We start from the raw sequence: 126,273 nt of genomic DNA, 5'->3' as shown, positions 1-126,273 counted from the left end.
GGGGGGGGGGGGGGGGCAATATTTTGGTCGGTGTAGGTGTAAATATTTTTGATGTTGTATTTATGTGTAAGGTTTGTTTATATTGTTTTTATGTCTGTGGGGGTGTTTTCAATTTTTGTTTTATGTGTAAGATGTCAGTAAAGTAATAACGTTGTATTTATGTATTTATGCATTTTTGTGGTTTTATATATGTGGTGGGTTGTTTTATATCAGTCGTTGTATGTATGTTTTGGATGTGTATACATTTTGGTTGTGTAAGGTGTATATATATTCTGGTTATTATATGTTTTTTAAGGATGTGTACATATTTGTTAAGTGTACAGAAAATGTAAGTGTGTGGTATGCTTTTTATTTGGTCGATGTATGTATGTATAAGTTGTGTTTATTTTTTTGTTCGATTATGACCAAATAGATATCAGTTTCTCACAGCTTTCATTATTTCATAATGATAACAAAACTAATATCAAATCATTTAATATTCCAGATTTCATTGATCATGAAGAATAGTATTTGATTTAAAGAAAGGAACGATAAACTTTGTATGGTAATTCCTCAAGACGATATTTTGAGTGTATGATGGAGAATGGACAATCGGTAAATCAAAACGGTAGAGTTTTAGTTGTCTACCATGAAAAAACATTCGGAATTTCTATGACGATGTACTTCAGCTGTTGAACGACAATGGATTTAAGTCTCTAACGCTTGAAAATGATGGCATGCCTAATCATCTTGTTGATAAATTTTTTTATCGATCTGGCACAATCAGCTGGGAAGCTTTTGTTCATAATTTCAAAAGAATTCAAATCAACATCTATGTTACAGTCACTGTCAGCTTTAGCAACCCGAATTCTACAGCCCGAACATATTGTGTGTTTGTTTAAAGACTGTGAAATACAACTTGAGGATACAATTTCTTGTCTAGTTGCAACAAAACTGGTACACGCAGGCAGCTGTAAATCTCAAAAAGAATGGAAAACAACATTGCTAGACAACTTATCTAATAGACGGCCAAATTTCAGCCATTTTTTGGGCCCGGCAATGGTGCCGAGTGATCTTCACCATATACGTTTAGATACGTTCGAAATCGCCTTAAAACATAACAATGAACAATTGCGGATCGATCCGGAAAAATTTGAACGTCACATAGATCGGGACGATCATCATTGCACTTCTGGAAGATGTGACGAATGTGGAAAACTGTGCCCAGAAGACTCGACAGTCAGCGTTGTGTATAACGACCACCTTGCGGAAAGGCCAAACAAACAAGCCGAATGTCTGCGTATGTCATGTGAGATAAGCAAAGTTTGGAGCCATCTGCCCAATATTAAAGACAATGTTGGATTCCCAATTGCATGTAACATCAATGGGATTCTTCGCAATTTCAAGTTTGTGCGAAATTTGTTCATTCAAAATTGCTTTCAGTTATATTCTTCTGCTCATATACCAAATCATCAATATGACACAGAGGAATCGCGGGTAGCATCGTTTCCATCTTCCTGGAGTGAGGAAAGCGCACCAAAAGCAGAAGAGCTAGCCAAAGCAGGGTTCTATTATAAAAGTCATCCACACGTCTCTTCCTGCTTCTGCTACGGTGTAATCATATTTGACTGGTCTCCCCATGATAACCCTTTATATGAACACGCTGGACGTTGTGGAACGTGTCCATTTATCGTGGATACACTACCCGAGGATACCATCAAATATGCCCAAGAGTCATGCGTCAACATTGAATACAAGATCACCGACAGATACTCCTCATTGGCGTCACGAAAGCAATCTTGTGAAACTTTCAAACAAGAAATGAAATATACCGGTATTGGTTTGCTATTTGCATCTTTTGCATGTACTAATTTTACTAAATTATGACATCATGCTGAGTTATCACCCAGCGACCGCAATTTTTGAAACTTGGGGTAGGGGTAGCAAAATCGCAATAACACATTCCATATTTATAACTGAAGCCTAATTATCGGTGTGGAGTGCCTGACATGAATGAAGAACATATTGATATATTGTATGATGTAATAGCATCATCCCTTTTTGAATACCAGTGAAGTAAAGACGAAAATATGAACAAATTATTAAAATCGTGGCGCTATTTTGGGATTTCAATAATTATAAATAATTTCTGAATGTTCTTTAAACATATTTCTCTATTTGATTAGGTCAAGACATGTCTAATGTTGGTCTGGAATGCATGTGATGACGACCATCGCCACCTACAATTGATTTGAAACAAAAATGTATATTTGTCATATTATTGGTATAAAATAGGAGGATGCATATGAACAACATTGGCCACAATTATTTTTCGCAAAGCTTCCGACAGAGCAGACCTCTCAATTGTCTCACCTTTATGTCCAAACCAATAGAAAAAACACATTTAAAAAGAATATCAGACCGTGTCAGGTCCAACCCTTTTTATTGAGCTTTTGGATGTCTGGATCCCCGACTAATGTGGACTTATACTACCATGTACAGAAGGAAAGATCAGAACGTCTCATGCAAAATTTTCATCGACGTGTAGCTTTATGAATTCAGAATATGGAGAAGATTATGTATGTGATATCTGTTCTGCCGCCGATAACGAATCTTCACGCACCATTTTGACGATATTTCCTGTTGTATTACGTCATCAACCATTGACTCAACCTCAACCCTTTAAATATTTCTTCATGTTTATTTCATCTAAAGCATAACAGGCATCAAATCTTACGTCGCCTTAAACAAAGAGATTGTAATTTAAACAAGCAATTTACAGACTAAATATAATTACTCTAGTCCTTATTGCTCAATAACAGAAGTTGTGTGACGATTTTAATAAAATCATGACAAAACACGTGTAAAATCAAACTCATGATACAGTATCGGGATCGTAGGTCAGGATTTGATAGTATTCACCCTTCCTAGTCGTTGCCTGTATATGTATTTGTTATACAAATTCGGCCAAACAGAACGCGAGTTCGATTGTTCGCCATTATTTTTGACGACTTCGTCAGACGTTTGGACACGTATATAACAATTGCATTGTTATGTTTGTGATGACGTGCTCTTAGGAACTAGAAACAGCAAATATCAAAACTCAGTAGACCATAAAGAAAATTTGCATCTATTCATATCTGATTAATTAAATACTGATCCTAGTAGCAACGGGACTGGGTTACAAAATGCATCTGAACTAGATTCCAGGTTTAATAATGATGCACCCTTTGCACAATTCATAATTTGTTTTTAACAATGCGTATGATTTCATGTGCAAAATAGTTTTGTTTAAAATCCACATCACATTTTGACATGTGTATATGTTCTTTAAATACCCATATGATGTTTGAATTGAGGTACATGTATATAGAGGGTAAAATGTTAAAATTTAAGACGTAAGCATGTAAGACACTGAATTTCCTTTTTTACGTTTGTAAAACAACTACTAAATAACTTAATAGGTGATTGGCACCTTTTCGTGATTTATATTTGTTGTTTTTTTATAATATTTTGGTTCACTGACAATATCCTGTTTTTTTTCTCTCCAAGATAATATTTTAAACACTTGACACACGTCTTGTTGGCTCTTTGTGTTTTAGCAGATTGACTGGTAAGTCGCTTCGTGTTTATTTCCTCAGTGGTCGTCTGCCCACATCTCTCTATTGTTGTTGTCTGTCAATGTCGCCGAAACGCTTAGATAAGGGGACGGCACCCACCCTAAAACAAAAGACGGTCGCTGGCGAAAACGTCTTACTATTTTTGCCTGGCGTAGGGGGAGGCAACTCCTATCACAATGTAGCGAATAGGAATTACGGTAAGCATCATATCATTTTTAGAATATTCAGGTACCCGTATCTGTTGTTTTAGTTTTGAAGCGGTGAGCAATGGGCGGCCATATTGCCCTATAATGGAATCCTACTGACCCTCTATAGAAAATAACAGGGTCACCACGTGACAGCTCTAAACCAATGGTTTTTGAACATTTTTGTCCGAGAGGCGATAATGTCTAATATTTACGTCCCTTGAGGAATATGCCATGTCTGTAACATACTGTTGAATGCTTATTTAACAGATATTTCAGCCCTTCCAAAACGTTTTGACTATAAAATTGTTTAAACGAGGCCAACAATATTATGAGAACATCTCCCACCAGATCTATAATATTTTCATGTAACCATGCAATTAACTTTCAATGCGACCGTTAATCATTTTTAGAGTAAATAGCCCTTTCAGTATCTACACTTCTTAACGTCTGTTTAATATTTGGTGACTTGGGTTTGAATTTGGTAAAATTCTAAAGTGTTAATTAATAATTTGGGGAATTTGACATATGGCAAATATGAACTGGTTATTGTTGTAAAATATAATTAATATATATTCACCTCCATACCTCCAAACATTAATTAATAGCTTGGGTTGTTTTATATATATTTTAAGAATGTTTGGAAATTTAATTGTTTTCTTACTATGCAACGTAAGTTCTGCTTTAGGACTAACACATTATGTAAACTACATGTTCAAGACTATTCACTTGATTTGCAGAACTTGAATAAGTACCTTTAAAAAACAAAAATATATTGATAAATATGACCATTGTTTAAACTATTTTATTCTTTCATGGGAACATTACCTTTATGAATAATATATTTATTTAAACAAATGATTTTCCAACTCGGTTTTTGTTTCAGTCGGTTATAAAATGAGCATAGATATAACCATACAGCAACATGAGACATGCTACCCATGTACGGTAACTAATATAGTTTGAACGATTCATTAACTGACACAAGAAAGCAGATCAACGTTGTATTTGAAACTTCTAAAACTAGAAAGACATATCAATTGAAATGGATGTTTATCTTCATGTTTCTACTTACCGTGCATTTGTTTTCACAACTTGATCACAATGTGTCAACAAGCAGATCACCTTTGATTTTAGGCATTCATGCATATGGCGGCCATTATTGAAAACACACTGATTAACAACCGATTTCAGAACACAAATACTACATAATCAGAGATATGGGTTCACTTAAAACCACATGTTGCAACTGAACATATATCAAAAGGCAACTATATTTAGTCCGTATGTGAAAATAATCTGTTTATAGGCAAGATAACTTACACACAACGGAGGGTAAATGCAAGACGATGAAGAAGTTGAAATCACACGGGCCTGCATCACGATGAATTTTGGTCGATATTCAGAGCCGTAAAAATATACTTTCTATATCGTCATAGCGATTGAAATCGTTCTGTGTACATGATAATATACCAGATTGTAAGTATGTAAACACATTATTACATATTTATGATCAATAACCGAGAATTACATGCCTTCATGAACCCACCGCGATCGGTAATCTAATGCTAAATGACGGCCATTATTAAAAAACACACTGATTAACAACCGTTTTCAGAACACAAATACTTAAAAATCAGAGATATGGGTTCACTTAAAACCACATGCTGCAATCGAACACATATTAAAAGGCATTTATGTTTAGTCGTTATGTCAAAATAATCTATTTATTAGAAGGAAAATAGACATTGATGACTGGTGTGAAGCCATAAAATAATTCAAGTTGGCAACGCTGTATGTTCACTATAAACTTTCGCATTCTGCGACATTTTTCTAGAATTCGACACAACAAACATTATTAAATTTAGATAGAAGTATAGCAAAGATAACTTACTTTGAACTCAGAACATTGTAACGGTACAGGATACACCAGAATGTATGATTTCTCAACGGCAATACATTTCTTTGATGATTGAAGCGGCGTTTTTTTTCCCAAATCACGTAAATTCTCGCGCTTTCTCGCAGTTTCTCGCAACATCAAAGTGCCCTAGACATATTTCCTATGCCAAAGAGGCAGTTGCCTTTCACCCTAATCTAATTCCGTGGTTATACAGAATCTGTCGCCATACAAGATTTAATTTGTCTCTCCTATCAAATTTAGGAGGAAAACTCAAACAAACCGACTAATTCATGATTGCCTTTGCGATTGTACACCAGCTAACGATACTCCTGCACTGTGGGTATTCATATAATCAATGTACAGAGCAGTACACAGTTAAAACAACATACACCTGACGTAATAAGACCTATTCGTCGTAACGGTCGACTGAACTTCACTTAACAAGGTAATAACAACATTGTAGTCAGGTATCGAATATCGGTCACGTAAACTTACTGCATACTTCCCACCTCTCACAATGGAAAAGTGTGGGCAATAAATCACTTGCTACCACAGTCCACCGCACACATAATCCCCTTCCATGGCCAATCATGATTACATGACCATGAAAGGGGGTGTGCCCAGTGGACTGTGGTCACAAATACTGTAAGAAGGGGGAGATAATCAATCAGTGAGTAACGATGAAGTCAATACAGTGGAAAGGATAAACTTAATTGACACATTTAAAATAAGGAAAAAAAGAGGATTTTTTTTGTTAATTTCATGATTAAAAAACAAACAAACAAAATTACTAAGTTGGCAGCGATATTGATTTCGTTATCACTTGAGAGGATAAGCATTTCCTGGAAAAGTTTATAATCTTTAGGAGCTGTTTATTTATACAACATTGACCATTCAAATATATCATTCATTGAAAGAAATGGAATTCCTTAGGTATTGATAAACCCTTACATTGTATGTATGAAAATGGTTTCAATATCCTGTACCTTTGCCACATCTTGAAAATTAAACTGAAAATGTAGTCAGAAATTCAACAGTGTTTCCTGTATTTTGTTCTAATTGTTGAACAAGACACTCCTTACCTTCCCTGACACTGGACCTGGATAGTTATCCAAAAACACTTGTATCCATTATGAAGGATACACTCAGACTTGGCTATTGAGAATAAAGACAAACTTACCTGGTTCTGATTAGTACTCACTCACACATGTAAATTATCTGCAGTGTAGGGTAGGTAAAAAGATTGTCCAGGTGAACATTTTTTACTCAATTTTTCTGTTTTGGTTCGAGTTGGGAAGCATGCAGTAAGCCAGTTATTGCATGATTTCTCGTCACTTGGGACTTATTACACCCTCGCTTCACTCGGGTGTAATAAATCCCTTGTTACTCGAAAACCATGCAATAACCTTTACATATATAACGTACGATCACATACACGCGATAAAGATAGGGGTGAACTCAGGTAATTGTTGTCCACTTTATAAGCATTCCCGAGTGACTTCCCCTTAATATGTGTGACGTAACAAAACAAGTTCAAAACTGTAGCAATTACACTGAGTTGTAAAGCCACATCTACAGTCAAAGGTATGTCTACATGTATTCTTAAGTGGAGTAAGGGAATGTCCCAAACACAGGAGACAAATGTACTTCTTAAAGTAGTTTTGATATATTTCTAACCCTATGCTTGCTATACAGAAACTTGTTTCGATCAAGGATATTTTAACGAAGATCATTGATCAAAATGCCGCCCTCTCAACCACACGCTTAAGTTTCGCCTGAGACGCATCCTCGTATTTGCTATTGCCACATATAAAACTCCGATAATTACTGAAGACGTCATTGGGTTTTTTTTCTACCAGAAGCAGAATGACATCATTATATGAGTTCTCGTTTAAGAACATTTTTTATATTGCGTCAAGGCTATCTTAAAAAAATGACTTCTAGTAATTGATTTCTGATATACTTATAGTACCCGGGAAACTCCAAATGGTCGGGCAGGTGACTTAATACCATTTAGGCCGATCGGAGAATCGAACCCAATCCGCATTTGTTAAAGCCAAAAGTGCTATCCACTGCGCCACCGCACCACCCTTACAATTATTGTTTACCGAAATGCCTAAATATTGCATCTTTCATCATAGATATGACATGTGTCGAGTGGTAAACACTCCGGCCTTCCACGCAGGCGTCCGGGTTTCGATCCCCGAATTCGTCGCACGCATTGAATATTCAGAGAAAGTGTTTTTCTCCTGCGCACACAGCTCCATCAACCCAGGTGGAGAATAAAACGGTTTTGCGGTGGATATTGCGGCATCTGTGCTGTTGCGTTCAAGTGAGGTGGCACTATAACTGATACCGTTGGAAGCACGGTCCAACTACAAAAAGAACACAATACATTTCCAGCACACAGGCAGGCATACACATATAGGGATATATTAGCTAGGTGGCAAAGGACTAGTAGTTAGCGCCTGATAAGGCAGCTTCTACGAATTCCACAAAATTGAATAGATTAGTGTATATGCTAATTGTGTTGATTGTATAAATTGTATAACTATGTACTGCAAAGCGCTTTAGAGTGGCTTACGTTAGCTAGATAGGGCGCTATATCAAATGTTGTATATTATTATTATTATTAATATTATAAGGAAGTGGGTCAAATACATACCACATCATTATTATTTATACTATTATTTGATTCATAGAGAGTTCTCCTTTATTTGATTTAAATCATCAAGCTGAATGTAGCTAAATTCTTGCTTCGATACATAGTTGGTAAATATATCTTAACATCTGACACCATTATAGTGAAATAAACGTTTTGAGGAGGAATTCTCCTTTTCTCTTTCATTTAAAATACCCAAACTTAGTACATAGTTCATATGTGGAATATATGAAGTGTCACAAACAGAATCATAGCATTTCAAGCTATTTTTGACCTCTGACCTGGAGCTTTGAGCTATATCTAATGTAAGCTAGATTCCATGGTACATGTATTCTTAAATTTCCCAGTGTAAGCTTATCTACCTTAGTATAAAAACGGAAAGATGATTTTAGGTTTGACCTACCGGGGCAGCAATGCAGGACACCCACGTACACCTTGTTATGTGAAAAAATATACATATATGAATATTTAAATGAGGTGGATTAATACGACGGACGTAACCATTTCCGACGTAATCACATACTTATGTTTTTGGGGTTTTCTGTATGTTAACAGTGGCTGATTTATATTATTTATCGGAGAAGGGACACATATTTACTGGCTTAATGCTTTCCTGAACATATCTTAGTCTCGAAAATAATTATATTAAGCCCTTCATATGTTACTTTCACTATATTCAGGACGATGAATCATTAAATAAGGTATCATTAAAGGTTAACAAGCCCCCTTAAAGACGTTATATTATCTCACACTTCAAAGATAAGCTTGTCATCCCATAGGGGGAGATAGCCTCGTGCCGATTACTACGTGTTCAATTGTGACGTCATTTGTCCTCGCCATAGCTTTCGCTTTCATTGTTATGCTGATGGCACACATATTTACATTGTCACCAAACCAAAGGACAGTCGGGATACAATATCAGAAAATCTGGAAGCTTGTCTGACAGACATCATTACCTGTATGAACCTAACATGATAAAGCTTAATCAGGAAAAGACGGAACCAATCGTCTTTTTCCCAAATTGCCGGCAAACAACGGCTCTCCAGCTCAAGGTCGGTGCCAGAATTATTGACATTTGTATACAGCTGTGCCACATTCAAAACTTCTGTAATGACTAAAGACGTCTTTTTTTTTCTTCTACCTTATTGATAATGACGAATCATAATATGAAGTTGTAGATTAGGAACATGCTGAAGAAAGAGTTATTCTAAGGTAATGTACATTCGGCTGCTGTAGCGTTCTATTGTAGATAAACATTTTGGAAGCAATGTGTTAAGAAATTCTTTAGGAAATAAGTGGGTTACATTGGTATCTGCAATACGGTGGTATCTTAGCTGAGACGGACTTTTGATGGAGGAAGATTTTACTATTTGTTATGAGATGACAAACATTCATTAAACGTTTTATTCTGATAAAAATAAAATAATAATATAGAATCCAAGGAAATATCAGCAACTTCTCCGTCTATCTAGAGGTGTCATTGTGTTGTAAATATGTATGTTGTACTAATAATCATTCTATCGTGTCCGGAAAGCCTTGCTTGTTGAAACAGACCGTTTTATTTTATAAAGCTATATGACAACTGATACCCTACCAATGGTACTCCGGTGGTGTCCTCTCCATTATAGATGGTGAGTGAACGGCCACAGTCAGACATATTGAAGAATTCTTGTATAATTTCCAGAACGAAGGTGCTGTCCTTACAACCTGCTTCTATGACCACATGACAGGAAGTTTGGGGGTTGGACGATGCAGCAGATTCGTTTGTCCCGATAACGACATCCGAGTTGTAGATAAGGTGCCGTGAGCCACAGCTATCAACGGAATCCATGTTTACTGCAACAAATGTGAAGTTTAAAAATTTAGGAACCATGGGATATTAACTACTGATACATGTGATTTAAAGTTTGAAAATCTACTGGGTTTTTTTGTTTTTTGTTTTTTGTTTTTATATATAACCATTTGTAGCAAATCATCAGTATTGTATAGTTATGAGGCTAAAAAAGCATTTATCGTGACAAAAAATCTAAATAAAAGCCTTTGGACCATTATCGAAGGTTGCTCTACATATGACATTTCTATGGATTGATGTCGCCAACCTAATCCTTTGTGCAAATAATGCAACTAAAACTTCATCAAAGTCTATGCACTTAAACTGCTATTCAAACGTCTGCTCTGGTAGGAGAAAAAATGTAAGGTGAGGACTACATGTCAGGAAAGACATCACTCATGCAACAACAATGCAGAAACCGAAGGAATTTGATTAAGACTAAATTGTAAGTTTAGGTTTAGGTTTAGTTTTGTTTAACGTCCTATCAACAGCTATGGTAATTTAAGGACGGCCTCCCCTTGTGTGCAAGATGCATGCGTGTGTGTTTTGGGAGGCTGCGATATGTTTCCGTTTGTCTCCTTGTGATAGCGCGTATCTGATACCGAACTTATAGTGCGATCTCACTGAAATGCCATGCCGAAGGCACCAAGCACAGCATTCCGCCCGGTCACATACTGACAACGGGTGAACCAGTTGTTGCCATTCCCCTTAATGTTGAACGTTAAGCAGGGAATACATGTAACAACTACCGTTTTTAAGGACTTTGGTATGTCCCGGCCAGGTGCCTTCCTCACCTATGCTAACGCTCAATATTCAAGTCAAAAGTAAGGTGTTGCCAAGCGAGGCGCTTAGAAATAAAAGATAGTTAGAAGTAGAAAGAAATATAAAGATCCCCAGTATTGCAATGGGCGCAGCAGATTAAAGAAATCAGAAGAAGAAACGAAGCAAATGAAGCCATTAGGAAAAAGTGTTCAATGCTATGGGACCTTTAAAAAAAGATCCCCCAACACCCTTTCCCCAATACCCCGGTCACAACTTCTTTTTTTAATTTTTTGATTTTTCGAAGTTTTATCGATACATAAAACAACAAAAAACGTCTACTCTCTCACATACATTGTGATGTCATTACCTCGATCATCATCATCACCATCATTATCATCATCATTCAATTAATCGATCGATCAATATCATTTACTGGGGGGATGGACTATTAATTTTTAGAGAGAGAGGGAGGGGGGGGGGATGGACTATACAATTCTTGAGCTCAAGCTTATGAATAAATGAAATAGAATAAATTATTGATTCTGTAATTTATTAGCCCAGGAGACATCTATCAGAATATTACTTTTACAAAACAAATGTTTTCCCCATTTTTGTCCATTCCTGTTCCAACTTCTCTCTTTAAGTATATCTCCTTTGCTATTTGCTATAAATCTTTGTATATTATGGTAGTCTTTTATTGTATTAACCAATGCATTTATATTTAAGGAGCTATGAAGACAACGCATTTTATATATATAGTGTTTAATTATAATGAATATCTCATTATTAATTCTACCATGCACATTTTGTGTAAGAAATCGAAATAGATAAGATTCTTTATTGAAATCAAAAGGAATAATGAGTGCATCTTAAAAAGATTCAAAACTAAGAAGTTTCTGAACCTCTTGACATTCCCATAAAATATGAGTAATAGTTACAATCTCAGAATTGCAAAGTGTACACATAGGAGATACAACTATTCGAGTTTTAAATAAGAAAGAATTTGTTGTCAGAATATTAAGATTAATTCTATACTAAAACCACTGGAATTTTGTATTCGTAGTTATAGCAAAGGGAAGCTTACAAATCTGATGCCAAGAAAAGTTACTAAAATCAAAGACTCTATTCCATTTCATCTGTCCTGATGGAACAATGTTATTTTTTACCAAGATACTATACAAATGTTTAGAACCTTTAGACTTTTTAAAGAATGGTTCCAAGTGAACGGGAATAAAGGGACATATCAATTTTAATTTAGGAAAATCTTGATTAGAGTTGAAATGTTTTACTGCAGAAAGAACAATGTGTTATTGGAGAAAATTATTCTGTATTTGATAAATTTGAGTGAATTCTTGAACTGTATAAAAGGAACCAGAATTATAGTCTTTTATCAGGTCATTTATATTAATAACTTCCTTTTTATACCAATCCTTAATGAAAATTGACCTTCTATCAATAGTAATTTTGTCATTAAACCATAAGGGGGTCTTTAAGTATACCTCATTCTTGGTAATATTTATTTCATTTGCCAGATACAAGTTTTTACAAGCTTTCAAAACATCAGTCCAGAACTTGTTTTTACATTTATTTTCACGTAGCTCTATATAATCTGAACCACAATTTGCCAACATGTCTATGTTAACATATGTTTTTAAAATTGCTTGCGATTTAAATGTACATTGAAATAATCTTCTAATCCAATCTTATTTGAGTGAGTCTATACAAGTTTTGATGTTGATTATGTTTAACCCACCATTAATGTAGTCTTGAATAACAACTTCTCTTTTTACTTTATCCACTTTACTGTTCCATAAGAATTAATAAAATATAGAATTCAATTTACAAATAAACTTTTTCTCTGGGTTTGGCAGTGAGATAAATAAATGATTAAATTGTGAAACCAAAATTGATTCTGTTATGTTTATTTTACCAATTGGTGTTAATATTCTCCTATTCCATGATCTGATAAGTGATTTAAGTTTGTAAGGTTTTTTTTATCAAAGTTCAGTTTAGGTATCTCATGTAAATTAACATGAAAGTCAATGCCAAGAAGTGTGAAATTTTCCCTACCCCATTAACCCATTGTAAGTCAAGTTCAAGAAGGAATTTATCGGAGTTAAATTTTGTATTGCCAATCCAAACCACTTAAGCTTTTGAAATATTTATTTTTAATCCTGAGATACTTGCATAGAAAATAGGTTCAGTAATACCTTCATGCAGTGATCTTTCTGTACCATCAAGTGCAATGCCCCGGTCACAAATTATGTAATGGAATTCTTAAGTTACTTATATACAAGTATAAGCAAATCAAATAAAGAGAGTGACCGATGGCATCACCTTGACGCACACAAATAAATATAAACATTAATTTAAAGAAACAAGAAAAAACAAATTAAGCTTTTAGGAATCAGTTCTTACTGTATCAGGACTTGTTCCCAAAGCCCCAGTCACACATGATGTCATGGAATGCCATACGTTACCTACATAATACGTGTAAGCAAATCTAAAATAGAGAGGGACCGTTGGTATCACATTGAGCACAACGCAGCTTTATCTCGTTCAGGAAGGAGAAGAAAAAGGGGAAACGAAACAAAAACTCGTTTATACGTTTTAGGGACATAATAAAGGAATTGTACAGTTAAAGTTTTTACCGGATTGTCCTTCGACGTGTGAATAAAATATGTTATTGTGATATTCCTATGTTATAATTACCGTATAGATCCTCCTTTATCTGATCTTTACGAAAGGCCCGGACTCGAAAGCTGAAATCATTGACAGTAACAAGTCACCTGGTTGACGAAGGTAAAAGGTGGTAGCTTTTCCCGTTGTGTAAATCACACCTGGGCTCTTTGACCCGAATGACAAAACTTTCTGTCAACACAGAATTGATCATATCTTTATTTAGCTTGAATGCTAGTTGGATTCGTTTGAGGGACTTTTAAAAAAGTAATTGTACTGAAACTGTAGATGTCAATTTATTTACTTTTTCATTATTAACATGTATCAGAATTTTGCTTTATTAGCAATGTATAACGATCATGGTTATATTAAGACATAGCTACAGTTACATATATCTGCCATTTTGGGATTAACGTTTTTGCAACAGCTTATGACACACTGATGGAAGGAAAGAGAAGGTAAGAGAGGACATAAAACATGTAGATCCAAAGATCCCAAGCATTGTAGCAGTCTATTAATGTTCGTTTCTTCAATGTCTTCTAAGTAGAAGACGTATAACAAAACAGTTTATAAAATAATACCACATTAGTCGCCTCTTGCGATAACAGTTTCCCCTAAAAAAGCCTACCAGGATTAACATTAGTATTTGATCAATTTGGTATGATCCAGTATGATTACATTTAGTTAAGAAATGTTTATCATTCATGCTATATTTCTATGTGTAAGTGTTGACTATAGTATCGAAGATACCACACCACTGTCAAGAACATTGCCATACACTTAGATGACATAATAAAGTCGATATTCTGTTTTATTCTGGTAATGACATAAGAAAAGGTCACAGAATCTTGGCGTCTATTTGAAACTTTCGTCGTTTGTAGGAATGAGATAACTGGATGCTGTTAAGTGACTCAATGCTAGTTGTACTAATATTCCGTTATACAGTACCCGAGAAAGCCATGCTTGTAAATACAGACCGTTTTATTTCATACAGCTATATAACCACTGATAACCTACCAATGGCACTCCAGTGGTATCCTCTCCATTATAGATATTGAGTGAGGAGCCAGAGTCAGATATATTGATGGATTCCTGTATGATCTCAAGAACGACGTTGCTGTTATTGTACCCTGCCTCTATGACCACCTGACAGGAAGTTGGAGGTATCGATGGCGTCACTGAATCGTGGGCTCTGATGATGACGTCATAGTCATAAATGACGTGTCTTGAATAACATCTATCTACAGAACTGAAACAAAGGTGAAAGTTAACAACAATTATTGTTTTGTGTTACCTTAGAAATTCTACCTGGGACTTTTGTCTTGGGCATGAAACATGTTATTACTGTTAGAGAAAAGGTGATCTGCTACCTTATACATTACACCCGTTGTTTGTGTTAGAAGTAAGGATGTAAGCGACCTTGCAAGTTATGCCTGTGGTTTGTGTTAGTGTTAAGATTATTTGTTACCTTACATTCTACACCTGTGATTTGTGTTTAGAGTTAAGGTTATATGATACCTTACATAATATGTTATGATTTGTGTTAGGGATACGGTCATATGATACATTTTAAGGTACACCTGTGATTTGTGTTAAAGTTAAGGTTATATGCTACTTTACACATTATATCTGTGAGTTGTGTTACAGTAAAGGTTATATGCTACCTTACACATGATACCTGTGATTTGTGTTCGATTTAAGTTAAATGCTACCTTACACTTTATCCCTGTGATTTGTGTAGAGTTAAGGTTATATGCTACCTTACACATGATACCTTTGATTTGTGTTAGAGTTAAGGTTATATGCTACCTTACACATTATACCTGTCATTTATGTTAGAATTAAGGTTAAATGCTACCTTACACTTTATACCTGTGATTTGTGTAGAGTTAAGGTTATATGCTACCTTACACATGATACCTGTGATTTGTGTTAGGGTTAAGGTTAAATGCTACCTTACACATGATATCTGCGATTTGTGTTAGAGTTAAGGTTATAAGCTACCTTACACATTATACCTGTGGTTTATGTTAAAATTAAGGTTATATGCTACCTTACACCCGCTACCTGTGATTTGTGTTAGGGTTAAGGTTAAATGCTACCTTACGCTTTATACCTGTGATTTGTGTTAGGGTTAAGGTTAAATGCTACCTTACACATTAAACCTGTGATTTGTGTTAGAGATAAGGTTAAATGCTACCTAACACATGATACCTGTGATTTGTGTTAGAGTTATGGTTATAGGCTACCTTACACATTATACCTGTGATTTATGTTAAAATTAAGGTTATATGCTACAGTACCAAACACTTGATACACATAATTTGTCTTGGATTTAATGAGGTATGCTACCTCAAACAATGTCCTTGTGAATTCGGTAGAGTTAGAACCTAAAACCCTCTTAATAAACAAGGATTACTCAAGTGTTATTCTTGTAAATAGTTGTAAAATGAAATTGATAAAATGACTTTCGTATAATTCAACAATGGTCTTATTTTGGAATTTCTAAAAATAAAACAGGATATAGGTGCTAGCCTAAAATTGATAGAGACTGATTTCTTTTCCCATAGATAGATTTACACAACTGAATACAGGGACATTTTTGCCCGATCGAAAATTTCGCCTTTCACTGATGATAAAGTCCGTATAGGGATCACGGAACCAAATCAAAAATAAATTGTGTGTTTTTCCCTTTTGGGCAGAAGATTTGATAGGAAAGTGAATGCCCCGGGGCCTGCTGGTTGGATATTTAGGTGGCAGAAGTTTCAAAAGGTTTATGTGTTGGTTGAGCAATATATATAGAGGTAAAATATATAAAAACAAAATTAAAATGTTTCAAGTCTGTTTTGTGTCTGGGGGAGTTTATTAAGGGTGTAATTGGTTGAAAATTTTGGTCAATATTTGGTGCCGAATTCAATACAAAATGAGGTGTCAGGTCGTGAGGTGTCATTCTTCAAAATGAGGGCAGATGAAACAGTGTGGATAACCCCATTTAAACAGGACATTGATAAACGTTAACACTACCGTCTATGGAAAATCATTTGGTTCTGCGGTCCCTATAATCACAGTGTTCATTTCGACTTTTATATTTGGCATAAGTGTGTTCTCAGCATGTTTACAGTGAATACATCTTCGCAGATTTGATAGACTTGACTTCGCTACAGAAGGTAAAAAGGGGCAAATGTTTATCTGCGCAGAACATTTCACGGCACACATTACTAAGTGTATATTGATAAATCATTTGAGTTTTCAATATTCTCTTAATTTTAGAAAGTTTTTACGACACCGGGTCTTTTTCTTTCTCCAGCATGATCGGAAGAAAATAGAAATAGCAAAATGACTTAAAATTTTGATTATATTCGTTAGTGTGCCTTATAAGTTTGTTGTTACCATCCGAGTTCTTGGTGTTAGCAAGAGACATAACTTTGATTTGACCTAGTTGCAGAAGACGCTTACCTTACCGGAACAGCTGGCTTTAATCTCCTTTTATGGTGTACATGTATTCATGTAAACATTTGCTTTCGCCGTAATTTGCCCTAGTTTGATCGATTTCGAATTATTCTCTAGTTGTTTCTTCAATCTTTTTTTTGAAAAGTATTTTTAGTGTCTGTTTTGAGAATGTTGAACGTTCAAATGGCAATTGTTTCAGCATGGGCATGGTGTTTGAGACTTACTTAACGTTGTGGTCACAGGTGAGAAGAGCAAGGCAGCCATCAGCAGCACGTATGTAAGTCGCTTCACATCCAAACGAGAACTTTGCATGGTTGAAAAAATGAAATGGCTTCCTTCATACTCGCTGTTACATCTCTCTTGCGCTGGTAATGACATAAAGAAATGCAAAATTAGTGAAGTTTTTAACCCGCGCCCAATTCAATGTGATCAATTCAGGGTAGCCATAAACAAGAGCATGAATTAATCCAATGGCATAGATAACTTATTTAATAGAATTAATTTACACTGTAACAGTCACTCTTGATCTTAACTTTTAGGCTTCATCAGGGATTAAATGGTCTACATCCTCATGTCACATCCATATTTGACACCCCTGCAGGTGGGGGATCGGGAAAAGAATATTCCTGCTGTTACCCACTGCATGTATTGTAGGAGGCGTCAAATGTGGGAAACCCCTGCAGAATTGGGGATAAGCTCTTGTGACTTCTGCTTAGGGACACAAAAGAGATGAGATCAAAATAAATCTGCTGCACCAATTGCAATGTTTGGGATTTAAAAAAAAACAATGGTTATACTTCTAACTACCTTTATTTCCTAGTGTCTTTCTTGGCCATACCTAACTTTTGGCTTCAATGTTGAACGTTCGCCAAGGTGAGGACGGAAATGGGTTATGTCCCGAGGCCGGTACATACATGTACCGGAGTCCTTAAAAGCCGTTATCTCCCGGCAACAACTGGTCCATCCGTTGTTCGTATGATGTGACCGGGTGGAATGCTGTGCTGGGTGCCCTCGACATGATATTTTAGTAAAATAGCACTATAAAGTCGGCATCAGGTCCGCGCTATCGCAGGGAGACAATTGCAACATCATACCCTGCACACATACACACATGCACACTTACACAACACTCGTGGAGGCACGACCTTAAATAACATCAGCTGTTAATAGGACGTTTAATAATATAAAACGAAAACAAACCAAATGATCCATGAATTGAGTCACACAGGTACATATGTGAATTAATTCCATATACAGTTTTGGGAACGCACAACGTTACACGATGTGTGCACGATGTGCGGACGATTAAAATATGGGCAATTATAGCTTGCGCATATATGTGCGGATGATGGACGAACGTTTTGCGATGACAATCGTGGTTGGTGTAAGTTGAGAAATGGCTAAATAATATATACGGTTTCATGTTTAAACATATAAACCTGATTTTTTAAGTACGTTTCTATATATTAGAAATGATTTTACGTTTTTTTTTTATTATTACATACATAGACACTTTCAACATTTACCTGGAACGTAGTTCTCTCCACCAGGGGCTCTTAATAACTCGGCAAGGTGTGAGATTCCAGGTGAAGGAGAGCTATAGACCGAAACAAATGCAAATAACAAATACTTAACGGCCAGGTTTTTCTCTCTCTTAAAGGTTATACGGTATACTATATCGGCTCTCTATATCCGCCACAGGGCACCAGGTAAAACCCTGGTCACTCATCGAAATGTTAATTACCTGTTTTGTTACCTGGGAGCCAAATCCACTTTTGAAAGTCCAACGGTCACTATAAAACTGTGTAACACGCATTGTAAAATTAGAAATAATTCTAATTCATATATACAGTGTTCCTTATTCCATACATGGGTTCCGGAATTTTTTCAATTCCGTAATATTGATCAACTTTTTGTACCAAATCGCACATTTATGCGGAGAGAAGCGCAAAACGGGGCGAACGATTGGTAAATCGCACAGTTGTGCGCACTATGTTTGGACGAGATGTGCGATGGTGTGTGCACGATTTGTGCACGCTATTGTTGGTGAGTTGTGCGGTCACACAATTAAACATAAGTTTACGCTAAATAGTACAGACTTAGGTTCTACATATACGTAATAAATGAGTATGAAGACTTGTAATAAAAATCTGGATTAAAGGACAACATATATTTCGGCTTCATGTTGTTTCGTTGTATTAAATTTTGGTTTATTCACTCCAAACGCCAAATGAACAAAATATCAAATGTATAACCACTTCCAAAATATACCAAAGTATGTTATCAACAAATTATTATCATCACAAATGACTATATATATTTACTACTTACATGAACAACGTATCCAAGATTCCATAGTAGCTCACAGAGTCGTTAATATTAGAATACTCTCACTGACTAAATGAGAAATCCTGTCCTTGTCCAGCAAAACCTTTTTTTCACGCCCCATTAATTTTTGAACTTTGATTTACCTATGTCCATGCAATGCCTTGTCTCCAATGACCTGTGTATATACTAACAGGGGCTTGACTATTTGTTACAATTTAGCTATTTGGACCTAAACTGGTCTGTTCAGAGTAATGATATTACACGTTTTGAGGAGTGACGATCAATTTCGGGTAAACAAAAAGTACCTACCCCAACAGGAATATATTATATTTGTTTGCGGGCAGCTTTATTTTACCGTAAGTTATGGGGGCTGCGGTGGCCAAGTGGTTAAGGCGTCCGACAGTCTACTACCACTAGCCCTTCACCACTGAGTCGCGGGTTCGAGACCTACGTGTGGCAGTCGCCAGGTACTGACCGAAGGTTGGTGGTTTTTCTCCAGGAACTCCGGCTTTTCTCCACCACCAAAACCTGGCACGTTCTTAAAAGACCATAGTTGTTAATGGGACGTTAAACACAAACAAACCAAAACCGAAAGTTAACCCCTCAAACGTGTAATATAATTATAAAGACTATATATATACTATTTTATACATTTTCAATCCCTCTGGTCCCTATGGATATACCGGCTACTGATTTCCTTCTTCGTAGCTACCGGTCGTGGTCACTTCCTCCTTTTTACAAGGGAAGACCAGAGATAATAATGTCATGTAGGAGATACTGCTACCAACGTTAAAATACACATGCATGTGATAACCACTGTACATGTTCTATCGCTCCATTACTTCTCCGGAATGTAGCGCTGACCTAGTATATCTCTCTTTTACATCGAGAGGGACATTCAGGCTATTTTGTGTGTAATGAGCATTCCAGCGCTCTAGGCAGTCTTTATACTAACAAGCTCTCTAAGTATTGTTTGTTTGGGGTCAATCGTTCTCTTAGAATCTGAAGTCGTATAAAGACGGGTATTTACGGAGACATCGCCATGTCGTCTGCTGGTTAAAATAACTTCTCGGTAGTATTGCATTGATGACATCATATATATCGCGGCTTCTTTAATATCCACGTAAATTAAGCACAGAAGAAAAACTCCAATTTTGGAGAGCGTCCAAAACAGTCACCTCTGACGACACCGTGTTATTGTCTACAACTGGCCTATTCTCTTATGTAACTAGCTTGAGCAACTCTCTTATACGTGTATGTACACTCTGTCATGAGCTTCAATGCTATAGGTATCATTAAGATTTATAATATTGTTAATATAACTGTTCAACTTTTTTGATTTTATCATCGAATAAAAAAGGAAAATAGGATCCAAACAAAGTAATTCATAATGATCATGTACAGGTAAATAGAAAAGATAAATTGCTGAAGAACTTGTCGAACTATTATACATGTATTGCTCTTGATGTAGATCTTAATCATTTGTCACGAGGGCGAAATGAAAATTAACTAATCTCTGGAGATCAGAGTCGTATTTCCATAATAGAAATTATGATGGGGTTGACGCTGTCGTTGGCTTCAGCTCAGAGTTTTGTTGTGGTGACTATGCCTATTTGTTTAGGAAGGTTATGAATAGTGGAAACATGACCGGGAAATTCGATCGTGTGCATTCTACACGATGTCATATTATGCGATCAATTTATTCAAACCAGACACGCTGTTGTAAAGATGATGTTTATAATGATAATAATAAAAAAAATCCTTTATTTAATGAGGATAAAAGACTTAGCAATACAAGTTAATACTAATTTTCAGTCATGTCCTCACTCATTTCATTCATTCGTCTAAAAAAACATCTATTTTGATACTAAACCTCATGTCGTCTAGATATTCATGATATTAAATATACCAAGCAGTTTATAAGCTATTTAGGTCTAAATTATTATATATTATTCGAAACAACTGATATTTTCAAATTTAAATTAATGCCTTGATAAAGATCGTATAATTGAATCTCAGCTTTGTGAATGTGACCAAAACTACAAACTGCTTCCGACTACTTTCTAGAATGTAATAGATATATTAATATTATCCACACTTATCAGCAGAATATTTATCATGATGTACATAATTACTTGAGGGTTATCGTTTTTTTTTTTAATTTCGAGTGAAATTGCAATTTACGGCGTGCTATACTTCATGTTTTACCTCTTAAACAAAGAAAAGTTGAAAGATTATCATTTTATTTACAATTTGTTACCTTCAATTATGTTCTATTAAGAGAGGCATTAGTTACACCATTTAAAATTGTAATTTATTTCAAAAGTGAAAGTGACAATACATTCGGTTAAAAGCGGGGACAGCTGCCCAGACAGCAAGACTCCGCCCACTTTCCCCCTTCGAAACAAAGCAAAAGAGATCTTCTATTGCAACTTCGTTTTTTTCATTATTCGAAAAAATGCATCATGAAAATGTAAAGATTTGTGCTACGAATAATAACTTAATTGTTTGACGAAAAAACCCAAATAGTTTCTACTAACAATTTACGGAGCCACAAAGCAAGACGTGGATTTAGAATTTCAGTTTTAATGTGATGCAGCTTGGCCGACGAGGCGGGAAATAAACAGTGATCAAGGCTGCAAGTCAAGTCGCTGTGTCCTGTTGTGATCCGAGCCTACATTTTAATGTTAAAAGTGCAATTTTCAAAGCTCGAATTAGTTAGCATTCCTGACGTCGATTGCACGCTTGACGGTATTTGAGGGTTAACTGACGGGTTACTGTCGAATTATGAGGGACAACATACAGAGTATACTGTCACTTTCCAAGATGGAAGTGTTGTGACCGGAGCTCATCGATGTAAGTGAAGCACTGATAGACCGTTTCTGGGCAGTTGAGCATTGTGGACTGTAACTACGCACGCTTGTCCCTTTCTTGTGACCTGCTAAGGTCATTTAAGGACGTGTCTCCTTGTATGTAGTGTATGGGTGCTTGCGTGTGTGTATGCAGGAGACAGGGTTTGTTGGTGTGTTTGCCTCCTTGTGATAGCGCGGATTTTATAGTGCCATCTCACTGAAATGCCGAAGGCACCAAGCACAGCATTCCGTCCGGTCACATTATACTGACAATTGATGAACCAATTGTTGCTATTCCCCTAAATGCTTAACTTTTAGCAAAAAATAGCAACTACCAACTTTACGGAATTTGGTATGTCCCGGCCTGGGGACAGAACCCGTTGCCTTCCTCACCCAGGCGAACGCTCAACATTCAAGCTAAAAGTGAGGTGTTGCCAAGCAAGGCGTTAGGATTTTTTTTTACATGATTCGAAAACCGCATCAGACATGCGTTGAATGCATGATGCTTGCAAACAGTGGGTTCCATAACGTTTTGAACAGCCTGCCTGTTTACAAAGTGTGGCAGTGAGTTAGTGTAGTTAGATTTACCCAGAGCTGTATTAGTATACCAAGTGTTTTGGGTCATTAGCGAATTCAATACTTCTTTCACGCACGTGTTAAATAGATGTATAGCTTCCTCATCAGTTTAATTTATAAATTAAATTTCACGTTTTGCCGATGATACCAACACGTAGTTTTTGTTTGTAAACATAAATAAGCATTTGGTTCGTTTGACATGTGTACATGTATGCATACAGATGCTCTTCCCATGCTTTTTATTTGGGATAACACGGCAATTGTAAATTATATAGTATAACTGTCCTGTTACATGGCTGTGGTAATTGTAATGATTTAAAAAACAAAAATATTCTCAACAACAATATATCAGACTTAATTCTTCAGTCACAAGGCTTCCCTAATATGTTTCTATAAGCTGGTACGACGAGTCTTAATTTACAAAATATCAACGAATATGAATTCTTTTGCGTCTTTGTAGATGACTCTTACATAATTCACTTCAATGATTATATTTATCCTTGGTCTGCTCCTTAGTTATAGCACAAGTAAACATAATTGATATGTAATTGATAAGTATTTAAACATTTTCATTGTATTACATAACAGTCATAAAATTACCTCTAGCATGTATGTATATCTATGAACTTAATTCCGACAGTATTATTATTACTTAATTTAAACAACAGCATCACAGGAACTTTTGTTAACAAAACAAGATCAAAGGACTCGAGGACATTCACTCAGACTGGATAAATCTAAATAGATAAGAGATACTCATTTTCAAAATGAAAATTAGCAACTATTTTGTTTTTTGTTTGTTTGTTTGATTTTGTTTAACGTCCTATTAACAGCTAAGGTCATTTAAGGACGGCCTCCCCTGTGTGCAAGATGCATGCGTGTAGTGTATGTGTGTGTATTTTGGGAGGCTGCGATATGTTCGTGTTTGTCTTCTTGTAATAGCGCGGAACTGATGCCGACTTTATAGTGCTACCTCACTGAAACATACTGCCAGAATTTCCTTAAGTGAGAACAGGATCCATGCATCAAATACAACAATTTTTGAAAAGTTTTTTGGGAATGATAAAAGGAAATTTACAACATCGGAGGGACGTCATAACAAAGACACTTTTATATATTATAGTTAAATAGATATACATTATGATCTGAATATAGATGCAGATATGTCTGCGTTCAACATAAACTAAGTTAAATTTAGTTCAGATATATTCAAGAGCTGGTGTGACCCTACCAATAAACTAAATGTTTATTTTCTGGAACTGGCTTTTGAAGTTAATTAGTGGATGGCAAATATGTGACATATGCACTTTGTATGGCATGTATGTTTTGGGGAGATAAAGCCAAATATATAACGTGTAAGCTTTTTTTGCAATAGGCAACAAAGTGTAATTATATCTTAATTAAGTTAAATCAGTTTTGTATACTTCTTTCAATACTAATCCTGAAATAAAAGGGATCTGATCTGAACACTTCATTAACTGATCTTCTTTGGAGATTTGGAGCAGAGTTCGTTGAAACTGTCACATAGCGGTTATGCCGCCATGAGGAGGTGATTTTATGGAAATCTAAGAAATGCGATAGATAATTTTGATTTTTATATTTACCATTCTTTTTACATATGTGGCATTGTTCAGAACAATAACAACAATAAAAAATTAAGAGAAGCATTAATAATTAACCCTACACATGTTTTATTTATCACAAAAAAAAAGACCTATGAAAAAAAATAAAAAAGGTTAATCCAAAATTATCTCAATCGTGTACACTTGGGACATCATTCCACAGCCCGCAAGTGCATGGCATATTTTCAATAGGGAACAACACTTTGGTCAAAAGTACATTTGAGTTCAAAACCTTACGACTTGGGTAACACCCTGCATTAATTGACGGATAACTGCAAATTGCAAATAGGACTATCCATCTAGTGGCAACAAGGTCAGTCAAGGACAGAAATAGGGACGCAAGTGTGAGCTCTCTAAAACAAACAGGGGTAACTGTCATTGCCATATGGCACATCTACATGTAGTACTGTTGTTTTGGTAGGGAAAAGTTAGATTATAATTTAGATTAAGTTGTCGCACGTGCCAAATTATAAATTTTCAGTTGGATCATGCATAGTTAATAAGATATGTACTATGAGTTTTGATCAAATGAACTTGCGCAGGTAATTTATGGAGATGCTCCAAAATACTTGAGAGAGACAGTGAGACTGGTCCACTAGGGGGTAAAGATGAGATTGCTGCGGCCACAATGTGAAGATCATACAATTTTAAGTCCACATACGTGTGTTATGCAACATATGATCTGTATGAACTCTATTGACCTCCTAGAGAGCGAATTAAATAAAGTCGCACAGAATACCAGGGAAAACAATGTCAAAATATTTTGGTTTGACCGAATAACGCAACGAAAACAGCGTTGAAATGTATCCATATATTTGATTTTGTTTTATTGTTTCATAGTGATTTTCCATCTCTGTTATATGTTGTGATATAAAAGTGTTCGTGTTTCTGAATTTGACGATTTGCCATTTTTGTTTGTCTGCATTGTAATCATTCCTCCTTTCCAATATATGTAAATCAAAGAAGAAACGCCCGTATACATTTCCATATTACTCTTGTCCCTTGCAAACGTATGTTTGTAGGCTACGAATTACTTCATATTGGTTTATGCGGCAACGAAGTAGTTCAAAAAGTGTAGAAATAATGAGGTTGTCAAATTGTCGGAGATATCCTCTCCTTTATCGAGACACGGATAAACAATAAACACTAACATTTCATAAAAATCAAAAAGAAATATAAGATGATATAGATCATATTGGAAAACAATAAGTCTCTTGGCTTTACAGTGGCTGCGTCGTTGACCAATGATGCTGTCTGTCTGCAAAAATGACACGACGATGATGAATATTTTTACCTATCAATAGGATATTTCGAGATATTGTTCCGAAAATATGACAACCTCATATTTGGCATACTTCCTTATCATGTATACTTAACATGGGAAGTTGATGATTTTGAATCCCAGACGTGAATTTTGTTTTCAGTCAAGAGTACTTGCTAAAATATCACCGAAGAAAATCTAATATTTAAGCGAAAGGTTGCACTGTATTCCTTTCGTTTGCGAGAAAAGTTCAACTCAGTTTTTTTAAGACATAAGGGATCAATGATTAATGAAAGGCTTTGGAGTTGATACGCTAAGCGTTAGGTTAAGCTTTATATCAAGCTTTTTGTAATTTATGTCATTTTTGTCAACATCACATCCGTTTGTTAATCAACCGGGACTGACACTGACACTGACAAACTCGGTATTGGCGGATCCATAGTAATTAAAAACTTTTCAGTGAGCTTATACAGTGGCGCGGCGTCCGTCATCTGTCTGTCGTCCGGCTTTAAACTTCTTCTTAATAACCACAAGGCCTAGAGTGATGATATTTGGCCAGAAGTAAAAACTGAGATGCAGGGCTACCAAGTTTGTTAAAATAATTGACTTTCACTCATACACAAGGTCACGGGGGTCAAATATGTCAAAAACTTTAAACAACTTCTTCAGAACAACCAAAATGCCCAGGATGGTGATAATTCGCCAGTAGCATGCTGGGATAAAGAGCTACCGAATTTGTTCAAATGAATGACCTCCAATCACCTTCAAGGTCACAGGGGGTCAATTGTCTTAAAGCACGTTAAACAACTTCTTCTAAAGTACCAAAAAGGACCAGGATAGTGATATTTGGCCAGTAGCTTGCTGGGATGAAGGTTGCTAAGGTAATCGACCTTCATCCATATACAAGGTCACAGGGGTCAAATATGTTAAACATTAAACAACTTCTTCTATATAACCAGTATATGCCAGTAGCATACTACGATGACGGGCTACCAATTTTGTTCAAATGAATGACCTTGACTTATATTCAAGTTCACAGGGGTCAATTATGTTTAAAATATTTAAACATAATCTTATGTAACCATTAGGCTTAGAACGTTGATATTTGGCCATAAGCATGTTTGGATGAAGGGCTACCAAGTTTGTTAAAATTAATTACAGTTACATTTATTCCAGGTAAAAATCTTTAAACGACATCTTCTGAATAAAAATGGCTTGGATGAATGGCTATCTACCTCTTCATTTGAATGACTTGGACCCACTTTCAAGGTCACATTTAGTCGTTTATAGCAATATAGCAAATTTGCCCCTTTTTGGCCCCACCCCTCAGCAACCATTTGTACAATTTTGAATCCCTACCACCTAGGGATGCGTCCAGTCAAATATGGTTGATATCCAGAGCATAGTTCTACAGAAGAAGTCGTTTGTACTGTAGCAATATAGCCCAATTGCCACCTTTTGGCCCACGGTTTATAAAAAATTGGTCTCCCTTCACCAAAGGATGCTTCAGACCAAATATGGAACAAATCCTTTCATTTCTACAGACGAAGATAGATTTTAAAGAATTTGCTATATTTCCCCTATTGGGCCCCGCCCATCAGGCCCATCAGGGGCCAAACCCATGGTTTATACAAAATTGATTACCCTTCACCAAAGGATGCCTCAGATAAGATATGGAACAAATCCTTTGATTCCTACAAAAGTTGGTCCCCTTTACCCAAGGATGCTTCAGACCAAATATAGAACAAATCCTTTCATTCCTGCAGAAAAGAGGTTTTAAAGATTTTGCTATATTTCGCATATTGTGCCCCGCATCTCAGCCCCCAGGGGGCCAGACAAAGCATTTATACACAATTTGTTCCCCTTTCCCCAAGGATGCTTCTGACCAAATTTTGTCAAAATCTCCTCAGTCGTTTATGACTAGTAGCAATTTGTAGGAAAAGTTAACGGACAACCGACGCCGCATCAAGGCATAAGCTCACTTACCCTTCGTGCAGGTTAACTTATAATGAAACGCCGTATAAATTTCAGCCGACGAAGACTTGTATTACATATACTTTAACAAGTCTCTGTTTTAATAGCGAAATCGACAACAAACGAATACTGTCAACTAACGTTGCAGTTCGATCTAATTTTATTGACACTTAATAAAGACTTACAAAATTTAAGATTATCTGTGTTGCAGAGTGAATCAATTTCAATAAAAAATATTATTTCTATTAATTGACATTATGAACTAAAAATTATCTTGTGATAAACTTGTAGATGTATTTATTTCAGTAATTATAAGAATCGGCTAAAAATAAATACATGGCAAAAAATAAACATCACAAATCACACTAACATATTCAAACACCATCCGTCATATAATCTATGCAATTATCAAGATAGCCACATCATCACATTTTAAAGACATCTATTATAAAGTGGTCCTCTTCTTATTTTAATTTCATTGTGAAGAATTACATCGCAAAAATCAAAACATAAGATGTAAACATTTCATATTTTGAAAGTGTAGTTTTAAATCGGCTTTCAACGGAATTATCCTCCATGATATTTCTCTTTACAACGCAGTTATATATTTTCACAAGTTTGGTTAGCAACGAATCTTTGAAATAAGAATATCATTAATTTCAATATCAGCGTTCCATAGTAAATTTGATATTCGTTCCAGTCTCATGGCAACTGTGCGATTAAATAATGTGTTTTCCATGTAGTAAATATTTTAGATAAAATATGTTAAAGAGTTATAACAAAAGGAAAATAAATACATAAAAAGAAAAAATCTATATAATACGCCATTGCAAAAAACATAAACTCAAGTTTGTTTGTAAATGGGCCTGAAATACTTTGTCTGATACCGTTGAAGGAGATTTGACACTTTTCATTTTTCTATGTAAATAAACTTGTCATTTTGGTAGAAAACCTTCAGCTTCTCTTGAATGTTTCCGATCCACCCGTGTTTCATCACATTCAACTGGGCGATTAACACCTTTTGACACTTTGAAACAAGCGTTAAATCTTTGCCTTCGATCCCCTTCATAAAATGGACATTTTAACTTTCTTCTAGCTTTACAAACATATAAAAAGTTGTCATTGAGTAATTTATGACAAGTTCCACTTGTTTTAGGAAGAGGTAAATGTATCTCGCTTGAATTTTATAGCATAATTCTTTCAACAATATCTAGTGAAGTTTTCTTTAATTGCTGCTCAATCATTCTTCCTCATTCTGGGATCCATAGGCATCACTTATGTCGGTCAACTTTTGTAATATGCATCTGAGGGCGTAGAGGAGAGCCTGGTCCATATGATCATCGGTTCCGGTTTCGCGGCAGTAGTTTTGTACGGCATACATATTCTTTTCGTCGATGCCAATCTTTTTATGGAGAACTTCCATTTCGTCCCTCAATTGATCGCTACCGTAGGTCATCGAAATATCCTCTTTCATCAACAGGTCAATTTTTGTTATGAGGATCACCATTTGGAAACCTTGATAAAATAATGATAAACAATAATTGTAACCTTTTTGAATCTGTATTAGTAGATACATGTTTGATTGATACGAAAATGTCAACTTTTAAAAGTTCAATTTACATCATGTACGTTCAACGTACGGTATATTTTATATCACTGAAGTTAAAAAAGGACAAAATATCAAAATTGCATATGGCCAATAATACATTATGATAGATTTAGCAATCATTCATACATTTTTAAACTCACCTAATTGTTCAATCTTTCGTTGGAGCAATTTTATCCGTGCACATTTTTCGTCCGGGATTAACTTGACCATATTACATGCAACAACATAAACAACACAGAACATGGGCAGCTTACTTCTGTCGGCGGCATGAATGGGTTTCCGGGGTTTAACCGTATCACTGTTCTATGAAAATAAAATAACATTAAGAAAATAAGAAGACGCTGGCATCTACATCCACACTCTATTGGCAAATCAGGACATGCTATTCAATTGTGATATTGTGAATGCTACGATTCAAACAGCTATAATCCTTCAGAATTCACATATTCTCCTAGGTTATAAAACGAACAAATGAATTTCATTTTCAATAAGTACAAATTTATTTTCAAAAGTACAATATACATGTATAAATAATTCTTCTGCAATATGAATCCAACAGAGCAAGTCTATTATTAAGTAAGTAGTATTATTGATGCCGGTATATTTGCAGATGTATTACCCATAACTATCACGATACTAACTTATTTTGTAAGATATGGAGGACTAGAATGAAAATCACTGAAGCATAATAAGGTGGCATCATTTAGCATCGACAACATGCATTCTATAGAATATCATTGCTAAGGTTTCATCCGTAACACTACAACATTACTAAGATATCGGTTTAACAGTTTTACATGTATCAATGACATACATGTACAAGAAGTTGCAAAATCTTGGTAACATTTCGTGTATGCCTAATTGAAACAGGATTGACAATATTTATAAAATTGTGCTCGATCTGACAGGGGTTTGTTGTGCTGTGACCCATATCAGTATATAATTTGTTATTATAGTCTGCTTCATACTGTAGATAACTACTTGTACAGAGATTAAATTGAAGATTCTATGTCATTAGATAACATGGAATAATGCAAATTCCCGAGCTGGGAAATACCAAAAATCCTTCAAAATGGTAGTTGATATTCCCTCCTTAACGTTAAGCATTTAGAGCATTGGCAACAACTGCTTCACCCGTTGTCAGTATAATGTGACCGGGCAGAATGCTTCGCTGGGTGCCTTTGGCATGGTATTTCAGTGGGATAGCACTATAAAGTCGGCATCAGTTCTGCGCTTTCATAAGGAGACAAATACACAAACATACCCTGTGTACGGCACACATACACATATGCACAGATATGAAGGCATGTCTTTTAAATGACGTTAACTGTTGTTCCCCTGTAGATATTATGTTATACGCATATGCATGTCTTGAGCTTTGTGTTGAGCTTCTGATATTAACATGTCCGAATATATGCCTTTCAAGATGGTGACCGGGTTAGATCTTCTTCTTTTTTCATTTTAAAAGCAATAACTTCTTGATTCACTGTCCAGTAATTGATAAAAGGTATTTCAAGAAGGTTAACTACGTTTTAATAACCATAAATACAAACATGTGGATTTTAAGCTTGCAAAGATAATGCAATATGTGTTAGTACAGTTATTTGTGATGTCACCAAATAAGTTCTAAGTTTGGAAGAAAAGAAATATTACTGTGATAAATGTGTAAAACAAAATCTAAGTGTTGTCTGATGTGTATTGATATTCAAGTAAATCATTATTCAAGAGTATTAAACCGATCTTGAACATGATTGTCACATCATCAATGTGAAGAGCTGGAAATGTTTGGATGAAAATATCAGATTGTAATTATTTCGACATTTCTGCTTGCTCGCAGGCTGTTGTGGAGCATATAATGATATCATCATATCTGTCTGTCGGACAACATTTGTGTTGTCTGCAGGTTCTTGACTAAGTTTTCAACCAATCTTCAAACACATATTCCTGACATCAATCCCTGAAGACAATTGATTAAAGGGTCATACCTCAGTAAATACAGTCGTATAATGGTGGTTATCGCTCTTTTACGAGCGTTCATTGTATGCAATTAAATCTTTCTACAAGTTTGAATTTAACCCATTAAAAATTATCCAAAATGTCGAGCGGTCACAGTTTTAGCAATTGATTAAAGGGGCATTATTCCGTAAATTTGAGGTTTTTCAAGTAAAACCAATTTTCATGATGCAATACTTACCATAACTTAAGTATGCATATACAATACCTACACCCATCTTTGTAGCTCCCTACCGTGGCGTAACCCATATCTCGATGACAGAGCCACGGAGTGATCTCCCTTCCTCAAACCCCCTTTTATGGAGCCAAAAGGCTACCGGGATGAGGAGGCAAGGGGAGGAATACAGGGTGGGACTCCATAAAGTTATGGTAAGTATTACATCATGAAAATTGGTTTAACCTCAAAAACCTCAATTTCATTTCAGTAATCATTACCATAACTTAAGTATGCGAATTCGTCTTACCGTAGTGGAGGCTTCAAATCCAGGCAGACCAGCCTGACGGAACAAACTCGAGACATGCTCAAGGTAGGGAAAAGGTTCAAGGAACCCCCCTAATAAATCCCCGCAAGTAATTAAAAAATGGAAAACCTCCCCGTGAAACGAGCAGGTGTACCACCGTGGAGCCTGATAGCATACTATTTAAAATCACTGAACTACTGTGGAGGAACAGCCACAGACTCTGCAACCACCACCGGTCCAAGGGAATACGATCCATCAAAATGAGAAGCCAAGGACCGGAGATAAAAATCCGTGAAGGTAGTCTGTCCGCGCCAGAAAGCCGCGGACAAGACCTCCTGAAAGGGGGACCCATTGAGGAGGGCCCATGACGCAGCAAGGGCCCTGATCTCATGAGATATCACCTTATACAACGCCCGAACCTGATCATCCGAGTGGTCGTAACCGTACTTGATGACCTGACAGATCCATCTAGATACTGACTGAGAGGAGATATCCTGTTGACCCTGCTTAATGGGCAAAAAACAGAAGCGACAAAAGCTCCGGAAACCAAGGGCTGTCTCGGCCACAGGGTCGCTATCAGGAGATGGAACACTGATGCTCCCGAAACTTCTGCAGCACCCTGCCCGCCGGGTTGAAGGGCGGGAATGCATATGCATACATACCCTCCTAATCCAGAGACAGAGCGTCCACGGCCAAAGCCCTTGGATCTGGAACCGTAGAGACAAATGTTTGCAACTGATTGTTCAGTGAAGTGGCGAACAGGTCAATGTGAGGCCTGTCCCACACCTGAAAAATTCCTGCGAAAATCGAGGGATTCATTTGCCACACTGTAAAAACCGGCTGGCGGCGCCTGAAAAGAGTATCCGCCAGAACATTCAACCTGCCTGGTATATGCTTGCCACACAAATTGTCAACTGCATTTCCTGACAAAGATTGCTGTGCTCCGAGAGCTGTTCCCCAGACCACTCACCCGACTGGCAACGCCCGTCGAAATAAGCTCCCACCCTGCCATGGATGCATCCGTGTACAGGGTCATGGTGGGAACCGGCTTGGACAAAGGAACCCATCGGAGAACATTGTCCTGAAGAGTCCACCAGCGTGCAAACTCCTTGATCGACTGGTTCAGAGGAAGCAAGGATTCCCAGTCCCTTGAAGAAGGGACCCAGTTGGCAAGGAGAAACATCTGGAGAGGCCTGTTGTGAAGTCTCCCTTAGGGGACCACATCGGCCAGGGCGTTGAAATATCCCAGAAAACTGAGAAACCAACGTACCTGGACTTGAGACCGGCCGATGAAGATCAGAGCAAAAGCTCTGTCCTTCTCGAACTTCTCCATCGGTGGAAGGGCGATGCCCTGAACCGTATTGCAACGGTTCCCCAGAAAAACAAAATCCTGAGATGGGGAAACCTCCGACTTTTCTCTGGAAGGCTAGGCCCGTAACTGCCGGGATGCTGCCGCAACCCAAAACCATCCGCAAGCTGGTAAGGGTGGCCTAAGAAGGTTGCCCGCAGGCACCCGTATACCCTAAGCCAGGGGAAAACGGAGTCCGGAAACCGGCCCCCAGTCCAGCAAACCAAACACATGGGGGGGGGGGAAACCCCCAAGGTTCCCAGAAGAATAAAACTCAGGACCGGGCCTAATAGGACTGGGTCCCGGTAACTGACCGGGAGGGCACGCCTGACAGCATTGGTGCCGGGATTAGTGAGCCGACCTTGAGTAAGAGCTTCGGAACCAACCGGGTGACCTGCACCAGAGACTCTCTCACGAGGTGGAGCATGAGTGAAAAAACCAAAGGTGCAGTCGTGAGCCCGAACGGCATGGCCCGGAACTGGAAGACCTTTCCGTTGCAAGTAAGACGGAGGTACCTCCGTGCCGACTTCTTAATGGGGATGTGGAAGTAGGCGTCCTTCAGATCTTTTTTTTTTCATCATATTTTATTGAGTAAACAATAGGATTTAACAGCAGGCTAGGCCTATATAAGTTCTCTCCTTAGGTTGACATGACACAGACAAAGATGAATGAAATGGTTTGCAAGAAAATATTAATGCAAGTCATATATAATAAGTAGCATAGACATATACATATATAGCAGATGGTATAGGGGAGATAATTCCATGTTTGTTTCAATTACAAATAATTATTTAATTGATTTTTTTAGCTATACAATGCTCATATTAAAAAGTCAATCATAATTAATCAGTAATAGGAAAGCAATGCCCTAATGATATATTAAACAGAGAAATTGCTACAATTGTTTTTTTGTTTTTTGTTTTGCAAGTCATTAGTGCCCCCAAAAAATCTCTAACGGCCTCTACCGTTCACATGTCATCCACTCGAGAAAAATCCAGAATAAACCACAGAACACTAAGCATGCAAACTTAGCACATTTATGTTTTACTTTATTGCACCCATCAGTAAAAACAGCACTCAAAGCATAATCCCTTAGGTGTATAATATTAAAACATCAATGTATATATAACAAACAGTAGAATCACATAATGGTTTAAGGACAGTATTTTATCAGTTATGACTATATATAGCAAAATTTATAGATTGTTTCGATTAATTAAACAAGTCTTCTTGAGTTGAATATATATATTTAAGAACACTATCAAGTATAGATTTATTTTCAGTATTGTTTAACACAGTGCTTCCATTTAGAAGTGTTTTAGTATCAAGATTAACCGGACTCACTTCAAAAATCTCATTAATTAAAGTTTGTCTCTCATAAGTATACATTGGACATTGTGAGAGATAATGTGTAGCAGTTTCATAAGCATCACCACACAGACAAGATGGAGACTCTTTCAAGTGGTCTTTAAACAGTTCATAGTTCAGGTTACTCGCCTCATTTCTCAGTTAACATAGGATTATGTTACCCTTTCTGCTTTCACAATTTTTAAATACATCCGATATATCATAATTACAACATATTTTATTATACACATTGGCCTTAAATTTATTAAAAGTAGGGGAATGTACTATATCATTTTCTGGGTTATGAGTAAGAGGATCAATTATGTCATGGAGGTATGTGGGTGATAAATTGTTAGTTATTTTATACATCTGCATTAGCTTATGGTTCATCCTTCGATCAGACAGGGATTCCCATCCTAGTTCTTTATATAGAGTTTGGTGTGATGTACCTTTCCTCAGACCTGTGATAATCCTTGCAGCTTCTAGTTGTACCGATTCTAATAAATTTTTAAGATTGTCAGAGCAGTTGTCCCAGACAATATCAGCATATTCAAGAACTGGGCGGATAAATGTTGTATATATTTTGCATAGTGATTTCCTATCAATCTTATATTTCAGATACCTAAGTATTGTTATTCTTTTACTAGCCTTTTCATATATTAATTGAACATGGGTAGACCGAGTGCCATCTTCAGAAAAAGTTAATCCAAGATGTTTGTGATCATGGACATTATCTACACAAGTATTAGAGAAATTAATTAGAGTATGGATAGGTTCTTTTTTTTCTAGAAAAAAATAGTGATTTGGTTTTAGAGGGGTTAAATTTAATGTACCATATACTAGCCCAGTTGTTAATTCTATCTAGGTCTTGGTTAAGATAATCTGCTGCTAGTTTGGGGTTTTCGTCTACGATGACATATAATGATGTATCGTCTGCAAACAGCTTAATGTTACTCTGGACTATATCAGTGATGTCATTAATGTATAATAGAAATAAAAAAACGACCGAGAACTGATCCCCGAGGAACACCGGCATTAACAACCCTAAAAGTAGAAAAATGACCTTCAGATAGAACTCTCTGCTTTCTATCTTCAAGATAATTCTCAAACCAGTTAAAAACATTGCCCGATATACCATATGCTTTTAGTTTATATAGTAACCCTTTGTGCCAAACTCTATCAAAAGCCTTGCTAATGTCGCAAAATACAAACCTTAATTCTTTCCATTTATCAAGGTTGCTAATTATGGTGTGGTATATAGAGAGAAGTTGGTTTACTGTTGAATCACCTGGTTTAAAACCTGATTGGTCCTTGGAATATATTATTAGTTGTTAAATAGTTATATAAATATTTGAATATAATTTTTTTCTAAGATTTACTAAAACATGATGTTACAGATATTGGTCGATAATTGGAATAATTAGTTTTTAAACCATTCCATTTGTATACAGCACTAACATTAGCCATCTTCCATGGCCCAGGAATGCACCTGTTAGATATAGTTTTGTTAAATAAAATTGTAAGTGGGATTATTAAGGAAGGTTTTAACTTTTTTATGACTTTAGGTAACATGCCATCAGGTCCTGCTGGTTTATTTTCATTTAATATAGTAATTTGATCATCAACATCTTGCCCAGAGACTATTTTGTTTTCTAACTTTGATAGAGTGGAAATATCTAATACTGGATATTCAGCAAGTGTATCTGATGTTGTGGCTATAGAAGTAAAATAGTCATTAAGGGCTTCAGCTTTATCAGTTGGATGTTGAATCAGTGTATTATTAACATTCAATGGTGAAATCGGTTCAGTTTTATTGTTAAAATTAGTTATGGATTTAGCAATTTTCCACCATTTATTAGGGGGCAATGATTTATTACTTAGAGACTTTTGAAGTTTATCAAGATAATACTGTTTTGCGTCTCTTACCTGATTAATAACATCATTCCTTATTTGCTGATATTTATTCCAATGCTCTATTTTGTCAGTATGTCTGGCTTTCTTATGTATCCTATTTCTTTGTCTCATCTTTAGACTAATATTGGTATTCATCCATGGCTTGTCATCAGGTCGGATTGTAATAGTTTTACTAGGAATATACCATCAGGTCACTAATAGACTTAGTTAAAAACATACTAAATTCTTGGGTATCCATATCAGCAGCAATTAAGTTCCAGTCAATAACATTTAGTTCGTCATTCATAATATTATAGTCAGTATTGTTATACATCCATACAGTCTTTTTGTATGCTTTATGTTTGAAGATAGCATAACAAACTTCCATATATATAGGGGAGTGGTCACTACAGAAAGCAGGGTCAACATGTGTATTTTTCCCTATGGAAGGATTATTTGTAAAGACAACATCTATAGAGGTTGCACTATCAGGTGTCACTCTAGTAGGTTTATTAATAATACTTTTTAGGTTGAATTTAGTTAAGAGTCTAGATAAGTGAGAAGTGGGAGGGGTTCTTAGCATATCAACATTTAAGTCACCAGTAATTAGTATATCCATAAAAGTTTCACTAGCTTTATCAAGGATTTGTTCAAATTTACTCCAGTATTCTATTTTAGAATCAGGTCTATATATACATCCAAGCAGGAATTTATGATTTTGAATTAAAACTTCAATCCAAATCATTTATATATGTTCATTTTCAAGATGATGTCTACGTTTAGTAAGAATATGGTTTTTATGATAGATAATAACACCACCACCATGCCCTGTTGTCCTATCTTTCCTCTGAGAATGACTCTAATTTAATATCAGAATCTGGGATAAGAGGGTTAAGGTGTGATTCAGTTATACATATTATGTCACTATCATGTAGTTGTGCTTCAATAACATCTATTTTATTTCTAAGGGATCTAACATTAAGATGAACTATTTCTACATTCTGGAGTGGACCTGGATTCAGTTCAACATCCATCCATTTAATCAGCAGTGTTTGCAGAAGTATTTGTAGATATGAGTTATTGTGGAATACTTTAGAATAAATATATATAAATTGAATAGAAATACTGCATGGCCAAGTCATATATAAATTGAATAGAAATACTGCATGGCCAAGTCATATGCCCTCGTAAGATGGATGTCTTATTCACAACAGATGAAAAAAGAATGTTAACCATTATCATAAACAGTCAGTTTAGTTGGACATCCACGCTTAATAAGGGTTCGGGCAGTACAACTAGCAGCAAAGCATGAGCATGGGCAGGGACTTGCAATGTATAGATCGTTGCTTAAACATATAATAGCATCAATATTAACAACAAACACAACAAACAAACTAAAATACAAATACATAGAGGCATAATTCAAACTTACAAGTAACATGCATCGTGGAATCAACCGCTTTGAGAAATATATATATAATCATATTTACAAAACGCTTGTACAGCTTAGTATGTGTGCAATTAAACACAAGCACTTGGGTGAACACGAATACGGTACGCTTACAATTTGATGGACTGGGCGATAGCTAATTATATGTTCCTAGACGGACATTCTCAGGTTCAAAATATGCCAAAATGCATCAAGGTAAAATCGAAACCGGTACAGCACTTAAATTACAGGGAATTAACAGTATGGTACTAGACACGTGTTGACATGTAGTCCACATGGGTTATACATTTGGAACAATATTGCCTTCAGATCTTCTGAAGTCGCCCACATTCCCTCTCTCACGGAGGCGATAATACCCCGAGGAGTCTCCATCTTGAAGTGAGGAGAATCTACGTGCTTGTTGAAGGCACTTAGATCTATGATGGGACGCCACGCCCCGGACTTCTTCCGAACCAGAAACATTCTGGAGTAGAACCCGGGAGTGCATCCCGACATAAGAACCTCCTCGACCGCGACCTTGGTAAGCATGGTCCTTACTTCCTCATGGAGCGCCAGAGCCTTTTCCTGATCCCCCGGTGGAGGAAAAAAGATTGGCTCCGACGCTAAGGGCGGACCCCGCACTTGCGGAATGTCTAACCCCTCCTTGATCACAGACAAGGCCCATGCGTCTTCCGTAATTTCCTTCCACTCTGGAAGGAAAGCAGAAAGACGACCCCCCACAGGAAGATCTGGTCGAGGCAGATCGAGACCTTGCCAGGCATGATAACCGTCTGCTGACCCGAAACTAAATCCTGCGGGAGAAGGACAGAAGCTTGAGCCGAGAGGACTGCAGTCCTCCCGGCCAAACTCGTCCTCTGACACGACCAAGGAGGGAAGAAGAGAGTCAGGAACCCTTGTTCTTACCCTTCTTACCCTTGCCCTTGAAGGGAGGCTTATACTTGGGCTGCGCAAAGGACTTAGGTTTAGCCTTCTTCTTCTGGCCTTCTCAGCCTGAATCCTCTTCACCAGAAGTGAAGAGGCGACCGAGTCCTCCTTCAAATCCTTTTGAACAGAAGGAAGGGCCCCTCCAAAAAGAGTGGACCCTGAGAAGGGGGCAGTCAACAATCTGGAGCGGTAAGGCTCATCGACCGGGCGGTTTTTCAAAAATGAAAACCGCCTAGCCAACAAGACATTGACGAGCGATGTCACCTGTAAAGCTGCCAGCGCTCACAATGCCCGTTCAGGGCAGAGGTCACTCTGTCCTGGATGTCGGCCTGCACTGTCTCGGTATTCCGCCCCTTAGGCAAGTCGGATACCCTATATAGACACACCGTCAGGTAGTTTATATAAAACACAATCTGGATGGAGAGACGCAACAGTCTCTCCATCTTGTGGTGTTCTTTGGGACCGAACACCACCTGGTCCACCGATTTACCGGGCCAGGCTGCAAGTTCCCTCGATTCCAGCTTAGCTGGTTGAGGGGCAAGCAGGCCATCATGGGTGGCATAGTCAGTGGCGTGCACTTCTGACAAATCGCCAACACTGAGCTGCAACCCAGGATACCCAGGACTACGGGTTGAAGAAGAATTTTTCTCTAAAACCCGAGACTGGGCGGTGGCCAGAGCTGAAGACACAATGGTGCCTTCTGACGGAGAGCGGTCCGGCCGAGCGGCCACCCGAGGAGCCAACAAAGACCCCCAAAGGGTGGTGGACTCGGGGACAGATGACGCCGAAGGTGGTGGGCAAACATCCTCCCCAAGAATCCGGAAAACGTCCGCCCTAAGGCCCCGCAGCAGCCTCAGGGTCAACTTCATCCTGGAAGACCTCCACTGAGGGCAAGCCCCCACTGAGGACCGTCATCAGACGATTCGGAAAGATCAGCGTCTATGTCCTAGCAACCAGGTGAATGATGAACAACATCATCGTCCTCTGCCATACCCGCGCCCTCAACGTCCATAGCCTCCACACCATCCAGACCAAAAGCCTCGGGCGGAGGAAATGGGACAGCCAGAGGGGCAAACCCGATAGAAGGCTCCCCGTACCGGCGTGTAGGTGCAGTGTGCCTAACGGCCGTGGCTGAAGGTTTAGGCTTAGCAGCCAAAACCGTCCCCTTGGACCCAGAGACCAACGAGCCTGCCCGAGAGGCAGAAGTCGTAAAGGATCGACACACCTTCTTAGGACCGGCCGATAAGGCCCCCAACGGATCAGAATGTTGGGGGTCAACAGAACTGCTAACAAGTCTCCGCGAGGGAGAGACCAAACCCCTAGGATTCCACGACGGAAAAGTCATGGCNAAACCCGGACATGTACGGGCTAAGCCCGTAACTGCCGGGATGCTGCCGCAACCCAAAACCATCCGCAGGCTGGTAAGGGCGGCCCAAGGATGGTTGCCCGCAGGCACCCGTATACCCTAAGCCAGGGGAAAACGGAGGCCGGAAACCGGCCCCCTGTCCAGCAAACCCAACCCCTGGGGGGAAACCCCCCAGGTTCCCAGAAGAATGAAACTCGGGACCGGACCTAATAGGACCGGGTCCGGGTAACTGACCGGGAGGGTATGCCTGACCAGCATTGATGCCGGGATTAGTGAGCTGCGCGTCACTAATCCCGGTAGACACAGACAATCCCGAAAGAAAGTCTGTTGTCACACCAGGACCTGAACCCGAAAGAACAGGCCCGGCACCAAGACTGTCCCCAACGACAGCACCACCTGGAATGCCGGGAGTCAGTGGCCGGCGGCCGGTAGTCCCTACACGAAGGCAAGCGCGAAAGCTTTCGGGCGTTCCCGGCCAATTCGACCCTTGGCTGTGCCAAGTCAGGGTCGGGCTGCCCCTCCCCTACTCAAGGGAGTTCCTGGACAGGAAGGGCCACCCCCTGCTCACAAGAGGGACTCGCCGAAGCGAGACCCCCGAGACAGGAACATAGACAGTACCATCAGACCCCAGAGAGCTGGTGGCACGACCCCTACCTTTCTGCTTCCCTCGCTTACCGGAAGAAACAGACGAATCTCTCTTACGGTAAGGTGAGGGTAGCTTTGTAACAATGAAGTCCTTGTCCTGAGACTTAGTCTGTGAACAAAGTTCACAAGGCGAAACCTCACTGCAAGGAAGACACCTGGGACAAGCATCATGAGGGTCCCGTTCCACAAAGAAATGGGGCACCCATGAGCTCTACCTCGTCGCTGTCCCGACCGAGACATACCCCAACAGCGAAAGTAAACAAAAATTAACAAGCAGATAACACGGAAAAAAATAATTAAATACGATCGTACAAAGTACGCAACGTAGAAAGAATTTCACCCGTAATATAAATCAGAAAACGGTTTAAATAAATAACATTTGCCGAAACAAACAACCGTCACCGAAATAAACAGAGGTCGGAAATTAACCCACGATAAAGACGGACCGTGGCACACCACCGGCACACGTGGAGTAAAATAACCGGCCGTAAAAGGCACAAAAATAATTTTCAACAATTATTAATTATATTTACAAGGGCAGATGGGTATAAGGCACACAAACTGCGCAAGAAATTGAGTTGACACTCGAATCAAACCGACAAAACCAAGTTTTGAAATGGAGCAAGCTCCGGGCGTCAGCAGGCATCAGGCGCCATAAAATGAAGAGGAAGGGAGATCACTCCGTGGCTCTGTCATCGAGATATTGGTTACGTCACGGTAGGGAGGTAGGGATATTTGAATCTTTTGTTTTTGGGCTACAAAATTGGGTGTAGGTTTTGTATATGCATACTAAAGTTATGGTAATTATTACTGAAATAGCTAATATCAATGATTGTTTCAATAGGTTCAGCTTTTTAGTTCTTTCAATTTTTTGATGAGCGCACAAAATGGTCTTCATTCAACATATCTCTTTGCACATACATAAATACTTATATAATTTTATAACGATGAAGATAGTAAGTATTAACTCACATGGTCCGAAAGACCCAGTGAGCTTATGCCATACCGCGGCGACCGTCAACTTTTCCAAAGGGAACTAAATTTTGCATAAACGGAGGTCGTGAACCCTCTTGATGCTGAGGGGTGGGGCCCGATAGGGGGATTTGAAATTTAATCCTAAAGATAAATCATTTGGAGGAATTTTATCCAAATTTGGCCCGTATCATCCTTGGCCAAAGGGGACTTTATTTTGTAAAAACGGGAGGTGTTGCCGTTTTTTGGGTGCTAAGGGGAAGAGCCCTTCTTTTGAACCAATAGAGTGATTTATCCAAATGTTGTCTGAATCATCCTTGGAATTTGAGATTTAACATTTACAATCCTTCTTCCTCTGAACCATTAGATGGATGTTTCAAAATTTGGTCTGGAAATACCTTAGGTAAAGGGGACTCAATTTTGTATAAATACTCGGTGTGGCCGTTTGGTCCTGAGTGGCGAGGCACAATAGGGGGTCCCTGCAGGTAGGACGTAAGAATTGTACCTGCTGCCCCCATTGCATTATCGTAAGAGGCGACTAAATTTGGGATATTATATTTTTTCTTCTTTCTAAACAACTTTCTGCTTTTTAATAGTCGTACTAGGGATACAACGCCGGTTTTGATGGGCATACAATAATACAGGATATTTGTCTTAAACCTTTACCTTTTGTTTAAATGGCATTTTCACCAGGCTCTCCAATTTATGATTATTTTCAACAATGTCACATTGAGACTGATTTAATGAATTTAACTAATGTCCAGTCACCTTGGATAATTGTAATTAATAAGGAAGGTATGTCACTGAAAGCTATAAATATAAACTTAAAAAGAAATGTGTTGCATTTTCAAAACAATAAGCGAGGAAATGAGTTTTCACACTCATTAAGTAACATCTGATTTAGATAAAATGCAATAGCTCCTAGGCTCAGCTTAATAGGGTAAACAAGTTGTTGTTGACTCAATGCCTTATAACATTTCCTTTCTTCTCCTTTAGCAATTTCATATCACAGTAACGTTGTAGCCCTTTTTGCATGTTATATTGTATTTGTTTTGGGGGTTTTTTGTTATCGAAATATCAGGTCTAGGAATGCTATTAGAAATGTCATTTCTGAACATCATGCTAATTGGTTAATGACATGAAACTTGAGTGCTTCTAAAAATGGCATTTATCGTCCGTAGTTGGGTTTTTCATTCTTCATAAATAAATCATATGCATTCGTTAATATTGAACGGTATGTTAAACTGAACTCTATATTAATTTATTCCTCTCGAATATTATTTCTATTGATGTTATTTTGCATTTGTAATGCTACAAAATGTCAGTGCAGAAGAATGTTTTCGGTTTTCAAAATTATTTACACCACTTTTTTTCTTGAAAAACATGTACAGGCATTACATACTTGTGTTAAAGGATGAAAATCTTAATAGCTTTCTTAAACACAGGCAAAATTACTATCGAACTGATGCTTTATAATGCTGCGGCATTTGACTAGGTCAATCTACAGGGACCAGTAAGCTCCTTTGCTTAAGATTGTCATGTATAAGAGTTTTGAGGTCATAGGTTTGAATATTAGTCTGGTCGCAATACCCATATAAGGTTATGTGTGCATGTCCTTGGAGTCAACGACTATGGGAGGAATGAATGTATGCGGAACGTGACGAGGTTCATTGCTGGCAACCAGTAAGCTCAATGAATCAGAGTGCCCATCTAGAGTTCAGAAGTCCACGTTGAAATCAAAGACCGACCTTATCGAATTTGCTGAAACAGTTTTTATGAAATGACTATGATGGCTTTTATAATCATGATGTGGTCAAATGAGTCTAAATATAAAAATAACCCTCTATCATAATTATATGCTTGATTTTTGTAGCATAATATTGGGGTATTTTTTTATTTTAACATTAATTATTAACAGAACTTCCAACTGACCACTGCTGTGCACAGGGACCTGCGAATTAGTGACAGTTATATGTGGACCTAAACTAAGGTGTTCAGAGTAATTTTACATACATGTTTAAGGGTTTTAGATCGAATTTCTTTAAAAATGCCACCCCAATGCGTATATATAATTATTTGGATGGTATTTTTACCTAAAGTCGATCTAAACCCTAAAATATATAAAATTACTCTGAACACCTTAGTTGAGGGCCAAATATAAAAGGTAAGCTTAGCTGTAACATATTCTCAGGTCCATGTGCTTCTGTGGTGTGGTATGGGAACTTCGGTAAAGTGTAATTGACATAAACAAATTATAGAGCTATATGGAATCACACTTTTTCTAGTGAGTCTGTCAAACAGAGAAAAAAGGAGGATGCTAATTTCTAATACGGTATTATATTATAAACAATTTTTTTTTTTGCTAATTTTACACCCCCTCCGAAATGGTAATATTTGAAACTTCAGCCACATGGTTTGTTACATCATTCGTCTTACATTTCTGAATGCACATTTGCATGATTTACTGATATTAGTCACAACACACTTATAACCACAGGTAGCTATCGCAATTGAGAGGAAAATAATCACACACGTGCATTGGTATTGTTTTTCTCTAATTCCGAACCGACGAGCTCGTATGATCCTGAGATTTTGTACATAAAGCCTGAAAACTCAACGCAATATTACAAGCATTGTTTGACAAAATCGAAAGATTATGTAGAGTTGTCTGAACAAACTGAGTCGATAAGTTTTTGAGTTTGCCGCTGTTACCACCGCCATTTTGTTACACGTCAACGTACAAGCGCATAGCCGATGGAACGGAACGGAACGAGTGTAGAACGTAGCGAAACCAAAAGTCGACTTGGAGACGGGACGGAGCGATAAGGGTAGAGCGGGTTTTGAATGGAACGAAACAGAAACAAAACGAAAAAAAACAGAGTGCGACGGAAACGGAACGAATAGAGTCTTCAGAACGGAATGAAATAAAAACGCGAATGGAATGGAATGATAACGGTATGAAAACGCAAAATCTGTCAACTGAAACGCTGATACCCCTGAATATGCTTAACGGCCCATCAACACTGGATATGTCATTAGAGCAAACATATGATCAACAAAAAGTTGCAAAATAAAAATATCAAACAAACGTAAAAGTAAAAGACAAACGTCAATTTGAATATTGCAAGTTGCTATGGTGACTCATATCTTATGAAATAGACCAACACTTTTCAGATACATGTATCCTAAACTGAAGGAATATCACACGTTGCAAATGATTTGATTGTGTCGATATTAATTTGGGTATTTTCCAGAAGGAACGCTATTTGCATATCAAAGGTTGGAATACATTTTGGTTTGTTTTGAAAAAGAGTCTTGTACTTTGGATTGAAAACAAATGAATAGGCTGAATTTTAAGGATTTGGCTTTCATTGAACTGCATACTGCAAATATAATTTTTCTCGGCGATTATATAATGATGGTTCGTTTGCTTCCAAGTGAAGACCTGAAGATGGTGTGGTTTTAAACGCCCCAATTGCAAGATTCAGACCCGGGTGATGTAGAGTTTCAAGAAGTTTTAGATACGACTTTCTTGCGGATTCATAAATAATGGATTAATAGTCCAATTTAGGTCTATAGAGTCTTAGTAGTACCTTCCTATCAGCCCCCCTTTCAGTATGACAGACGTTCTTTAAGATGTCAAATGCTTTCATGCATTTTGCTTTAAGATATTTGATGTGAGGAATGAACGACAATTTTCAATCAAATAGTACGCCTAGGAATTTAGTTTGGTCACCTCCGTCGTCCGTCCGTCAACTTTTCCTTTAAAACAATACTAGTCCTGAACGGCTTATTGGGTTTTAACTAAATTTGGTTTGGAGCATCCTTGGGCCAAGGGCTCTCTCAATTTTGTATGAACGATGGGTGTGGCCTCCCTGGGGGCACAGTAGCGGGGCCCAATAGGGAAAATAGAGGTAAAACCTTTAAAATCCTTCTTCTACCGTAGGGATTAAGGACTTTTATCCTAATTTAGCATGGAACATCCTTGGGCCAAGGGGACTCAATTTTGCATAACCGTGGGTGTGGCTCCCCTGGGGTCAGAGGAGTGTGGCCGAATCCGAGAAATGAGGTAAAACATCTTAAATTCTTCTTCTACCGTAGGGATCTAGGGATTTTATCCTAATTTTGCTTGGAGCATCATTAGGTCAAGGGGACTCAATTTTGTATAAACTGTGGTTTTGGCCCCCCTAAGTGCAGAGAAGTGGGGCCAAATAGGGAAAATAGAGTTAAAACCTTTAGAATCCTTCTACTGTAGGGATTAAGGGATGTTATCCTCATTTAGTCTGGAGCATTCTTGGGTCAACGGGACTCAATTTTGTATAAAAGGGGGGGGGGGGGTGTGCCCCTGAGGCAGATGGGGCAGGGCTTTATAGGGGGAAATAGAGGTAAAACCTTTAAAATCCTTCTTCTACCATAGGCATTAAGGGATTGTATCCCAATTTGTACTTGAGCATCATTAGGCCAAGACTTTGTATAAACAGTGAGTGTGGCCCCCTCTGGAGGCAGAGGGACAGGGCCAAATAGGAGAAACATAGCAAATTCTTCAAATCCTTCTGTCGGAATGACATGATTTTGTCCAAATTTGGTATAATGAAGCACCCTTGGATGAAGTGGAAGCAACTTGAATAAATGTTGGGTTTGCCCCCCCCCCCCCCAACCCCCTGGGACCTGAGGGTGGGGCCCAATGGGGTTATTTAACAAATTCTTTTATTTATTTATTTTTCTGTAGGAATGACAGGGTTTTATCCATATTTGGTCTGAAGTATCCTTGGGGGAAGGAGACTCAATTTTGTATAAACGATTGTCCTGAACCCACTGGGGGCAGAGGGGTGGAGCCAAATATGGGAAACAAAGCTAGTCCTTCTAAATCCTTCTTCTGTAGGAATGAAGGGATTTTGTTTAAATTTGGTATGAAGCACCCTTAGGAAAAGGGAAACCAATTTATTATAAATGGTGGGTCTGGCGAGGCCAAATAGAGATGTAGAGGAATAGCTTTAATATCCTTCTTCTTCCGTTGGGATGAAGATATTTGACCAAATTTTAACAGTAGCATCCTATGGGGAGGGGAAATTAATATTGTATAAATGGTGGGTCTGACCCCCTTGGAGGCAGAGAGGCGGGGCCAAAATCCTTCTTTTTCTGTAGGAATGACAGGATTTTGCCCAATTGCATAAAAATATAACCCTTGACTAACCATGTAATACACTACCAGTAACATCTGGCTATTTCAACATCAATTTTGCTAACATTTCCAGGTGAGCGATACATGCCCTCTGGGCCTCTAACAGGAATTTCTCCTGTTTCCAGTGAACAGTTAAATATTTCCCATAAAGGGGCCTTTAATATGTCCGCTGTTTCTTTCAATACTTTTGAGTGAATATTATCTGCTCAAGGTGGTTTTGCGGAATTCAATGCTTGTTTAAATGTTAAATACTTCTAGCTCTGATATTTAAGTATTAATGAATAGACTCCATGATAAGATCTTTCAGTACAGGCATACAACCTTGTGGTTCGACATTGAAAACATTTGAGAAATAGTCTGCTAATGCTTTAGCCTTATCTTGATCAGTTTGAGCGATTGCAGTTTCGCTTCGTTATACTAGGTGTTCGATTGTCTGGTTATAATAGATGTCCGATTGCTGGTTATACTAGGTGTCTGGTTATACTAGGTGTCTGGTTATACTAGGTATATCATGGCCTGGTTATACTAGGTGTCTGTTATACTAGGTACATGTATATGATGGCCTGGTTATACTAGGTGTCTGGTAATACTAGGTGTTTGATGGCCTGGTTATACTAGGTGTCTGGTTATACTAGGTGTCTGATGGCCTGGTTATACTAGGTCTGGTATACTAGGTGTCTGATGACCTGGTTATACTAGGTGTCTGGTTATACTAGGTGTCTGATGGCCTGGTTATACTAGGTGTCTGATTGCCTGGTTAAACTAGGTGTCTGGTTATACTAGGTGTTTGGTATACTAAGTGTATGGTTATACTAGGTGTCTGATGGCCTGGTTATACAATGTACTAGGTGTCTGATGGCCTGGTTATATACTAGGTGTTTGATGGCCTGGTTATACTAGGTGTCTGGTTATACTAGGTGTATGATGGCCTGTTATACTAGGTGTCTGGTTATACTAGGTGTCTGATGGCCTGGTTATACTAGGTATTTGGTTATGCTTGGTGTATGATGGCCTGGATATACTAGGTGTCTGGTTATATTAGGTGTCTGATTGTCTTGTTACACTAGATGTCTGGTTTTACTAAGTGTATGATTGTTTGGTTATAGTAGGTGTCTGATTGCCTGGTTATAGTAGGTGTCTGATTGCCTGGTAAAACTAGGTGTCGTAGTGTCTGGTTATACTAGGTGTCTGAGTGTCTGATTATACTAGGTGTCTGATTTCCTGGTTTTACTAGGTGTCTGATTGTCTGGTTATACTAGGTGTCTGATTGCCCGATTATACTAGGTGTCTGATTGTCTGGTTATGCTAGGTGTCTGATTGTCTGGTTATACTAGGTGTCTGATTGCCTGATTATACTAGGTGTCTGATTGTCTGGTTATGCTAAGTGTATGATTGTCTGGTTATAGTAGGTGTCTGATTGCCTGGTAAAACTAGGTGTCGTATTGTCTGGTTATACTAGGTGTCTGGGTGTCTGATTATACTAGGTGTCTGATTGTCTGGTTATGCTAGGTGTCTGATTTCCTGGTTTTACTAGGTGTCTGATTGCCTGGTTATATTAGGTGTCTGAGTGTCTGATTATACTAGGTGTCTGATTTCCTGGTTTTACTAGGTGTCTGATTGTCTGGTTATACTAGGTGTCTGATTGCCTGGTTATATTAGGTTTATGATTGCCTGGTTAGCTCACTGGGTCCGAAGGACCAATGTGACCCTTTTCAATACCGTGGCGTCCGTCTGTACCTCAATAATTTCTTCAAACGACTTATCCTTTTTAACCACTGATTGGAATTTAAGTAAATTTGACTGGAAGCATTCTTAGGTGGTGGGGATTCAAAATTGTACAAATAGTGCGACTAACCCCCAAGGGCTGGGCCAAAAGGGGGCAATTTTACTATATTGCTATACACGACTCTTGTGGAACTATGTCATGGATATCAATCTTATTTGGTCAGAAGCATGTATTGAAGGAATGGATTAAAAAGTGTATAAATGTTGGGGATGACCCCAAAGGGGGCTGAGGGGCGGGGTCGAAAAGGGTTATTTGCCTTATTGCTTGAGTGACTTCTTCTCTGTAACTAAAAGATATATATACCATATTTTACCGGCAGCATCCCTAGGCGGTTGGGTTTCAAAATTGTACAAATGGTGGGGTTGACTCCCCAGGGGGCTGAAAGGAGGTGCCAAAAGCGGACAATTTGGCTATATTGCTATAAACGACTTCTTCTCTAGAACTATGCCATGGATATCAATCATATTTAGTCGAAAGCATTCATGGGATGCAGGGATTCAAAATTGTTGGAAATTGTTGAGATCCCCACCTTATAACCATAAATACAATTGCTGGGTATAAAGAGATGAATGCACATACGCTTCCAGGTTGGCCTTGGGGTTTGCCCCACCCTTGGAGACTTAACCATTGGGTCATAACTTTGAAACGGTTGAGATCCCCACCTAAAATTATAAATACAAATGCTGGGCATAAAGAGACGAATGCAGTCATGATATTAGAATTGATCCTGGGGTCTGGCCACAACCCTATGGACCTAGTTTCTGAGTCACAGCTTGAAAACAGTTGAGATCCCCACCCCATAACCATACATAAAATTGCTGTGCATGGAAAATCTAATAAGATATACTACAAGGATTGGCCTTGGGGTGTGACATATTCCCTTGGATCTCATTTGGAGAATATTTTGCCATGATTGCAAGATATCCAGGTGAGCGATACAGGCCCTCTGGGCCGCTTGGTATACTAGGTGTATGATTGTCTGGCTATACTAGGTGTCTGATTGCCTTGTTATAGCTCACCTGGCTTGAAGGACCAAGGTGAGCTTATGCCACACCATGGTGTCCGTCGTCCGTCCGTACGTCAACAATTTCTTCACACGACTTCTTCTTCTTCACCACTGAACGAGATTTAACTTAATATGACTGAAAGCATTCCTAGGTGGTAGGGATTCAAAAATGTACCAATGGTGGGGCTTACCCCCTAGGGTGCTCAGTGTCGGGGCCACAAGTGGTATAAATGACTTCTTCTCTGGAATTAAGCAATGGATATCAACCAATGCTTAAAAATATACCAACAAAAATGTCAATACTTGCCCCTGTTTCCTTTTTGTTTTGCAGAATATTGAGCAGGTCAACATCAATTCGGTCCCCCTTTGCAGTGTTGTCGAATCCAGATGTATCACAAATTGTGAATGGCAAATCTGCTATTTTCAAATGTGAGTCCTTTATATGTTAAAAAATAGAAATAAAAAAATGACGTTAAAATAAAAATACGTAATAAAAATTCATTAATGAAATTGTAAATTACTACTCTTCCCACAGATTTGGAGAACGGTATTCACTTAGAAATTTTGTTTTAATTCCGAATAAATAGGGGAAATAATCTGTTAAGTACCAGGTCTTTGAAGGCTATTTCATTAATAAATTTTAATAATTATCAAATAATCTCGGCCATACTTAAGGATTATTCTTTTCAAAATGAACCAAAAAACTTGTTTCACAAACATTAAAATGAACACTTCAAAAACCTCCATTAAATTCCAACTCTGAGGGTATCTTATATGTGTATAGTAAAGTACTATCCCTTCAAAACAAATTTGCTTTAGATGGCAATATTACATTTTTCATATCATATGTACACTAAAATAATAATAGCTTTAACTTCAAACTTATCGTAAAAGGTGTGACAATAGTGCATTGTATCTAAGTTCAAAGTTCTTCAAAACCCTTGGTTACTTTGGTTTTCTACTCGTGTTCTGCTGCTCGACTTTGCTACTGTCCTTTCATTGTATTCATGATATTCCGTAAAAAGACATCGAAGGTAGGAATACATACGTCATCGTTATATCACAACAAATAAAAGTTACATTCATTTTTCAAATACATGTTTTACCCTTTCCCCTTTTAAGGCATCATCCTTTTATATTAAAACATTTAAACATACTTGACCCCTGTGACCTTGAAAGTCTAACAAGGTCATTAAGTTAAATAGACTTTACAGCACTTTTTGTCAGCATGAAACTTGCTAAATACCACCCTCCCTAAATCTTTAGTTTATTGAGATAAGGGTTTACACACATTTGGTCATATGTGACCTTGATATTAAAGTGGGTCAAGATCATCTAAATTTACAAACCTGATAGCTCACATCTTACCATGCTACTGGCAGAATGTAACCACCCTATGCTGTTTGGTTATTCAAAGGATTTTTTTTGAAAGATTTCAACATATTTGACCCCTATGACCTTATTATCTGAACATGTTACTGGCTGAATATCATTATCCTGGGCTTTTTGGTTATTCAGAAGAAATGAAGTGAGATTGAGTATATACCAAGTCGTTGAATATAAGTCAAGGTCATCCTTTTAACAAACAGTGTAGCCCTTTGTTCTAGCGTATATAAAAAAAAACAAACGAAATTTGGTCAGTAGCATGCTGGCATAAAGTGCTATCAAGTTTGTTCGAATGAATATGTCAAAGACTTCAAGACTTCTCCTAGTAAAACAAATGGCTAGGGTGATGATATTTAGCCAGAAGCATGCTGAGAAGACAGAAAAGGTTGTTCAAAAGAATGACCTTGAATTATGTTGAAGGTCATACAGGTAAAATATGTTAAACATTAAACGATTTCTTCTGAATAACCAAAATGCTAAGGATGGCGAAATGTGACCACTAGCATGCTCAGATGAAGAGCTATCAAATGTGTGCATCTAAATGTCATTGACATTTGAAGGTCACATCTTGTCAAGTGTGTATACATCTTTAAAAGCCATCTTCTCAATAAACAAAAGGTATTTGGCAAGTTGCATTCAATAATAAAGGGCTATACAATTTGTTCAACTGTATGTCCTTGTTTAAATCACAAGGTCACAGTGGTCAAATGTGTTTAAATTTTTCAACGGGTTCTTTTGATTGACTTTGAGTCAAGACACTGATAATTTGCCTGTAGTTTTTTTAGTCCACTTTTAAGATTACAGTTGTATGCGACAGTTGTTCCGTTTCAACAAGTTTGGCATCGTCCAAATCGATTTTTGGTGTCAGCGTGATCTGTTTTTGCCGATTTATTGTAGTGGATAACGGATGTTTTGCTAGCGTAATGAGTGTTCATGATTCTCTCAGCGTCCTTTTCATGTTCTTTCAGACGTTTACCAAATTGCATTGTCTCTCAATTTCGCCCATATATGACTGATAAAAAAATTGCACGTATGGGACGTATGGGATTTAGACCAAGCTTTTGTATTTAGTTTGGTTCTCATCTTTTTCTTTTGTTTAGGTTTTGCTTAGTTAAAAAAATATCATCGTTTCTCTAAAATAAAACGTTTTCTGACACCACTTTTCAGATATACAATGAAGGATGTACTTGACCTTCATCAGATATGAAATCAAGCACTATTAGAGTAGCAGCTGTGTTAAAATCCCAGATCCTCCTCCCTGCAACGTCCACCTTAGTCTATATAGCATTGTTATCGGTCGTTACTACGATTTAGGAGAGGGAGCAAATGATCGACTTTCCAAAATTTCCAATTAAAATACTCATGAATAGCTTTGATAATGACACAGGAAAATGAGAGTTAGAGTGATCTTAATGTTAGTAATGATGGGCATGGCTTTTTTTTGTGTTTAGTTGAATGTATGTGTTCTTTTAGTTCTTTTTTTTATATCCTTCTTGTACTTTCTTTAAATTGCATTTTCCTTCTGTATTTTCCAAAACACAGCACGTGTGTTCATTAAGCTGTCATTTTGACAGTTAAACGTGGCGATTTCGATATTCTGATCGTGTTCCCCTAAAAGCTGAGCGTTAAGTAGGGAATAACAAGAACCATTTTTACGGACTTCGGTATGCCCTGGCCCTGGGACAGAACCCATTGCTTTCAACGTCAAAGCCAAACGTGAGGTATTGCCAAGCGAGGAGCTAAGAAAAAAAAGGTAGTTAGAAGGAAAAGAAATATACAGATCCCAAATATTGCAATGGCTGCAGCAGATTTATTTTGGTCGCTTTTGGTTTCCCCTTAACTGTTTTGACGTATGGATGACAGAGAAGTGATGAAGGGAAAGAAAATTGGAATATTATAGCGTACTAGTCTATGCTGGATTTTTTTGCGGAATACTCTTTAATGAAAATCAGTATTTATCTATGTATATGGGATAAACTATTTGTTAATGTAGAAAGTCATATCTGCGTTACAATCTTGATTGCATTCGTACCAACTAGAGAAGTTTCATGTGTTAGTGGGTATGCCATAGTAAGTGTTAAAGGATTTTGTGCCACGATTTTTCAGATTTTGTAACAATAAGCAAAACCTGTAATATACGTAAATAAATACGAAATAATCCATCAGCGCGCGTTGAGAAGTATCCCGTTTCTTAGATATAGGTAATCAAATAAATTAAATGCTTTATTTCATAGATAAGATATGTATGTGCGTAACCTGTGAATTAGATTTCCGTGATTCAGGCTTGAATGTGTAATTAGCAGATAATATATATGTCTTAATTTGTCGATTGATTATTTTACCCATACAACATATATTGGTTGTTGTCTTTCCTTGCACTGTTTTTCAGATAATATCTAAATATTTTAAGTGCATGTTAGAATTGTTACACGTAATGAACAGGATATCGTAGAAGTCGTGCTACTGCGACGTCACATATCACGTGACCTCGTACCGAGTCCAAAAATGCATAATCACTAGGCTGATATTGATGGAGCGTTACCTGGCCTGTCTATCATCAGAGTACCGAGAGAGACGGGGTTGGTCACTACACGTATCATTGCATCAAATGACCGTAAAATAAAAATGTATGAAATTATGAAAAATCGTTGCCAAAATTTGTTAAAGGCGATACGGATAACCAGGAATAACCTCATATATAGCAGAGCTTATTTCGTACAATACATAAATATGATGAACAAGTATCTGAAAACAATAAGCGAAAACATACTAATACCTTTGTCGTTTTGGACTGGTCTGTGCTTCCCTGAGGTGTAATCTCGGATAATTCCCCTGTGACAGCGGTTTTCAAAGAATTTATGAAACTTGATTTTCCAGAATTTGTGTGTCCATAGAGAAGAATTCTAAAATTTTCCTTCGCAATCTCTTTAACTTCCTTCAATAGTTCATCTTTCTGAAATATATGTTCTTAATTCATACTTGGTATATCTTTTGTATAATTTATGTGATAATATCAAAAGGAAAGTTCGATGACACAGTTTTCCCCTTCATTATCGTTGGTTAATGCTGACACTTTGTTTCTTTTTATAGAAACAGTGGTTAATATTCCATTTATGACTCAGAAGCATTGGGTTTTATTTCAGTGCATCGTTTGTGCATCGTTTTGTTACGTTTTGTAGCCTTTGTTTTAATGATTGAATTGTGCGAATTTCCGATCGTATGAGAAGTCAATTTTACAGAGCCAAAAAGTAAACGAATGCAGTTGGAGTAACAAATTAAAAGACATTTCAATAGCGAAAGTCTACAATTTTATCTTTGATAAAGTGTCATCAATGTCAAAAGCCTTGTTGAGTTATTCACAAAAAATTGAAAATTGAAATGTTTTATTTTCTGTTTCATCACTGTCTCTGTTTCTCTGAGTGTACTCGACAAGTGTGAATTTAACCAAAACGAGAAGCAGCGTACATGTACATCAAGAAGCTACATGACTCTGACACGTGAATATCGTCACTCTACTTTACGGCAATAAGGCCTTGCTTGATTGTGTTTCCCTATTTGGTATTCCTAGTGAACTACCATTGCGGTGGCACCTTTGAGACCCCCTTCCCCAGTGCATTTGAATAACATCGCTTGACACAAATATTGATTTACCAAATTTCAACAAAAAGATATTGTCAGCAAGTTATTGGTACTGGTGAAAACATCACTTGATCGGGTAGAATTATATAATATCAATATATCAATTAGTGCAGACAATTATTTGGTGTTTACTTGTACAGACAATATATGTTTGTGAATTTGTCTCTGATTGTTAATCATAAACACCTATTGAATAAATCAATTCATTTTGGTGTTAATATCACCCATTGTATGTAGGGGGGGGGGAGGGGAGGGGATACAAATCATAGATGCATGTAGCTAGGGAGGGGTAGGTTTATGATATATGTTTGTGTGGGATGTAGGTTTACATATGCCTGAAATTGTGCCATTAAAAAACGTACCAAAAACAAAAAGAATAATAAGATATCATGACAATCATAAAAGTATCCCAAAGTTATGAAAGTGTATTAAGTATGAATAGATGAAACATATGTGATTCTCAATAAAATGGATCGGGTTTCTTGGAAGATATTTAAAAAAGAGGGGAATTACCTGTCCTTTGTTTTTCCAGTCTATCTTTTTGCAAAATGGAACCACGTCTGGAAATGAAGACATTATTACATTTAGATATAATTCAATATTCTATATTTGATATAAATATTTCATTTTCTTCAAAGCATAATTTTATATCATAATGAAGTTCACAAAATTATTGACGACGTTGATCTAGATACTAGTTAGACATCGGGTCGTGTCGTAATCACAATTCCAGATTCTATTTTTACTCTTACCCTCACAAGATTGAGAAGGAATATACGTGTAAGTCTTCTCTCTTTTTTTATCACAACCAATCCATTAGGTTTCCCAGCATAACTGGAGATGGAGACTAATCAGTTTGTGTCAAAAGTCAGCAAGAAATTCCAGTATGGGGGAAGAAATCCACTAAAACAACATGTTCTAACCATGCATAAGATCAAACGTGGAGAAACAGGTGGAGGAAAACCCAGAATTCCACGGTAAGGGTAAGCTGAGAAATGCTGTTCGGTTAAGAATACCCAGTTTAATCAGGTGTGTCACCCGTATGCGGTCTAGATTTGCAGATAAACATACAGGTGCCAATCTACTGGCACATGATATCCGTAACATCTTTAGTCATGTGTTTTGAGACCACACTAAATATTCCACAGAATTCCGCACGGCAAAGCGGTCAGCAACATCAGAAGCCCCACACACTGAGTATGCCTGAATGAAGGAGCATCATTATTGGCACAGTTAGAGTCCCGGTAGGAAGGGTATCATAACAGTACGGTTTCACTGGATTTCAATATGTTGGAAAGAATCTTTAAACTACTAGACAGGTATGCTGGAAAATGTAGCCACCACCAACCTTGCTGAAAATTGGCTGACTATCTGTTTGTAATATGATGGAGGCAAAATTTATAATATGGAATACTAGCTGTTATGCTGCAGCACTCCACTACAATCTTGGGCCTGCCTGGAGTATAAGAATATGGGAATGTGATACTGGAACTGAAGCCGGTTAGCTGTTTTCAACAATGTACAGGAAACAGAAGCAGCGACTAATGACAAACTATGTCTCAAACTGCAAACAAGCTTCCAAAGCCAGACGATGGAAGGAAAACGTAAGTGCCGTGCAAGAGTGCATGACAAAAAAGGCAAGGATGGCTAATGGACCTGAGACATTAGGGGGAATAGAGGTAAAACCTTTGAAATCCTACTTCTACAATAGAGATTAAGGAATGTCATCCCTATTTGGTCTGGATCTATATAAACAGTGAATGTGCCCCCCCCCCCCCTTTTTCCTACCATAGGGATCAAGGGATTTCATCAAAATTTGGTGTGGAGCATCCTTAGGCCAGGGGGGCTTCATTTAGTAAAAACGGTGGGTGTGGCCCGTTTTTGGGTTAGAGAGGTTGGGCCCAAAAAGGGAAACAGAGGTTATACCTTAAAAATTCTTTTCATACGTAGGAAAAAAGAGATTTTATCTAATGTAGTCTGGCGCATCCTGGGGCCAATGAGACTCAATTTTGCAGAAAACGGTGGGTGAGGTTCCCCCTTGAGTCACAGAGTCGAGGCCTGATATGAAAATAGAGGAAATACCTTATACATCATTCTCCTACCATAGGAATTAAAGAATTTCATCCCAATTTAGTCTGGAGCATCGTTGGAACAAGGGCTCTCAATTTTGTATTAACGATGGTTGTGGCTCCCCTGGGGGCAGATATGTTGGGCAAAATAGGGGGAATAGAGATGAATCCTTCAAAATTCTTCTTCTACCATAGGGATTAGATGATTTTATCCTTATTTTTGTCTGGATTTCTTTGGGCCAAGGAGACTTAATTTGTATAAACAAAAGGTGGGCCCAATCTGGGGGCAGAGGAGCGGGGCCCAATAAGTGAAAAAGAGGTAATACCTTCGAAATCCTTCTTCTACCGTAGTGATTTACAGTTTCATTCCAATTTGATCTGGATCATCCTTTGGCAAAGGACACTCAATTTTGTATTTACGATATGTGTGGCCCTCCTTGGGCAGAAGGGTGAGGCAGAATAGGGGAAATAGAGGTAAAACCTTTGAAATCCTACTTCTACAATAGAAATCATAGAGACCTTTCCGCGGAAGAGCTAGGCCGCCCTGAATAGAAGAAATATAGGTAAATCATTTAAATCTTTTCCCTACCATAGGGATAACGGGATTTCATCCACATTTGGTCTGGAACATCCTTGGGCAATCCTTAGGTAGTCTGGCGCATCCTTAAACCAATGGGACTATTTTCGTAAAAAACGGTGATTGTGGTCCCCCTTTGGTTAGAGAGGCGGGTCCGAATAGGGGAAATAGAGGAAATAGCTTTTAGACAAGTGCTCTAAATTTTATATAAATGGTGGTTGGGCCAAATACGGGAAATAGAGATAAAATCCTTCTTCTATCGTAGGGATTAAGTGATTTTTTATCCTTATTTAGTCTGGAGTACCTTGGGCCAAGGAGACTCATTTTTGTATACACAGAAGATTTGGCCCTATTTGGGGACAGAGGAGCGGGGCCCAATAAGGAAAATAGAGGTAATACCTTTGACTTCGAAATCCTTCACCTACCATAGGGACTTACTGTTTCATCCTAATTTGGTCTGGAGCATCGTTTGGCAAAGGGCACTTAATTTTGTTTAAACGATGGGTGTTGCCCTTTTTGAGCAGGGGTTATAGGAGGAAAAGGGTTTGTTTGGTTTGGTTTGGTATTGTTTAACGTCTTATCAATAGCTATGGTCATTTAAGGACGGCCCCCTGTGTGCAAGATGTGTGGGTGTAGTGTATGCGTGTGTGTTTTGGGAGGCTACGATATGTTCGTGTTTGTCTCCTGGTGATAGCGCGGAACTGTTGTCGACTTTATAGTGCTACCTCACTGAATCATACTGCCGAAGACACTGAGCAGGACAACCACCCGGTCACATTATACTGACAACGGGCGAACCAGTCGTCAGTTAAGCAGGAGTAGAAACTACCATTTTACAGATTCCGGTATGGCTTGGAAAGGGGACTGAACCCAAAGCATTCCTCACAGGGGCGAACGCTCAACTAAAGGCCAAAAGTGAGGCATTGTCAAGAGAGACATTAGGAAGAAGAAAGTTGTTCAGAAAGAGGATAAAAGATAAGATCTTAAATTAAGTCGCTCTTTCGATCATGCAATGGGGGCAGCAGGTACAATTATTACGCTCTGAGCTGCTTGTTTAAAACATTGGGAGCAAAAAGTGTCCTGATGCACCTTAAAATATCATTTATCTAATTCTTTTAAACATGCTGTGTAGATTAATCGCGATATTTTATATAGTGAGCTATCTAAAGAGACCTTTGTGTTTCAGTACATGTGTATGTGACATGCCAGTCTGCAATTAAGACTTGTTACCGTTTTTTGGATACAGAGGTATCATAAGCTAAGAATAAGAAATGACTAAGCTAAGAGGAAAGGAAGGTTGTGACTCTATCTTACTCTTGTATCCAGACTGTGTATGTATACTCTGGTTACCGGAGGTGGTGCCTACGTGATATATGTTTTGTGTGCAGTGATGGACTGGTGATATTGTGCTAAGAAGGCTTAGACATGGTTGACACACTCTAAGGTAGATATATGCCCAATAGTGTAGATTGAATAGCAAGGACATTACATGCATAGATGAATAGTTTCTCATTGATATGATGTACCATTGCTTGTTTTCTGTATAAAAACAGTTAGTCAATTGTGTGAAAGTGAGAGTAGATATGATATACTTTTGTTTTAAAGATATGTTGTAGTTAAATATTGAAAATAATGCAAGTTTAGGGAGCTGTCACTGCTGAAGGGCTTGCCTGAGGTACACTCATGAAAAATAGGTGTTTAAAGGAGACCAGTTTTGGAGTCCAAGAAGAACTGGGAGTACAGACGTGTTAAGGGCTATGTCTTCGATTTTTGTAGCTGCGGATTGTTAGCTATGTGATCCTCTCAGGTGTTGTCCTGGCTATGAAGGGAACCTTGTAATATAATGTACGAACTGCAAATAAACATTTAATTAGAACTTTGATGTTTGATTGTGTTTAGGTCATGTACGGACGTTCCACCATGTAATGTGCCAGAGGCAGGGTGTGTTGGTGAATTTTCCACCTTGTGATAGCGCGGGTCTGATTCCGACTTGTATAGTTATTTCTATGAAATACCATGCCCCCGAGGGCACCCAGCACAGCATTTCGTCTGGTCACATTATACTGACAACAGGTGAACCAATTATAGGGAGTAACAAGTACCATTTTAAACATCTTTGGTATGTCCCGGCCTGAGGACAAGACCGATTGCCTTCCTCACCTGGGAGATCGCTCAACATTAAAGCCAAATTTGAGGTATTGCCAAGAAAGGCGCTGTGAAATAAATGATAGATAGAGGGAAGAAGATTGATATGCCAAATGTTGCAATGGGTGCAGCAGATTTATTTGTGTTGCTTTTGTATAGCCAAGTAGAGATAATCCCAAATGTTTTCCGTCTCTCATGTGTTTCTTTTCCAGAACCCAGTGTGTGCGTTTCGTCCAAACAATGACCTCGATTGAACCCAGGGAATTTGTTGAGGAAGAGAGCGCTCGATCACTTAACATCAACAAATGGAAAAAAAGTATTGACGAAACTTGCTGACATATTTTCGAAAGACATGAGTTTAAGGAAAAAGAGAATGCGTGATCCTGCTATAGTTTTAGGGAATTGCCTGCAGAAGGAATGCATCATATTTCATGTATTTGCATATTAAAAGTCAGACAGTTAAGAGCTTTTGGAATGACAGTGACAACACAGTTATAGACTACCATAAGTAGTTTTATATCTACAACATTTAGTACTGTATATGCAAGTAACTGCAATCTTATAACTAGCCGTACATACATTAATTAGTGTAGTAAAGTGTGGGGCAGACACATCGGATATTTATTTAATCATCATCATCTGTCATATATCGATATATACAAGATATCAACTGATAAGAATGCATGCAGTACCGTTGGGAGACCCAAACTAAACTTCAGGATTAATGTTTTAATAGCAATAGAGGTTATATCTAAAAGTGGCCATGAACCAACTATTTCTACAATAACGACTAAAACAAGTACTAACTGTAATTACAGAAGTCCTCCAAAATGCCCCCACAGTCGCAAAGATGCACCAGAAAAAGATCGCAATGGCATAATACACCAACAATATACATACTAAATTTGACCATCAAACAAATTCCAAATTACGACCAATCTGAAGCCTTTGTGTGGATTCTATAACGTAACCTATGTGGTTGTATCGCAGTACCCTTATACCCCTATACAAAATATAAACTTTATTTATTTTACAACAATAATGGAACAAGTTATTTCAACTTACATTAATCACTCTTGTTGGAGCATCCGTGTGCTTGCTATGTGGTTGCTATTGCAACGAAACGTATGCGGTTGAATTTGCAGTCCCCTAATACCCCTATATACTAATTTTCATCAAAATCGAAACATATCTAATCTTCGACCAATCGGAAGCCTCCATGCCGTGTGGTTGCTATGGCAACGATCTGAACATAAAGACTTGAATGCACAACTACATATGCCCATTATTAATCATGTGAAGCTATGCCTTTCGGTTTCCGAGAAAATGGTCGGACAAGTTCACGGCGGAAGAATAAGAAGGAACTCTGTTTGAGGGCCATAACAAGCAAAGAACGAAAGTTGTAAGTGGTGAAACTGTACTTGTCCAACGGTGATGATCAGTTATCTCACTTTATCTGAAATATTGTCCCTCTGCTGTTGCATCTAGTACCAAACAAATGGCCTACATAAAGTAGTGTATATTGGGTATCGTATTTCTTCGGAATCGACGGTAGTTCTAAAGGAATAAGGAGTGCGGAAGAAATAGGCTCATTCGATCTGTCGGCCAGCTAGCTCTATTAAACGATGGCCGCCGATAACGGCTGTAACATTTTATATCTAATATGTATATGACTTGCACATGTACATTTTTTTTTTAAATTTGTACATGTACATTATTTCTTGAAAACTGTACGTTAACACATCTTATATCTATTAACATTGGCTATACACGTAAGACGATAATTGTTTCAAAAGATACATAGATAAAATTAAAATAAGTATCTCATATATTGGACACATGCTTCTTTTTGATATTCATAATGATGTAACACTGCCACATGGTATGTACAATGAGTTTTAAAACTACAATTTGCAGGGAATCGAAAAAAATAAACTTTATACGACCTTTCGTTTTCCAATTGAATATTTACCTAATGTGATCTTTTCACTCCTTTTTTCAAGACCGGAATGGTCATTTGTAACCGTACAAGTGTATTCACCCCGGTCATTTTCCTCTAGTTCATGTATCGTCAGGCTAAAATCTTGATTCAATTCATATCTATAGGAAGGTACCTTTTGATATAGAGGAAAACGGTATTTGATAAACAATAAATATTTTATGCCAGTAATCAGTGCACTAGGGTAAAAAATGCCCCTCATACACTAATTTATATAGTTACGTTTTTTTTATTCTATTTTGAAAATCTATTTTTTAGCGAAGTGTACGTTTGGTTTACCTGCAATAGCATAATTCTCTGTTTTAAATATGTTCATAAATCACAATGCTGCATGAAATCGAACTTTACTATTCACAGCTTTATTGGTGAGTGTTTAATATCCTTTATCTTCAATTCGAAAGCCTGTGGTGCTTAATGTACATCAGGTTAGCTGCTCAATATTATATATATAAATGCTATCCAATTCCTTGTTGGTTAATTTTTCATATTATTTTTCCAACATGACTTTAATAGTCTATGAATCATTCAAAATAACAATAGGAAGACCAAACCGTGATGGGTTCTTTTGATTTCCATTCACATCTGTCAGCACCAACTGCGTTGCATTTAAGGGTTACATGTGAATTTGTGTAACACTTGTATCGCTGCTTTTCTATTTGAATTGTTGGTCCGACACCTGAAGAAGAAATGATGATAAGAAAAGAACGTCATCAAATAAAGTCTAATCAAGCCATTGTTTTGTCAATATTTTGTCAAACGATGTGTGTATGTATTGTATCGTTTAACAGCCCATTCACAACTCGAGTCATTTGGGCGAAACAAAGAAATAAAATAGAAATTCCTAAAAAGGGAATTCATAAAAACCAGAAACAAAAACGTTAAAAGGTGTAAAAAAAAAAGTCAAAATATATCAATACCAAACTAATTGGTTGTAAAATATATCCTATCTTATTATAGAGATTAATTGAATGTAAATAATCATACACTGATTGCACAGAAACTGTATCAAATAAACGTTGCATAGAGGGTACATTATAAAATCTGTCACGGTTTAGTTTGACTGTGAATGGTAAATCACATGAATGACAATAATGCTGGTCTTTCATACGTAAAATGTAACTACATGTGATGTAGGTATGGTCTAAGCGAAGTCGCGACAGGACAACTTCCTCTCTGCAGTCTGCTCTACCTATTGCATATGAACTGAAAACAACTTCAAATTTGATAATAGATATAGAATACATGTACCTGAAAAGAATAACACTGCATCATATAGTCCTTCTAGGATTTATCGGCGATGCTAGGGGCAACAACGTTTGAAATCCAAGTTGGTCTAAACTACTGTTGAAATAAAAGTTCAAGTGCCTAACACCTCTTAATCGATAAATATCAAACAATAATTTGTTTTGTGTATACATTATGAACCATGCTACTACTCAAAAGAGATAATTTGGGCCATCAAAACAATAGGAAAAACCTCAGGGACTAGACAATCCATAGGCAGTGTCTATCACCTTGCATATTGAAAGAACGTAACACAAATACAAACAGGTGGTTGCACCTTTGAATTTTGATATCAAATTTGTTAATCTTTTCATTGAGAAAAATATAAATTTAATCAATTCTTTTATTTTTAATGATTTTATCGCTGACCTCACAAAGATATCAGAGTTTTGGAAAGTGGATCAAAGATATTCGTTTAAGGTAACTTGATAGCACTTTATGTGGAGTACATATTGGCCAAATTTTAGAATCCTTGGTTTTTCATTATTGTTTTAAAAAAAAGCCGTTTAAAAGATATACAGTTTACGGACGGACAATGAACCGTACGATAAGCTCGCATACAATTTGTTCCGAGTGAGTAAAGTACAGTTATACAAATATAATAGATATTTTTTTAAACGGAATACAAAGTCATTTTTAAACGGAATACAAAGTAATATATTAAATATGAAAGCCGCCGATTGCTGTTGTAGAACTTCACATTGAATATATCTTAAATAGAACATATTACTTATTAACAAACGCATAGGAAAGATATGTTTTGATCATCATCATCATCATTATCATCATCATCATCATCAAACGCACCATTACAGTCGCAATCATTATCACCAACAACCTTATTGTCATTATCAACCACACCACCATCGTCACTAATTCATCCTCATCATCCTCATCATCAGCATCATGATCGTCACCATTGAAATGATCGGATCAGCATCATCATCATAATTATCAACAGTGTTTCATCATCGACATCATCATCATCATTGTCTATTTGAAAAGCACTGACAGATATACCCACTCATTTACGCTTTCACTCACACAAACTCATCTACACTCTATCTACAAAAAGATAAAATTCATGAAATTGCTATATCTGATGTATACAATAGTGTCGAAAAGGATGGAAAGAGAAACAGGAAAAAAGAAGGAAAAAGAAAAACAGGAATGAATAGGCATAGCTATTCTGTTTCAAAAATATTAAAAAACAATTAATTCTAGGGATAGATACCAGAGACAGGGATGTTCATATACAACTTAAAAATACTTTCTGAATCAGCAAAATATATAACTGGTGAGTTTCAATAGAACTCATTCATAAATAACATATTTATAATAGTTAATACATGTACAGTGTGTATATATGGTTGTTAGTACGTGTATATAAGTACACTTATATATAAAATTAGTCCACAAACTCTCTTAGCCGCATCCATTTTTTCCCAGTATGCAGTAAACCACTGCACATAATATTCACCTTTAGCAGTTGCAATGTAACGTTGAACAGTGTAATGGCTCTTGATTTCAAAAATAAGCGTGTTCTTATTCAAAATTCTACTGTTCCACCTAAAGCTGTAAATTTTGCTTAATCATTAAAAGTATTCCGTTGTTGCTCTTATTAAATCGTTCTGTTTGTGTAAACAATCCTGATATGAAAGCGAGATTGTATTGCATTATATAGGAATTAGCAATGCATCTAAAAGAGATTCAAAATTTTGCAATAAGAACTGAATTTCTTAAAATTCCCATGATAAATGCACTTTTAGATTTTTTACTAATTGATTACAGAAAGTACACAGAGGAGTATCAGAGATACCCACTTGAACTGAACTAGAAACAGTGAACCTTTAGCAGAGAAAATAAAACTTTCCAAGTTTACTTGAACATATTGTGAAAAAAAATTAAAAAAAAACGGCATGTCATTATCTGTAAAAATTACTGCAGCCATAACGACTTCGAAAATTAGAAAATCTGTGTTTATGTGAAAAACAATATTAACACTTGAAAATTAAATAAGTGTTATCCTTCTTGATTAAAACAATGTTTATAACTTTACCTTTATTGTACCATTCTCTACGACACTGACTTTCTACCAACATATATTTGTCTATTAAACCATATTGGAGTTTTTGCGACCTCTTTCCCTTCAGGATATCTTTTCAGAACTGGTTATTGCATGTTAATAACATTCTGCCATTTACCTTCACTAAGGAAAAATACCTTTTACTCAACTCACTTTCAGGAAATTAATAAAAGACTCCAAATTAACAATTTCAATACACCATATACATAGTTTTGACTAATACCATCCCTCTTCACCAGTTTTACTGTTCTACATATACTCAAACAGGATATAATTCAAAGTTGATATATGAGTGGCTTCTGGGTTAGAAAGGCAAAAAAAGATGAATGAATTGAGAAAGCATAAGTGATTTTATAATATGAATTTTCCTTATAGTGGTCTTTGAAGTTCATTTCTTGTAAAAACTGACATGACTTAATTACATAGAGCCAATCCAAATAACATGTGTCTTATTTTTTAGAAATTTTAGAAAAACTGTGACAGTGACAGTTAACTCCCTAGTAGAATAGCTATAATTATTTGAACGTACCGCAAAACAACCTTACTGCTTTTAAACATATAGAAATATTCAGTAGTAAAACCAGTCGATCCTGGACTTTTATTTATTTTCAGCAACATATTGGAACCCCTAGACGACAACACAGTCGGGGCGCAAGAAAATAGAGGCATTTAAATCATCAATCCCTATTAAATAAAGCTCAGTATCGCATGCGTCCTTAACCCCTTCCACATTACTAACATTCTGGTGTCTGTATAAAAAAAACATATATATATATACACTTTAACGGCAAGCGCCTAGCTATAGTACTAGTCTATAGTAAAACGTGGTAGGTAGTCACCGCGCGTGAGAAGCGTCAGTCCATAGTTGATAAAAAAAAGTTTCTAAAACGCATTTTTCCTACAGGTTGATATGCTGGGAAGACAGGTATTGAAGAGAAAATACCTTAATTATTAAAGATTAATGATGAAAATCTATATCAGAACCAATGATAAAAACTACTTTTTGGCAGAGCGCTGTTTAAACCGTCCATTCAAGGTGCGCGTGGCCTTGACCTCACTCTGAATAATATTTATGACGTTATCTAATAAAATGACTGCAAACTGACTAACTTCATTACATCCAATGTGGGATTTCCTACTGTTACGCCCTCAATTAGGGGACACAAAGGCGACATTGCAATATTTGTGATCTTTATATATCTTCTAACTACCTTTTATTTCCTAGCACCTTTCTTTGCAATACCTCAAGTTTGGCTTTTATATTGAGCGTTCGCCCAGGTACAGTTGTTGGATCGCACAACGTTACACGATGTGTGGTGGGCGCACGATGTGTGCACGGTGTGTGAACGATAAAAAATTGGACGATCATTGCTTGCACACATTTGTGCGGACGATTGACGAACGTTGAGCGATAGCAATCGTGGTTGGTGTAAAACGAGGAATAGCTTAACAATATATACGGTTTGGTGTTTAAACATATAAACTTGATATTTTTGTTATGTTTCCCTACTCTAGCTTCATCTACAAACTTATCTTTCTGTCTAAACTTTCTTAAGTTAAGAAAAGGCGTTTTCGGTGTTTTTTAAACGACCTTAATCGCCACATGTAAAATTACAACACATTCTTGGCAACTCAGGTAAACATAGCCACTTTGTACCTAGACCGTAGTTGTCCCCCGCCCGGGGCACTTACGTAACTCACCAAGGTGTGAAAACCAGGTGAAGGGGAGTTTTAGATTAAAACGAATGCAAATAGCAAATACTAAACGTCCAGTTGTGTTTTCATAACGGTATACGGTATCACATATCAGCTCTATACCCGTCTGACACAGGCCAGGTAACACTCCGGTCACTCATCAAATTGTTATTTACCTGTTCTGTTATCTAGCTAGGAGCTAAATCCATTCTTGACAGTCTAACGGTCACTGTAATACTGTGTTTCATGCATTGTAAAAATGTATATAATCTTAATTATTGTGATGAGAAATTACAATAATAAATACAGTATACATTATTGCATACGAGCCTTCGGTATTTTTTTTTATTCCATAATACTGATCAACAAATTGTACCGAATGGCACAGTTGTGCGGAGAGAAGCGCACAACGGGTCGAACGATTGTTAAATCGCCCAGTTGTGCGCACCATGTGTGGACGATGTGCGGACGGGGTGTGAACGATGTATGCACGAGGTGCGCACGGTATTTTTTGTGCGTTGTGCGGTCACACAACCGTAAGAATGGAAATGGGTTCCGTCCCACGGCCGAGACATACCAAAGTTCTTAAAAATGGTAGTTGTTATTCCCTGCTTAACGTTCAGTATTTAGGATATATTGACAACAACTAGTTCATCCGTTGTAGGAATTATGTTACCGGGCGAGATGCTGTGTGCTTTTGGCATTGTATTTCAGTGAGATAGCACCATGAAGTGGGCATCAGATCCGCGTTATTTCATAGAGGCAAGTATAGCAACATTCCAAATACACGCTTACGCATTGAGGCATATCCTTAAATGACCATAGATGTTATTAGGACGTTCAACAAAATAAAACCAAACCAAACATTAAATTGTGCACAAAACGTGTATGTATAAATCCACATTAAGTATGGCATCTATAACCTTAGATCACTAAACTAAACGGTAAAATCTTAGAAATGAATACTGAGATATATTGTTTGAAGCAAAATAGTTATTTATATTTAACGTATATAACATGATATTGTACTTACGGAGATTAACTTGTTGTTGTTCTGTTGTGCCATTAGAACCGGTTGCGGTACAGACATAGAAACCACCATCGTCTATTTCCACTTTTAGTATCCTAAGAGAACAAATACCACCTGAAAAGTGAACTTTGTATCTGCCATCATTTTTGTCTATTTTCTGTCGTGTCCCGTCTTTGAAAGTACTCCAATATGCAGAAATTGCATTATCTACCTTACATTTGATTACAGCAGATTGATTCACTTCAGCCACAGTAGATTTTTCGACAGGAGCGATGATTGGTTTTGGACCAGGACGAACTGAAAGATGTGGGTGCGATAAATTAATTAAAGATATATTAGTAGATCTTAAAGACCAATGATCCAAATATTAACACATTTGATATTCATAAGTAATTGAAATAATCAGCATCACAATCGGTTATTTATTATTATATCACTTTAGCAACATAACGTTAGGATGAGTAACGCATTCGTCTGAACATTTTACAGTGTGAGTATAAGTGCAATAAATGGATTATTTGAAAATAAAGCTCAACCAATCAACAGCCCAGCCCGTTTATGCGTCAATTTAGTCTTAAAATGCCCACGTAGCTTTTTCAAACTTAAACCACGCCTTTTACTGACAGTTCGTTATACTTATAAACTGTAACACCCCAAAAATGCGTTTGGACTGGCCACCATTTCGAAAATATCAATTTTCTTCGTGAGCTATCAAGACGAAAACGAATCAGGGAGCCAGATTTAGCATATCCCATATTGGCAAACAGAGTTTGCGCAGGCATATTAAGCACATCTTTCTAACGTATACGGTAAATACATCGTAAAAGGTTTTTAATTTCATCCCGTCGCATTTCCGCATTGCGGCATCGGAGAGTTCCATATTCGTGACGTCACGTCATTATCGAGCTATTGTGACGTCACGTCAAGTGAAATGAGGTGTCAGATAGAAGTTTCGCACACACCTTTCTAACGCTGGACAGCTCTATCTTACACACAGGGAAATGAGATAATATACAGTACTCCTTCATTAATTGATTCCTTTTCTTTTTTTAAATAATTTCAATTTTCATCAGAATCTGTTTCAATACCGTGAAAGAGATTCATTCAATGATTTATAACAGTTTTGTAATGATGGTGTGCTACCTAGACAATAATCTAGTTTGGAGTTATCTCCTTTTTATCAAAACGTTTTTTTACAAAATGTCAACAAGGTCGAATGGCGGTCAGAATTTCTTACATTCGCAACACCAGGCATGCTACATTATTCGGCATGGCTCCTGTTGTACCGTTATCTCTCTGATACGATTCAGTTACGACACCAAAACATGGGTCAATAACGGACATATCAAATATGTTTATTCCAAACTTATAAATTATGTAATTGTCGATGAGCATAATTCATATAAGTTATGGTTCAGAATACTAATGTCATGATTTTAATTTTAAATTTGTTCTGTTTGCGACTTCTTATATTTGTCCTTATTTAACCAAAAAACATTCTATCACAGTAGTTGTTCAAATGACAATGTTAGGTCAAGGATGAAACAATCACATCACTGTAAACATTCTATTTTTAGTATGGGTAATAGGCTTACATAACAAAACGAGTCAATCATTAATATTTCCAATATATTCGAATTCATTAAAATTGTCTTTTTAACTGTTTTATTTGATATTGAAGACATCAGGAAATGCCAATACCACTCACTGCTAAATGAACTCTTCCATAGTTATGCCTCCAGCCCTCCCATTTTCACTGTTTATTCTCTTTTCCATTAAAATATTCATGTATTGTTGTATAAATGTTTGTTCAATAATTTACCAGAAAACTAAATATAAAGTTAATAAAGTTTAATTTCTTTTAAATATATTGCGTAGGGGTGAACTTGGAGGGAAATGGAATAGGTGAAGATGTTGAGATGGAGGTAGGATTTGTTAGAAGTATAACATATATTTCTTTTCTGAATATATATATATATATATACAGCGACGATGTAGTTGCAAGAGAAATTAAAGAGAAATATGTTTATAAAAGTCCTCAAACCCAGCCTGAATGCACAATGATTTTAGCAATGCACTGTATGTAGTTGTTTTCTTTGTCTTGGTATTGTTTGTGACGTCACTATGCTTGTTTATTTATGACGTCACTAAAATTGTTGACTATACAAATATTGATGACGTCATCTAACCAACGGTGATAAATAAACATCAATCCGCCCGAAGAAGCCCTAGAAGGCAGAAAGGCCTAGCGGACGATCTGAAAAAAATGTTTTTATTCTATATATATATACATATAAAGGACTCGTTTGAAAATAACTGAACACAAAATAACCATGATTATATTATAATGTAGAGTTTCAGAATTTTAGAAATAATCAAAGTTTACATAGATTGAGGTTAAAACATAAAACCTTTTTTATTTATGTAATATACGTGAGGAAAGCGTTGGACACTTGCATCGTAGTTGTTCATACCAGGCACCAGGACAAAATAACAGGCATTAAGAACAACTGTCCAATTAACGAATTCAGATATTGTATTTGAATACCCGTCTTTAAAAGAAAACTCCACAATATTATTCATTTGTATACTAATAATAAAATACAATATGTACTCCTCAATGAAATAGAAAATACGCTTTATTTCTAAATAGTGCTCAACAATCACTTTGAATCAGGAATATTGCCATGAAGAAAACTTAGAAACAACTTAAACAGTTGTCACTATTTTTATATATTTTGTTCCTGAGCTTTCTATATTGAACGATTAAATTTAAGTTATGAATTTCCCATTCACTCCGAATAAATCTAACACTTTCCGGACTGTATTCTTTAGAATATAAATAGCACTGTATAGTCTTTCTTTCTTTAACCGATTGTTGACAGTGAATTTCAATCCATTTTTGAAAACAAAAGTAAAACCTTTTGAAGTTTCTACTTTTGTTTTCAAAATGGATTTAAATTGAAGGTTATAAAACAGTTCAGGGAGTCAACAGTGTAGAAAGTTGTGAGGTTTACGGGTACATAAGCGTAGGGTTTACATAATTAAGTTATATAGAATACTTACAGATGTTACCCATATCTTCTAAATGATCAACGAACTGAAGCTAGTTTCTGTAAAAACAAATATTCATGTACATATATTAAAATTACAATGCATTTGAAAAATTACATACATGTCGATGTGAGATTTATAAACGCATGTATTGGCATTCCTTAGGAATCAAAGAAACAAGATAGATATTTAAGCAATAGTTGAAAGAGAAAAATTGCTTAATCAATATGAACACATTACCCGTTTTTGCCCAGCCCTTCGTCCCCTGGGATCACCGGAATACTCCGGATCCAAGCTCATGGAAAGTCAGCATAGGCATTATACACACATTTCAGAATGCATCGCAATTAATCGATGGGATAAATAGAGTATGCTAACTCGTACATTTTGCTCTCTACGTTGCGTTAATAAGAGGACGAAACTAAACCTAGAAAATATTCTCCTTCATTATATACTCAGAACAAAAAACGTTAACATCGGTTAGCCTTTTAAGGATGCGCAATACGAAGCTTCAATCTAACAAATGAATCGGGTCAACTTGCAAACATCTTTTACCTATTGTTGATCTTATTTAAAGATATTTATTACATCAATCAGCTGTTTTCATTAACACATATTTTACGGATCATTGGTAATTGTTTACCTTATAAAGAAGAACCAAATAAAATATGTTTGTAAAAATACAAAAAATAACATGATTTCATTTAGACCAAGTCGATGCATGTTCCTTTAGTCAGAACGTAATAGTTTTACTCTTTTACATATAACGTGCTCTGTGTTATGAAATGGATTAAACAAATACAGGGTGAATTATTTTAAAAGAATAAACTGAAAGAATCATATTACGGTACATGTATAATCTGTAATATTTAAATGTACGGTTGTAATGACATTTGCATTCTTAAAATATTGCTATATGCATTGTTTACTTGACGTTAAGAAATTAAGAGATATTTATGACCAACAAGTAGAGCATATACTATATGTCATATTACACTCAGTTATAGTGCGATCAACGTTTTAAAAACGTTTTATGTCATGAGGTTACAATTATTTTTAATGTATATTATAATTTTCTGAATCCAAGTGGTGTTACAATACGATATAAACTACTTGTTTACCATTGTTTTTCATATGTTGTTTTGACTTATCTATAATAACATTGTCAGATACGCACTGACATGCTTAATACATTCAAACAGATTTCTTCTCGTAACGAGATTTGATACTGTTTGGCATTGTGCTTTCCACAATAAAGAGTTACAAAAACTTTTATAAAATATCATTTAACATTACGATCAATAAATGCTATATACTTTATGTAGTATTCCTGTTAAATCATTTTATCGAGCTTTTCCACTCAGGCCTAGATCTGAACCCTATTGTAAGACAGTTAAATATAATACAACTATAATTATAATAGCTATATCTAAATGTTTGTCTTCCGAATATACATACCCATTTTTTTCAAAAATGATATTTTCCAAAGTAAGCTTTAATTAACTTACCCGTGGGGGTAAAGGTAGTGATATGCACACATTCAAAGTAATTAGATTTATTTTCTGATAAAATTCAAGACAATATAATCCTTTGTATTTAAAAAAAAAATATATATTCCTCAAATGTAACCTTTCCTCCCCAGGTCAATACGCTTTGCCAGTGTATATTATTTAATTATTTAAAATCATTTTATCAAGTGGCACCCATAAATAAATAATGCAGCAGCTTTTAAACATTGCATTATTATAGACACATATCTGGTTCTCAATTTTTAAGTGGTCATGTAGTCAAAGGTTTAATTATGGTATACAATTTTCTTAAATGACAATCGTCTAAACGTTATAATACCACTATTGCTGGAATTTACAACTGTGAATGATTTCGAATCAAAATAATTGTATATAGTAATAGAACAGAACAGTCAAACATATTACTTAATTCCATTCATTTCAAATAACAAACGTTTTAGGGTTATAATAGATAAGAAAAAACTTATAATTACAAAAACAAAAATGTAATATGCTACTTATTAACAATCAATTATGAAACAATTTATTAAAATATTTCAGCATTTCAAGGGGAGTAGCTATTCTTATTAGGAAAGGCCTAAACTTGAAGGTCTCACAAATTATTATTGACACTGATGGAAGATTTATTATTTTAAAACTAGAAATAGAAACAAGTATATTTTGGTTAACTAATGTATATACACCAAATGAGTAAAATGATAAAATTATATTTTTCAAGAACATGAGGCAAAAACTCAAAGATATAAGTGGTGATGACCAGAAACATATTCTAGTTGGAGACCTTAATTGTGTTCAAAATATAGAAATGGATAGGAAAAATTGGACATCACATGTTGAAATAGGGCGAAATGAACTAAAACTACTAATAACAAATCTGGCTGTTGAAGACATTTGGCGTCGTAGAAACCCAGGATTAAAATCATATACCTTCAAAAGAGGGAGGAAACAATCAAGAATAGATTATTTTCTAACAAGCAAATCGATTGATCACATGATAATAAATTCCAGTATAGAGTTATGTCCCTTTACGGAAAATGACCACTACGGCTCACCTGTTGTGATTCTCAATTTAGATGAAATTGAAAGAGGAAAGGGATACTGGAAGATGAATTTTAATATTAATAAAATCAGATTGTTTTAAAGAAATGTTTCAATTTTTTTGGAACAATTGGAATTTTTTTATTGAGGACTATGAAAGCAAAATGAACTGGTGGGAACTTACAAAAATAAAAATACAACAATTATGTGTTACATGTAGTCATATAATTAATAAACCAAAAACATATATAAAAACAATAGAATCAAAATTAAAAGAATTGCAAAGGAAAAAGGACATGGGTTCAATTTATAATGAAAGGGAACTTTTGGAACTTACATCAGAAATTCAAACTTTTTATAATAATCTTGCAGAGGCTGCAAGAGTAAGGTCAAGGGTACAATGGAACGAGGAGGGTGAAAAATCTACTCGTTACTTTTTCAATTTAAAAAAATTGAGAGCACAAAATAATCAATGGTCATCAATTAAATGTGAAAATGGACAGTATATTTCGGATATAGATACCATCTTAAAAGAACAAGAAAAAAATTACCAAAAGTTATTTTCATCTGAGGGTTCGGATGAACGAGAGGCAGCAAAACATTTAATGAATATAGACACCAAATTAACAGAGATGGAGAAGAAAAACTGTGATAAAATTCCGACAGAAGAAAAAAATCAAAAAGTTATTAAAACTCTGAAAAACAATAAAGCTCCAGGTAGTGATGGCATTATATCAGAATTCTAGAAACGTTATTGGCATACCATCAAAAAGGAATTTACACAGGTAATTAAAGAAATATTTATTACCAAAAAACTATCATCGTCACAGTATAAAGGGATAATTAGACTCATGTACAAACAAGGGAAGAGGGAGGATATAGCCAATTGGAGACAAATCACACTACTTAATGCAGACTATAAAATCATAGCTAAGATAATTGCAGAGAGAATTAAACCTATATTACCAAATGTCATTCATAGCGACCAAAGAGGCTTTGTTAAAGGTAGAAATATTGAGGCATCTATACGATTGCTGTCCGATAGTATTGAATATACTGATATAGAAGAGAAGGGAGGGATAATAACTTTTTCTAGATCAACAGAAAGCGTTTGATAGAGTAGAATGGAGCTTGTTAGAGAACAGTTTAAGGAAATTTAATTTTGGAAATGCAATGATAGAGTACATTAATATGACCTACAAACATTCCAAAAGTTGTATTTTAACAAATGGCCATATGTCCAATTTCTTTAACCTATCACGTTCTGTAAAACAAGGATGCCCTTTGGCACCAATTTTATATATGATTCAGACAGAGGCACTTGCCTGCTCCATAAGGAAAGATAAAAATACAAAAGGTATTGACCTTCCAGAAGAAAATAATATAAAAATCCAAGCAAAAATAAACATGTTTGCAGATGATTCACAACTGTTTCTAAGTAAAGAAAATTCACTGCCGTTTTTATTCAAGCTTTTAGAAAAATATGAGAAAGCATCCGGTGCACGGTTAAATAAAAAGAAAACAAAAGGTCTGTACATAGGCAGCTGGAAGCAAAGACCCCAAAACTATACAGATATATCATGAGTCAGAGACAATATCAAGGTATTAGGAATATTTCATGGATATAGTATAGTACTGAGTTTTTGTTATTTCACTTTCGCTGGAATCTTAAAAACTCTGTATTCAAAAATAAAAAAAACCGCTTAAAAAAAATAACCCGTCTAAACTCTTCATTACCGAAGACCTGACCAAAGCTAGGCAAGCAATAGTTAAGGATTTTGGACGAGCCAAATGGATGAAATCCATTGATTCTTACTGGACCAGCGATGGGAGAATTTTCTTCAAACGATCGAGAGACTCGGAAAAAATCCTAATCAAAAACATTCACCATCTGCATTCCATCATTCCAACTCTTCGCAATAACTCCTCTGCATGATTAGTATTGAAAATCACTCAGTACTTTGATTAAGTTATCGCGTCCTGCATCCAGCACCAGCAACATCTTCATCAGCACTGTCTATATCTTATGCAACTTTCTCAGCTCGAATAACCTCACTGTTGACTGAAAATATCACGTACGTTCATGATGTGTGTACTTTTATCACTTTACGTGATGATCCAGTATCCTTTTTATCGATTCATATAGATAGTTAATCCTTAAGAGATATTCAAATCCATGTATCGAAATGTTAACTTACCATTATATTTGGACATCAATATGGTTGTATTGCATACAGAATGATGTTATTTATTGTTTGATATTTAAAAAGAATTTTAAAAAAAGTGTCATTCGTTTGATATCTAAGGCAAGTATCATAAGTTTCATATATTGCTTGATATCCAAAACAAATATCATTTATTGTTTGATAACCAAAATAAGTATCATATAATGTTTGATACCCAAAATAAGTATCATTTCTGGCTTGATAACAAAAACGAATATAACTTATTATTGGATATATCAAAACAAGGATCATTTGTTTGATACCAGAACTAATAGCATTTATTGTTTGATATCTAAAAGTAATATAATTTATTGTTTGATACCCAAAACAAGTACCATTTATTGTTTTGATTTCTAAAACAAGTATTATTTATTGTTTGATATCCAAAATAAGTATCATTTATTATTTGATATCCAAAACAAGTATTACTCATTATTTGATATCCAAAACAAGTATTATTCATTGTTTGATATCTAAAACAAGTATTATTCATTGTTTGCTATCCAAAATAAGTATTACTCATTGTTCGATATCTAAACAGGTATTATTCATTGTTTGATATCTAAAGCAAATATTATTTATTGTTTGATATCCAAATATAAAGTATCATTTATTGTTTGCTATCCAAAACAAGTATTATTCATTGTATCATCTATTGTTTGATATCCAAAACAAGTATTATTCATTGTTTGATATCCAAAACAAGTATTATTCATTGTTTGATATCCAAAACAAGTATTATTTATTGTTTAATATCCAAAATAAGTATCATTTATTGTTTGATATCCAAAAAAGTAATATGTGTTGTTTTGAATCTTCAAAATAATTATCATGTGTTGATTGGCAAGAACCACAATTACAGATATCCTGTGATGATTGATATCTCAAATCAAGTATCCTATGATGGTTGATATCACAGAAGACAACTATATTGTTTTCACTGATATCACTAAAACAGGTAGTCTGTCTTGATTGATTTCCGTATGATTCACGTGTCTCCCCAAAATATGCCTACGTGATTACCCATGCCTTCTTTCGTTTTACCTATGATATGGTCTATGTGTAATCCTCTACGTAGTCTGAATATGTCTACCTTGTCAATTTAAGCTATTTAAAGTGTCTACCTATGGTACCCTACCCTGTGTTGTTTGTGTACCATTTGTATCATCTGTTTGTCCCAAGATGACTTGTATATAATTAATGACTATGTTATTCATATAGTTATACCATGCTGAAAATGTAAATAGTTTTCCCATTTTTCTATACATTGTCATTATATACAAAATAATCATAATCTGTCGGTCTATCTATCTAACAATCATTTTAACTCTTACACTTCTTTAAAGCAGCAGAAACATCCTTCGGTTCTCCACCTATGTTTTTTTTTATTTACCTTTCCTGTTTACTATTCCCCCTTCCCTTCCCACTTCCCTCTTGTTTACTTCTGTGTGACCTTCACATCGAGTCCGTTTGTACTGTTGGACAGGTGTATACGCACGTGCGCATGTTCCTTGCCGATAGCCACCCAACCATGAACGTTCTTGATAATGAGTAACGATATAGTAGCACACAGGGTGGCGGTCGGCAATTTCTACATGCGTCACACTGTAACCACTCGATAATAAAAAACAATGTATACCAGTAATAAGAATGATGTATATAACAATGTATGCTTGTTATAAGATAAAGAATGATGTAGTGATATGTAAAACAAATATGCTTCTTACAAGATGAAGAATGATGTAGTGATATGTAAAACAATGTATGCTGATTATAAGATGAAGAATGATGTAGTGATATGTAAAACAATATATGCTGGTTATAAAATATAGATGCTAAGTATATAAACATTTGCAAATTATTGAAATAAAACATTTTGAAAGAAAAACAAAAATATTTCAGCATGCATAAAAACTGCAATTTTGAGATGTTCAACCTTAAATCGCTTAATCAGAAATTGTTAACAAAATTGTTTCATGTTTACTCCCAGTTAAGTGGGTGATGTTAAATTGTTACTTTTTATACATAACATTTTCTTTAGCCTTTGATAATTCAATGCTTTGCATCTGCCATTTCATAAATTCAAAATTAACATTACATAACACACTCCTCACAATAATAAGATGTTTTGAACATTATTAAAAAAATAGTGTTTTGAGATTCAAATAAGTATGACTGAACATGTAAAACGAATTTTCTTATGTTAACATTTGCTTTATGATCATAATAGTATATACATTATATATTGCAGCATCTAAATTAAATGTACATGTGCAGCAATAGTAAAGTATAAACTCGACGCAACTATAATCAACATAGCGTTGATATATATATAAACAAAAAGTTATTTTATGTTAGGAGAAGACCGACAATGGAAAGAAGCATTTAAACAACCTGAACATACCGCAAATTAATTATTAAGACCAACTCTGAAAACAATTATCGACACCTCAGGTAGGCGGAGTAGAACAGTTTCATGAAGTTTTATCCTCTCGCTTACAAAACTAATCAGATCCAGCCGTCATCGTATTCCGAACCAATGTCCCAACATTCAACAGGCCTACACACTTTTATTTATCTTATGTTGCCCGGAGTTAATTTTTTCACAAATGACCTTTTTGAAGCAGCGGCATCATTTAAGTTCATAAAATAGATTAATCATTGATTTCTTAAAAAAGAATATAGATCGTATTGACGAAACATATATCAATGGTGCTCTACTACCAGATAAGTAAATCATAAAACCATAAGCATGTCGGCCATACTTGTTTAAAATTTACGATTGTAACTTTAAAAGCAATAAATAATGATTTTACATACCTTGATATTGTAGCAAATATATGTATGTGTATTGTCTGATTATCGACACTGTGTGTATCAACACTCAGTGAATCACCGGTAAGATCATACGCATGCTTACATTAACTCGTTATCTCACCTACAGATAGTGTAGGTATAAACAAACAAAAAATATCGCTTAGTAATTGTTACTGTGTATTATATACTGACCGGCAAAATTAAGTATACACTTTAAAAAGGCATCACATTATTATATTTCATCATGATATAGTCGATTTTATATCGGAAGTATAAAAATTCATTATTGGAGACACATTTAAAGCAGAATCGGGACTACCGTCAACTAACAAACAAGTATACAGTCTTGCAGGGGTCTTGACGTTACAACTATACACAGTTAGAACACATTGTGACGTCAATATCTTGTGTTTGAAATAACAGGTTTGAAATAAATTACTTAATTTTGTTGCCATTTCGGAAAGGTAAGCCTCATTGGTGGCACTAAAAGTGAAACAGAATAAAATACATAACCGAAGTGTTCCGGAACGTATGTAAAGCAATAGCACAATGCAAAATATGCCTGCAAAATCAGATTATATACAGTAGGATGGGATAACTAATTCAAATCAGGGAAGTGCTTTGATAGGATTGTATTACAAGTCAAAAGAATGTAATTGTTATTATAATTTGAAATGCTTGGAAAAGTTATTTTCATTTAATGAGGCCCTACTTTACCACGTTTAGTGATTACATATCGGGGTTAATTCGAAATTTACATACTTCCCAGACAGATTCGAGCTACGGGAAAATGCCAACATAAGGTTTGGAGGGATGCAGCTTGATGTGTGTCCACACTTAGGGAACAGTCTGTGGTGAACAACACAACACCAATGATAACGCGATCTAGTCATTTTCACTGATAAAACATAGCTGGTCTGCCTTACCTCGCCGCTTAACACACAGCATATGTTACGATATTGAAATGTGCTGTTGGATTTCCTGCGTGATAAATTTTTTCTACCGTAAAATTAGGGATTGTTTGGAATGGCTGTTTTGTTGCAAGGGCTGTCGGAGAAAAGGTACGATTAACGCTAAGATTTTTTTTATCTAATTCAGTGAACATGAACTGCAATATTTCAAATATTAACAAGTATTGATATTAAATGTGTATTTCAATAACTAAATTGGAAACGATTTTCCATCCAGTGGGAAATATTGTTGACCGAGAATGAACCACGATAAAAAAAAACACAACTGAATATCATGTTCGTTAGCTATGTTAACATGCCTGTAGCCGTCTCGGTTAGAAGCCGCGGTGCCCATGTGGTTAAGGCATGTTACATTCTGCTACCACTAGCCCTACACCGTTAGGTAGCGGGTTTGAGGCCTACGTGGGGCAGTCGCTAGGAACTTGCTGTAGGTCTGTGGCTTTTTCTCCAGGTTCTCCGGCTTTCCTCCACCACCCTAACCTGGCACGTCCTTAAATGACTATAGGTCATAAAACACAAACAAACCAAACAAAAATAGCAGTCTCCTCGGTTTGTCATTATTTGTTCTGATTAACAACTAACATCAGATATACTCTTAAGCAAGTTTGATAGAGACACTTTCAATTGTGGGTTTCATATTTCTATCTATCATTTAGATTACGATGCATTATAGAAGCCCTGTAAGCATAACAATGAGTATGTTTGCTTTCTTGTTAAAATTTAATTCAGCACAGATGGGTTCTGTTGTCAAAGAATCAATGTACACATAACATTGTACTTTATTTTAGCGATTTTTGCGCTTTGACTTTATTATGATCATGTTTTTGTATATTGTATTCTTTTGAATATTATGCTAATGGTTCAGTTAATAAATGCATTAATGTGTTTACATTTGACAGTACACTTGAAATTCTGTGCATTAAATAAGAAAGTTCACAGCATACAGCTCATATTAAAAATTCGCTTAAAATAATTCACAGTGCAAATCTATAAATATAATTATGCATTTAAAATAACTGTTTTAGAACTTTGAATTTTAACGTTTTATTAATGTTACATCGTAGATTTTCTTAATTAGGTGGAAAAAGATATAATATTTTCCTGGTTTCGAACTTACCTAAATGTTACTTGTGAAGTATTTGTAAATGAAATCTAATTTTGGAAATTCGAAAAAGAAAAAACCCGTTCAGTCTGCATAACGCAATGTCATGAGTACACGGCTTCAAACTGGACTGTGAATCGCGATTTTTTTTCTTCTTTTGCCATATTGAAAAGAGATATTGGAAAACAATACCGCATGTATTGCACTATTGTTTTTTTCAAAAGTATATAGTATATTTTGTTAAAGCTGACTAAGCAAGTCATATAAATAAGAGATATATAAAGTTGGTTCAAATAATTCAATATTTTTTTATTTTTTTTTATTTTGATTTCATAAAAACAAAATGTTCATTTTGGTCATACCAATGTTTAAGACATGAGAATGAGGATGGAATTATATTTACACACGTCATGATACATACTTTTTTAGAATCATTTTAATTTCTGATTAAAACGGTAATGAAATGGAAATGACAAACCTGTTACCTTCCTTCAAAAAGGAAAAGTCTTATAATTATTTACGCCAGAGAAATATATATCATAAAAGAAAGAGTATCCAAGCTCAATTTATCACTTAAACATAATAAGTATTTAGATATATTTAATTATGAGCAAATCGATCATAGTACACTAATGGTTGTTTTCATCTTAGTGGTATGTATCGATTTCATGAAAAACATCTACTGATTGATCTGGTAGGATAAAATATTATGCAAAAGGACCGTCACAACGGAAACAGGGCGTCATCTTTCAAGGAATATTTATGCATGTAACTGGATCATTAAGTCAGTTTTCATTTATATCTGTCAATTAACTGCAATTTTGTATTATCTAATTAAAAAAGGAAGCCCTTTTCACGGGATAATTCCCAATATAAAACACATTTGCAAGGAAATCTCTCAGCTTTAGGTAATTTTTGAAAACGGAGATGCTCCTTCCAACCAACATATGTGACGGCATCATAAATAAAATGGCTCTTAATTGTAGCAAGTTTTAAATAACATTAATTTATTTACTTATTTGTCTTTTATGTTAATCTTTCATTTATTCATTTTCACATAAGTATTAGGTTGAGCTTTTTTTAGCAAACCAACTCACAAATCCTGTTAAAATGCATTTTGTTACAATAACAACATGTCCATAGCTGTTAATAGGACGTAAAACACAAACCAAACCAAACCAAAAACAACAGCATGTTTCTCATCAAGGTTTTTACGCGATCTCTTAGTAAGTTTTAATCAATCTAGATATTCATATACTCAAAATCATTAGAGACCTTATCTGGAGCCCCATTATCACTTTATTGAATGTTTGAATCACAAATTAACAATATGCTGGTTGTTAATAGTCTGTTATGCCAAAATATTTGTGAGTTAAATCTATATATATGATTATTGTACATTGTATTTATATCTATAATTTTGGCTTGTTCATAATATAATCTTTTTTTTTTCTTTTCTACATTCCATTATATATGTATGCGTAATTGACTGCAAACTAACGCGCGTATTTATTTCATTTAATAGGCCTTAACAAAGGAAATTAATATAAAAAAAATTTTTTAAACAGAACCTGTTAAACAGCCCCATCATAAAAACAAGCAGCAGTAGAAAATTCCAAATAGATTTTTATGAGATTCTTACAATTCAATTATTATCTTCTGCACAAAATGTAAGTAATAATATGTTAGCACTTTTTTCTACATAAAAAATAATATCACTTTTATATAGGCTTTAATGTTTTCTGTATTACTGGACTTAAAGATAAAGCGTAAAAGTTGTATTACCACCAACGTCAAGAAGACAGTTAATCTTACAAATGATGTTAGTTTGTATCTATTTGAACATATCTTTTTCATATCGGTAGGAATCATATCATATATATGTTCCTAGTTACAGTATTTTTATAACAGATTTGCGTACTGATCACAAATGTAAAAGCATACAGCGTTTTAGCCGCGTTGATACATGTAACGACATTTTAAAACAAATTGCGAACAAATCAAAAAAATAAACCATGTGCAATTCTATGACGTTGATATCAACGTGATAAAACTGATATATTTCATAATATGGCAGATGTCAAAAGTGATTGTCATATAGAAATAGAAAGAGTGCAAAAAATATGTTTGACCAATCATAACGGTTCTTTCCATTTGCAGCATTTAAAGCTACATATTGTCAGTTTAGACTTTGATAAAGAAATGGTAGAATAAGTGGTTGTTTGAGAATGGCGTTGCAAAATACACAATCGATAACAATTTCTTAGCATATTTCACCAGATAATAGAAAAAAACGTGATAAGTATGTTGAGTATACACTCTTATTCCAAGGGAAACTATTGAAATGTCCTCTTTGTAACGTTAAACATGATAGCTAATTTGAGGGAGAGATATGATAATTAATCTAGCCAGGGACAGTTAAAATGTACTATGAAAAGAGACTAAAAACGTCCGGTTTTGGATCAAAAGTTGTTTGACCTTCCCTAAATGTACCCAAATTAATTGCTACATTACGCTTTTAAAATGCTTCATATGATACAATGAATTGTTAAAAAGTGCGCATGTCGTGATTGCCTCCGTTTCAGTCATATTGTGATTTTTCTAAAAAAAAAAATACCACATCTTTGCCCCAGCGGCTATCGCATCAATGTTGGTACAATGTAGTCCATACCTGGGAATCATCGATCGTGAGTTCGATATGCAAACTCTTCGGCTATTTATTGATATATTCTGTCGTCAGTGATTGGTGAAAGTTAATATCTCTGTATATACATAAAGTAGTGTATACATTTTAACTACATTCTTTTTAAATTTAACTAATGTTTTCTTCCTATCTAAGGGGCAAACAATGTGCTGAATACGGGTGACAGCAGACACATGAGGATAAGGTATCCTTAAATGCGTGTACACTACTGTACATAATTCGTTAATTTAGTACTTTTGATATTATACATTTTATTATTTAATTGATATTTAGAAAATATTATGAGTCAAAAGTTAATGAAACACGACCATCTCCTGCTTTTCAATATTTACACATGCGATTGAAATTGACAAAAATATGCATTGATATAATAACACATGCTCAAAATGAGTATAAATTGACGTACGTAAAATCATTATCCCGAGTAATAAAACTGTGTGGCATGAATTGCCTTGTCTTGTTGAACTATTTCAGCATTTTTTTTTTCTTTATGCAATGCAGTTAGGTTTAGGTAGTATACAAATACACATCCGTCATAGGTAATACATCTATTTAGGGAATTTCGCTGAAGGAGAACCTGATCATTTCACTCACGTGAGGAGTCAACAAATACGAGTAACTTATTATTGAACCACCTCATCAGATCGGGTGATGTAATTGTACTGGTTATGGGAATATAATGCGAACCACTCTGTGATAGTGCTTACACATATTATTTAGGCATATTAACCTTGAGATTTATTCTCATTCATTTCCCCCTTTATTTAGGCTGGGGATATTGTTTTTAATTAGAATATTGTAAGACACATATCATACGTACTTACTTAAGGTATCCCTTGCCCACCTGCTGACATTACTTTGCTGTCATACCAGGACACAGGTACATTGTATAAAGATGTGCCCTGGGCCTGCTGCCGTCAGCACTAGTAATTCAATTCCGTGATGAAAGTAAACTTGTAACTGTTTGTACGTATTTTGGAATAAGGAAGACACAATCTCTTCATGTTACAATAAAATGTTAGTTAAGAATAGTTATATAAAATACATCATACATTTTAACAAACGTTACAATAATCCTTGAAATGTTTTTACTTTATTGGCATAAGCGGTATATAGTATACAGAATATAAGTCTGTGATATAAATAATGGGGCACAGAAACTGGTCACGAAATGGCACCGTTTAACGACGACGACAGGATGTAGATCAACGGAGGTGATTTAAAACTGACTCCCAGATAAAATTCAAGAATTAACATCGTTGATCAGCAACATAAAGTGACTTATTGTTTCATTTCCCTCTTTATCGGTTTTTTCGGCATATGCCAGGTAAAAATGTTTCATTTTACACGTCAATATCTCGGCTTTAGCTGACCGATTTTATGCGCTCTGCAACATTTTTGTTGTTTGATCCGATATACATAATGTATTAATATGATCTTTAACTTCATAATTCAGTGTCGTATTGAGGCGTATATGGTCGTTGGTGGGGAAATTATATGTGATGTTATCCTTATGGCTGCGAGGTCTGTAGCCAATCGCCCAATCGATTTATGTGTTGGTATATCTCAAAAAGAATACAGCAATATGTCATTTGTCAATTTATGCGTTGGTGGAGTGGTGAAGTAAAGCTACTGGGTTAAATGTAGCAACCAAGATAGCTTAATCGCATGTTTATAAAGGTCCAGATAAAGTAAGTATATAGCCGATGACAAATACTACAAAGCACATTTTTCCTCATGACAAGTCAGATAATGGGCTTTCTGAACTTGAGCTAAATACGCGACAGTTAAGGAAAACAAACTACTCATCAAAGCTGTTTTTGTCTCACCGCATAGCTTAATATGTTGCCACGTGCGATAAACGTCACATGCAAATTGTTGTGCAAATATACCGAGCTACTGACATGTTACTAAAGGTTTAATGCTTCATATCTTAATCCTGTGAAACAGAGTTAGACATGAATAACAATACCAAACTAATTATCGATGTTGCTACGCCTATTCTTCTCTTTTTCATTGCTTTAATATTGATCCGCATTTCGTGGGATGTTGGGAAAATAGCTGTCTGTGAGTATATAGTATTAAGTTAGAATTAATTGTTACCAAAATGTACATTACTTATTGAAGAAATACATTTCTTGGTTTAAATTATTTACATTTGTCGTTTGTGATATTGTAAGCTTTTTTTGCAAGACTATAAGATGGCATCTTATTCGTCCTTTTAAAATCATCGGTTTTGCTTACGTTATTTAAAAATGATTAAGCATCGTAACACTGAATGAGTGAGGTAAGGGGTGTGGAGTGGAGATGGTGTCGAGGTTCAACGAAAAAGGTAGATGTCTTTATGTTAAATAAGATTTAGAACCTTTAATACAATGAGTTCTTATTTGAAATCTCGTCTTCCTCCAGAACAAAAATGTACTTTCAAGAAACCAAGTAGTAAAATATAGAAAACTAGATAAACAAGCATAGGAAAACTTTAGAAATGTTAATAGTTATTAAAGTTAATCAGTTTAAAGGAACTAAAAGAAGTAAGAATTTAAACAAAATAACAGTCTCTCATTTAGTTTTGCAGAATTCCTCCAAGTTATTACTAAGTGATAGGCATGAGTTTTTTTTACTATCGGGGAAATTCTTTTTCCCTGAGTTATATGTAAATCTAAAACATATATTTACACGTTAAAGACACAGTATCTCAATGGGGTTTTTCAAAATCAGATATGTCATTTGTGTTATTTTCTTTACTGATTTGGCGAGTGCTTCAAGCAAGAAATAACATTGAACCTATGCTGAAAATTTTGTAAAACATTTTAACTTTCGTCTAACTTTGAAACTAAAAGAAATTCGCATTTGATGTTTGTCAAACCTTGAGGAAATTTAGTATAGTGTTTTACGAAATGACTTCGATAGTTTTTCCCCATTAGAAGCTGTAATATTCTGAAAATACCATTATTTATGTTTTTAATTTCTTTTCATCATTTTGTCTGTAGATATAGAGAAAGAAAAAAAGCATCCGCCGGAAAGTCCCAAAGGTAAATACAACTTGAAATAAAGACTTATAGTTGCTAGGTTATTGTGTGTAACACTCATACAAGTGAAGTATACATGTACCGGTAGCAGTTTGCCTATCGAAAGCTTCAGTTTACATAAACATAATGACGATGGGATTTTACGGTGGTCTCTGTATTGTAAATTGTTTTTTAATTGTAGTGAGAAATTTGGATACAGGCTTGTTTAAGAACTAGAAAAGCCAGCGATAAAACGCTGATAATAAAGTTTCGAAATCAAATGCAAACAAGGCATAAACGTATCTTGATCATTAGTTGGTATTTGGACAGATTATAATACAGAAACATGAGTAGCCAGTACAGTCTTCAAAATAAATTGCGTATGGATTTTCATCCGCATTTCTTGAAATGACGCTTAAATGATACCTACACTGTACCATATCATAGCAAGAAGGGGCTGACCTCTAAGCGGGTTTAATAGGGGACACTTATTGCAAAATCTTAAATAACTTTTCTTTTACTTCTATCCTGTAACTATCTGTGACATTTTGATGAAACTTGGTTGTAACCAAAACCTATCTATTGAAATAAGATTTCATACTCAAAATAGAGCTTACCCGATCAGGGGCCTGACTGACAAGAGCCCTAATGCACTTTATCGAATTGTCAATTTCATTCACCCATATTTTCTCTGGTCAGGTTGGAACATATAATTATTTTTTGTATATGGTAATGACATTTTGGGGTAATTTGTTGATTTCCATGCATTCAGACTTAGATAGAATTCTTATTTTACTGCAGCTGAACTACCCAGGCCCCCCCCCCAATTTCGCTTAAACTTTATCTTCGTTCATCGTTTAGGCCAATGAGCCTCTTGTATATTAAGTATTTCTAGCGTTAACGTTCACACCATAAACTTCGTTTGCATTCTGAATATTTTTTCAATAGTAATGTATTGATCATGTGTGCGTTGAACCAATTACAAAACAAGTAACAACAAATAACAATACTTGTTATTCATTATAAAATGCAAACATGTAAATAAATTCTAGAAGAAAATTTCAACATCCTGTCCTGCATTTACATGTGACACGAAAAATAACTTCAATATATCATAGACCGCGGAAATTCGATATAATAGGCCATTTTCAAGTATGATTTATAGTTTACTTAGTTTTTACACGTGACTGAATTGTGATACCTATATTTGTTTTCCTGTTCAAAATAAATTAAATAAAAGTATACGAGTTCATAATTTTGACAAGAAATAACATTTCCCATGTGGCTGTTTTTTACAAGAAATGTTCAAAAGAGAATAAGAAAATTATTTAGTAAACAACATCAGTTTTGCGTTGGTCTTGAAACAAATTCATGAAGCACCGCCTAGCAGTTCATCCAATGAAATCGATCAAAGTAAGATTCAATCCTTAATTGAAAAAAGAACCTTGCTAAGGTTAAAAAACGAAGATATATCTGGATATTAAATTTAAATGCAACGAAAATCAATCCATTAGAAAATACCATTTAGTTTGCCATACATTTGTCAGTATTAACATGATATGTGACTTTTATAGTTGATGCCTTGATATCAAAATTATCCAAGAGTTTTCTTTATACAGTTTCGATGTTGTCATTTGAAATTGTTGTTGATTCTCTTTGAAATTTACCTATACTAATTAATATACTTTGTGTAAATAATGCGTTCTCAACATGGCGGTACAAAGTTGTATTTGCACTAAAATACAAAGTAAAGAAGGGTAGTACATGTGCTAGCCTTCGATATGTTGTGAATGTATATAAATCGATCTAGCTTACTTAGTGTGCTCGGTGATTCACGTACGTCAATTAGATGATTGCGGAGTCGAAAACTACTCTTATTGCTGTTATTGTACTGTATTAGGAGAAAGAGAAATGCACGGCCAGAGCAGTATTCGAACCCGGGACCATCCGAACCCTATAGAGACGCTCTACTAACTGAACTACATGGACGCGGACGATCGACCTAGTCCCGTAAGACTACATTCCTCCCTCTTTTTTATTAGTCTTTGTTCCCCAGACATCACTTTTTACAACCGAGGTTCAGGTTGGCCACACTGTAACCAGAGAGAGAAATGCACAGCCAAACTCGGACTCGAATCCGAGACCCTCCGAACTCTACACCATTACTGAAATGACCGATGAATTTGCAAATAGTTGTAATATTTGAAGAGCTTAGTTCTTAAACCCGAGACAGATTTTGATAGATATTGTAAAGACATAAATAAACCTTAAGCTAGAGAAAAAGTCAAAAACACAGTAAATGACATACTTGGAGAAATAGCAATCAAGACCAAAAAGCTATATAATTCAAAAGACGTAATGCCTGGTATTAAAACTGCCTCAATGGGGAAACAAAAACGGACAAAATAAAGCTGCTGTGCCAATTGCAATAGTTGGTACCTTCATTTTATTCTAGCCCTTCCTTAACAGCACCTCACTCCGGCTTTAACGTGGGACGTTTGGCCATGTGAGGAATGTAATGGGTTCTGTCCACTGGCCAGGACAAACTAAAGACCTTAAAATAGTAATTGTTATTTCCTGTTTAACATTCAGCATTAAGGGCAATTGTAACAACTGATTCACCCGTTGTCAGTATAATGAGACCGGGCGGAATGTTATGCTGGGTACTTTTTGAGGTGTTTCAGTGAGATAGCATATAGCATCAAATCCGCGGTATCACCAGGACGCTACTACACCAAAATACCCTGTTTCCGGCACACATACACACATGCAAGCGAACAGAGCGCATATGGAGGCACGTCCTTAAATCACCTTTGACGTCAAACAAAATATAACCAAACCAATCCTCCATAGACCGTTGGTGTGAATCTGACAATTCTTTTCCCAAAATTGTTTTGATTGTTATGGTTTTAATTAGTTTTTACAAAAATAACCAGAAGAAGCCAAGAAAACTTTCACGCAATGGTTAAGCAACAAGATTGCTTTAATGGCTTTACTAGCATTTTACTTTTCAATTTAAAATCTGCTGAATGCCGCACCAGTTTATTAAAGGATTACAAGAAATACAAGCTTCATGATGGACTTAATCCCTTTGGTAAGACACCAAGGGTATGATCGTATTTTTATTAGATACTTGGTTGGTATCTCAAATGATACCGTGTTATAACATACGTTTAGTCCCAAGGGAATGATCTGGATCAATCCTGGTAGCATGTTTATTCTCCTCATGCCTAGCACGTTTCTGTTTTCGTTTTTTGCCCAAGTCATCTGCCCCTGAGGAACCACCATCCTCCGTTTATCCCAAAATGGTAGCCGAATAGCCAGGTGAGCTAATGTGCGATACAAAAATTGTCTCGCCATGTGAAGACAGTGTGTTTAACATATATTTCGATTGTACACACATGCGATCGTCCTATACACTATGTACATACCCTATCGCAAATATGCTATCTTCCTATACATTATGTACATACCCTATAGCACACGTGTTAGCATTGTATGCACCATGTACATTCCATACCGTAACCATGTATGGTTCACGTCATGTGCATCTTATTCATATATGCTATGCTGATATGAATCACATCACATCAACATAATTAGCATATGTCCATGTTTTGATAAGGTACCCTGTAATGCAGTCGAATACAAATTAACAAACACAGCGTTACAAGTGCAAATGTTTAATTGGCATTTTGAATACGTTTGCAAATATCCACTTCTTGAGTAAATAATTGTATAAGTTTTTGTCGTTCAGTCTGCAATTGATCTTGAATACGAGAATGCATGTGTCAGATATTAACACACGCTCTGTCGATTTGTTTGTAAACAGATATTAGAAGTGTAAAATGCAAACTGTACGAGAAAACTTTAACAATAACTTACCTTAGTTGATATTTAAACATCTTCAAACATTTCTTTTCCAATTATCACAGCTTCAGGCTCATAGCTCATATCAACTAGAAATAATTAAAAAAACGAAAGCTAAATATCTCATTATTTTTTATTTTCCCTGTGATATCTAACAGATGGCAATACTGGACTATCGAACAAAGAAGGAAAGACAGAAGGAACACCTAAGATTAAAGGTAATAACAAATAAATTCATTCTGGAAATACCGTTATATTCATGCATGCTTACAGACCTAAGCTTGCGTGATAACCAGAGAAATCTTACTGATGCATTTTCCATTATTTCACAAGACGATACACGGACTAATAATGCTTCCATGTTTCAATCTTTCCGATTACCAGTTAATGATAAGGATAAGGAACTACGCCATTTGCTGTCGTTAACCGGAAATTCGATTCAGTACCTGCTGAATAGTCTCCGAGTGTTCCACTTTAATTTGAAATAAATCTACTTTTTTAAAGTAACTCTACTATATTTTGAACAGTTGCGGCATTTCTAGATTAATTATTTGTAAGACATCAAAAAATGCTGTACACAGTAACATTGCAAATAACAGGAAACAATAAAATCCCTAAAATACTTTTAATATGCTTAGCCTTCTATTCTTTTTCGAAATGGATTTTTTGTTGTAGAAAAGGGAAATCTTTTGAAAGCGCATTGTTTCATGAAGAAAAAAAAAATCATAACATTTTTTAATAACATCTCGATGGTGGGTATTTCCAGATTTTCACCTGTAAATATCATCATAATCACCGGATAACTATATCTGTCATCGTTAATGGCTCAAATTAAAACGATTCACTGAGATTGATTCCTTTATCGGTGTATACTGACCACATCTCTGATGATAAAGATCAAGCAAATATTCTAAAACACCGCAATATAATGACTAAATAGCATTATAAATCGACATCACGATAGATTTGGTATTTATGAGAAAGCAGGACAAATGTGGTACTCTACACACTGTTAAACTTCGGTGTACATATTAAAGAGAAGATCTGATAAAGTTTTTCATTTACATAGCTTTGGTGTCCCTGTAATTCCTGTTTCTAGTTTCTCCGTATCTCTTTTACTCCCCACAATGTAAAATAAATAATGTTAATTTCGATATTAGTATACTGTATTTTAATAAATTGGTTTATTTCTGTAATTTCCCCTTTCCAAAAATCCTCTGATCAATGATAAGATAAATATGACAGCAAAATTGTGCAAACATTTGGCTAGCTTTTATTTATAAAACATACAGTTGTAAAATAGATAAATCGTTGAAAAAAAAAAAAAAAAAATTAATATTATTTTACTTTCAATAAGTTGACAATTAACCAATGCTGCATTTTTGTTCACATTTTAGTTTATCTAGATTTCCTTTATGAAGTGAAAGATGTGATTGATAGCCTCCACAAACCACTGGAAATTCTTTTAAGTAACATAACCGGAAAAAGTGTGGAGATCGTAAGAGGTGGTCCTGATGAATGTCAACTAAAATTGACTGGATTATTCGCTCCAGAAAGGCCAGCAGACTATACTGAAGATGTTAAAAAAAGTAAGAATGTTTCTAATTTTAGTAAGCTTTAGGAACCTAAGTCAGAGTTTGAATCATGTCAAAGTAAAACAAATAAATATCAAAACTGGATACTGCTAATGCTTATTTAATATGATAATTGATGTTTTTACAACGCAAAACACTTATATGACTTTTAATTATTTAACGGTTAATCGATAAATAATTTTATTTTAAACAAATCTTTATAAGTCAAAAGACTTTAAAACATATGTTAATATATATTTTTGAAGTGTTGTTGAGAGCGTGATGTAGTATTGAAGTAATGTAAGATAAATTACGTGCATCATATGCTTTTTAATGTGTGTGAAGTGTAAAGGTATGAGTCATGTGTGTGTGTGGCTAACGGTATATGCCAAGGTATGGTTCTGAGTGTAACGTGTTACAGGTACTGGTCTGTACATGTAATGTATGATACCTTTTTTCTGTAAATTGTGCGTTGTTTGTAACAAAAATAAATTAAAAATGAAATGAATATGTAGATTAATAAAAGAAACATATTTACCAAGCTGTGGATTAAGTAAAAGTGATCTGATCGAGTTCACTGGATACACAGCTTCCAATACAGCCACGAATACATTTTGGTTAGGAAATGCCTAAGAACATTTATTATATAAAAATGTATTTGAAGACTGCAAATTTCGATTACCTAGTTGTTACAGTTACTCTGTTGCCATGCAAATACCTTTCCTTTTTTTAAGTTTCGAACAGGTGTATATGATATAAAAACATTTTACGTGCATACTTATTTCCAACTTTGAGGCAACCTGTTAAAATTTTTGGATCCGTGTCCAACTGCATGCCAAACACATATTAATTACCTATCCATTATTTTGCTTCGGGTTTTTCGGTAGGGGAAGTAAGCCATGTTTCTACCGTTGAGCATGTAGCCCATATTGTTAGAATGACCGTATAATGATCGGTAGTCCAAGTTCCAAATCTTGTTCTGTCCATGTTGTATTTGAACTCTAAGAACACTATTGTTGAGCATTTGATTGTATAGTTCATCTTTATAACGTTTAATTGTAGTTTCTCAACATATTGATTTTGTTGTCAGAAACAATATATTTTTACTACTGTCATGCCAGTATAAACAGTCATGCCAGTATAAACAATTGTAATTCATAGTTACATGATTTGGCTGTGGAAAAGGGGATTTTAAAAAAGAACTATGATAACGTATCAAAATCATTGAATATCAAAATGAATTAGTTATTGAAATGCTAGAAAATAAGTTCAAATAAATAAATAAATATATAAAAAAAATGCTATTTATAGTAGATAATAAATAAACAAGAAGGAAAAATATAGACCAAAATAATAAATCTGTCAGATCTACCGCCAGGCCTTTCTGCCTTCTAGGGCTTAAACCGTTGGGTACACGACGTCATCAATATTTGTATAGTCAACAAATTTAGTGACGTCGTCAATAAAAAAATCATAGTGACGTTGAAAACAATACAATGACAAAGAAAACATCGACATGCAATACATTGTAAAAATCATTGTGTATTCAAGCACAATTCCTTATATATATATATTGAAAATAACTCGATGTTTCTTTTGATTTGCAGAAGCCGCAGGACGTACCATATTGATACTGTGTAAAGAAGACTTCGATTGGAAACTAGACAATGCTCTCTTCATCCGTTATACAAAAAACTATAGCAAATGTGAGCTCATGTCTACAAAGACAGTAGAAAACAAAGAAGCCTTACAGGCTTTGATGAAAATATAAAAACATTGTGTGCTTGACAGTGGTTTAAATTTCCGATTTACACACTATCTGTCACTCTGTCAATCGTTGCTGGCATTTGACTTTAATAAACAGACTTTAATAATCATGATTTTATTGTAATTTTCATTCAAACTTCAGATCATGATACGCTACCTGTCTAAACAAATAGTTTTGTATACATTAAAACAAAACAAGAAATGAATTCTCCAATATTAAGTTTTTTCGAAAAAAAAGGAACCTGCCATCACTACTTAACAATCGGTACAATAAAAGTAACTTGTGATTAGAGTATTCCTAATATTTAGAAAACACATTGTATTAATGTTTATTATTGTAGATTGACATTCGTACACGTATCTAAACAAAATTGCCCAATTTAGATTATATTTTTATACATTCGTGCCTATATTTATCTCTGACTAGTGTTAACATGTGTAGTAACATTGTATCATATATTAGCAAATTGTGTGCTATAAGTAATATATTGTTCGCTGATTCTGTAACTTAAATTGTTGCCTTAAATAGTTTCTGCGGGACTTGTGTAAGGGTTAGTTTCTCATTACGCTTTGGTGCCCTCTACCCCTTCCACGCTACTTATTATCAGACACATTGGCGCTAAAATAGTTGTGCACTAGAGTTAACACTGTTAACACTACATTGTTCACTACGTGTGCAATACAAAGTGCACTAAATACGAAGTAAAGGTTACACCCAACTGTATATATCGACACACCAGCTAGAAATAAAATATCGGGAGACATCTGCTACTCTTTACTCTCATCAGTATCTAGCAGATGGAATCATCAACCACTCTACTGAAAACTCCATAATATCTACACAATTATACAGGAGTCAATCAATCACTTTACTAAAAACTCCATAATATCTATACAATAATACAGGAGTCAATCAATCACTTTACTGAAAACTCCATAATATCTACACAATTATACAAGAGTCAATCAATCACTCTTTCTTAAATTTTGTTTGCTGTTGAGAAATTGAGAAAACAAAATGGCCGCCAGGCAGTCATCTTTGATTTGAAGAGATAAAGTTTTAAAGACAGATATAAGTGGAATGGGGAGAAATGATCTTTACATAGAACTAATGAAGATATTTTGGTAGTTGGCGCAAAGATCCCTCTTAGAACTTTTTGTTTATATCAATTTGATGTTGACTTGCCATTAAATTATTCATAACACAATTTCAACTTTGCATTGACCCCAAAAGTTTACTTTAATAATCTTGTTTTGAACACAAAGTTTGAGTATTTTGCAACATTCGGACATATTCATTGTGATAGAAAGGGGGTGATTAGTCTTATCTCATGATGGAAAAACCAACCAATCTTTATCAGGGATTGGTGGTGCGTTGTTTGTTGTTATCAACTGTGTTATCTGAAGTAGTAGGTAGAGCTGTCGCAAACTGTCAAATTTAGCATGACTCGTTTATCATAAGTCAGGATTCGGGTTCAAAATCTGTTTTACCACGAGTTAGCTACTTGAATGCGATCAAAGTCACGGATTTATCAGCTCATGTAGTTTAAAATAGAGATAAAATGGCTGTCATTGAACAAAGGTTATCTTTGATGATACTCCCAGAACTTTTGCGATATATTATCATCCAAGGACTTCAATTAGGTCGTCATAGTGTATCTTATATGACTGTCTCCCACGTCAATCATTGATAATGTCATAGCATATAATAGGTCAGTACCGGTCCGATTTAGTATGTGAACAGCTAAGGTGGATTTATAGAATGTAGTCGAAGGAGAGATGATATGATTATCTAAGTGTATTGTTCTATTTCAGAAGTTGGCGGTCCTGCTCTGGCATCTTTAATTTACTTTTATTTTAATACCTTCACCCTTAATCTCAATCGTTTTGCCGGAAGCTAAGAGAAAAATACGAGTTATTTTTATGTCTTTGTATAGCATAGCTTGTACAAAAAATTGAAGGGGGTAAAGTTAGGCCAGATGATCCATTTTCCATTTCGAAACATCTATGATCTGTAACTATTTACACATTTTGGTATGGAATGATTGTACGTTATTGTATATTTGAAGGTAGATGTCAATATGTTTGTAAGATTTTCGGACCTAAACGGTTGATGGCCATCAGAAAAATATAAAAATGCAGACAATAGATATAAAGGAGTGAAAAAAGTATAAAAATAGTTGTTTAAAAACTGATAGCAAACCTCTTTGATGTATTTGAATGACGAAATTGAGAAATAATGCATGACAAAATATGCCCTTTCTGTTTTCATAACATACAGGGGGTACCATAACTTGAAAAGCAAAATATTGAACTTGTGGGAACAAACGTTATTTTCAATTCAGTTGTATAATTTGGCTCAAATAAGTATATAAACATCCTACTGATGACAAACTATATAAATGTATGTATATGTATTTAAAGATATACATATAGAACCACAGTTGTCGATAAACGAACAAACAAACAAATGGGTGAAGTGGAGTCTTTTGTCCACCAAATTGTTGTTTTGGAATATTAACCTTGAACGAAAGTTGAAATTAAGATAACACTTGCTCGTATCAACTAATTTACCAGACTTGTGGTTGTTGCACATAGCAGGAGGTTCAATTTAAAGAGACCTGATTAAGAATTAACTTGTCAAGGTAAAGGTGGCAATATCTACATCTGAATGGGCACTTATATCTACAAATACTTCTGTAAACCCTGCTGATTAAATGTATGGATGTTGAACTGAATCCAGGTCCACTCCAGAATGCAGAAATAGTTCAAATTAATGTTAGATCCCTAAGAAATAAAATAGATGTTATTGAAGCACAGCTACATGATAGTGACATAGTATCTTTAACTGAATCACACCTTAATTCTGATATTAAATTAGAATCATTCTCAGATGAAATCCATAGGAAAGATAGGACAACCGGGCATGGTGGTGGTGTTATTATCTTTCATAAAAACAATATTCTTACTAAACGTATACATGATCTTAAAAATAAACATATAGAAATGATTTGGATAGAAGTTTTAATTCAAAACCATAAATTTCTGCTTGGATGCATCTATAGGATTGATTCTAATATAGAATACTGGAGTAAATTTGAACGAATCCTTGATAAAGCTAGTGAAACTTCCATGGATATACTAATTACTGGTGACTTAAATGTTGATACATGCTAAGAACCCCACCCACTTCTCACTTATCTAGACTCTTAACTAAATTTAACCTGAAAAATATTATTAATAAACCTACTAGAAACCTGATAGTGCAACCTTTTTAGATATTGTCTTTACAAACAATCCTTCCATAGTGAAAAATACACAGGTTGACCCTGCTTTCTGTAGTGACCACTCCCCGATATATATGGAGGTTTGTTATACTATCTTAAAACATAAAGCATATAAAAAAAAACCTGTATGGATGTATAACAATACTGACTATAATATTATGAATGACGAACAAAAATGTTATTGACTGGAACTTAATTGCTGCTGATATGGATACCCATGAATTTAGTATGTGTTTAACTAAATCTATAACTAACCTGAATATATTCCTAGTAAAACTATTAAAACCCGACCTGATGACAAGCCATGGATGAATACCAATATTAGGCTAAATATGAAGCAAAGTAATAGGATACATAAGAAAGCCAGACATACTGACAAAATAGAGCATTGGAATAAATATAAACAAATAAGGAATGATGTTAGTAATCTGGTAAGAGACGCAAAACATAATTATCTCGATAAACTTCAAAAGTCTCTAAGTGATAAATCACTGCCCCCTAATAAATGGTGGAAAATTGCTAAATCCATAACTAATTTTAACAATAAAACTGAACCAATTCCACAATTGAATGTTAGTAATAGACTGATTCAACATCCAACTGATAAAGCTGAAGCCCTTAATGAATATTTTACTTCTATAGCCACAACATCAGATACACTTGCTGAATCTCCAGTATTAGATATCTCCACTCTATCAAAATTAGAAAACATAATAGTCTCTGACCAAGATGTTGATGATCAAATTACTATATTAAAGGAAAATAAACCAGCAGGACCTAAAGTCATAAAAAAGTTAAAACCTTCCTTAATACTCCCACTTACAATTTTATTTAACAAAACTATATCTAACGGGTGCATACCTGGGCCATGGAAGATGGCTAATATTAGTGCTGTATACAAAGGGAATAGTTCAAAAAATAATTATTCCAATTATCAACCAATATCTGTAACATCATGTTTTAGTAAAAATTTTATATTCAAATATTTATATAACTATTTAACAACTAATAATATACTTTCCAAGGACCAATCAGGCTTTAAACCAGGTGATTCAACAGTAAACCAACCTCCCTGTATATACCACACCATAATTAGCAACCTGGATAAAGGGAAAGAATCAGTTTGTATTTTGCGACATCAGCAAGGCTTTTGATAGAGTTTGGCACAAAGGGTTACTACATAAACTAAAAGCATATGGTATATCAGGTAATGTTCTTAAAAAATTATTAGAATATCATTCATTATTCATAACCCAGAAAATGATAGGTATACTCTAAGAAATGTAAGAATGTTTAACCCACCACTATATCGTACAGAATCCTATGCTAAAAGCTTCTTCCCAGTAATGTGCAACAAGTTCAATGGACTTGAAAATGATACAGTACATTCCCCTACTCTTAATAAATTTTAGGCCAAGGTGTGTAATGCAATATGTTTTAATAATAATATCTCTGATGTATTTAAAAATTATGAAAGCAGAAAGGGTAACATAATCTTATGTCAACTGAGAAATGAGGCGAGTAACCTGAACTATGATCTGTTCAAAGATCACTTGAAAGAGTATCCATCTTGTCTGTGTGGTGATGATTATGAAACTGCTACCCGTTATCTTTTACAATGTCCAATGGATACTGATGAGAGACAAACTTTAATAAATGAGATTTAATCTTGATACTAAAATACTTCTTAATGGAAGCACTATGTTAAACAATACTTAAAATAAATCTATACTTGATAGTGTTCTTAAATATATATACAACACAAGAAGACTTGTTTAATTAATCAAAACAATCTATAAATTTTGTTATATATAGTCATAATTGATGAAATACTGTCCTTAAACCATTATGTGATTCTACTGATTGTTATATATACATTGATGCTTATACTATATACCTAAAGGATTAAGCTTTGGGTGCTGTTTTTACTGATGGGTGCAATAAAGTAAATCATAAATGTGCTAAGTTTGAATGCTTAGTGTTCTGTGGTTGAATCTGGATTCTTCTCGAGTGGATGATATGTGAACGGTAGAGGCGGTTAGAGACTTTTTGTCTGAAACTCGATGGGATGGAAGATTTACACATAGAACACTGGCAATACATCTTACACATATACTACATTTTCAAAATCTTCTAGCTGAATTGCCTCATTTTATTTTTTTATATTTTGATGTTGTTTTATCCCTTACTGTTTATCACTCCTACCATTGATATATATATTGATACTAAATGGTTCTATACTTTTAACTACTTCGTGCAACAGCAGCAGGGTATGAACAGGAGGCATAAATGACTTGCAAAAGATGCAATTGTAGCAATTTCTCTGTTTAATATATCATTAGGGCATTGCTTTCCTATGACTAATTAATTATGGTTGGCGTTTTAATAAGAGCATTGTATAGCTAAAAAAATCAATTAAATATTTATATGTAATTGAAACATACATGGACTTATCTCCCCTTTACCAACTGCTATATATAGACTGGGAATCTATGCTACTTATTATATATAATTTGCATCAACATTTTCTTACTAACCGTTTCATCTTTGTCTTTGTCATGTCAACCTAAGGAGAGAACTTTTATAGGCCTAGCCTGCTGTTCAATCCTATTGTTTACTCAATAAAATATGATGAAATGAAATGGGCACTGTGACACAATCAGAAGTCGCAATACTTAAATGATTAGTAGGAATTAATTGGCATGAAAAGCACACAGAAGATTAGATGTTTAGGACTTTTATATCGACATGTCGTGCAACACGGATAAAGGGTCATCCTATAGTAAATCCAGTGGAATTTTCATACAAGTATATAGTCAACAAACAGCGGAAGAAGTGCTTACTTATTTTGCCAGTAAAAATCTGTAACGCAAACATCCATATTATTTTAACAAGGAGTGGAAGTATGAGAGTATGTCTCAGATTGAACCAGCGACCTTAACTTTTCCAATGTGTTATTCTACTAGTGATTTAAAGGGAATTTCTTCTTTGCGAGAAGACTGAGCTAAAGGGAAATTCCCTTCATCGAAGCTAGAAAGTTGATTTTGACAGTATGTGCTATTTACATAACTCCGAAATAGTATGTAAGAAGGAAAAGAAAAGGAAAAGATGCAGGTCTTCTCTGTTGTTCTAATCGAACTCATACTTTCTAGCTGGACACTCTAAAGTAGTCCGAATTATTCTGACGTTTTATCGACTTTTTTTATATCGGTCTGTCGTCGATGAACGTCAGAACTCCGGCCCCCTATAATATGCATTAAGAATAGATCTTTCGATCCATGTGCGACATGTGTGTGAAAGTGACGATTTGTTTCTAAAGTATCAGTTTGAAGTGCTTATTTCCCGCATGTTATAGAGGGCTGGAGTTCTGACGTTAATCGACGACAGACCGATATAAAAAAAAGTCGATAAAACGTCAGAATAATTCGGACTAGCTCTAAAGCTGTGCAAAGGAGAAAATTCCCGCTATCCAAAGTTTGCCAGATGACTGTAATATTATGCACATTATCTACACAATCACACATGAAGGAAACTTGCTCTAACTTCTTCATCTATGGTAAATGACTATACCTGTCATGCTTTCAAAGACAAAATAAACCCCAATAATAAACACATTAGTTAACTTTCTTGAAAACAATGAATATAAAAAAGAAACTTTTGTGTGTATGCGTGTGTGTGTGTGTGTGTGGATGGGTGGTGGTAGTGTGTGTGTGTGTGTGTGTGTGTGTGTGTTCGTGAATAAAACATTTGACCATGATATTAACAATATGACATCGGATTTTCCTTTAAATATGTAATTTACATATCACAAAATGAGTATGATCAAATAGGACACTTTGGTGAAAAACACCTTGCTGCACTAACATTAGAAACAAATGCATATTAACAGTGTTTATCTTATAACCCCCTCCCTCTCCCTCGATATAGGTCTCATAAGTAATAATGAAAGTATGATCCTAAAGTGGCACTGAATCCGAACAAACAAATGTTGGGTGGATGCGTATTACTCAAATAGATATATGGACAAAGAAGTAATAACGACAGTGCAGACAAAGTAATTTGTCAATATCTATATCTGTTTTTTACCCAGGCTAAATAACCAATCCTGGTTACAATGGTTTAGTCATGTAGTGTATCTTAATATAAAGTGAATACATCGTTTGCAAATGAACGACTACCCATTAAACATTAAATCGGAAAGGAAGAGTGTCTATAAGGCCCTTTTTTGGGCCCTGGTATATTCGTATGTTAATCTCCTTAATTTGTTCAAAGATGTCCTATTGTATTACATACGCAAAAACTAAGGAAAAAGTTTGACCGAAAGTGGGTTTTTAGGGGTACCAAAAGGGGTAGGACAAATTACAAATATATTTTGCTGTTTTTAAAACGAGCTTTAAATGCCAAATCGTACATTTCTGTTTTTTAAAACATGTGTAAATTGAACAGGCATATTTAAAAGACTGAAAAATGACAGAAATTAAATCGTAAATTAAAGATTGTTTGTATGAGTAACAGTGTATGTAAGATACGAACAGTTTCTATGAGCTGGGTAACAGTGTATGTTGAATGGGGATTATGGTATGTAGGATGGTGAACAGTTTAACCCTGTGGGGTATAGCGTATGTAGGATAGGGAAAAGTGTATGTAGGATGGGAACAGTGCTAACAGGTCGGAAACAGTGTATGTAGGATGGAAACAGTGCTAACAGGTCGGAAACAGTGAATGTAGGATGGAAACAGTGCTAACAGGTCGGAAACAGTGAATGGAGGATGGGAACAGTGCTAACAGGTCGGAAACAGTGTATGTAGGATGGAAACAGGGCTAATAGGTCGGAAACAGTGAATGTAGGATGGGAACATTTCTAACAGGTCGGAAACAGTGAATGTAGGATGGGAAAAGTGCTAACAGGTCGGAAACAGTGTATGTAGGATGGAAACAGTGCTAACAGATCGGAAACAGTGAATGTAGGATGGGAACAGTGCGAACAGGTCGGAAACAGTGAATGTAGGATGAGAACAGTGCTAACAGGTCGGAAACAGTGAATATAGGATGGGAACAGTGCTAACAGGTCGGAAACAGTGAATGTAGGATGAGAACAGTGCTAACAGGTCGGAAACAGTGTATGTAGGATGGGAACAGTGCTAACAGGTCGGAAACAGTGAATGTAGGATGGGAACAGTGCTAACAGGTCGGAAACAGTGAATGTAGGATGGGAACAGTGCTGACAGGTCGGAAACAGTGTATGTAGGATGGGAACAGTGCTAACAGGTCAGAAACAGTGAATGTAGGATGGGAACAGTGCTAACAGGTCGGAAACAGTGAATGTAGGATTGATTTAAGTGTATACGAGGTGAGGTACACTGTATGCAGGATGGGGAATAGTGCATATGAGGTCGGGAACAGTGAATGTAGGATTGGGAATAGTATATACGGGGTTGGGAACAATATTTGTAGGATGGGGATTAGTGAATACGAAGTTGGGTCAGTGTATACACGCTGGGGAACAGTGTATTTTCGATGGGGAACAGTGTATACGAGGTGGGGAACAATGTATCAAGGATGGGGGACAGGGCATGTAGGATGGGGAGTATGGTATGTAGGATGAGGAACAGTGTATGTTGGATGGGAAATAGTGTATAAAAGGTGGGGAACATTGTATGGAGAATACGGAACAGCGTATACACGGTGGGGAACAGTGTATTTTGGATGGGTTACAGTGTATACGAGGTGGGGAACAGTGTATCGAGGATGGGAACAGTTTATGTAGGATGGGGATTACTGTATGTAGAATGAGGAACAGTGTATGTAGTATGGAAATAGTGTATACGAGATGAGGAACATTGTAAGGAGGATTGTAAACAGCGTATATACTTTGTACGGTGAGGAACAGTGTATGTATGATTGGGAACAGTGTCTACGAGATGGGGAACAGTGTATATAGGATGGACACAGTGTATACATGTACAAGATAGGGAACAGTGTATGTAGGATTTGAAATATTGTAAATCAGTTGGGGAAGAGTATACGTAAGATATGGAATAGTTTATACGAGGTGTGTAACATTGTATGTAGGATGAGAAACAGTGTATACATGGTAGGGAACAGTGTATGTAGGATGGTAAACAGCGTATATCAGATGGGGAATAGTGTATACGAGATGGGGAACAGTTTTTGTAGGATGGGAACAGTGTATACGAGGTAGAGAACAGTATAGGTAGGATGGGAACAGTGTATACAAGATAGGGAACAGTGTATTTAGGATTGAGAATATTGTATACAAGATGGGGAAGAGAACTTAGGATGGGGAATATTGTATACGAGGTGGGTCACAGTGTATGTAGCATGAGTATTATGGTATGTATAATGGAGAACAGTGTAAAAAGGATAGGGAACAGTGTATACGAGGTTGGGAACAGTGTATGTAGGATGGGGAATAGTGTATAAGAGGTTGGAAACAATATATATAGGGTGGGGAATAGTGTATACGAGGTGGGCCTGACATTAACGATAGTAAGTATGTGATGCTCATAAAGTATGTGATGCTTATAAAGTATGTGATGCTCTTTAAGTATGTGATGCTCATAAAGTATGCTTACAAGGAGCATTTAATTCCAAAAACACCTTAATTTTCATTGTAGGATCATCTTATGTTTTAAGATTCACTACGAGATACTATTGTGTTTAGATCGCGACTGATTCAGGCGACCTACAGGTGACTGCCTAATTAATTTCTGTCATTGTACATGTGTATCATCCATAAAAAAATCATATCTTCAACTTCAAATCAGAAACCAAATTGAATGTCGATGCAACTATGTGCCAATCTTGTGTCTGTGATGAGGATCAGAATCTTTTCTCCTGAAGGGGCTTCTGGTTTGGAATAAAATTCTATGAACATTCGTATTATTTCCCTAGTTGAAAAGTGACTATTTTCCATGCTATGTCTATTTGTGTTGTTGCACTCGTTTACAAATACAAACAGCCATTTAGGCCTACATTGTAGCGCATCTATAGAGTCCCCAAACACTGTTAGAAAAACACACAGAAAAACCTAACAGAGGGGAGACAACCCCTACACAAATCACATACAGTATATGAAAAACGATAATGTCAACAAGAAAATTAATCAAGTAAATCAAAATCAGGACAAACAAAAACGCTGAATTAACTAAGTCATGAAGACACAAAAACCAGGGCGTCTGTTGTCAGTTGGAATGCGCGCGGCCTTCGACCTACTCCTTATAAGTCTAAAGCAGAGATATAAAACTAAAATATATAAGACAGAAGTTAAAACACACAAATTATGAGTTAATATATAAGGCAGTCAAACAACAGGCCTAGCACATTTCCCCCAAAATAGATATTCTAGGAGCGGAAAACAATAGCGACAATACTAACACTGTATCTTATCTGGAGACCTCAACGCAGCTATCTGGTATATAATATTGGGGAGTAAAATAGCAAAAACGAGGGGAAATATTAGAAGAATGGCTAATAGAAAATAACAGTACTAAACGACCCCTGAACAAGGAACCCGGATTGACTTCAGTACGGGTGTTACATATATAACGCTTTTAGATTTAGCTATACATATGTAACATCACCGGAAATAGCTAATCTATAGGAAACCTGGTCAGTGAGTAACAACACGCTAGGATCTGACCACTACTGACCACTATCTCGTATTGGCCAAGTTCAATTTCAAACCAAAACTAAAAGACTAAATTCTTGCCAAAATGGATATTCGATATAGCCGATCGATCTACATTCCAAAACATTTGTGAAAAAATTGACCTCCGGTAAACAAAAAGAATAAAACGTAGATGGAAAAAATTGCAAAAGAAAAGAGACGTAATTAAACATCCAAAGTTTTAAAAATGGGGGGATNGATGGGGGGTCAATAGCACATGCAAAAAATAAAAATAAAAACATTGGATTGATTTTTGTAAATCAATAAACCGGATTCTAAAACAGTGTGGTAATACAATCGAAGCAAAACAGGTGATACAACCTTAAGAAATCCCAACACTCGGGGGAAGTGTGGATGGTAAAACAAATCTAGAGAAAGAAAATATTCTGGCAAAACAATTCAAACAAGCTAGCAAGTATCAAAACTGTCCGAAGGATTCTTAGAAAATAAAAATAAAACCAATGACAACAACCAAATTTATGAAAACCTGAAAAACCTAGTGGATAATAAAATATAATTCAATAGTCCATTTACGTTGGAATACACAAGCTCACTGTATCCAAAGGTATTTATTTATCACCCGGCATAGATAAGCTATCAAATATTAAAAACTTAAAAAAAAATCAGTATTAATTAAAACCAGTTGGTTATCTGGGACATATCCAAAAACATAACCAAAGCTTGGAACCAAGTCGTAGCACAGTTCAAATCCTAAAACCTGGAAAGAAAATCCGGCATTATACAAGCACAGACCCATTTGTCACACCGCCTATTTATACAAAACCCTCGAAACTATGATAAATAAGAGACGAAACTATCGCATTACCAAACTCGATTAGTGAAAGTCAAAGCGGTTTCAGAAACCATAGGTCCATTTTAGATTCGATAGTTAGAATTACGTCAATAATTTAAAATTCTCTCAGTAAAAAAGCATCACCTATTATAGCCGTTTTTCTAAACTTGTGGGGAAAAAACTATGATCTTATCTAGCATGAGGGTCTCTTAACATTTTAACTCGATTTTAAAAAGCTAGAAAATACAGGTCAGGATAAATGATACACTATCGGAAAGAACAAACATTGGAAAACGGCGTACAGCTATACACGAACAAACTAGATGACCACTTAAGAATCTCTGTGTCACTGCCAAAAAACGAAACTATACATCCGAAATGTATTTTCCCGGCATGGCTAAAGCTATAATAAATCATTTTTGAAACGAAAAGTATACTTTGCAGGACTTTTATGAAAACGTTATGGGGATGAATTAAAAAAAATGTAATCAACAAACGTGTTCTGAGTGTTAAACAATTCCGCCGAGTCAGACCGGAATTCGAAGCCTGGACTTTTGTTCTATCATCGCTGAAACATATTGAGCTACATATGCATGTAACTGGACTACGGACGTGTACGAGCCTATATATGCTACATTTATATTCAAACGGAAGTTTGAAGAGATTATACTTTATATAGAAAAACCTGCAAAATATTAGAAAAGGGATCCTGAAAACAGAAAAGTGTTATGACAGACAACACTCTAAAAAGCGAATTTGCCGATGATACAATTATCTGAAACAGGAACAGTAACATCACAATAAATGTTAAATCATAGTCGATAAATGGAAATTCAAACTTTGTAAAAAAAAAAAAAACGGTGGCCACGACATTTCAACGGAAAAATGAACAATCAAACTTTTATCTAGGAAAATAAAAACTATTATACAATATGTAAAAGAAACAAGATAGTTACAGTAGGTATGAGATTTGATTAAACAACTTTCATATATCCCTCATATAAGATTGAAAAGAAACTAGAAAATGTCAGTAAGACATAAACGACCCTGCTTATGGATGGGTCGGGACGAAACTCGACGAGACAGGACGGGACAGGACGGGACGCGCTGTAATATAATTCAGCATCCGATAATACCCTGAACACCCACGACATAATACGAAACAAAAGCTCTGTAAACAGCGCTAGGAGCAATTCAAAACACTAAGTCAATGACTTTATTAGTTGAAAGTGGAGAGTTACCATTAAAATGAAGAAGAAATCAATCAATCCTAAAATATCGGGCCAGAACGAAAACTGCTGGTACCAGATCCCCCCTCCCCCCTCCCTCCCCCCAAATCAAATAGTTCAAGATGATTAATATCCTTAATGCAGAAATAAACTAAAATAACATAAAAGTTCATTGAACCATATACCAAATATACTAATTAAAGAACACAGTTTTGAGGAAAAATCAAATAGATGTTCCCAACACCTCTATGGTTACTACGACAACCGGATGAAAGTCTGAAACACTGAATGCAACGATTGTAAAAGAATATCCATTATAAGCTAAAGCCGAAGCATTATCAATAACTTAAGATACATATAAGTAACAAGTAAAGTAAGGCACAGACGGGTCAAAAAGTCCGCAGAACAATAGAGAAGGATTGGGAATTGATTGACAAGAGAACAATATAGCTGTCACGACACCTGTCAATGGGAAATTATCCACCTTTCATTATTTTGTTAAACAGCAATAAAGGCATTCCCATACGGCATCGTGTCCATACCATCTTCGAATTCATATTGGGCTTTATTTGCTTTTAGTTTAGATAAAGCCCTCTTGATTTCATCCAAATAAATATGCAAGACCACACACTTGTGTTTTTCTAACGAATCAGAAAGTATTCACGTGTGCGCGGAGCGCACGAGTGAATGTATATGTCCGCGCAATAAATGGGTGCTTTCTGATTCTTTAGAAAAATACAAGTGTGTGGTCTTGCTTTTATCACATTCCTTCCGTTTTTGGTAGAGATCGATACAAAGATTTTATAAACTTTGCAAATTTTTGCAAATATAGGAACTTTTCAGTTTGCCATGACAAGGAGATCCCCATAAAAAGGAGTTCCGGCTAGTATGGTGATACAACATCTTGTATCACACATGTGTGATACAAACCCACAGAAATCATCAACAGAAAATTGTTGTACTACTGTTATAAGATTACATAGGTATGTGATTAAATGTCAGTATCAAGCAATTCATCATTTATATGGATATTTGTACTAAACCATGCATCCAATATTTCATTTACATAGACCATGAACATGTCTTTCACAGTAAATATCGCAAAATTCACATAGTTTCCGCAATAATTAAACCATTGCGTTCCTGTAAACGGTTTGACATATTTTCTTTATGAAAACTTTTCAATTTCTTCCACGTATATTTCGTGGCCTTTCAGGAAAGCTCCATCTTTCTATCTTGCCCGCACCGGTTTTGAGTGACAACTTCCTTGAATCTCTTCTTTTCTTTTCAATTTTTTACCTCTGTCGATCTTCGTCCTAATTTGTTAGATCCTAAATGTTTTTAAGAGTTTACATTTTTCCTTTTTTTTTTTTATTATGTTCACACTCTGTGTCCCGAAACTTTGGTTGGGCCTGAAGTCTATACGATGGTCTAACTGCCATCTGTTCAGCAGTTTGTGAGTTTGTGATAGTATTCTGCACACAGTGTAGAAACAGCATAATTTATATAAATATTTTTAAAAAAAAAGTTTGTTTTCCATTGAAACACTTGGTTAGAGGTAAATTCCCCTTTGCATGCAATATTCCATTTAAATGTTTGTCTTTCTGTAATTGGATTATCAGTATCCTCAACAGTATATGTGTTCATCATCTTGTTGTTTATTTCTTTATTCAACACTCAGTATCAATTATCCATATTAGTGACTATTATGTTCCAACTTTCAACTAGCATGTCATCTTTCGTTTCATAACTATTGAATGAGACTATTACATACTCGATTTCTCGCCAGAGTAATTCCCCTTTGTACGTCAATTTGATATATTTGCATAAAGTTTGCACATGTTTCACATACTGAAGTAAAATTTCATTAAAATCTTCACAGTATAAAAGCTGTTCATCGGATTTTTAAACCACCAATGTCCCATGTGGGAAGTGTAAGCTCTCTGCTTTATCCACGACCTCCCCGTCACCCCACGAAACCAGCATTTTCTCTGTCAAAACTCTGACCGTGTTCTTGGTCATAATTAAATTTCCATGATATTTTCGATATTGAACTGACTGTACATATGCATGTGTCGCCTGTGCATAAAGATTCTTGGAACAGCCTTACGTCACCAAAACGTTTGGTTTTAACGGTTATCTCAGGGCGGAGGGTGGGGTGAGAAGCTTCAAAACGACACTGGTCGAATTGCGTTCTGAGCTCTATGAACGCAGGTTCTCCTTGAAATGCTTATAAAAACAACTTTGAGTGGAAATGTTAAAATACAATATTAATTGTTTCTGTGACTTCATTTTCCAATCTTAAGTTATCTATTTCCTCCTTCATAGAATTATCTTTGGTGTCTTTTAATTCGTTTTCAAACATTATCTTTGAATTTTCATTTTGTTTGGAAAGTTTCTCAAACATATCATTCAATGTTTCAACCGTTCCACATGATTAAACATCATTTTACCTCCAGCGGAGCTCTGCCTTATGTACTCCATCTTTCTGGCGAACAACTTTGTTCACTTCATCATGTGTTCATTGGTTAATTTTTACATCTGCTCTGACCAGCAATATCGCGATGAGAAGAGCTGACATGTTCCGCCGCCATCTTGTTTCTACGTGCAGCACGTCGGCCTACTGGGCTAATTTAATATTGTGTCTCGACAAGAGGCTAAGTCCACACCTTTTCCTGACTGACTAAACTCTTTTCACTAATAATGTCATCGGCATATCATACCCCTAATTTAGAGCAGGCCTGCTACCGGTTGCCATATTAACCGGAAGTCCGACAAAGTAGCCAAAAAAAGACGAGACAGTACAATGCAAAGTAAGCCTTCATCAATAAATCCAAAGACGAGGAATGGGGAAAGATACAGAAAGTTGTAGGAAATTTACATAACGTCCGGAATATAATAAACGAACCAATTTAAAACCTCAACGGCCATTGTAAACGTTTAGAAGTTAACTTATTGTTCGTACAACACCAAGCTGCCCGTTCTGGAAATTAGAATCAATATATAATGTATTTTGGCATTGTATTAAAAAATAAAGAGGAAAGGAAAAACTTATGAAAGATCTTAAGGAAAATAAAATTCAAGCCACTTCCATTAAATAACAACTAGCTGCAATAAAATCAGAAAGACTTATACACAAAATACTAATCAAATTTCTAATAAAAATAAATAATCTAAAAAGAATCTCAATCACTAACCAACGTAATGAGGGATTTTACCGTCAGAAGGGAAGTAACTCTTAAAGCATTAATGGTACTAGTTACTATTTGCCTACTGAACTTCGTCTGCATGTTTTTGTTCTTTTCCTTATGTTATAAGTGTCATTCGGAACCCCATATCATTCGGGAAGGATATCTTTCGGAAATATGCGTCTAAAAGTATATTTGATGTATATGTAGAGTACCATGCAGGATGAGGTCAACCCTCTGTCACATCTAACGGTCCAACGCTTTTATAAAGTGGCATTTTAGGAGTTAGGCGATGTAGCCGGTAGTATATAGGCTGTGCTATAGCTGTTACATAGCGATTATACATGCTTTGTGACATAATTTTACAATGGATGAGTGAGTAAAATTTCTTGAATGGCAGACCCAACATCTCCGAACCTTGGTGATTGGTCTCGTAGGAGTAAACCATTCCATGAACTACACAATAAACGGAAACAATACGTTTAGATACACGAAGTCCAGACTTTTTTTTATATTTTCAATTTTTACAAAACTCCATAAAATTGTGATTCATTACTGTTTTACACCCATAACCTCAACATAATTATAGAGAAATAATAATGTTAAAAAAATAAAATGTAACTCAGGCAAAATTCAGTCATGGTCCAGAAAACGCGACTTCCGCATCAAATTTTCAGAATGTAGTTTTTGGTGTTATATTAAACAATTCGTGAAGTTTATGACATCAACGTTTAAAAAAAAAGGGTGGAGAACATAATGATTTCTATCGTTTATCAGTATTTTACTCAAACTTGAAAATTTCACACTGTTGCGATGGTGACATGGTGTCCTTAATATGCTGGAACTGAATTTCTTTGTCAGGTAATTTGTTCAGTAATTAAGTTATTATTCTAGCTAAACGAAAAATAAAGTTTTCTAAAAAATGGAGATCTTGGTAACTAGTTATTTTGAGAAAAAATGCAAACTTCAATAGGAACACTGTTACCCACGAAACTACTACGTAAAAATGCACATATTTGATATCACATATTAACATAGAAATTATTTAATTTTGTAGTTATTAAAGTTAATTGGATTAAAGTTTTATAACTTAGAGTTAGGTAAAAGCCAAAGGACATTTGATACATTTTGGTATTTATTGCGCATGTAACACGGACACCAAGTCAAATGTTACGAACAAAACACGACTTATATTTCCGATTACCTCAAATAGATTTCAGTTGCCGTTGGGGTGGCTTAGATTATGAATTAATCCTCACAGTCAGTATACATTAAAGGGTTGACGTGAACTTAATAAGATGAGGGTGGGGACAATCTTTAAAATGTGCGTGTTCTGTTACGATCGTAACACAACTGTAAATGTATATGTAGCCAGTTTTATGTTGTGCTTCAAAGACATGCCACAGGTTTCATCAATTCACGAAAAAAGCAATTTTGATAGATAAAGATCGCAAATCATAGGTGTTCACCATGCGTAAGATACATGTAATATGTGTTCGTTGCTGAAAGACACCATGTCTAAAGTGTCGTCTTCGTTACGACCTTCACATCTTTCTCGCCAGGATACGTAAGCCCTGGAGGGACATGTTTAGTTACTACTTATTTATCATAAATTATGCCGCGGTGTTCTCACGGAGACCCTGGCGATTCTACGGAGCTCCATGGCGTTCTACCGTGTTTCTACGGATTTCTAGTTAGCGACTGTCTGCGCTCTCATGGCGTTCTCACGGCGGTTCACTGTGTGCATCGAGTTGTCACGGCAAGCGCACTGCATGTGCACTGCGTTTTCACGGCGCTCACACTGCGCTGACTGCGTTTTGTTTTGCACTACCTATAAAACGATATCTCCATCAGTTCTCCATTCTGCCTCATTTGGTGATTTGAAGACGCAACCTATCTAGGAGCTCGTCGAACATGACGGGTGGCACTCGGAGGTAGTTGAAATAACTGGCAGGGTCCTCATATCGCAACTCAGGCATGAGCCGATGATAGTAACCATGGCTGGACGAAGGCAGACGGTTGCAGCAGACGAACCCAAAGCCGCCTACGCCTTGAGGCCCTCCTCCGTCGTCTTCTAAGAATGAGATCCACAGCGTCTGCATCATCCTGGATCTGCTGGACCTGCAAATAGGCAAGCAGTAGCCCCGCTATATGTTGCTCATCAGTCCAAGTGAAATGAATGCATATTTGAATATATCATTCCTTTATACTATTTTGTTGGGTTGGTTCATTGTCATTGACGCGGTAGAAGCGCACTGGGAGCGCAATGATCAACGTGGCAGCTCCGTACAATCGTTGTAAGTGCGCAGTAAGAAAAATAAAACTCCTTGTAAGCGCCGTAGACGCGCCGTATAAGCGCGGTAGAGACGCAGTGTCATCTCGGAGAACGCCGTACGATCGCCGTGCAAGCGCCACCGATAACCATTGCGATCGCACTGCGACCTCTGTGCGCGCCCACGGCGATCCTGTGGCGTTGTAGGAGACCTAACTCACGGCGATCCAACTGCGCTCTTATCAGAACGCCGAGCAACGGCGTTTGTTTTGGGCATGCTCAAAGTGCGAGCCGTCGCTCGGCGTTCTATGCGATCCCACCGCGTTCACTGACGATGCCACTGCGTTGCCGCGGCGATGCTTGCGATTCCACTGCGCGCAGATCGGTGTTCTGGATTTTTCTTGGAGAAATAAGTATCAAGAAATAGGTTATCACAAATAAGAATTAACAAATTACAAATAAGTATTAACAAATTAGTTTAAACAAATAAATAATAACAAATAAGAATTAGCAAATAACTAATAACAAAAATGGACTTTTGATAGTTTCTAGACAATTGAATACTCGACGGTATTCCACAACGGAGCATACACACAAAATGATGAATATGAATAGAATACTTGATAAGAAATATCTATAACAATATTAATAATATAGTAAATAATTATTATAATATAATACATTAGTATTCATAATAATTAATTACAAATAAGGAATAACAAATAAGTAGTTACAAATAAATGCTAACAAATAAGTGGTAACTAAAAATGTCCCTCCAGGGCTTCCGTACTAGGAGACATCAAAAGCGGATGTCATTTAAACTATCAATACAAACGCACTTTCTAGCTATTCGTGTTATAAAGCATCAAGTGACCTAAAAGTTTAAAATGTACATCTCGTCACGGTGGTAACATATAACCGCTGGACAGGAAACGGTTGTCATTTAAGCCAGTACGCAAAAAAACTCACCAGAGTAACATACCATCTAGGTGGATCTATATTTAGATTTTAGGTTTTCCAGTTACTTTTCTTGAGACATGTTTTGTTCATAACGATTTGGACGACAATCAGGATGCCGATGTTCATTGCATGATTGTCTTAAGTTTAACAATATACAGCAAGAGGATGCCTTCTCCTTTCGTTTTCAGTGATTATGATACAGTTCGTGTAAATTTCCGTATGAAACTATCATTATTTACATGAAAAAGATTTATCAGAATGTGAACAGAGGGACACGAAGAGCTACGAACGAAACGACTTCCTTCAATGTCATATTTTTCTTTATTCTGTGCGAGTATGTACAATTTTATTTCTCCAATACGTGCATTGTTATCTTTTCTTTACATTGTATCATTATCTTCATAATAATAGGACACTCTGTGATTTATACAAAGGTCTTTTTCAACGCCTCGCTTCAAATTAATGTCACAATTCGGAGTGAAAATACATGCCGATTTCGGCGATAATTTGTACGGGATTTTTTCTGCTTTTGGAACTTATTCAAACATTATCCATTTTTATCTCTTTGAGAAATACTTAAGACAATAACAGTGTGAAAGAACTATGGCGGATAACTGCCCATATTTGCCTAATCCGGCATTTATGAAAACGAAAACAATTATTAACGAGTAAATAGTAGCGAAAATGCATGGAATAGATATAAAACCCATTGAATATGAATTTTCGAACTGTTGAGATATTCGGTACTGTTATTATAATACTTCAAATATAGCCATATTCACAATAGCTATGAAAGTGACGGGGGTCATCTAGACTTAAAACAAAAAGTGATAAAATAGAGCCCTTCTCTCGTGCCAGTTTGGGGCGAGGTCCGTCGAGCGAGTTTCTTTGTTTAAGAGCGAGTGGGTTATTAGTACGCTCGGCGGACTCCGCATTAAACTGACATCGGTGCAGGGTTCTGTTTAGTAATACGTTTCGATATGATGTTTTAACTTCTTAACCTCTGTATATGATTTGATTAATTTTAAAATGTATCGATTATGATTATTTCATAATTGCAATTTGAATTTTACTGTCGATCAATGCGTGACACTTAAATAAACTTGGATTTATCTTACAGATTTACCAATGTACGAATTTAAAGTTTTCTTAACTATCGGGGAGTTTGCATGGGGCCTAGCTTGGGTAGGGTCGGAGAGTCTCGCAGATGTTGACGGCCCGGTGGTTCCAGTGAGTGAGTGCACAGGGACCTGATAATTAATTACATAATAATAAAATAATTAAATATTTTATTTAAGTGTCACACATATTTTACATAACACATCACTTACATAATAAAAATACACACATGCAAAATATGCCCAGCCATGCTGACTTACGAGACACTACTTAAAATGTATATATATTAAAACATCGAATCCATTAATGATTACATCTTTATTTGGACCTAAACTAAGGTGTGAAGAATAAATTAACATGTTTTAGGGGTTTAGATCGACTCTCGGTAAACATGACACACACAATGATTACATTGTATAATACGAGCATTAGCTATAGGTTGGCATTTTTTTTACCGAAAGTCGACCTAAACCCCTAAAACATGTTAAATTACTCTGAACACCTGAGTTTATGTCAAAACATAGCTGTATCAAATTATCATGTCCCTGTGATTGAGTGGGGATGAGTGACCTGGTTGTGTACGATGTATTACAACCCTTATACGCTCGTATGAGGTTGTTATTTTTCATGTACACTTTTTAGGCGCTATATTCAAGAAGCTCCATGCACACAGTTTAACGAGTATTAAAACGTATTTGTTTACACTTCCAGTCACAGAACTTAATGATGTTTTGGACTTCAAGTATGATACTGAAAGCAAGCTCAAATAAAACCTGATCAACATAATACAACGCCATAGTTACTCATCCTGTTTGTCAAGAACGATGTGACATAGAGGTCCGATGACAGTTAATCCCTGACGAAGGGCTAAGCCTGAAAGCTTGGAAAAAGAGTGACTTTTTAGTTTGTTAATATTATTGCGTTCCCTATGGGAACATGTGTTTATAGACAATTAGAATTGTGTAAATACCAATTGGCTAGTGAGTGGTTGACAATATGTATAACATATAGAAACTATGACTTTTACTTCCCGAAGATCCCCGTACCACTGCCTAAATGTGTTACTACCAATTTTAATCTAATTAAATTACACCTCCTTATGTATCTACTCCATAACGTAGTGTAATGAGAGATCTGATTTTAATTAGATCGTACCGATTTAAAACTGTTGTTTATTTCCTGTATGACTATATCTTTGGTAAGTCATTTCTGAAGACAAACTCACACTTAATGGGACTTGTATTTGACTGATTAAGACAAAATAAAAATTATTAAAAAATAACAATATGGAGCAGCCTGTAAACGCCAGGGGTACTAGACAAGATTTCGGACCACGAACCCCATATTGTTATACTGTTACTCTAACCTATTAACATCTACCTTGGGCATGTTCGTTTTTACATGTGACATTTACGGGTATGGATCCTGGCGGACCTGCACATGTTTATGAACGTCTGAAAGCAGCATCAGATTATATTACTAGTTGCGACCTTATTTCATAAACGAACATCTTTGGTCCGACCGGTTCAACCGTTGAACGAAGGTAATATCAAAAAGGGAGGTTACTGTACATACGGAAAATCACACTGGAACTCTCTAGTGTTGTGCCTTTAGAGTACCAGGGATACTTAATTAGATAAGAACAATAGTATGAGCACTTAATATATTACTTATAACATATTCTAGAAAACAAAATTCGGCAGTAGGCGTCATGTATATATATGTGTGGCTTGTTTTCATTTTACTTAAACGTACAATCGATTGTGTTCCTTAAATAATGTTAACGACAGCAGCACAGGTGTGCGTCCTCGTTATCTATACCTGTGTACATAAGTACCTTGTACCTGACTGTGCCAGTATGTACCTGCACACATGTACAACTTACCTGTATAATTCACCTGTTAGAACATAGCTCCTTCCTGCGAGTTGAAGGGGCGGAGGCACGCTTTTATTTTACCTAAAATAGATTTTTAAGGAACCTTATATGTTTCATCGTACGTTGTACGACCAATGTACAAAACATCGTCACGTTCTTATTTAGATAAATTGATGTCAGCTCGTGAAATGAAGTTTCCGGAAATGGACACCTGCATATAGTCATGTGATCGAGAGTAACCTTAATTTTGAAAGGACATTGGTGATGAAGCTGAGTGGACATTAGCTTGACCATGGCATGAATCATTCCTTAGACTGACCAGGTAAGACATGTCAAGAAAAGCTATCTTTCTAGCACAAACATAAATTCGGTTGAACTTTGAGCCACCATGGTACGATCGACATTTTGTCAATAAATATGTCGTCAAAATTTGTCAGCTTCATAAAATCAGTTTGGTGATTTTCTAAGTGGTGATGTTGTTGATGCCGAAAGTGTTTATACTTCATTTTGAAGATGTTTTGTCAGAAACAAATAAATGCTAATGAAAAACTTTATGCAATATCTATTTTGTACTGCAAATAAAATGCACAATAAAAAAAAAAAATAGAGCATGCTAACAATGCTAATAAAATATTTGTCAAGCATAGTCCGCTTAACACATATAAAGACCTTAGCGTTGATAACTTGTACAGCGTACACTGTATGTACGTATGTGTTAGAAACAAATCCTCGACAGTATAGTTTGTAAATCAGTTGATAAAAAGTTTTTAAAAAATGTATTGTTTTGTGTTCAATCCGAATAAAAAAAAAAGTATATTTATCTCGTTAAGCTGACAAATCTTGGTACGTTTGGCTGTGTTATCTATTCTTATGTACATAAGCTCCCCGGTTTTTGATTACGACTTCTTGCACATTCCGTGTAACGCTTTTTAATTACTTCTATAACATCCGCATTCAATGTTAGTGGTCGGCTCCACATCACATCACAGATTATATGCCTGTATACCACGAGGACATGAACATTTAGGCAAAGTGTTCGTATTTAAATATTTTTTATGAATTATTATTAGACGTGAACACTCAATATCCGTAAGACCAGGGCACCATAGATAAATCGCGTGGCAGGCGTCTAAAAATGTTTCCTGCACCCTAGTGTCATAAACGTAAGGGGAAAGTCGGGTAACCTTTGGTCAAAACTGTTAAATAAATGATTGTTTCTGATTTTTAGCTCACCTGCCCGAAGGGCAAGTGAGCTTATGTTATGGTGCAGCATCCGTCGTCCGTCCGTCCGTCCGTCGTCCGGTTGTCCGGCGTCAACTTTTTGCTTTAAACAACTTCTTCTCAATAACCAAAAGGCCCAGGGTACTGATATTGGGCCTGTAGCATGCTGGGATGAAGGACTACCATGTTAGTTCAAATGAATGACCTTGATCCACTTTCAACCTAATGTCCTTATTCAACAATCAAGGTCAGAGGCGTCATATGTTTAAATCTTTTAATAGGTTATTATGAAATCTTAAGATTACAAGTGTTAGATTAATAACAGGTGAGCGATGCAGGCCCATTGGGCCTCTTGTATTTTGAAATATTGGCCACTGTGTATAGGAAGCCATTACAACAACACAGTATAATTGTTTAATGAGCACAGACGTGTAGTCTAATCTGCTTTCTTGATATACGGAAGAGGAATCTTATAAGATGTTATAACTAGTGTCTAATTCTTCTTTTATTATATAAAATAGAACATGCCAAAACTAAACGACCATCTGTCCATGATATACGTGTATCTCCCACGACTAGCTTCAGGTTCGTTTTACTATTTATAGCCAAATCATCCCACACGTTATTGTGTCTACACAGGTACACTCGTCCTTAGATCTCGGGTATACGCATCCACTTGAAAACTGACTCTATTGAACCGAGTTTAAACACGAACCATAATCAAATCATTACATGTTGCACGTCCTCGAGAAACACATATATGTATACAGAGAGTATAACTGTTGCATTTCATGTCAGGTAGACCTGCCGTTGGTACCTGAATCACAAGGAAAAGAATTTACGTCGGACTTCGGGCAGTGTTTTGTCTTTTTTTTATCATCAAAAAGCGAAATTCATGCAAAAATTGTTTCACACATGAATTAGTTTTATTTTTTTCCAACTGAACAATTTCGTTTCTTTTATTTACGAAATTCACAAAAGATATTGACGTATTTTTTTTATATATTTTTTTTTTCATAATAAAATTATGTGGTTATATTTCAGATAAACACCCTGGAAATGTGGATGTGTCTATATTGTGTTTTTTTCATTAACATATCTGCAAAAATCGCTTTTATTTATCATCTTCGGCGAACAAAAAGTTCTGAGTTATACCAACCAATTTATTTTCCCCCCATTTGAATGAATTTTAATTTCGATGAATTTTCGAAGTTATCGACCGTGATGGCCTTGGTTTTTCCGGTTTGAAGAGGTTACTGAGTCCTATCAAGGATAACATCCACGGGTTTTGGCTTCATACACAAGTGATTTTAGCCTGGGTTTATTCACAACTTGTACGTATTTTCTGTGTGTCGAAGAAATGTATATCGAACGCGAAAAAGGAACCCTTGTATTTCGAAATTGTCTCTTTCTAGATGTAGAATTTATCTACAAATTGGGTTTTCAATATGATCGCTTCCCTACCAAGGCATAATGTAACTGTTCTCTTGACTGCCTGTTCCTTTAATCACAAAGTCGTACATGATCAGTACAGTTATCTTAATTGACGTGTTTATATAGTAGTAAACAGATTATTGTCATATTTTAAAAGGTTTCAACAGTGTCCTATATCCTACAGGTCTGACTGTCAGGGTATGTACGATGCCCCTTCCTTCTACCACTGAGCTCGCTGTTGTTTCTATGAATTTGGAGAGGGCCTAGTAAGTTGTAAGAACTTGTTCCTAATCCCTTTGACTATTCACTGTCAATAACATATGTTTGAATGAAATCAATTGTTATAATTTCTAATAATAGAATGGCACTTTACAACAGTTTTATGAAACAAACATTTCTTTTCTCCATTTGGTAAGGTGATTCTTTTATTTCCCCTACCTCACTGCTCACAGGTTTGTCCTCACTTTCTTTCTTCAAACGTATCGTAAAGCTTACCATACATGTTGAAGAACCATTTCTAATCTTTTAGAAATGGTTCTTCAACATGCTTGCCGCATGTATGGTAAGCTTTACGATACATTTAGCTTTTTCTTCTTCTCAATTTACTAGGTTTTCCACTAGGTTCCTGGTCTGTATATGGCTGGTAAAGTTTGTTGATATTATTGAGGGGGTCGGATAGCGATTAGTTGTCCTGCTACAAATGTTGAGAGATGTCAGATATTAATGCTACCTTAATTGTGAAGGTGTCGGGTGGTGATATCTAATTCTGCTTCATGTATTAATTGCCAAGGGGTGTCAAGATACTGATGATTTATCCTGCTCATATTAGCAAGGTATTTCGGATTGTAATCGTTTATTTTTACCACGGACTAATAGATATAAGATAGCAATCTAATCCGTAGTTCCACTATACCTGTGGTAGGTGCCGGAAATTCATGCTTAATTCTGATATAAATTAAATCACAGCTTGTATTTGAATGTCTCAAACTTCCGGTCTTCTTTCGTTATCAACCTATCTATTCCTCAATTTCCTGGTAATATCTCAAGTACACAATTTGCTCACCGAAAACCGGCTTCTACATTAAGCCCTGTATGATGCCGGGCAAAACACGCCAAATTGAAACTGGCGACTTTTAGTTTTCACAAAAACAAAACAAAAACAATCCCATTAACTATTGTGATAATTCAAATGCTCAGGTTTGATAAATACAAAACTACACAGCATTCTATTAAGTTGATCACTCTTTCCTTGAAAGGAAATCCTTTTATATATGTACAAGTCCTCCAGTGCATCTGTACAAACTTTGTGCTGGTATGATATTTACCTAAGAATCAGTCCATACCTCCGAAACTACTTGAAGTAAATATCCATGGAAATATGTATTGAGCAAATAATTTACTACTCTCAACTATCTGGACAAACTATAACAACACAACAGCCTGCTTCAATATGTATTAAATACGCCTTTCTTACGGTAGTGTTAAAGTGGATTAAGGAATGCAAAACCATCAAATGTTACGCAGTGTTATAAAACATCCAACACAATTCTCTCAGTGGCGTAGACAAACAAACCATCGGGTCGCCCAACTTCACGAGATAATAACAAAAATACACATTTAGTGTTTACTTCGTTCGGCCTTTTGCATCGGGTTACTAACATTTTTAACAGGCGTTTACTTACTTCCTTTAACTCCTTCTCCCCTAAAGACACATCTGAACTCTTCCAACTCAAAGGTTGGAACAGTTCATGATGAAATTTCAGGGGTAATTGAGTTAAATATCTGACAACTCCGCTGTATATTGAATCAACATTAACACGAAAAGAAAAAGGAGAGAGTTATTGTACAACTGATTGAAGTTGACCATTCCATGCCAATGTTCCTAATTTAACGTTGACTTTACTTTGTATGATGGTGAATGTCTATATTTTACAGATCTGGATTCTGAAATAGAAAACTTCGGTCTCCATGAATAAACCGAATGTCAGCTAAACCTTACAGTACCACAAGTCTTCCCGTCAGCAACACGACGATACCCATGGGGGGAACGCTGGGTAGGTGATGAGTCATACAAGGAAAAACATACAGCAAACGTTATTTATAGTACATATCTTATTTTGGCGAATGGACACGTTTTTAAAGGATTGTTTCCAGTAGTTATTTATCTTTTTATTTTAAGTTAATCGAGTGCAAGCCATCCATTTCATACATCCTGGTTTACTTATTCCAGTACGAACTTTTATTGTTGTGAGAGAAATTCTACTATATAAAGGCGTTTGACGATGTGTCACTTTAATGCTTGATAAATGAATGCGAGCTCCGATGTTTTAAATCTTATGTGTACAAATTTGTTTACTATTGGTAACATATTATTCAAAACAAAACTATGCACACAATTCACACGGCAATGTCCTTGTTCAATTTAGATGATGACAGCAAGTCAGAGGGTCTGACGATAGGTCTGACCGTGGTGGGGGTTCTTGTGTTCATCCTAGCAGCTATTGGATGTACTTACATGTATCGTACAAAACGGTGAGTAAAGATATGGGAAGCATAGGAAACACCAATGACCAAATCCGAGAGAGAAGTAAAGGAGGATTGCATCAGCCAACTCCGAGACATGCATTAAGGATGTTATTTGAAATATATCTTTATAAACTTCATTACTGAGATATGCATTCCCCATTTACATAGAAGGACATGATCTTCTTTTAAAACATATTGAAATAAAGTAGCTGTAAAAGAAATTTACAAAATCTCGCTAGAGGTCCCATTCGACCCTCAAGCAAAATACCCTTGCTCCATCACACTTAACCACGCGCTCTCTCATTCTAATATCTTTATTTCTTGTAAAAATCGCAGACTGTACATAAAGTAAACAAATAACATCATAATCGCTTGGGAAATAAAACAATCGTCACATATAGCCTTTCTTTTTGTTTCAAATTGTGGCAATAAAATAAGTCTAAAACTAAATATGACAACTTCGTTCTGAAGTTTTAATGTGTTTTTTTATATTTAATAAGGGGACGTCTGGTTTACCCGGCCCTCATTAAAGCAGACTGAAATAGTGTTTTAATCGTCAGTCAGTGCTAAAGATAATTTTTTACTTAGAAATTTCCTAATTATGTACTCTTTTAAAAGTTCAAAAGTAAATATAAAACTTTTTATTTATATTTTGGCTATCTCCGTTTCATTTGGCATTTTCTAAAAACAAATGTCAAATTATACAAAAGAAATGAGTCCTGAGCATGATATAGAACCATATGTATGTGTTTACCGTGTTTATCGTTACTACAGTCACGTGAATTAAATTGCTATTTTTCTATTTGTAGAATGTTCCGAATGTGTGATTTTTGGAATCGAAAGCGCCGGCGAAGACTATCTTCCGGAAGTAGTCAGCGCGCTCTCGAGGATGACGGTACATCAATTGACATTCCCGGAAGCAGACGAGAGGCTAACTTATTCTCAATAGATGATGAGGAACCTAATCGGGATAACGATGACGGTTATTTTTATGACGAGGTGTTCGAAAGATCGGCATTTGTCGACGCAAAAACGAATGCAGCTTTAAAAGAATTGTATGTCACTGGGGAAGTACCGGACCTGGACTTTAAGGAGCAGAGATATTAACATGATTGACAATATTCGATAAATCTCAGTGTTTCAAGAGTGTGCTAATACTCGAATAAAACCACCCGTATGCTGTTTAGCGGGATGGGCTGTTACAACATGGAGCACCCGCTAGATATACAGCAGCCTCGAATTCCAAGGGCTGCACCCCTGGAATATGCCATGATAGATAAAAGTCTCTTTACGCGACTTCTTCCGTGCGGACGATACAATCAGACTTATAATGTTTCTTTGATTAAGATCAAAGCAATCACGCGGCAGCATAACGTTATTGTTTTTTAGGTTTTGAGGTTAGGTGGTTCTCTTCTGCTATATTCTAAAGACACGTATCAGCCTGAAGATTGGTAAAGGTTTTATACATATACCTGAAACTTGTATAAAGAGGACATATTGTTTTCGAGGATGACTACAGCATACATTGTATATATTGCATATCAATTGATGATTATTTAGTATCATTAATATTTTATCGTTATCAGAACACCTCAAGATCATTTAGGGGAACCATACTGTTACGGGTATTGTTCCAAAGGCCCCAGTCACGGCAATACGAAATTCCATCCTTGGGAATTAAAACGATATCGTATTAAAACAAAAAGATAAGCTTAAATATATGTAACTCCTTGTTCGTTTTGTAGAAAAATTAATATACATTTGATGAGGGGCGGAAAAGAAAAAAAAAATGACGAAGTTCATTTGACCTGATTTTGTATTATAATATTTATATATAAAGTACTGCATTGCTATTGAAAGACATGTTCTTTACTTGAGTACGCTATGCGTTTGTCCCTTCACTGTTTCATGTATACGCTGTAGTATAATGGCGTGTGCGTTGCCATTCATTAAATCAAAGTCTACACTCTATTTCACATACACAATTTGATTGATAACGCTGGCTGATATAATGTGTGTACTGACCTGTATGTACTGTTGATCAAGGATTGTCAACCGTCTGAAGGTGACAACTAGAATAGCGCTTTAAATTACTCGTGGAGGTTCAACACTGCACCCGTTTTTCCAAAAACAACTATTAAATGTTTGAGGGAAAATGTAAAACATTTGAAAGAAAAAAAGAATTAGAAAAAGTCGATTTAAAAGTTTTTAAATCATAAAGCCTCTAAAAAAATCCCCTTTAAACCTTTATCACCCTAATGGTATATGAACAAAAAATGTCTTCGTGTTTGGTCTTAACGTATCAACTAAATTCTAAATTGCAATATATCATTTGGATTTTATATAATTTTCATGTGACGTGTTATTTTTTTCACATAAACACATTATTGAGATCTCTTGTTATTTAAAAAGAAATGTGAGATGAATTTATCCATTCAATGTTGTATATGCTTAGAAACGGAGCTGATCCTTTTTTGTCCAGAAAGTCAATCGATTAAAGATTTATTTTAATATATTCACACAAACACTGCATGCATGTATTTTTTCTTTTTTCGATGAATATAATAAAATTATGATCAATCCAAATATAATTACAATGAGTCATAAAGAAATAAAGTTGTATATGCTCTTTGCATCAAGAAAAATGACCTGCTGCTAGACATGTTACTTGTTACCAATAACTAATTCATAATCAGAAAAGACTTGAGGTCCTGGGGCGTTAAAGGTCATTGTTGGCCTTAAAAAAAAACATTTTAACTTTAATTCATTTACCATATTTTTATAAACATCAAATTGGTTAATTAGGGTTATCTTTCCTGGTGCCGATCGTTTCCAATGCGCATACGTAGATGCCCTACCATAGCAACAAAATTGCGCTGCTGTGCAGGAACAGTCCAAATATGGTGTTTTTGGACAGTTAGCATGCATAATTGAAAGCCTCCTCATGTGACGAACAAAAACTTCTTTCGACGAATGAACAGTGGTATAACAATGATTAGACACGTCAAATATTGATTTGTTTGGTGCATGCGGAGGATTTCAAAATTTGAAGAACATTCGACTCATAAACACAAATGAACTATTGTCATTATTGTACCATTGCTGCTGGTATGCACATGTTGCATTAATCTTTAACAAATGACAAATATTCCTAAACATTGACATGTATATATTTTATCATTATCAATAAAGTTTGCAAAACCAGCAAAATGTATATGGTATGACATAATTTGTGTATTTATTTTTATTTTTATGATGAACAATTTTGTTAGTGATTAAATCAACAAATTTACAATATCTCATTCGAGAGTTCTTTCCCTTTATGTATAATTTAAAAAGGAATAAGCAATATCAAAGACGTATATACATCTCCATCCTCGATATCCAGGGGTTACGCTCACTTCCGCTCTCTACAACCCTGGAATATGTCATGGCAAAATTGAAGGCTCGGTGTGCGCCACCTTGTAAATGAAACAAGAAGACTAATTCGATCCTTTGATGTACATCAAAAGAATCTCGCGGCCATGTAACGGTAAACATTGACAGGCTTTGAAGTTGGGCGTCTCTCCTTTGTAATCTTCATTGGAGAGGTATCGGCCTAGCGATTGGTCAGTTTTTTTTACCTGAGACCAATCAAACAGCTATCTTCGTGCCTTCAATTTTGCCATGACATATTCCAGGAGTGCAGAGAGCGAAAGTGAGCGTAACTCCTGGATATCGAGGATGATACATCTATGGTAATATTTACATCTTCTTATCGATATTATAAACAAACTTAACTGCTGTTTGATTGACTATTCTTTAACCAATCTAAATAGTCCAGCGGCGGTTGTTCTCATTAATTTAAGAGTATTTATTATTAATTTCATGAATAATTTAGTCACATTAAATGTGAAGCGACTAAGCATTTTGATCTTACAAAGACTGTATTTTTGGTAATCGATTAAATGACGAGAAAACATTTGTTAACTTCCATTTTAATAAGATAAGCATTAGCTTTTTTTTTCGGACTATCAATAAATTTAATATATTTATGCCTATTTGGTTCGTGTGAATAGCAAAACAAAGACAATATTGCCATGAAGAACAAGGATTGTTATGATTCCCCTCTTACAAAAACTCAAAACCTCACGTGTAACTACTGTTTTGAAGAAAAAAACTTAACTGAAAATATATGCAGAGAATCGTTCAGATGATTTAATTTAGGAGTTGCAGTGAGTTTCTTTGCTAGATCAGCTACATCACCAGTCTATCCTTATATAATGAAGTAACATGAAATCTCACTGAATTAGACACGGAATCTATTTGGGATATAAGTACATTTTTAAATCTATTAAAATAGTGATTTTCCTTAGAACGCAAATGTTTCAGAGATTGCTACATACAATTTCTTTTAAATTCTACCTGTTAAAACATGAAATTGAGTGCACACAATCATTCATAGTAGAAAGAAAGAAGCTGTTTATATTGCTCTTCTGGAATGAAATATAATTTATATGTTATTATTTCTAAAAGCAGATCTGAAATATTGATATGTTGTATATGTGTTGTTATTTAAGGATTGAACGTCTGTCAGATTGCAGTTACAGCCAATATGAATGCAATCTGGGTGATAGATAGATAGAATGACGTCCATTAGAACGTCAATGATTATTATATTGTTATATATGTATCGTTATTTTTACATTTCCTCATATAACTGTCTTTTATTGATTAGTCGGATAAGCTTATATTTCCTGCTGCCGCAAAACCTCCCTGGTGCAATTTTTGGAACAGCCGCAGACGGCCATTATCGGACCGAAAACTTTCCAAACAACGGTCGCCATTAAAACATGTAACCAGGCGACAACTGTTTTATGCAGTTAAATGCTCTAATTATATGTGCAGAACATTCTAATACAAAAGTAACTTACCGCCCTTTTCTGGATGTCTTCATTGTCTGCAAAACCCGTCAAATGAGACTAGTATGAACTAAATAACAACACAATGGCGGCTATCGTATCGGTTGGAGTGGTTGCTAACGCGGAAACCATGGTCATGTGACCAGATAATGCAGACTGCAGTTAATGTTCAGTAACTGCAGGCTAACTTTCCAGAGTTAAATGAGAAGGACATATGTATGTAGTATGTGATTATTGCATTTTTAGCACCTATTAAGCGCTATATTGTTCCATATTTATTATTTCTAACAACGTCACAGTCAAAATTGTTTTAACCCTTGTACCAGACAAAGTGACAACTTCTGATCACAATACATTTTAGTTATGAGGCAACGTAAAGATAATGCATTAATCCGGAACCCGGAAAACTGTATACCCTTTTCATGGGCGATGCGTCTATCTTCAATAGACACTGCTGTGTTAAGCTCGAACATTCAAGTGTTATCTTTGTGTATTTAGAATGAAACCAAAATATGTTACCCATGA

General features: G+C 35.8%; 3 protein-coding genes across 15 annotated transcripts; 2 read left to right on the top strand and 1 right to left on the bottom strand.

Annotated features, from left to right (window-relative positions):
* Window positions 1-27,818: 27,818 nt before the first annotated feature.
* On the bottom strand, window positions 27,819-79,697 carry LOC110452248 (interferon-induced protein 44-like). Of its 5 annotated transcripts, none has more exons than XM_021500637.1 (10): window positions 79,527-79,697; window positions 70,660-70,706; window positions 67,597-67,890; window positions 62,050-62,174; window positions 61,472-61,613; window positions 55,222-55,268; window positions 53,846-54,022; window positions 49,991-50,119; window positions 29,431-29,593; window positions 27,819-29,196 (listed from the first exon to the last, which is right to left on the bottom strand). In XM_021500637.1, the coding sequence occupies exons 2-10, from the start codon at window positions 70,670-70,672 to the stop codon at window positions 28,922-28,924; spliced, it is 1,365 nt and encodes a 454-aa protein (XP_021356312.1). In that variant the 5' UTR covers window positions 70,673-70,706; window positions 79,527-79,697; the 3' UTR covers window positions 27,819-28,921. The 5 variants fall into 5 exon arrangements, with proteins under 5 accessions (XP_021356312.1, XP_021356311.1, XP_021356310.1 ...); XM_021500636.1 differs by lacking the exon at window positions 79,527-79,697 and adding an exon at window positions 79,019-79,107; XM_021500635.1 differs by lacking the exon at window positions 79,527-79,697 and adding an exon at window positions 78,260-78,365.
* LOC110452249 lies at window positions 79,161-93,362 on the top strand. 9 transcript variants are annotated; one of them, XR_002463163.1, is made up of 6 exons: window positions 79,161-79,317; window positions 86,024-86,065; window positions 87,942-88,051; window positions 90,070-90,129; window positions 91,309-91,500; window positions 93,093-93,362. XR_002463163.1 is itself a non-coding variant. In XM_021500641.1 (5 exons), the coding sequence occupies exons 1-5, from the start codon at window positions 79,221-79,223 to the stop codon at window positions 93,254-93,256; spliced, it is 555 nt and encodes a 184-aa protein (XP_021356316.1). In that variant the 5' UTR covers window positions 79,162-79,220; the 3' UTR covers window positions 93,257-93,362. The 9 variants fall into 9 exon arrangements, 4 of the variants coding, with proteins under 4 accessions (XP_021356316.1, XP_021356317.1, XP_021356315.1 ...); XR_002463162.1 differs by lacking the exon at window positions 79,161-79,317 and adding an exon at window positions 84,153-84,724; XR_002463161.1 differs by lacking the exon at window positions 79,161-79,317 and adding an exon at window positions 84,739-85,100.
* A 22,122-nt stretch (window positions 93,363-115,484) lies between these two features.
* LOC110452247 lies at window positions 115,485-124,095 on the top strand. Its single transcript, XM_021500634.1, has 4 exons — window positions 115,485-115,988; window positions 120,257-120,375; window positions 120,748-120,853; window positions 121,657-124,095. Exons 2-4 carry the CDS (start codon window positions 120,303-120,305, stop codon window positions 121,952-121,954), a joined length of 477 nt encoding a protein of 158 aa, XP_021356309.1. The 5' UTR covers window positions 115,485-115,988; window positions 120,257-120,302; the 3' UTR covers window positions 121,955-124,095.
* Window positions 124,096-126,273: the final 2,178 nt, after the last annotated feature.

The sequence above is a fragment of the Mizuhopecten yessoensis genome, unplaced genomic scaffold, assembly GCF_002113885.1.
Source record: "Mizuhopecten yessoensis strain PY_sf001 unplaced genomic scaffold, ASM211388v2 scaffold6505, whole genome shotgun sequence".
In the NCBI taxonomy this organism is placed as follows: Eukaryota; Metazoa; Mollusca; class Bivalvia; order Pectinida; family Pectinidae; genus Mizuhopecten; species Mizuhopecten yessoensis.
This window is presented reverse-complemented; position numbering and strand designations above follow the sequence as displayed.

What these genes read in the sequence shown, in the direction of transcription:
- LOC110452248 (XM_021500637.1), bottom strand. An exon ending in GAGTGAAAAGATCACATTAG is followed by an intron (nt 55,269 to 61,471) that starts GTAAATATTCAA and finishes CTTCATTTCCAG; the next exon opens with ACGTGGTTCCATTTTGCAAA. An exon ending in ACCAGTCCAAAACGACAAAG is followed by an intron (nt 50,120 to 53,845) that starts GTATTAGTATGT and finishes TAACATATAAAG; the next exon opens with GACTCACATTTGAAAATAGC.
- LOC110452247 (XM_021500634.1), top strand. Translation starts at nt 120,303, where the DNA reads ATGTCAGCTAAACCTTACAGTACCACAAGTCTTCCCGTCAGCAACACG. An exon ending in ACCCATGGGGGGAACGCTGG is followed by an intron (nt 120,376 to 120,747) that starts GTAGGTGATGAG and finishes TGTTCAATTTAG; the next exon opens with ATGATGACAGCAAGTCAGAG. An exon ending in TACATGTATCGTACAAAACG is followed by an intron (nt 120,854 to 121,656) that starts GTGAGTAAAGAT and finishes TTCTATTTGTAG; the next exon opens with AATGTTCCGAATGTGTGATT.
- LOC110452249 (XM_021500640.1), top strand. Translation starts at nt 84,992, where the DNA reads ATGAATAACAATACCAAACTAATTATCGATGTTGCTACGCCTATTCTT. An exon ending in TGTTGGGAAAATAGCTGTCT is followed by an intron (nt 85,101 to 86,023) that starts GTGAGTATATAG and finishes TTTTGTCTGTAG; the next exon opens with ATATAGAGAAAGAAAAAAAG. An exon ending in TACTGAAGATGTTAAAAAAA is followed by an intron (nt 91,501 to 93,092) that starts GTAAGAATGTTT and finishes TTTGATTTGCAG; the next exon opens with AAGCCGCAGGACGTACCATA.